General features: G+C 37.7%; 5 protein-coding genes across 6 annotated transcripts; 3 read left to right on the forward strand and 2 right to left on the reverse strand.

Annotated features, from left to right (window-relative positions):
• The first annotated feature begins 17829 nt into the window (after positions 1-17829).
• Positions 17830-20934, forward strand: LOC131639963 (mitogen-activated protein kinase kinase 2-like). Its single transcript, XM_058910383.1, has 8 exons — positions 17830-18096; positions 18181-18265; positions 19002-19136; positions 19223-19447; positions 19535-19717; positions 20059-20288; positions 20373-20418; positions 20495-20934. The coding sequence occupies exons 1-8, from the start codon at positions 18020-18022 to the stop codon at positions 20582-20584; spliced, it is 1071 nt and encodes a 356-aa protein (XP_058766366.1). The 5' UTR covers positions 17830-18019; the 3' UTR covers positions 20585-20934.
• Positions 20935-21106: 172 nt separating this feature from the next.
• LOC131639962 (protein phosphatase 2C 77-like) lies at positions 21107-24284 on the reverse strand. The gene is made up of 4 exons (XM_058910382.1): positions 22750-24284; positions 22160-22522; positions 21964-22069; positions 21107-21497 (listed from the first exon to the last, which is right to left on the reverse strand). Exons 1-4 carry the CDS (start codon positions 23548-23550, stop codon positions 21163-21165), a joined length of 1605 nt encoding a protein of 534 aa, XP_058766365.1. The 5' UTR covers positions 23551-24284; the 3' UTR covers positions 21107-21162.
• Positions 24285-43542: 19258 nt separating this feature from the next.
• Positions 43543-54549, reverse strand: LOC131639964 (uncharacterized). Of its 2 annotated transcripts, none has more exons than XM_058910384.1 (15): positions 54394-54549; positions 51983-52519; positions 51600-51876; positions 50912-51210; positions 49449-49631; positions 48215-48970; positions 47861-47955; positions 47707-47766; positions 47501-47589; positions 46429-46980; positions 46115-46189; positions 45755-45825; positions 45613-45670; positions 44800-45058; positions 43543-44584 (listed from the first exon to the last, which is right to left on the reverse strand). In XM_058910384.1, exons 2-15 carry the CDS (start codon positions 52393-52395, stop codon positions 43893-43895), a joined length of 3879 nt encoding a protein of 1292 aa, XP_058766367.1. In that variant the 5' UTR covers positions 52396-52519; positions 54394-54549; the 3' UTR covers positions 43543-43892. The 2 variants fall into 2 exon arrangements, with proteins under 2 accessions (XP_058766367.1, XP_058766368.1); XM_058910385.1 differs by having other exon boundaries at positions 54406-54539.
• A 37544-nt stretch (positions 54550-92093) lies between these two features.
• On the forward strand, positions 92094-93794 carry LOC131639965 (uncharacterized). Its single transcript, XM_058910386.1, has 2 exons — positions 92094-92882; positions 93765-93794. The coding sequence occupies exons 1-2, from the start codon at positions 92094-92096 to the stop codon at positions 93792-93794; spliced, it is 819 nt and encodes a 272-aa protein (XP_058766369.1).
• A 158-nt stretch (positions 93795-93952) lies between these two features.
• Positions 93953-116722, forward strand: LOC131639966 (uncharacterized). Its single transcript, XM_058910387.1, has 2 exons — positions 93953-96989; positions 116550-116722. The coding sequence occupies exons 1-2, from the start codon at positions 93953-93955 to the stop codon at positions 116720-116722; spliced, it is 3210 nt and encodes a 1069-aa protein (XP_058766370.1).
• The last annotated feature ends 17870 nt before the right edge of the window (positions 116723-134592 follow it).

Raw genomic sequence — 134592 nt, forward strand, 5'->3', positions numbered from 1 at the left:
GAACGAAACATCAATGCTTTAGAGACAAACAAGACAGATGGTTCCAAGACTAATAAACTTCTTTTCTGATTTCCTACGAACATAGTTTCTTCAACAGATTTAAGAATCAGAACTTGGAAGACAATCTTTCTTCCCTTCAAGTGTTGAGACCAACTTGAGTCCAGGAGACATGTCATGTTGATTTTTATCTTCTTTGTCGCCAAGAGGATCTGCAAAAGAAATAGTCTTTTTCTTTGGTACCCACATTTTCTTGGGTCCTTTCTTGTTAGTTCTCCTCAAGTTCTGATTGAACTTAGGTTTAACATTGTAAACAATAGGAGGAACAGCATGATAATTCTTAATGTGAGTTTCATGATATTTCCTAGGTTGTGTCACATGCTTTTTGGTGTGTGTTATGTGAAAGCTTTGAGCATGTGAAGTGTGCCTAATATCATGGGAGTGGCCATACTTGAACTGATCATACAATGGCTTGTATGTGATTTTCATTTCATCAACAGGTTCAAGTTTGTATGGGGTTTCACCCTCAAAACCAATGCCAACTCTTTTGTTTCCAGACACAGCATATATCATAGAAGCTAGCTGACTTCTGCCAATACTTCTAGATAAGAACTTCCTGAAACTTAAATCATATTCTTTCAGAATATGGTTTAGACTAGGAGTGGATTTTTCTGAATCAGAAGGAGATCCAACATTATTGGATAATTTTAAAAGTTTTTCTTTTAATTCAGAGTTTTCCAACTCAAGCTTCTTTGTTTCAAATTCAAATAGCTTTTTCAGCTTTTTGTATTTGAGACTAATCTGAGACTTGAGTTCCAGAAGTTCAATTAGACCGGAAACTAACTCATCTCTAGTAAGTTCAGAAAATACCTCTTCAGAATCTGATTCTGATGTAGATTCTGATTCGTCATCTTCTGTCGCCATCAGCGCACAGTTAGCCTGCTTATCTTCAGAGTCTGAATCATCTTCTGACTCATCCCAGGTTGCCATAAGACTTTTCTTCTTATGAAACTTCTTCTTGGGATTTTCCTTCTGAAGATTTGGACATTCGTTCTTGTAGTGTCCAGGCTCATTGCATTCATAGCACATGACCTTCTTCTTGTCGAATCTTCTGTCATCAGAAGATTCTCCATGTTCAAATTTCTTTGAACTTCTGAAGCCTCTGAACTTCCTTTGCTTGGTCTTCCAGAGTTGATTTAGCCTTCTGGAGATTAAGGACAGTTCATCTTCTTCTTCAGATTCTGATTCTTCAGGATCTTCTTCTCTAGCCTGAAAAGCGTTAGTGCATTTCTTGATATTAGATTTTAATGCAATAGACTTACCTTTCTTTTGAGGCTCATTTACGTCCAGCTCTATTTCATGACTTCTCAAGGCACTGATGAGCTCTTCCAGAGAAACTTCATTCAGATTCTTTGCAATCTTGAATGCAGTCACCATAGGACCCCATCTTCTGGGTAAGCTTCTGATGATCTTCTTTACATGATCAGCCTTGGTGTATCCCTTGTTAAGAACTCTCAATCCAGCAGTAAGAGTTTGAAATCTTGAAAACATCTTTTCAATGTCTTCATCATCCTCCATCTTGAAGGCTTCATACTTCTGGATTAAAGCTAGAGCTTTAGTCTCCTTGACTTGAGCATTTCCTTCATGAGTCATTTTCAAGGACTCATATATGTCATAGGCCGTTTCCCTGTTAGATATCTTCTCATACTCAGCATGAGAGATAGCATTCAGCAAAACAGTTCTGCATTTATGATGATTCCTGAAAAGCTTTTTCTGATCATCATTCATTTCTTGCCTCGTCAGCTTTACGCCTCTGGCATTTACTGGATGTTTGTAACCATCCATCAAAAGATCCCATAGATCACCATCTAGACCAAGAAAGTAACTTTCCAGTTTATCTTTCCAGTATTCAAAGTTTTCACCATCAAATACCGGCGGTCTGGTATAACCATTGTATTGCTCAGCAGAGCCAGATGTAGATGCAGGTGTAGACTTTTCACTTTCATCAACCATCTTTTACTGAAGCGTTTTTCTCTTCCTGAATCTTTTCTAAACAAGGTTAAGTGCTTGCACCTTAGAACCGGCGCTCTGATGCCAATTGAAGGATAGAAAAACACTTAGAAAGGGGGGGGGGTTTGAATAAGTGTAGCTTTAAAAACTAGACAGATAAAAACAAATTGCACAGTTATTTTTATCCTGGTTCGTTGTTAACTAAACTACTCCAGTCCACCCCCGCAGAGATGATTTACCTCAACTGAGGATTTAATCCACTAATCGCACGGATTACAATGGTTTTCCACTTAGTCAGCAACTAAGTCTTCCAGAGTCTACTGATCACACACTGATCACTCCAGGAACAACTGCTTAGATACCCTCTAAGACTTTTCTAGAGTATACTGATCCACACGATCACTCTAGTTACAATCTGCTTAGTTCACTCCTAAGACTTCCTAGAGTATTCTGATCCACACGATCACTCTAGTTCCTTACAACTTAATGTAATCAATCTAAGAGTATTACAAATGCTACTTAAAAGCGATAATCACAACTGTGATATTTCTCTTAATCGTTTAAGCTTAATCTCACTAATATATTACAACAGCAATGTAGTGAGCTTTGATGAAGATGAAGATTCTGAGTTTAGATTTGAACAGCGTTTCAGCAAGTTTGATATGAGTTGTTTTGGTGCAGAATCGTTAACCTTGCTTCTCATCAGAACTTCATATTTATAGGCGTTGGAGAAGATGACCGTTGAATGCATTTAATGCTTTGCGTGTTCCGTACAGCATCGCATTTAATGTTATACGCTTTTGTCAACTACCTCGAGCCTTGTTCACGCTGTGTCTACTGACGTAGCCTTTAGTAGCTTTTAACGTTCCTTTTGTCAGTCAGCGTAGCTTGCCACTTGTACTTTCTTCTGATCTGATGTTTGTGAATACAACGTTTGAATATCATCAGAGTCAAACAGCTTGGTGCACAGCATCTTCTGATCTTCTGACCTTGAAGTGCTTCTGAGCGTGATACCATCAGAACTTCAGTGCTTCTGTTCTCTTGTTCTTCTGATGCTTCCATAGACCCATGTTCTGATTCTGCTTCGACCATCTTCTGATGTCTTGCCAGACCATGTTCTGATGTTGCATGCTGAACCCTTTGAGACAAAGCTTCTGAGCGCTGAATTATGCGTACTCTTTATATATTTCCTGAAAGGGAAATTGCATTGGATTAGAGTACCATATTATCTAAAGCAAAATTCATATTATTGTTATCATCAAAACTAAGATAATTGATCAGAACAAATCTTGTTCTAACACGACTTTGCGTGATCTTTTGGAGTCTTTTGGGGGATTACAACAAAGGAAGGATTTTGTTAGGTGGTCTCTTGATAGGGAGAAGGGTTTTACGGTGTCTTCGTGTTATTCCCGTTATGCCCAAATGCGCATTCCTTCTGGCCCTTGCAATAGACATGATGAGGCTTTGGAGTTGATTTGGAGGATGGATGTTCCTTTTAAGATTAAAAGCTTCGGTTGGAGACTTTTTGTGAATAGGCTTCCCACTAAGGACCAATTGGTGTATAGAGGTATTAACATAACTTCTTCTAATTTAAAGTGTGTTTTTTGTGACATGCATTTAGAAGATAGAGACCATACTTTCTTCAAGTGCAATGTGATTAATTTCGTTTGGAAAGAAATTGCTAAGTGGGTGGATTTTCCGGGTGGGCACATGGAAGAATGTATCCCGTTTTTTATGGAATGACATTCGATGGGCCGTGTTAAAAGAATTAACGAAGGTAAATTGGGGGTGTTTTGGTTAGCTACTTATTGGATTATTTGGTTGATAAGAAATGGTTTTTGCTTTAGGAATGAGGTTTGGAATGTCAATAACATGATTTGGAATATTAAGATATTGATATGGAGATGGTCTTTTTTCGGCGATATTGCTCACTCCAATTACAGTTTTTAGGATTTTACTAAAGACTCGTTGTCTTTTATATCGTAAATATAATTGGTTTGTAATTTTGTTTTTTGGCGGTTAAGATCCGATTTATGTGTATCAAGGTTGGAGAACTCTTAGTTCTCCCTTATATTAAATTCTTGCTTACACAAAAAAAAAATTGGAGTTTTGTTTTATTTTATTATCAAAATAATTGATTTTCTCTCATTCCTTTCTTATGTTTTATAAATATATCATCTTAACCTGCAATACATAGTGCTTTATCGACAATGAAAAATTAATTAATAATGAAAAATTAATTAATGTAACTTGATTTAATCTATAAGAATTTCTTCTATAAATTTATGAGATTTGACAACATGCAATAAATAGTGCTTTTTTTTTGGTATAAACCGGGGTATCCTCTGCGCGCAATTGCAGAGACTAATCCCTCGAGCCAGGTAGGACCATATAGGCGGTAAAGCTCTCCCTCAAGAGATTTAAAACTGCTGCGTACACGACTTTGCGTGATCTTTTGGAGTCTTTTGGGGGATTACAACAAAGGAAGGATTTTGTTAGGTGGTCTCTTGATACGGAGAAGGGTTTTACGGTGTCGTGGTGTTATTCCCGTTATGCCCAAATGCGCATTCCTTTTGGCCCTTGCAATAGACATGATGAGGCTTTGGAGTTGATTTGGAGGATGGATGTTCCTTTTAAGATTAAAAGCTTCGGTTGGAGATTTTTTGTGAATAGGCTTCCCACTAAGGACCAATTGGTGTATAGAGGTATTAACATAACTTCTTCTAATTTAAAGTGTGTTTTTTGTGATATGCATTTAGAAGATAGAGACCATACTTTCTTCAAGTGCAATGTGATTAATTTCGTTTGGAAAGAAATTGCTAGGTGGGTGGATTTTCCGGGTGGGCACATGGAAGAATGTATCCCGTTTTTTATGGAATGACATTCGATGGGCCGTGTTAAAAGAATTAAAGAAGGTAAATTGGGGGTGTTTTGGTTAGCTACTTATTGGATTATTTGGTTGATAAGAAATGGTTTTTGCTTTAGGAATGAGGTTTGGAATGTCAATAACATGATTTGGAATATTAAGATATTGATATGGAGATGGTCTTTTTTCGGCGATATTGCTCACTCCAATTACAGTTTTTAGGATTTTACTAAAGACTCGTTGTCTTTTATATCGTAAATATAATTGGTTTGTAATTTTGTTTTTTGGCGGTTAAGATTCGATTTATGTGTATCAAGGTTGGAGAACTCTTAGTTCTCCCTTATATTAAATTCTTGCTTACACAAAAAAAAAAATTGGAGTTTTGTTTTATTTTATTATCAAAATAATTGATTTTCTCTCATTCATTTCTTATGTTTTATAAATATATCATCTTAACCTGCAATACATAGTGCTTTATCGACAATGAAAAATTAATTAATAATGAAAAAATTAATTAATGTAACTTGATTTAATCTATAAGAATTTCTTCTATAAATTTATGAGATTTGACAACATGCAATAAATAGTGCTTTTTTTTTTGGTATAAACCGGGGTATCCTCTGCGCGCAATTGCAGAGACTAATCCCTCGAACCAGGTAGGACCATATAGGCGGTAAAGCTCTCCCTCAAGAGATTTAAAACTGTTGCGTACACGACTTGAAGGATAGAAAAACACTTAGAAAGGGGGGGTTTGAATAAGTGTAGCTTTAAAAACTAGACAGATAAAAACAAATTGCACAGTTATTTTTATCCTGGTTCGTTGTTAACTAAACTCTCCAGTCCACCCCCGCAGAGATGATTTACCTCAACTGAGGATTTAATCCACTAATCGCACGGATTACAATGGTTTTCCACTTAGTCAGCAACTAAGTCTTCCAGAATCTACTGATCACACACTGATCACTCCAGGAACAACTGCTTAGATACCCTCTAAGACTTTTCTAGAGTATACTGATCCACACGATCACTCTAGTTACAATCTGCTTAGTTCACTCCTAAGACTTCCTAGAGTATTCTGATCCACACGATCACTCTAGTTCCTTACAACTTAATGTAATCAATCTAAGAGTATTACAAATGCTTCTTAAAAGCGATAATCACAACTGTGATATTTCTCTTAATCGTTTAAGCTTAATCTCACTAATATATTACAACAGCAATGTAGTGAGCTTTGATGAAGATGAAGATTCTGAGTTTAGATTTGAACAGCGTTTCAGCAAGTTTGATATGAGTTGTTTTGGTGCAGAATCGTTAACCTTGCTTCTCATCAGAACTTCATATTTATAGGCGTTGGAGAAGATGACCGTTGAATGCATTTAATGCTTTGCGTGTTCCGTACAGCATCGCATTTAATGTTATACGCTTTTGTCAACTACCTCGAGCCTTGTTCACGCTGTGTCTACTGACGTAGCCTTTAGTAGCTTTTAACGTTCCTTTTGTCAGTCAGCGTAGCTTGCCACTTGTACTTTCTTCTGATCTGATGTTTGTGAATACAACGTTTGAATATCATCAGAGTCAAACAGCTTGGTGCACAGCATCTTCTGATCTTCTGACCTTGAAGTGCTTCTGAGCGTGATACCATCAGAACTTCAGTGCTTCTGTTCTCTTGTTCTTCTGATGCTTCCATAGACCCATGTTCTGATTCTGCTTCGACCATCTTCTGATGTCTTGCCAGACCATGTTCTGATGTTGCATGCTGAACCCTTTGAGACAAAGCTTCTGAGCGCTGAATTATGCGTACTCTTTATATATTTCCAGAAAGGGAAATTGCATTGGATTAGAGTACCATATTATCTAAAGCAAAATTCATATTATTGTTATCATCAAAACTAAGATAATTGATCAGAACAAATCTTGTTCTAACACGACTTTGCGTGATCTTTTGGAGTCTTTTGGGGGATTACAACAAAGGAAGGATTTTGTTAGGTGGTCTCTTGATAGGGAGAAGGGTTTTACGGTGTCTTCGTGTTATTCCCGTTATGCCCAAATGCGCATTCCTTCTGGCCCTTGCAATAGACATGATGAGGCTTTGGAGTTGATTTGGAGGATGGATGTTCCTTTTAAGATTAAAAGCTTCGGTTGGAGACTTTTTGTGAATAGGCTTCCCACTAAGGACCAATTGGTGTATAGAGGTATTAACATAACTTCTTCTAATTTAAAGTGTGTTTTTTGTGACATGCATTTAGAAGATAGAGACCATACTTTCTTCAAGTGCAATGTGATTAATTTCGTTTGGAAAGAAATTGCTAAGTGGGTGGATTTTCCGGGTGGGCACATGGAAGAATGTATCCCGTTTTTTATGGAATGACATTCGATGGGCCGTGTTAAAAGAATTAACGAAGGTAAATTGGGGGTGTTTTGGTTAGCTACTTATTGGATTATTTGGTTGATAAGAAATGGTTTTTGCTTTAGGAATGAGGTTTGGAATGTCAATAACATGATTTGGAATATTAAGATATTGATATGGAGATGGTCTTTTTTCGGCGATATTGCTCACTCCAATTACAGTTTTTACGATTTTACTAAAGACTCATTGTCTTTTATATCGTAAATATAATTGGTTTGTAATTTTGTTTTTTGGCGGTTAAGATCCGATTTATGTGTATCAAGGTTGGAGAACTCTTAGTTCTCCCTTATATTAAATTCTTGCTTACACAAAAAAAAATTTAGAGTTTTGTTTTATTTTATTATCAAAATAATTGATTCTCTCTCATTCCTTTCTTATGTTTTATAAATATATCATCTTAACCTGCAATACATAGTGCTTTATCGACAATGAAAAATTAATTAATAATGAAAAATTAATTAATGTAACTTGATTTAATCTATAAGAATTTCTTCTATAAATTTATGATATTTAACAACATGCAATAAATAGTGCTTTTTTTTTTGGTATAAACCGGGGTATCCTCTGCGCGCAATTGCAGAGACTAATCCCTCGAGCCAGGTAGGACCATATAGGCGGTAAAGCTCTCCCTCAAGAGATTTAAAACTGCTGCGTACACGACTTTGCGTGAGATTTGACAACATGCAATAAATAGTGCTTTTTTTTTTGGTATAAATCGGGGTATCCTCTGCGGGCAATGGCAGAGACTAATCCCTCGAGCCAGGTAGGACCATATAGGCGGTAAAGCTCTCTCTCAAGAGATTTAAAACTGCTGCGTACACGACTTTGCGTGATCTTTTGGAGTCTTTTGGGGGATTACAACAAAGGAAGGATTTTGTTAGGTGGTCTCTTGATACGGAGAAGGGTTTTACGGTGTCGTCGTGTTATTCCCGTTATGCCCAAATGCGCATTCCTTTTGGCCCTTGCAATAGACATGATGAGGCTTTGGAGTTGATTTGGAGGATGGATGTTCCTTTTAAGATTAAAAGCTTCGGTTGGAGATTTTTTGTGAATAGGCTTCCCACTAAGGACCAATTGGTGTATAGAGGTATTAACATAACTTCTTCTAATTTAAAGTGTGTTTTTTGTGATATGCATTTAGAAGATAGAGACCATACTTTCTTCAAGTGCAATGTGATTAATTTCGTTTGGAAAGAAATTGCTAGGTGGGTGGATTTTCCGGGTGGGCACATGGAAGAATGTATCCCGTTTTTTATGGAATGACATTCGATGGGCCGTGTTAAAAGAATTAAAGAAGGTAAATTGGGGGTGTTTTGGTTAGCTACTTCTTGGATTATTTGGTTGATAAGAAATGGTTTTTGCTTTAGGAATGAGGTTTGGAATGTCAATAACATGATTTGGAATATTAAGATATTGATATGGAGATGGTCTTTTTTCGGCGATATTGCTCACTCCAATTACAGTTTTTACGATTTTACTAAAGACTCGTTGTCTTTTATATAGTAAATATAATTGGTTTGTAATTTTTTTTTGGGCGGTTAAGATCCGATTTATGTGTATCAAGGTTGGAGAACTCTTAGTTCTCCCTTATATTAAATTCTTGCTTACACAAAAAAAAAATTTAGAGTTTTGTTTTATTTTATTATCAAAATAATTGATTCTCTCTCATTCCTTTCTTATGTTTTATAAATATATCATCTTAACCTGCAATACATAGTGCTTTATCGACAATGAAAAATTAATTAATAATGAAAAAATTAATTAATGTAACTTGATTTAATCTATAAGAATTTCTTCTATAAATTTATGAGATTTGACAACATGCAATAAATAGTGCTTTTTTTTTTGGTATAAACCGGGGTATCCTCTGCGCGCAATTGCAGAGACTAATCCCTCGAACCAGGTAGGACCATATAGGCGGTAAAGCTCTCCCTCAAGAGATTTAAAACTGCTGCGTACACGACTTTGCGTGATCTTTTAGAGTCTTTTGGGGGATTACAACAAAGGAAGGATTTTGTTAGGTGGTCTCTTGATAGGGAGAAGGGTTTTACGGTGTCGTCGTGTTATTCCCGTTATGCCCAAATGCGCATTCCTTCTGGCCCTTGCAATAGACATGATGAGGCTTTGGAGTTGATTTGGAGGATGGATGTTCCTTTTAAGATTAAAAGCTTCGGTTGGAGACTTTTTGTGAATAGGCTTCCCACTAAGGACCAATTGGTGTATAGAGGTATTAACATAACTTCTTCTAATTTAAAGTGTGTTTTTTGTGACATGCATTTAGAAGATAGAGACCATACTTTCTTCAAGTGCAATGTGATTAATTTCGTTTGGAAAGAAATTGCTAAGTGGGTGGATTTTCCGGGTGGGCACATGGAAGAATGTATCCCATTTTTTATGGAATGACATTCGATGGGCCGTGTTAAAAGAATTAACGAAGGTAAATTGGGGGTGTTTTGGTTAGCTACTTCTTGGATTATTTGGTTGATAAGAAATGGTTTTTGCTTTAGGAATGAGGTTTGGAATGTCAATAACATGATTTGGAATATTAAGATGTTGATATGGAGATGGTCTTTTTTCGGCGATATTGCTCACTCCAATTACAGTTTTTAGGATTTTACTAAAGACTCATTGTCTTTTATATCGTCAATATAATTGGTTTGTAATTTTGTTTTTTGGCGGTTAAGATCCGATTTATGTGTATCAAGGTTGGAGAACTCTTAGTTCTCCCTTATATTAAATTCTTGCTTACACAAAAAAAAATTTAGAGTTTTGTTTTATTTTATTATCAAAATAATTGATTCTCTCTCATTCCTTTCTTATGTTTTATAAATATATCATCTTAACCTGCAATACATAGTGCTTTATCGACAATGAAAAATTAATTAATAATGAAAAATTAATTAATGTAACTTGATTTAATCTATAAGAATTTCTTCTATAAATTTATGAGATTTAACAACATGCAATAAATAGTGCTTTTTTTTTTGGTATAAACCGGGGTATCCTCTGCGCGCAATTGCAGAGACTAATCCCTCAAGCCAGGTAGGACCATATAGGCGGTAAAGCTCTCCCTCAAGAGATTTAAAACTGCTGCGTACACGACTTTGCGTGAGATTTGACAACATGCAATAAATAGTGCTTTTTTTTTTGGTATAAACCGGGGTATCCTCTGCGCGCAATTGCAGAGACTAATCCCTCGAGCCAGGTAGGACCATATAGGCGGTAAAGCTCTCTCTCAAGAGATTTAAAACTGCTGCGTACACGACTTTGCATGATCTTTTGGAGTCTTTTGGGGGATTACAACAAAGGAAGGATTTTGTTAGGTGGTCTCTTGATACGGAGAAGGGTTTTACGGTGTCGTCGTGTTATTCCCGTTATGCCCAAATGCGCATTCCTTTTGGCCCTTGCAATAGACATGATGAGGCTTTGGAGTTGATTTGGAGGATGGATGTTCCTTTTAAGATTAAAAGCTTCGGTTGGAGATTTTTTGTGAATAGGCTTCCCACTAAGGACCAATTGGTGTATAGAGGTATTAACATAACTTCTTCTAATTTAAAGTGTGTTTTTTGTGATATGCATTTAGAAGATAGAGACCATACTTTCTTCAAGTGCAATGTGATTAATTTCGTTTGGAAAGAAATTGCTAAGTGGGTGGATTTTCCGGGTGGGCACATGGAAGAATGTATCCCGTTTTTTATGGAATGACATTCGATGGGCCGTGTTAAAAGAATTAAAGAAGGTAAATTGGGGGTGTTTTGGTTAGCTACTTCTTGGATTATTTGGTTGATAAGAAATGGTTTTTGCTTTAGGAATGAGGTTTGGAATGTCAACAACATGATTTGGAATATTAAGATATTGATATGGAGATGGTCTTTTTTCGGCGATATTGCTCACTCCAATTACGGTTTTTAGGATTTTACTAAAGACTCGTTGTCTTTTATATCATAAATATAATTGGTTTGTAATTTTGTTTTTTGGCGGTTAAGATCCGATTTATGTGTATCAAGGTTGGAGAACTCTTAGTTCTCCCTTATATTAAATTCTTGCTTACACAAAAAAAAAATTTAGAGTTTTGTTTTATTTTATTATCAAAATAATTGATTCTCTCTCATTCCTTTCTTATGTTTTATAAATATATCATCTTAACCTGCAATACATAGTGCTTTATCGACAATAAAAAATTAATTAATAATGAAAAATTAATTAATGTAACTTGATTTAATCTATAAGAATTTCTTCTATAAATTTATGAGATTTGACAACATGCAGTAAATAGTGCTTTTTTATTGGTATAAACCGGGGTATCCTCTGCGCGCAATTGCAGAGACTAATCCCTCGAGCCAGGTAGGACCATATAGGCGGTAAAGCTCTCCCTCAAGAGATTTAAAACTGCTGCGTACACGACTTTGCGTGATCTTTTGGAGTCTTTTCGGGGATTACAACAAAGGAAGGATTTTGTTAGGTGGTCTCTTGATACGGAGAAGGGTTTTATGGTGTCGTCGTGTTATTCCCGTTATGCCCAAATGCGCATTCCTTTTGGCCCTTGCAATAGACATGATGAGGCTTTGGAGTTGATTTGGAGGATGGATGTTCCTTTTAAGATTAAAAGCATCGGTTGGAGACTTTTTGTGAATAGGCTTCCCACTAAGGACCAATTGGTGTATAGAGGTATTAACATAACTTCTTCTAATTTAAAGTGTGTTTTTTGTGATATGCATTTAGAAGATAGAGACCATACTTTCTTCAAGTGCAATGTGATTAATTTCGTTTGGAAAGAAATTGCTAAGTGGGTGGATTTTCCGGGTGGGCACATGGAAGAATGTATCCCGTTTTTTATGGAATGACATTCGATGGGCCGTGTTAAAAGAATTAAAGAAGGTAAATTGGGGGTGTTTTGGTTAGCTACTTCTTGGATTATTTGGTTGATAAGAAATGGTTTTTGCTTTAGGAATGAGGTTTGGAATGTCAATAACATGATTTGGAATATTAAGATATTGATATGGAGATGGTCTTTTTTCGGCGATATTGCTCACTCCAATTACAGTTTTTACGATTTTACTAAAGACTCGTTGTCTTTTATATCGTAAATATAATTGGTTTGTAATTTTGTTTTTTGGCGGTTAAGATCCGATTTATGTGTATCAAGGTTGGAGAACTCTTAGTTCTCCCTTATATTAAATTCTTGCTTACACAAAAAAGAAAATTTAGAGTTTTGTTTTATTTTATTATCAAAATAATTGATTCTCTCTCATTCCTTTCTTATGTTTTATAAATATATCATCTTAACCTGCAATACATAGTGCTTTATCGACAATGAAAAATTAATTAATAATGAAAAATTAATTAATGTAACTTGATTTAATCTATAAGAATTTCTTCTATAAATTTATGAGATTTGACAACATGCAATAAATAGTGCTTTTTTTTTGGTATAAACCGGGGTATCCTCTGCGCACAATTGCAGAGACTAATCCCTCGAGGCAGGTAGGACCATATAGGCGGTAAAGCTCTCCCTCAAGAGATTTAAAACTGCTGCGTACAAGACTTTGCGTGATCTTTTGGAGTCTTTTGGGGGATTACAACAAAGGAAGGATTTTGTTAGGTGGTCTCTTGATACGGAGAAGGGTTTTACGGTGTCGGCGTGTTATTCCCGTTATGCCCAAATGCGCATTCCTTTTGGCTCTTGCAATAGACATGATGAGGCTTTGGAGTTGATTTGGAGGATGAATGTTCCTTTTAAGATTAAAAGCTTCGGTTGGAGACTTTTTGTGAATAGGCTTCCCACTAAGGACCAATTGGTGTATAGAGGTATTAACATAACTTCTTCTAATTTAAAGTGTGTTTTTTGTGATATGCATTTAGAAGATAGAGACCATACTTTAAAATTCTTGTTTTTTGACAATGAGAAGTTGATTAATTTGGCTTCATTTAATCTATACAAAAAAATTCTCAATTTATAAGATTTGACAATCAACTTGAAAATCATATCATGAATGACCATTCATTTAACAAATTTTTAATTTAGATGAGATTACTAATATTTCAAAATTGTTGGTAGAAGTTTTCTACTAAAAAAAAGTTGGTAGAAGTTGGAAAATAAAGAGTTTATTTAATTTTGTATTTTTCTTTAAAATTCTTGTAGTAGTCGGGTTTTTGGTTTTGCTCCTATCTTGTACTGCTCTTTGATGAGTAGTTGGTGAATTTATTTTTATGTTGGATTGGGCTTGGCCTAATCAAGAACACACATGGATAAATTATATTTTTTAGATATTAGGATTTCATCAATGGAGAATGCTCATTGTGTGTTCATCACGCTTTTTTTTAAAACACAAACTAAACACAAACTGATCTGTCCGGAGATATATCTCGGAAAACTAGAGACATTTGTGAGAGTATAGGGTGGGGTGAAAAAACATATAAAGGTGGAATGAGCATCACCATCATCTATTTTCATCTTCATCTGATGCCATATTGTACAACTTTAAAAAAAAATCATCAATTTTCATTTGATACCTTAATTTACGTAACTTTAAAAAAAAAAAATAATAATGTCATTACTTTATCATTTATATCTTCATATTGAATATAAATATTTATAATAAATGAACATAACTCCATTAATTAAAATTTCAGGATCTGACTCTATTAGTATGTTTTGTAGTTCCAGTTTTGTCTGATCTTCTACATCAAAAAAGACGAGTGATGTTGCGAAAATATTATTGGGTTGCAGTCATAAATTTTGTTATGCAGTCTGAGCTAGAGAAAATTGATGGAAGAATAGTCTTTTACTTGTGGAAAATTCAAGTAAAAGATATGTTAATACAATCATAATTATACAAGGTGTTCGTTATAGTGGTTAGCACATGGGTATTGGTTGACATTGGTGCAAAGTGGATTGTGAGATTATGACATTAGTTAAAGAGTTTTCTGTCAACATGGAAGTTGTACCATATGTTTTCAACCTGATTTTTTATATGTGGAATATTTTGAAGCGGTTTGGCTTTCAAGTGAAGTATACTCTTTCTCCAATGAAGTATAATAGTTTTAGAATTATGATTGTCGGTAAACATGATGTGAAACTTCTTGAAGTAATGTAGCTTTAAGTGAATATACTCTTGTGGTGGAGTAAAATTGTTATTTTGAACTACAATTATCGGTGAAGACGGTGGAAGATGATGGATTATTTTCAATCAATGTGGAGATTGTTGGTGTTGATTGAAAATATACATCTTGAAAAAATCTCACATCACTTAGTTTGGTAAAGGAATAAAGTCCAATACTATATAATGGATCCAATTTCTTCTTTACAAAATGCACTACTCAAAATTACTTTAAGCTTGTATTTGTTTTTTTTTCTCTTACACTCTTATTTTAGAGTATAGTGATATGTAGTTAAATATTTGTTTTAAGAGAGTATGGGTGTACGGGAAGTCGTGGGGATGGTTGAAAGTAGATTATGTGTTGTAAAAAAATTCACATTTTTTATTCTCTGGTTGTCATTTGACAAAGATGGTGGTTGTTTCGTTTGTTTTGGAGATTTCACGCTCTCATGTGAGTAATTGTGTTCCTTTATTTTCTCTATATCGGTGTTTCACAATAAATGTCTTCGGTGAGAATAAGGGGTTTCTTGGATTTTCTAAAATGATATATTTTTAAAAAAACTACCTTATTTTATCTATGTAGGTGACATGGCGCCTAGAGTTTGCTATAATCGTGATGTGTTGTCTTGTCCTGCACATCGCATTTTTTCTTAGAAGTTGCCAAAAACATTATCTTCATGGAATCCACCAATTCTACTCATTCTTCTTATTTTCTTCAAATCTTTGTGTCCATGTCTTCTCCCTTTTTCATCATCGGAACTTTCTATAGTGAAAACACAACATAATTTCTCCAAGTCTTTTTTATTCTTCAAAATCTTTATTTAAATCTATAAAAACATAATTGATTAAAAGTAAAAGCACTCAAAGGTTTCATCATCTCATATAAGTTATAATCATCCTCTTTCTCCATGATGCCCTTTTTGGGATCTCATAAAGTGTTTCGTACACGGGACGATTGAGAGGCACAACAAAGAAAAACATATCATTGAAGTTCTTTAAGGAAAATTCGTCATACTCAAAAATATTTTTGGTCCAATTTTAGAGAAAACAACCCTTGAGTTTGGCCAATGTCGAAACACTTCCTCAAAACATGGAATAAACAGAAGAACAATGTCAACATATGACGACTCTTTTTGTATTCACACTAGTTAAGAAAAGCTCTTACATACATGAGGAGGCCACACACTCATAACAACTACAAATTTTCATCTACTCCCGAGAGTTACCTGTCAGTCATAGGATGGTCCCACATTCCTACATACCCATTCCAACTTGTCCTTGGTGTAAAAGAAAGACGGCGTCCCAAAATTTTCTTATTCGCCCATAGATAGTCTTCAACATCATCATGAAGTTCACATTCGAAGACGATGTTTTTCTCCATTTCCTTGTCACAATTCAAAGAAAAAATGAGAATCATGTGTCGTACACATAGCATATTTCTCTAACAACAATGTTATCTCTACAACACTATGTCGACACTTGAAATGAAGCTCTAGAAACCTAATGAACAACTGTATTTTAGGGTCATCCATGACGTTTTCAATAATGGTGGGGTAGGATTAGTTGACATTTTTTAAGATAAATTCCACCCTAACATGATTCATTAGCAGACCAAGGGATCCATCCAATGCCTCATATCACGCCTCGAAATAGTCCAGCTTAGCGGGCCTACGCGTGTTGCCTTACTTCTTATGCATGTGGTTCACTTTGAGGTCATTGTAATAAAAAGAATCATCAACAAATGTCATTTAATGCGCAAGTTTCCCATGATAACTACTCTCCCTTAACAAGGAGCCTCCGCTCCACTAACAAGATTCTCCACGGTTTAGAGTTCTCGTCCGGCCTCAAATACTCTTATGACAACAATCCACACTTCATGACTAACAACAAAGGCTTGGGGGAAGAGTTTGGGATAGGTTAAGCCAAGTAACAACATAAGCCTAGGTCAAACTAGGCTTTTTTAAAATATAAAATGTTTATGTTTTTTTATAATTCTATTTAGTTAAAAAAAACTAGGCCAAAAACCATAAAAGACCTTTAAAATCTGTTATACCGAGTTATTTAAATACTATAAATAATTTTATTAGTACTATTATATTGTATATTGTACTTTAAAATAAACTACAAAAATAAAACTTAGTTATCTTGAATAAGTTATGAAAATAGGCTAGAAACACTTATGAACAATGTCATGAGTTATTTTCATAAGTTCTCTCAAACAAATAGTCTTATAAAATTTATGGCAGTGGTATAATTTAGAGAGATCTTGGAGCCGGGGCAAACGACACACGCTTAGTATTTGTCCTTCTCGGATCTCTTTTTCATTAGTTTGAACACCCCTTTTTCGATTCGAGTGCCACTTGTCAAGATGTATCACCTGAACCTTTAGTCCTACACCTTCTCGATTTCAGGGAATCAACCACCATTCATGCGGTGGTTGTTATATCCTAGGGAGACTCGATTCAGACCCTTGGACTATAAATACATCAGTATCATAATATTGTGGGGATATCTAATAACACATAGAAATATACAAATAGAATAGTTTCTCACCTCACGTGGGATAACTCTCAATACCATAACAATCCTAAAACCTCTAATAGCCCATACTTAATAGAGATTGTCCAACATTTGTACTTTTAACGAGAACACTTATGATACTAGATAAGCTTAGATAGGTCAATGCAAACAAACTTTTAATCTCATTGATATTTTAATTTTCTAGTCTATTTAAACATTAATTGAATTTCTTATTTATATATGTTCAAACGAAATAGGTTTTTAAGTAGGCTAACAGACCAACCAGACCTTAAAAAAGGTTAAAGTCAAACTTAAAAATAAGTCTATGACAAGTTATATGTCAGATTTAAGTTTTGACTTTTTTGTAAGGAAGACTTAGAGTTGGCAAACCTAACTTGACCTGGCTTATTTTTTCCTCTACTTAAGAAACACTTATTTAAAGTTGGGCAACAGCCCAACAGACCAACCCACTTCATATAGGCTCAATCTTTTCAAAGTGCTTGTTGTGTTACCGCACATTTATATCTCCTCACACAATACTGCATTGGAGCACACCTCCCATTTGCTCTGAGCCATATGATCTCATTTACACCGGACAATGTAGAGATAGTTACAACAGTCTCCCAAATATAAGTGTGACCTTGAGTTAGACTTAACTACAATTCAACTCAAACTTACAAAGTTTCACCTCAATCTTCCTTAGTGATTTTCATCATTGAACCAGATATTTTGTGCATGAGTTTTTTATATATATTTCCATGAGACTATAGAATTAAGAAATGAAAATATTTATCGTACATTTGCATTGCACGTGGAAACACAAGGATAAAGGCAAGGGTGTACTATTAGTTGGTAAGAACCTATTTGAAAAGTCAATACTAAGTCTTGCTCGTCTTCAAACTTGTTCCTTTTTCTCCAATAGTCAAGGTTGACTCTTCATACCAATCTATTACAAATATATTTTACTTCCACTAACCCCTTTAAACTACAATAAACAAAACCTTTCATTTTTTCAAACATAAAATAGTCCAAATAATCTATACATACTATTGTTAGTCCCATAAATATTTTCTCTACAACCTTCTACCTCTCACATTAGAGCTTTGAATCCAAACAATCATGAAGAAAGGATGCTTAGATCCAAATCTCAAACTCACTGTTCCTGCATCTAATCAAGCTTCTTTTGCAAAATTCTTGTGAGTGATCTTTCACTATAATCAATTATTTTAATGAGCTTAATAATTGCTTTTGTTTTGTGCTAATTGGAGTTGATTTTGTAGGACTCAAAGTGGCACTTTTAAAGATGGAAACTTGCTTGTTAATAAGGATGGAGTTAGAATTGTCTCTCAGAGTGAAGTTGAAACTGTAACATATTTCTCTCTCATTTTGTTTTTTTGCCTTCTTTGAGAATAAGGGGTTTATTGGATTTTCTGAAATTACCTTTTTTTTAAGGTTTCCAAACTAGGATAAAGTACTGTTTGTTTTCTGTATAAAAAATGATTTTTTGTAAAAGGGTTATTTGGGGTTTCTTCACTATAGTAAAAGACAAAAGTGTCGAGTAGTATTATATTTTGACACCAATCATTTTCATGAGCTAATATATAAATAGATCTAATTGGATTTTTTTCTTTTCATTTTTGAGTGTTTGGGAGCTCTGCATAATGTTTTAATCAGAATTTCTCATATGAGTGACTGCATTTCAATTTACATAACTTAATTTAAAGATTTCCATTTAAAATTTCATTCTTATATAGTTATAATCAGTTGTAGCACGCGACCATGGTCGTTTTTTGGTACAATGAAGTTGTGGAGGTTTGAGTCTAGGGCCAGGGCCGTCTTTGAGAGTGTGCAAAGCAGGTTTTACCGCACAGGGTCCAAAATTTGTGGTTAAATTGGGCCTTTAATTGTTTTAATGGATCGAGTCTTACTTACACAGGGTCTCCAAAAACTTAAAATGGCTCTGTCTAGGACTACATGTATTATTAGCACCGATACTTCAAATTGAAGGTGTGTCTGGTGTTCGTGTCTTTGGTCCGAGACCAAATTGCATGCTGAATTTTGATGATTTTGTATTTGAATTTGGTGTTTGTGTTAATTTCAGCAACCACCAATAAAGCCAATAGACAATCAGATAACTTTGGCAGAGATTGATACAATCAAAGTGATTGGAAAGGGAAATGGAGGGATAGTTCAATTGGTTCAACACAAATGGACTAATCAGTTCTTTGCATTAAAGGTTTATATACTTGCAGCTTTCATCATATGTACCTTGTTTTAATTCACTTTATTCTTTTGTTACTTACAATTATTCTTTTCAATCAGCAAATTCAAATGAATCTTGAGGGTTCTACTTGCAGACAAATAGCACAAGAGCTAAAAATCAATCAATCAGCACAATGTCCTTACGTTGTTGTTTGTTACCAATCGATCTACGATAATGGCACCATATCAATCATCTTAGAGTACATGGATGGTGGCTCCTTAGAGGATCTATTGAACAAAGTTATAACGATTCCAGAACCGTTTCTTGCTGCCATTTGTAAACAGGTAAGGAAGTCGGACGATTTCAATGTCCGGTTTCATGTACTTCGGCATTAGACTTCATCCCTTTGTTGTTTTGGTTTTACAATGTAGGTACTAAAGGGTTTGATGTATCTTCACCATGAGAAACACATTATTCATAGGGACTTGAAACCTTCTAATATACTTATAAATCATAGAGGGGAGGTAAAGATTACCGATTTCGGTGTTAGTATAATCATGGAAACTACTTCTGGTCAAGCAAATACTTTCATCGGTACATACAACTATATGTCTGTGAGTAAATTTATCGTTTTTCGTCTTATCAATTATGGTCCTGTTTGGATAAACAACTTACATAAGCATTTATTATATAAGGGCTTATGCATTGCCATTTCTATAACAGAAGATAAAATAAGTTCAAAGTGTTTTCATGAGTTATAAGCTGTTTTCGTAAGTTATTCCAGAGAGTTTATGAAAATAAGTTGAAAACAGCTTAAGACTTGCTATCCATAAACTCTTTCAAAAAGTCTTATAGGAGTTTATGCAAGTAGATATGCTTAAATAAGTCGATCCAAACAGGTCCTATAAGTGATACCGTTTCCCTGAATACGATTTTTATCCATCATGCTTTACAGCCGGAAAGAATCGATGGAAGCCAACAAGGTTACAATTACAAAAGCGATATATGGAGCTTGGGATTGATGTTGCTCAAGTGTGCAACTGGGAGGTTTCCATATACACCACCAGATAATAGCGAGGGATGGGAAAATTTGTTTCAGCTTATTGAAGCCATTGTCGAAAATCCGTCACCTAGCGCTCCGTCTGATGAATGTTCACCCGAATTTTGCTCGTTTATCTCAGCATGGTAAGTAATTAACTATACTTTTAGTATCTAAATTATGTTGATATAATGAGGCTTCTGATCCTATGTCAATCTTTTCTGTGTCAGTTTACAGAAAAATCCAAGGGACAGACCATCGGCTCGAAACCTATTGGTATGCATACATCTTACTAAATTAGTAAATAGTAATTCTTACAGTGTACTGATTTATTTTTCGATCTAAATTTCAGAGGCATCCTTTTGTGAACATGTATGACGACTTACATGTGGATCTTTCGGACTATTTCTCCAATGCAGGGTCTACACTCGCAACCATATAAAACTTTTTTTGTTCCGATTTTGGACTTAAAAGTAAAAAGTTAATCTAATTTGAATTTTGCTCACTATATGAACACGATGAGTTAGTGTTTTACGTGCAGCCGGAGTATCGTCTGTACTGAGGCAGTGGTTTGTAACTGTAAACTATAAACGAAAAAGATGTTCGTGTTTTTGGTGCTCAGAAATTATATGAATGAATTCTAATTTTCTATTCGAAAGATCCTTTGTATTTGAATGCTTTTACTATGTTGCTTGAGATTAAAATTTTCATTATAAGGCAATCCATTTAGACATTACTTAAACTACAAGTAATTGTAGAATGTGCAAATTTGCAACCTTCAATTCAACTATTAAATTTTGAAATACAATAATACAAATTTAAAAAATGAAAATTACATGCATTTATACATTTACCTTGCTTTAAAATTAAAACTATAGCTAACATAAAAACTTTACATCATTAAAAATATAGTAAAAAAATAACCCTTATGAAAAAACTAAAGGGCTAAATAAATTTGCCACCATACTTGTAAGAAAAATATAGTATAGCTATAAATATTTTAATTGAGGAGCATCTATTTTATGCTTTTCTCTTGATATGTCTTTGAGGTTTCAAGTCTATAACAATAATTGAGATGTTATCTTTGCTTCCTCTTTGAAGAGCAAGTTTTGATAGATACTCTGCAGCATACTGAGCTGCTGGATTAACTCCGTCGGTTTGTCCGGTGGAGACATTGGTTGCATTCTTCTTATGCCAAATAAGGATTCGCTTTCGAGCAATTTCGCAGGCTTCTTCGTTTGTCATTACATCCCATAAACCATCACTCGCTAGAATAAGACATTCGTCGTTTTTCTCTCGGAGGGCGATTGTGACTTCTGGATCTGGAATTATCCATGGTTTCAAGTATTTGTCACCTGGTGATGAACAAGAAGCTAAATTATACTTCAATAAAGATCACTTGTTAGTAGAAAGAAGCCTATGAAGCACGGACACTAGAAATTTGACACCGACACTGACACGTGACACTGGTCATAACTTGAAAAAATGAATAAATTAAACTAAATTGAATAATCACAAGTATCGGTATCGGTTTCAGACACAAACACTGATAAGACACACAGACACGCCTTTTTCTAGAGGTGTCAGTATTAGATACTGAAGCTAAATATGAATGATAAGCAATAAGAAAAAGCACTCAGCATCCTTCCAAATCTATGCAAGTAATCAAGAGACAAAATTTACAGATTCATTGCATTATACATAGATTTTCTGGAAAACTTTTGGATGTGTTTCTAAATATAATGATTCAGAATTTATAATAAACTTTGTAACTGTATGAATTTGTACTGATAATTCAGAAACAATGCAATAAACACATACCAATTGACCTTGATACTGCCAAAACACCGAGAACTCGGTATCCATTCCATTGTATGATCTTTCCTCCGGCGGCTTCTATCCTTTCCCACTCACCCTCTCTATTTGGCTGCAAACAGGAAACAAAGTTTCTTGAATCAGATCACTTTAGCTTCTAAATCCAGCACACAAACTGTGAAACAAAGAACAAATTCCTTACTTTATGGTCAGTAGACAATGGCAGTGCTTCTTTTCCTCGACACAAGGCCGCTCGTGAATCCCCACAATTCGCGACTATTATGTGGGTTCGAGTCAAAATTGCAACCAGTGCAGTGGATCCAACAGTCTCGGGAGCAAGAGTTTCTTCAGTAGTTGACTCAGATCCATCATTACCGCTTTTTTCACGATTAGCTTCATCAATTCCTACAATCTTATCGTCCACTTTCTGAAAGCAATTGGTGAGTACTTTCTTCCATCGGTCCTGCCGATTGTCTTTTTCATTATTTTCGGATAAACTGGATTCTGCAGCTTCTATCTCCTCAACCAAAACTGAATGAAGATGTTTCTGGCAGTAATTGGCAACCTATGATGCCATCACAATATCGGTAAATGCAATGAATCAATTTCAATAATACACACAAATTGTAAACTCTCTCAGTTCCATTTTAATTTTCGCTTCAAGAGATAAGGATACTATTAACGAAACAATAGTTAAAGTTTCAATGAACTTTGAAAACGACGAGTAAATAGGAATAAAAAATTTCTACAAAAGTGACGATTAAAAAGTAACGGAAAGATTTTAAGGTATACCTGACTTCCTCCATGTCCATCATAGACACCAAAAAAGTGTGCCAGTAAGTGTTTTGTGTTTTCATTCACTTGGTCCTCCATTAGCAACATAGAAGGTACTTGAAAAAGTTGAGGCTTAATAACAATAGCATCTTCCATCTCTTGTCTCATTCCAATAACTGATGAGAAACCATAAAGAGGAGTTTCACTCAATTCCAAACCATTATCACAGCTTGTTGTGCTTGTTTGCTTCTCTAGCGTCTCACGAACTGCAGCAATTGGCTTTGAATCAGGACCATCTGATTTACTTCCACCTTCACTCTCATGGTTCGTCATAGCAGAAGCCATGTTCTTCATCGACTCGTTCAAACTAGACTTATCATTGATATCATCATCAACCATGATAGTATTCGGTGTGTTCATTTCAGACAAATTAGTCCTCAAAATTGCAGACTGAGAGGATGGATTATGTACACGCTGAAAATCGTTATGTATTTTGAACTCATCTTCATATCTTCCGCTAGTGTCACTTTCATGAACCATTTCAGAGACAACTTCAGCTCCAACTTGATTCTCCTTAACCTCCAAAGACACTGATATTTGGTTTTGTTGTGGACTAATATACATGTCTACGTCGTCTTCACTTCCAACAGAAAACGATTGACAATCCTCGACGGAAGCAGGATTTAATATCAATACAGTTGCTGTATTTGCCATAAGCTTTAAACTAGATATTTCCATTTGTGTTGTCACTGCTGACTCTTTTGATATTAAATTCCCAAGTGGAAATGGCACCGAAACCGTCGAAGTTATTTCCTCCATAAGTTTTCTTTTCTGTTTACCACTATCCTTATCCTTAAGAATCCTATAATTGTTCACCCTCCTTAAGACTCTTCTATAGAAAGAATTTCAATTTCTATATAAACACCAACAATCTCTTGCAAGTTGCAAGTTGAAACTACACTGTCAAATAATCAATTATAGGTATCAAAATCAAGAGTTTATATTAAGAAAAAGCCAAGTAAAATAAATGCTAGAATAGCCTTATAGAGTCAAGATGCTTTAATAACATGCCATTTTTAGGACTATGTACTTAAAATAAAATCCAATGAGTCAATAGGACAAACAGTTAGTGTGCAAAAATCTTCTATTTCAACCTCAGAATCTACCCTTTGATTCCTGTCACACAGAAAACAATAGATCTTTCAAGAAACCACAGCCAAAAAAATTGATGAGGTCGGTGCCAATCTTGTCTCACTCTAACAAACAAGGAGACAATGAATAATGGGGTGATTAAAAATGACAAAAATAAAAACACTAACTACAAGAAATAGTACAAAATCAAAAGTTGGTTTCCCTTAAAGTTAGGGAACCAAAATCAACCAGTGGAATTTTCATTGTGATGCTTTCATTTGTCAACTTCACAATATGGCTCATATTATTGGTCATGCTAGCTCCCACCTACTTTTTGATTGTGAAATATTCAAATTTTTCGATCTATAAAACACTAACACAGACACCAGACACAATATACAACTGAAACGTTAGAAAAAAATAAATAATTAAATGTAACCATCTGAGTTGACGTTATGTCATACACCAGACACGTTTTCACTCGAAAAACTTAAAAAGTCTTGTACGAAATATTTCCTTCACCAACAAAACAAAAGGAAAAAGATAGATATTTTACAATTTTTTTCCTTGGTATAATGATCTAAGAATTTGGTTGGTTGGTTAGGTTGGATTAGGTTACATCATTCAACAACAAATATCTAAAAGGAACCTTTTTCTTTAATATAATACACCAATACCATTCCAAGATTTTAAACGTGAAAGTGATTGTATTTAATTTCAATCTTTCACACATTGTTTGTGGGCCTTGATATGTTTCACAATCATGTTCATTTCTTAAAAAAAAATCAATACTATAATAATAATAATAATCAAGAACAAGTTTCAACCGTATAATATTTCATTTTCTTAGCATCCAAAATTGTAGAGGACCAATAGAACAAGTATACGTAACAAAGATGAAACCGAAAGCATGGGCGTGAAAATCAAGGAAAGATACTCAAAGGGGCATGAGGGAGATACATGGATGCAACAAAACAAGAGCTAATGTTTTTTTGAATCATATAATAATAATAAAAGATGCATTCAAGTTCAACCTAGGAGGAACTTACCATTGTTTTGTTGGTTACCAAATGTATCCTTATGTTGGAAGTTGGAGATTAATCATTAGAGATAGTTAGATCTATTTAAGAGGATGAATTCTTCAACAAGAATTGTTCACATTTTTGAAGGGCCATTTTGACAAATAATATCCGGAATGAAGAACAAAATAAATATGTGTGTGGTCTTCTTAAATATCTAAAATTTTATTTTTAATTTTTCAAAATATTCTTTTTATAGAATGATTGATCGGCCACCAATTTCACCTTGTTCTTATGTTCGAATCAATGGAAAAGCACTTCATTCGGTGGTATTTTAAGTCGTTTTAGTCTAGTTCTTGATTAGTTTTGTTTATCTTTGTATTTGAATTTGGTGTGTTATCTTTTCTAGTTTTTGTTGGTTTTCTATTGCTTTTGATCTTGTATTGGTAGTGTTTAAGTTTTGCAGGAACAGAGCACGATTCGAGTCAAGAAAAAGTAGTTTTTGGTGACATAGAGATGTGACACGGCCACCCGTGTCATGTGACACGGCCGTGTCACACTTGCTGGAGGATAATGTTTCAAAATGCTAAGGGCCAATAAGTCAGAGGTCTGACACGGCCACCTGTGTCCCATGACACGGCCGTGTCAGACGTGCGCGCAGAAAAAGTTTTGTTTTCAACTCTTGGAATCAGTCACTTAAGGAAGGGCATTATGGACTTTTCGGAGGAGAATAATTGCTGAGAGATATTTAGTCACTGTTTGGAAAGGAGAAAATCACTTTTTGACGGTCGGAGAACGTGAAAAGAAGGATTGAGAGCACTGGGGTTTGAAGCGAAGAAATCTTCAAGAGCATCCGCGATTGAAGATCAATTCCGATTCATCTTATTGTAATGTTTTCAACCTTAAATTCTGTTATTTTGACACTTGCCATGAGTAGCTAAACTATTACTTGTTAGGGTGATGTCCCTGGATCATGTGATGTAACGAATTACCTTTACCGTTTGTTTTCAGATTATCTTTATGAAATTCAGTTTATGATTAAAAGTTCTTATTGCTTCATTATATTGGAAAGTATTTTGTTGATTCACGATTGGGATTCGGTTTGACAAACCGTCTCAATGCTTTTTAATCATAATGTTATCACTGATAATCACTTAGGAATAAGGGTTTGATGAATAGCGATCATAATATCTGGACTATGTCTTATAGAATCTTGGTAAAAAATTATCGTGATCAGGAATGAAAAGATGGTTTTAATCTCAAGAAGTTTTTCACTAAGGAATTAGGAAAAATCAATGTTCGGCATTGGTAGTTGAGAATTTCTTAAGTTAATCTGTTAACTGGTAATTACTTCGTTACAGAGCGATTCATACATCTATCCTAACTTGTCTCCGAATATCTTCATTAGTCAAACTATTTTAACTCTTTCGCTTTGCATAAGTTGTTATTTAAATTAAATCATAAAAACCAAACAACCTGATGACTTTTTATTCAATTGCACTGTTCTGAAACATATAATTCCTACGCAGTCCGCGAGTTCGATACTTGGGGAATTTACTTTATTATTACTACATCGGTGAAAATAGTACACTTGCTATTTTACCGGTCAATGATCCTCTTAAAAATTTCCATCCACACTTTTATTTTCTAATACTAAAATCTTAGCTAATTTATCCGTTGCTATGTGATAAATCGTTGCTAAATCATTATCATTAAGTTGTAAAAACATTCGTTAAGTTGCAGGAGGGACCAAAAGTTTGAATGAAAATTTTTATGAGGATCATTCTTTGAAAAAAATATTTAAGGGACTAAAAATATAATTTGAGATATTTAGGAGGACTACGAACATATTTAAACCAAATAATAAACTAATAACTTATTTGTGATTTGGGAAATCTCTAGTAGATACATCAAGTGGTGGAGTGTACTTGCAAACACACTGACAATTAAGTCACCGATGACCGTAAGTATGTGATTTAAAATTTTAGAAGATAATTTATCTAAGTTTGTGTTGTTGTTTGATAAGGGCCAAAATGTCGTTATTTTGAGTATATATTTGTGGCACTTATCGATTCTATTCTTTTGGTTTTTGTAATAAAATCTCAGTTTTTGTGTAAATATTAGTATAGTTGCGTTTTGATTCGTTTTATGTATCGTTTGATAGTTTTTCCTTTGTTTTATACGTATTGATGCATATCGGAGCCTCGAGGAATAAAGTGTCGAAGGCACGACTTTGATTTCGCAGTTTTGGAGCAATAAAATGAAAATTATGCAGAAGCTCGTTTAGCCAAGTTGAAGCTCGCTTGCATAAACACAAAACAGAGAAGAAAAATTTTCTAAGCTCGCTGAGTCAGATTAGCTCGCTTAGCCATGTAGCCAGGTCCACTATACCAGATATTTATTGACAGCTCGCTGAGCCAGATCAGCTCGGTGAGCGAGCTTGCAGAAATTTTTCTTTATATTCTTTCATTTGTAATATTTTAGGCTATGGGGTTTTGGGGATTTTTGCTCCCAAACTTCATCACTTCCATTCTTAGGTTAGATTAGGTTAGAAAACAAGTATGGAGCTTGCATTTGGATTATTGAAGGTGGATTGATCGTCGAATGGAGCTGACAAACCGGGAGATTTTCAGTTCATTTCTCTTCCTCTTTGTATTTTCTCTTATAGTTGGGTTTTGTGTATGTATTTACTTTGAACTCGTGTATATTTTTCGCCCATGGCGTTATATAAAACTTGCTTTACAAATCTGTGTTGATTGTTGTCTTAGATTTTTGCTCTGTGCTTAGGATTTGGGTTGCTTTAAATATAAACTTCTTGAATCCTTATCTAGGATGTTTATCTGTTAGCTTTTGAACTCTAGAGATAGATTTAGAGCTGACAATCACTTGTGTATCTATCCTTAATGCTTTCGTGTTTGAGTGTCGCGCGAGAGATCGCCGACGCGAGAATACGGATGTTCTCACGACTTTGCGTTAGAGATAACCTTGGTTGTGAGTTGATCTCGTAGGGGCTCCAGAGATGGACACTGATGTGAGAGATACATGATGACATTGACGAGTATCGTAGGTTGAGTATAACTGGTCGATAAGTTTAAGTTTATGAGAAGTAGATTGTATGCAATGCTTGATAAATCTTATCTTTCCTAATATTGAATTCTTTTGTGTTGATATTTACTTTTCCATTTTTATATTTTTTGTTCATTCAAACCCGAGTTCAAAACCATAGAAATTGTTGAATGGCATTCTACACCATTATCTGTGGACACGATAATTCCCGGATAAATATTTCCAAATCTTTTGTTGCTTGCCCTATACGGCTTCAACATTTTTTATACTTTATAATCAGATTTTATGAATTAGAGGTTATAAATTCTTGTTTGTGGACAATTATCTCGGGGGATATATGTCAAGAGATCCTAGAAGTTCTTGTCATTTGATAGTTTATACGGGTCGATCATTCCCGATATATTATACCTCTAAAGTGTGTCCATCTCTTAACTCGTCTTAATGCCTGAGAAATGGGTGACCCTATTTCCTACGGATTGAATCTTGGCATGGTCGGATTATAACTTTGTTATAAGACGCTTTAAGTTTGATAGCCTTTTCCTATATGGTTGACCCTTTATGGGATATGGTGAGGTGACTCTGATAGGATATTCTAAGATAATTTAATTGGATGTCATATGGTTTATCTTCAAAAAATTTAAAGTCCCAGTGTCCAGTCAAAACCTATAATCACGACTGACTCTGATCGTCACCGTGAGTGATATGACTCGTTCTGACCTTTATCACCCTCTCCCTTATCCATGTGGAACCAAGCCTTAGGGATGAATGGCATATGTTAAGACACGACCTGATTTCTTTTACATTAACAACAAATGTGATTGGTTTTAACAAGGAACAAGACTTTTCAAAAGACACGGTAGTTTGACATTAGTTCGTGTATGGCCTCTTAGAGCTTTGGTTGCTAACCATTGGATTCATAGGCTTTTCATTTTCGTAAATTGGTTGAGCGTGTATTTAAAGGTGTGGAACCGTTATTTTTCACTCTTTTCATTTCACCTTCTCTGATTTCTCAAATTTTTACTCAAGGGCTAAAACATCATTATTTATACTTCTTCAAGATTCTATCTCATAACGACTTCTACCCAACTATCTTCATCTACTGGTAAGTTTAAACTACTTCAATTTTTTCTTTCATTCTTTTTTGAATTTTTACTCCCTTCATGAATGTATTTTGTATGATATACGGGTATGTTTGGTTGAGGCGTCACCCACATTAGTCGAGGTGACATCTCCTTAGATGGAGGTGCCCTGGGTTTTTCCTCATTCCATTCTATCTGAGAGATAGTGAAAATGCTCATAGGTAAAATTTGGGAATTATCCTTCTTATTGTTTTTCCAGTTTTAAAGGTATGGGGATAAAGTGGTCTCCGGCCCTTTAACGCGAAGTGAGAGAGTGAGTAGACAAGTTCTTTTCCTTTAACTCATACTTCACTTTTATGTGGACATGTAGAATATGGTCAATACAGTCAAGTACCCTATTGGTGAACTATCATAGACTTCAAGAGGGCCACACGATATAGTTGCATGAATACGGATTACCTATGGATACCCTTCATTTATTTGAAATCGCTTGACTTATTCTCAATCTTCCCTTCATGAACATGGGGTGCCCTAGACTTTGGGTTATGGACGCTCTTTCAATTTTTAACATTTCAATTGTTGAGCCTTTAGCTAGTCCTTACAAGTTATATTCGACTACTTGGAGTATATCTCACATGTATATCTTTCTTTTTCAACATTTTCTCTTTGGTTTGGGAGGCCGCTAAATCCAGCGAGACCTAAAGGCATATTTATTTTAAGTATTTGTAAAAAAAATTCGAGATCTTCATTTATTCTCTAAATAATTTCAAATTCAGTTACATCATTATTCGGCCCCTAACAAAAGAAACCCATACTGTTGTTTGTAGGCGTGTTCACGTGGAGGATCTTATGGGTGTATGTATTCCTACAAACCATGATTTCCATGTTGATGATCGTTAAATTATTTTCAGTTAAATGATAGCAAAATCACATGCAATTTTGGTAACACTAGGTTTGGTAAAGCCATCATTGTGGACGAGTAAACAAAAGAAACCAAGAGGGGGAAACAATATGTCGATTTTCTGTCCTTGGTCTTGACGAAACAAAATGTCATGTTTAGTTTGTCCTGTAGTTCAAAACTCCATCGTGGTTCGAGATAAGTCTGTACATAATCTATGTTTAGCTGAGAGACTAATTGCTCGAAGCTTTAATCATTGTTTGACGTGAAGACTAATTGCTTCGTTTCATTGTTCGCTGTTTGGTTGGAAATAAATATGAAACTTTATTTTTCCTTGTATAAGAGAGTTTGAGGACTTCATCTTCTAAATGCTCTCTAGTATTATTGGATACTCTAAAAATTAATTCTTAAGGAGATGAGTAAATCACTTTTTTAAAATCGGACCTCTATAAACTTTTTGTGTCATCTCTCTTCTCTTAACTTTTTACTTTCTACTTATTTTTCTTTATCTTGATTTTTCACTGTTTATCCAATTGTTTCTTAAAAAATACTTGGTAAATTCTTTGGTACCCATGAGTTTAAGTTGAGTACCAATACCTTTAATACAAATTGTATTTTAATTTTTATTTATTTAAAAATAAAATAAATAAGTAATGTGGCATTGAATTCTACTATTTGATTGGACGAGAGTACCGCTACCCAACTAAACTCAAGGATACCGAAGTATTCAACAAAATACTTTTAAACTGATTTAAAAATTAATTTTGTTTTAAATCAATACTTTTCAAACCCTCACAATTTTATTTTTTTTATGTGAAGTCACATGTTCAACACTTTTCAATTTTTTTTTGAATTTTAGTTTCTTTCTTATTTTTTGTCTTCCACTTTAGAATTTTTATTTATTTCTCATATCTTCGTCTTTTCATTCATTCATTCATTGTACTTTGTTTAATGAAAATGATTAATTCAGATGTTTAAATTGATGGTTTTAAACAAATGCTTTGTGCTACAGACGTGTGAATTAATTTTCTATTGAAAGGTGGCTGGAGGTTTCTGTCATCGAAATGTAAAGTATCGGTTTTAGACTCAATGCCCTTTCCTAAAATCAAATAGAAACTTATTCGGGTATGATGGGATAGAAGAGAGTCTTAAAACACATATTCAATGTTGTTAAATAAAGGTCAAGTAAGATCCTTAGCAATTATCTCTACATTATCCAACTTTCTTCACAAGTATCCTCAATAGTTTGCCAAAAGAAATTGCATTTGAATTCAGGTGATGTGATGGTTGAAATCTCCTCCTCTCAACTTTGTTCTTAATAGTTGAACATACACAGTATTTTGAGTTGGTATGTGATGTCTAACTTTTGTCATTTTCTTCTAAATTATTCTCTTAAAGCGAGGGAAAATACAATTTTTCCTCTTTGAGTCAACAATTGTCTCGACGGTTTTTTTTTTTTTATTCTTTTCACAAATTCTATAAAAATTATTTCTCCAAAGTGTCTTCCTGAAACTTTTTTTACTCTTTTTTTTTTTTGAAATCAAACATCTTATAGAAAAAGATCAAGCCAAAGAAGCTAAGCATACATCAAGTTCTACAGCATCAGGCAGTCTTCCTATCCAGGTTCAGCAACCAACAACTTTTCCAATTCTCACCATGTGGTGAGCATCAGTATTAAAGGTTCTGCTAAGAAATAAAAGAGAAGCATTTTTAAAAATACCTAGCACATTACTACAGTCCTTAACAAATGGATCTAGAGCTGCATTAATATTAGTTCCATTCACACAATCCACCATGCTCATTGCATCAGACAGAAACATGACTTCCTCGATCTTCAGCTTTTTGGCCAGCTTCATCCCCCACTGAATTCCTTTAAGCTCTGCTGAATCTGGATCTTCATGGCTGGGGAAAATTCTACTAGCTGCAAGATGAATTGCTCCATCCGGTTCTCTGATCACACAACCCAACGAAACAATTCCGTCCTCGAAACACCCCGCATCGGTTTGTATAGTCCAGTGGCCCGCAATCTTTTCTTGTAAATGGTTGACTCCGACTGTCAGATTTGAATTTTTCCTTGACAGATTAAATTCTCTAATATAGTCCCCAATGCTCTGAGCTAGCAGTTGCGGCTGATTGTTTCCTTTTTAAAAACGACTGCATTTCGAGCATTCTAAATCCTCCACATGCCAGTACCAATCACTTGAACTAATTGCCAATCTTTGTTTTGCAGGGCAGCCGCCACCCAATCATACACACTACCATCACTCGGCATACGAACACCAAGGGGAGGAGAGAAGAACACTCTCTTTGAGAAGTTACAGTGAAGGAAAGTATGGTTGATGGACTCGGGGACAAGCTGACACAAAGGGCAGGAAACATCAAGAATAATACCTTTTTTAGCCAGATTGCAGTTCGTCGGTAGTATGTTATTTATCAGCCTCCACACAAAGTTTTTGACTCTCTCTTGCAAAGGAGCCTTCCATAATTGCTTCCAAACCTTAGCTTCTGAATAGTTTGAAGGTTCAGCCTTGTTTGATTGAGATATACTACGCGACAGATGATGACTCGAACGCACTGAAAATTCCCCGTCTTTCTCGAAGTGCCAAATCAATTTGTCCTCTGGGAGTTGACGTGACAGCGGAATACTTGTAATGTGACCCACTTCGGATGGAGCAAATGAGTTCCTGATAGTTTCTTCCTTCCAGCTTCCATTATCTCGATCTATAAGCTTTGAAACCTTGTCATTTGGGCTCCAAATGCCACTGCTAGAAAAAGGTTTAAAGCTCGGGATCAACGGAATCCAATTATCTTCAGCGATACGAACATTCTCACCATTCCCTATCCTCCATCTCGCTCCTTTTGACACCATATCCTTTGCACTGCAAATGCTGCGCCACGCGTAACTGGGTTTGAAAGCCACCCCCATGACTAAAATGTTACATCTGGGATAGTATCTCCCCTTGAAAAACCTCTCAAACAAGGATCCATCGCCCCTCATAAGTCTCCAGAATTGCTTCCCAAGCAAGCTACTATTAAAATCTTTGATTCCTCTAAAGCCCATACCGCCTCTTCCCTTGGATTGTGACATTCGCTCCCAGCTCATCCAGTGGATTTTCCGATCTCCATTTTTAGCGCCCCACCAGAATTTTTATAACAACGACTCGATCTCGTTATAAAAATTATCCGGGAGTCTATAGCAACTCATAATGTACGTCGGTATCGCTTGAGACACCGCCTTAATGAGGATCTCCTTGCCTGCTCTAGAGAGGAAGCTTTCTTTCCAGCCCTTTACTTTCTTCCAGACCCTATCAATAACCATGGAAAAGACTTCTTTCTTAGATTTTCCAAACACAACAGGAAGACCAAGATACTTTGTATGGCTGCTCACTGCCCTAAATCCCAGCCTGCTGCGAATAGATTCCTGCAATGGACAAGAGACATTTTTGCTAAAAGACACTTCAGATTTCTCAACATTCACTAACTGTCCTGATGCCCTCTGATACTGTTCTAGGATCTTCAGAATAGAGTCAGCTTCCACCTCGTTTGCTCGCGCGAATATCAAACTATCATCTGCAAAAAATATGTGAGAAATAATGGGAGCCTTCCTTGCCACTTGTACTCCGTGGAGTTCCTTCGATGAGACTGCATTTTTTATCAACCCTGATAAGATATCTGCACAGATAATAAACAGGTAAGGGGAAAGAGGGTCTCCTTGACGGAGCCCTCGTTCCGGTAAAATTCTCCTGGAAGGAAGACCATTCAGCAGAATCTGGTATGAAACTGTGGATATGCACCTCCTAATTAGTCTAACAAAGTTTGCAGGAAAACCAAAGGCCTCCATCGCTCCCACCACGAAATCCCATTCAATTCGATCATAGGCTTTGGACATGTCAAGCTTCAATGCCATAGTACCTTTCTTCCCATATATTTTATTCTTCATCCAATGGAAGCATTCCATTGCAATCAACGCATTGTCTGTTATCAATCTTCCTCTAACAAAAGCGCTTTGTTCCTCGCTGATGACTTCTGGCAGAATTCTTTTCATCCTGTTAGCAATAGCCTTCGTGATCGCTTTCATCACAACATTACATAAACTTATGGGCCGAAATTCATGTGGGGACCGAGGGTTTTTGATTTTTGGGATTAAGGCTATAAAGGTGGCATTATAATCAGCAGGGTCGCGTTGATTATTAAGGACTTTGAGTCCATCCTTTACGACGTCTCTTCCAACCGTACTCCAGAATTTCTGAAAAAATAAAGCGGGTAAACCGTCAGGGCCAGGAGCTTTAGTGGGGTGCATCTGAAATATGGCTTCTTTAACTTCTTCTTCAGTAAAAAGGGAGGAGCATAACTCTTTTGCCTCCTCATTAATTACTTTCCCAGCAAATCTGTAGAAACTTTCAATTTTGTAGGATTTGACGAAGTGAAAAGCTCGGAGAAATAATTAATAAGAATCTCTATACCAGTTACCATCCATATCCACTGTGCAGACCCTCTATACCAGTTACCATCCATATCCTTCAGTCTTCTAATCGTATTAGTCTTCTTCCGCTGACTTGCCTTGCCATGAAAAAACTTTGTGTTACGGTCTCCATCCATCAACCATGTTGCTCGACTCCTTTGCCTCCAGATTGTTTCTTCTATGTTCAGCAGTTTCCTCCTTTGAATCTCTAGGGCTTTATACTGTTGGATTTCTTCAGCCTCCGCAGCCCATCTCCTATCTTCCTTCAACAAAGATTCGATTCTTCTAATCTCCTTAGCCACATTTCATGACCTGTACTCCTTAAAAGCCATGTTAAGCTCCTGAACAGCCACCAATTTTTGTGTTAAAGGACCGTTAGAACCACTCCATAACTGCTTGATCATATTTTCGCACCGAGGGACTTTTGCCCAAACTTCTTCAAACCTGAAAATGTGCCCTCTTTTATCTCTGGTATGCTCCTTATCAAAAAACTATTCGAATAACTGCATGATCCGACTCGTGCCTAGGTAAATGATAGACTGACATGAATGGGAATTGCTCTTTGAAAGGGTCTGAACATAAAACTCTGTATAATCTGCACTGGATATTTTCATTCCCCTGACGCCCATTAGACCACGTGAACGGATACCCCGAGAAGCCAACATCTTGCAAGTTGCAATGAATTAAAGCATTTCTGCTCCAGGCGAGTTGGGATACAATTCTACTGTTTCCCCCAATCTTTTCACTAGCTTGGGTAATATCGTTGAAGTCTCCAAACAAAACAATGCTCTCTCCCAATTCACTTTTAATGTCTTGTACCATCTGCCAAGTTTTCCATTTTTGATGTTCTTCCGGAAAACCGTAAATTCCAGCAAACTCCCACATCTCCTCATCGTTTTCCAGCTGACAAACTCCCCCTATATGGTTTTGAGAATGTGAATTAATTTTAATATTCAATTCCTCTGTCCACAACAAACCTTAACCTCCTGCTCTCCCCAGTCCAGCACCTCTACAATCCACAATATACCCATACTGAAAGCTGACAGCCATACGAATACGATCCATTTCTTCAAAAAACAGTCTGGTTTCCATAAGGAAGACCAGTTGGGGTTTCTCCAACCGAATGAGCCTTTTGAAGGCTCGAACTGCACGAGGGTGCCCCAAACCCCTGCAGTTCCAGCTTAAAGTTCTCATTGGTGTAGGCGGTGTTGGGTTTCCAACACCACCTCTGGTACTGTTTGCTTGATTCCTTCCTCCTTCGACTCCTGTTTCCTCTTCTTATCTCCACTGCCACAAGCTTCAATTGTGCCTTCAATTATCATTACTTCTACCAATTGTGGTTTGCTAGTCTCCAGAATTTTTGATTTGTTTTGAGGACTAGTTCCTTTTCTTGAAGGTTTCTTTCTGACCCACTTCCTTTTTTGCACCGAAGAGCCTTTTGATTGATTACCTTCCCCTACTCCTTCAATAGATAAGTCCGCAGCCCCAAACGATTCCACCACTTTATCAATCTCGACCGCCTTCTGTTTTGTTGCCAGTGCGCTCCCAGTTCCATCCTCTCTTTCTGCCCCAACCTCCTTGGCACCTTGATTTTGTTGTACCTCTGCTTTTTCTATCTGCTCCTTCGATTTAGCTTCACACCTGCTATGTCCTGATGGAGCTTGGAACAAACTTCTAGTACATGTACCTGAACTTGAATCTCTCTTTTTCTGATCTTCACTTGCCTTTGGTAGGGGAGATGCTCGAAGCCACTGTCCATACGATAGATCCTGTTCTTCAAGTTCCTCAAAACCTTCTTCAGAGAGATCCTCAACGGTCTCACAATCTTTCATTTGATGTCCTATTCTGCCACAGACAAAGCAAAACAACGGTAGTCTTTCATACTTAAAATGGACTCTTAAATTCTTCTCCTTGACTTTCACCATTGTTCCTCTTTTTAATGGCGCTCGTAGATCCAGCTTTGCCTTAATACGTAAAAACCTACCATTCCTGCAGACTTCTCTATTATCCATCTCTTCAAAGTTTCCCAACACGCTCCCTATCTTCTTAGCCATAGAGTCCGATCTTAGGTTTAAGGGGAGTTCATAAATTCTCACCCAGAAGGAAGCAAAGTGCATATTCAGATCCGACGGTTGTTCATCTCCGGAGATGCGATTTAGAACCAGTAGAGATCTGTCGAAACTCCAAGGCCCATTTCTGAAAATGTACTCCATATCCCTTTTTGTAGCAAACTTGAACAAGAATAGGTTTTTCCCCAAATCTTGAGTCTCCACCTGATTCTTGAGTTTCCACGCATCTTTCATCGTACTCTTGAAAGCTCTGGTGTTGAAACTACTTTCAGTCCATAATATAGCAGCTAAAGTTCTCTGAAAGGATTCCTCCTCGCAAACCTCTTCTTCCTCCACCACCACTCCTTCTTCTTCTTCTTTTGATAACGGAATGCTCCTCTACTTATCCATCGGTAACCACTAACACAGACACAAAAAGGATTTTGACTTAGATCTCAAAAAAAAAAACACGAACCACACTAGGTGGAAGAAAGCCAGAAAAACAGGGGAAGGTGAACAGACTAGCTGATGAAATTAGATGCCGCCACTAAACCCTAAATTGAGAAAAGGGGGAAGAAAGCAAGATAAGTTTCGTAGAGAGAGAAGGGCTGCCTTCTCTCTAGAAAACACGTGAGGTATCTCCACAATTGATGTTTATATTTTTGACTGAATTTGACAAAATTCCCTAGAAATTTTTCTTTTTTTACTCATAATATTGAAAGAAAACCTAAACTCTTATTTCACTAGAGCCCCAATCACGTAGACATAAAAGTTGTTATGATGAGAACTTGTTGTTACCTATAAATAAGGAAATTTCTTATCCTACCCTTGTTATATGAGACGTACCTCTGAAAATTCAAAAATACCCCTGGATATATTCAGAGATACATTTATGAACGCACTAAATATTATTTTTGACAAAATTTAGTTCGAAGATGCATCTCTGAATACACCCCTAGGATAAGTTTGCAGATACATCTCCGAAGTCACTTTTCGTCCATACTAAATCAAACTGTCATCCAATTTCTTAAGAAATAAGTTCGTAGATGTATATTCGAACTATTGTTTAGTAATTTCATATATGTATCTCCGGATTCTTGCTTGTGTCTTTTTTCAGAACCAGTTTAATAACGTTGTGGTGTTTTCAATCCAAACTAATTTTAATTCGAGTAGCATTATCGTTATTTGTTTCAACGATTAATAAAAAGGAACATTGTGGAACTGAGTAATGTGTTGATAAAACTGAATATTATAGAAATTAATATCTGAAAGATTATAACAGTACAACAATGAGGAAAAGTAAACAAAATACAATAAAAAACAGTGTACTGAGTATGCCTGATTCTAACACCCCGGCTCCTCCTTTGCCTACGGTAACCCAAGGCATTTCGTGCCTCAGTAAGGATGGAACATGCTAGGATAGCCGCTTCATCACCGCCTCTATCAAACATCCCATAGTCAATGCCCCTGCGTTTAATCCGCATAATATTCTGATAAGACGGCAAAACATCAATGACATGATCATCCATGACCTGCTCATTCTCCATAATCTTCTCATCAGTGGGCCGAGGTGGACGTCTAGGAGCGTCTGGTGTCATGTAAGGGTGTGACATAGAATAAAACCAAGCCATGTAACCCTCAACATAATGCCACTCAGATGTGGCTTCCTGACTCTAGTACTCCTCTGGTACCAAATGACTCTCAAAATTCGCCAAAATGTCATCCTGCTCTCTCCAGACAATACTGATAGCATCAGCCTGGATGGGGAACTCGGAATGGTCTAGACGTATCTAAACTGGCACATGCACCGCTCTGGCAGATACTTGCACGTGATATTAGTCCTACATGCCAATCATCCAGAGTATAAGGAGATGTGGTCGAATGAAATTCTTTGCCAGTGAGTACTGTATGGCATCCAGACAATGTCATCATGCTGAGTCCGATCAATATACACACTAAATATAAAGATGACACTATTCCCTCTACTAGAGATGAACCAGCAAGAAATTGGATAAAATAATTTAAAAAAAAAAAATCAAAATATGAATATAGCAATTAAAAATAAAATAAATCTACAAAAGGTATAACTAAAGAATTAGTTTTTTGAATTTTTTTAAAAAAAAGTATATTCAAAGATACATCTCCGAATACACCATACAAAGCCCTTCGAAAATACATCTCTAAATTAACATATGATTAAAATGAAGATTTGGAGTATTCGCCTGTTCGGAGATACATCTCTAAAAACATAGAGCATTTTAGAAATTTCACACAGAACCTGAAAAAAAATAGCAAGGAAGCGATGAGAAATTGCCATAAATAACTTTCTATAACGTCGTATAATTGAATTCAGATTTTTTGTATTCTGGCCTGATTTCGAAGCTGGAATTTTTTGTTACCTATAACTTCATCTTTGGTACATATTACACCAAGTAGAAATGACATATGATTCATACGGATGAAATTGATACCCAATACTAGTATCGTATCGGTACGGGATAAAGCAATTTTTAAAAAAATCAAAATTATAAATATAAGACATATGGACAACAAAAAACAAACCTAATAATACATAACATATTATACTAATATATGAAATAAAAAACACAAATTTCATTGAAAACAGAATAATAATTATAAAAAAATGAAGTATCTATGTATATCTGGTACGGATATACTAATATATGAAATAAAAAACACAAATTTCATTGAAAACAGAATAATAATTATAAAAAAATGAAGTATCTATGTATATCTGGTACGGATATAATCCGAGATGATATTAAGGTGGACTTTCTTGATCCCGGCAGAAGGGAGAGAGTTATCTTAAAACTATCCTCAACTTCCATCCATGTCGGTTTTGAATATTGCCAGCAATTATTGTGAGTTAGGTTGGTGAACAGTCTTGCACAAAAGGAAGGTGAATAGAAGATAAGGTTAGTCTAGGACCTTGATTTGTGTGTTGCTTCTATGTCGTGTTTTTTCTAAAGTGCTATTGTTGTTCAACAACTTCAAGAAAATATCTACACTACCATTGACGGCAAGGAAAGACAAACGTGTATTGTATGAGTAATTGGACTAGTGCACTACACTAGAAAATAAAGGATATATTTACCAAAGTTGAGAATTTACATAGAGAAGGGTAACCAAATTACACTGATATAAGAATTGAATAATGCCATATTGTTCAATAACACATTTGTCATTACATATTTTATGAAATTGACTTTAGATAGAATAATTTATATCATTTAGATCACCTCTGAAAAAAATTGAAAATATTTTTAAAATTATTTATTATGTTATTGAGATAAGTCATGATTATTTGGAAATGCAACAGATAAAAACCTTCTTACCTGATGAGAAGAAGCTGACACAAAGAAGGCTTGCACTCAAGATGATAGAATTAAAAATCTGAGTAAGATGTATATCCTGCTTTCCCCAGTCAATAAAAAATTATCTGCTCACAAATATTATGATGAGTCAGCAAGATTGATGATACGATCAAAAGCTCAAAAAAACATATTGATAATGTCCTTGAACCATATGAGTGAAGAAGGCTGGCACTCAAGAAGTGTTCATAATTAAATTGTGTATGAAAATATCTGAGCTTCAATAATCAAATACTCCAAATCAAAATTTGTATATGATATGCATTCATATTTCTTGTCAAAAAGGTTCTAATTGAAGTCAAGAAGGCTAGAGTCAAAAAGTTGCAGTCAGGATAACTAATGCCAAGAAGGCTCTGAAGTGTGTTTGGAATTCACTAGAAAGGGGATTGAATGTTGAACTCTTCAAACTTTGGCTTCTCTTTCAAAACCTGTGTTTCAATATATTATGTTGATAATCATAACGATCAGCAGGCTTACAGAAATAACAGTTTCAATCAGGTCAAAAGTTATATGTATAAGAATTAAAATTTATTTCCCCTACTCTTAAATGTCTTTGTGAAAGAGTGTGCATAAAACAATTGTGCTTTCTCATAATCACTTTACTAGAAGGATTAAGCAGTTTCTTATCAAAAAGCTGTGGAAGGATTTTTATACGGAAAAGTTCATTCAAAACGTTTATTTCAATAAAAAAATTCATCTTGAACCAGTGTTATAAGTCGGTCATGAATATCAAAGTTCAAGAAGGATGAGTCAGTAAGAAACATAGCGGCTCTAGAAGGATCTACCTGACTCTTACTGTACTCTACCAAGTCCACAACCTATGGTGGTATGCGATAAGTAGTATCAGTTGATTTCATAAGTTGAATTCACCAAGAATACGAAGTGGAAAGTATTATTAACTTGATGAAATCTTAATGGACCCGGAATACATCTATATTTGCATAAGAATCACCCACCAAACTATACCTATTTACATATTTATTGGTCAGCAGCAATTTCATGAGATGTATGTCTAATTTAAAACACCTCTAAGACTTATTATATTTGTAAGAAGCATTAAAAATATGTTTGATAATACTCACATTTACGGCACTGCTTTCTTTCAATGGTTGTGTGAGAAACAATATCCTTCTCCTCCCCAATTAAATGGTCATTGATGACCTACTAGTGTTTACGTCATTCCATGGTTGTGTTTTCCACACACCACTGCATTGACCTTCCACACATCTGGTTGTGTTTTTCGCACACTGCATTGACCTTCTACACATCGGCTGATAAGATCCCATATGAGAAGGTGGCTCAAAGAAACAGTATGCACATCAGTTGTCCAAGCCCATGTTATGGAGAATTTTGTTAAGAAATATAAAAGGACAAAATGGAAATATCCGCATGGCTGAGAGTGCGGTGAGGAAACAAGAAATGAATAATTATTAGAAGGATTCCGAGTGGAAAGAGAAAGGTATCAAGTGGAATTATACACTCTTTATTTTTCATTACTATTCTATTTTCTTTCATTTACTGTGTATTTTTCTTCCATTGACTATTTATGTGAACCGGGTTCACACCATCGGTGCTCAAAATCCCACCAACCAACATTTTGAACGAACCCACATTTTTTAGATGCATTTCAATGATTTATACTTTTCACCTCTTTCACATCCCAATACCAATGTGATCTTTCTTATATTTACACCATGATCTAACCTTATAATAACAATAACAAGCCCTAATATGGTTGTTTGATCTCAAACCCATTTCAAAAGATCTTTTCTAGTATAAAATTTCCTTAATAAACATTGAACAAGTTTTATTCTTATATTGAGACCTATAAATATTACAAGTATTCATATGCAAACCTGATTAGCAATGAAGTTTTCATTAAGATCATGATATTTGACTTATGAGTTTATTACGGATGACGTCCAAAGTCCAGCTTCACACCAGATGTCATGTCACCTATACCTGCACATAATTCTGCATGACTTAAATTATGTTAAGTGTTCTGACATAGTCCCCATATATACATCCGAATGCTTAAAACTTATCTTTGGATGTACCGATCTGAATGTTTACTCTTAGAATTTAAGTTGGATCTAACTCAACCTTACAAAATTGGCTTATAAAGTGAAGGTTACATAGATCATATATCAAGACAGTGTAGGATAAAATACATGCCTTCACATCCAACACAGTGACGGTGTTGCAAGTTGCAACGAAGGCAACCCAAATACCACAATTAGGCGGCTAGGAGCAGACCACAATGAAGGAGAAATTTCCAACAGGCACTCTCACACTCGGGCCCCAGTGAGCCTAGAGAGTAGATGATTTGGGAAGCTCAACAACGGATCAAGGATAGACTCTAATACTTGGCCTATCTCAACCTTACAAAATCAACTTACAAAGTGAAGGTTGCCCAAGCTTTAGGCTCTGTTGGAATCTCTTAAAATCTGCTTGTAAGGTGATTTCTGTCCATGTTTTATAAAAACTATATAGGCCATGTTTCTAGACAATGTAGGGACTAAATCCACATTCCACACCCAACACAATGAAGAGGTTGGAGACTGCAGCGAAGGCAACCCACATATCGCAATAAGGCGGCAAGGGGTGGACCGCAGTGAAAGCGGAATTGCCAACATTTACTTCTCTTGAGTTTTAATTTTAAAACATCTAATAGTACATCTGGACAAAACCAGTACACAGAAGAAGAAAAAAACGCAAAAAAAAAGGAAATTATTGTAAGTCACATAACAATGAGTGGTATTTGGTTTGCCAAAATAGTGCGTGGATAGTTGGATTGAGTATAAAATTGGGAATGTTAGTGAGAGAAAGAGAGGGAGTGTGTTAGAGTGAGAGAGATGAAGATTGAAAGTTCTTACAAAAGATCTGCTTTTGGAAACTTCAAAAAATGTACATCCTGACAAACCTAGTCCAAATATATGTAACCCACAAAAATACTGTCTGGACAAATCCTTTCGGAGAAAGGAAAAATTGTCGCAAAAAAAGTTATGGGTTTCTTAGAACATAGAGGCGAGAAGCAACTTCCAATATATAACCACAGATAAGAGCTCAAATAAAATGTCAGGAAAGCCAAGATTCAAAGCTTACTTACCTATATAAAAAAGGAACAGTTCAATTCCATTTGTTTGATAATAACTCCGTTGCAAATAAATTTCTCAAAAAGGAGGATCATATCTGTAAACATTTGAGATAAGTTTCTTTCCATGCCCTGCAATTATTAGATGTAGTTACTCACCCAACTAAAGAAATAGCAATAAGATCAACTGGAATGACATCAGAAATTCCTGGGCACAACTTTTACATATTGATTGTTACAAAGATCATGGAAAATTTGTAATACTGAATTCCAGATTCACTTTGAAAAACAATTAAAACCAAAACAAGAGCCTAAGAATTGTAGCTAATAAATCAAGTATTAAATAGTCAGCCAGAGACCTGAACAGTGAATGATAGATTACAAGAATCTGTCCATATGCGAGTATCACAAGGAGGACAGCAACTAATCATACTCATTATTTGATGAAACACAAAATAATCATATTTACGTAGTCGTCAATTTCTCCAGGAAGCCTTCAGAAAAATTCTGAATGAGCACCAAGCGAAGCATGGTAAACTGCTTGACAGCTTCATCTGCAAAATACCAAAGCAAAAAACTTGTTGTGTGTGTGCGTGGGGTGGGTGGCTGGGAGTAGTTTCAGTAAATGAAAATCTGATTTTATTAAAATATTAAATGTATGTACAAAGGCCTTGTTCTCTGATCTATAAGAGCTACAACCAGGATACAGTGTTTGCTAACTTATAATCACTGGGAATACTAAATTGTTACTTGAACAAAAAGATTTTTACACTGGAAGTCATGAACTTCAAAACGAGCAAAATCCGAAACAGCTGAAAGTAACTCAAAAAACTTGGGGGAGGATAATCTACCAAAGAATCTATATAACCTAATTAAGGATAGGATTAGCCATAAGACCATCTCCTGTAACTAGTCATTACTTAAAGTACTTTGTTTCCTGTCATTGGTATGTAATATACATAGAAAGCTGTTTCAAACCATCATGTTCAAGTCTGAAAGGTCATCCATGGGAATTTCAAGGCCCATAAATCCATCATCTTGCAATCCATCATCATCAATATTCAACCACGAACCAATATCCTGACCTTGGTCATCAAGTACATCCATTCCAGGTAGTTGCAGGTTCGACAAATCTATAGCCTCGTGTTCATCTTCACCCGCGGCAGACTCGTTCTTTTCCTTGGCATTGCTATTGGTAGACATTTCATTTGATTTTGAAACAGATGGCAATGCTGCTTTAGGTTGGTCGGATAGCTTGCCAAGGAGGCCATTAACAGAAACAGAATGCTGCCCTGCTTTTTGCTTAGGCTTTGATTTTGGTTTCCTTTCTCCTTTAATATTAGATAATGTGGGCCTACCGGCTTTGGCAGTTCCGTTCCTGGATAACACTTCTCGGCTCTGCCCTTTTCCATCTCTGTCTCTTTCGCTTCTCTTTCCTTTTGTGCTGCTTGATAGAGAACCTCTAATGCCCGATGGACCACTTGAAGCGCCAACATCGTCAAGGGATAATTCCCTTTTCTTCCCCCTGTTTGACCAAAGATCTTCCTTCCCACTAGTTTGTTCAGATGAATTATTTATAACAGGAAAAATATCTGATAAATTGACATCATGATTATTCATGTTCGGACTAAATTGTGCAGGGCTCCTCCGTGAACTAATGGAACCTGAAGAGTGAAATATGTACAAATTAAAAAACAAAATCCGGAGAAAAAAACCCTGTATATAACAGATCAGGGAGAGTAGACAAGGTATTGCACAAACAAGCATAACTTAAAGGCTTAAAGCCGTGTGAGACTTTGGCTAAGATGGTGATTGAAAACACAAAAGATACAAAATATTAGATTAAACCATTTATTCAAGAAGATAATGAATAAGACACCTGTTCTTGCTTCCAGAGAACGGGAAGAAGCATGTGGTTTTGCAGACTCAGCCTCTATGCCATCTACTAGCCGAACACTACTCCTTTGGGAAGCAGCAAAGAACATGTCCTTGAATAAAGGCTCGTTGAAGCAGCTCTTGCCTGTATCTTCAAATTGATGGTACCGCTCCAATGTCCGTTTAACAAATCCCAATGCTACTTGCTTGGCCACTTTGCTGCTTGTATTTCTCCCACCTGAGGGATTACGGCCCCGACAAGCCTGCCAACCAATAATCTCAATTTATTCTTCAATGAAAAATAAATATAAAATAATGAATATTTTGAATATGATGACATCTATATTTGGCTATGGAATTGTTCAACTCTTACTCTCAAACAATTTTAATAACTTTAATTAAGATAACCAAGCAGAGTATGGATTTTGATTTCTCTGATAAAACATTAAAATAATAGGTAGGTTTCCATAACCTCAACAATCCACACAAGTCATACAAGAAGATTGATATCACCAACACATCTGATACATTCCAGCAGATTCATTTAGGGCTATCCACACTACTCAACAAAACGCCCTGCATATAATGTGTTCCTTGTTCTACTTCCCGCTGCATACTTGAATAATAAAAGCTAGACCATGTTTTCACTCTGTCTTTACTACCCAATACCCACCAGTCCAATGCAAAGATCCCCCTTCCAACCATTGTAATAAACTTTTGGTCTTGGGGTTAATTGACTAGGTTGGAAAAATACAATTGAAAACAGTAAATCAGGTCATTATATGCAAAAAATAATATCGAACGTTGAGAAGGTTACCATGTATTTTTCATAAGCCATTACAACGAGTTTGTCTAGAGCGCGTTGTTCAAAATCCCTGTTAATCAAAATTTTATATCAACAATGAGCAACAAAAGTTAAGTTCAGAAAATTATCAGGGCATAAATGGGAGTTCAATTACTTTTCTTGACATTCTTTGGTCACTGAGGCAGATTTCAATAACCCTTCTAGCAAGCCTTTCTTCTTGGAAATCTATGGTGTACATGAAAATAAAATTACAACATCAATTACATAATATCAACATTACATCAATATAGTTCAGAATTAAATTTATAAATCAGATGTCAGTTGTAACTTGTAAGCCTGATCAACTTTGCTTGAGAAAAAAGTCTAATCTACATATTAACAAGAATTTGGAAAGCAAAATTTAAATATCCACTTGTTAAAAGAAATTACATAACGGATAAAAAGTATGGGCAAAAAAACATTTAACAATTATTACTAGTGTACATTATAACTTAGCTTCAGCATCTGTAAGTACCTGTCTTTGATAATTCTCTTCTAACCTAGTGATATCGTCGAAAATTCCTTCATCATCTGTTTGCGATATTTCAGGCTACAAAAAATATAAGAGAAAAAGAAAATAAGTATTACAAAAAACATACAACATTTAACAATAACAGACAGAACTTCTTGAAAAAAATAAACCATTAGATCTATTGATCAGTAGTCTGCTGAAAGTACAGCAGAATAAACTAAAACAGATAAAGTTTAATCAAACCTGGTAATATTTATATTTCCTCACTATGAGATGTCATGAAAAATAGCACTGACGTTATTAGGAAAGTGACTTACCACAGGTTCTGGGGAAATTCCAATGCTCTGAAGCTCCAACAGAATCTTGTCATTTATATCCAAGGCATCATATTCCAACTCTGAAGAGGTTATGATAGGCGACTTCTGGCTTGAGCGCAACCCGTTGGATGGAATATCTACCACATCACTTCTAGTATCATCATGTTCTGGCTTCTCAGTTGTCCTATAACCATTGCAAGCAGAATGACTGGTGAAGTTATAGTTAGCTAGTGAGTGGTTATCCAAACGGTTCAGTTCAAATTCTCCATTTGTCTCAAATTGGGTATCATACGCGTCAAAATTGAGATTTTCACTTCCACTGCAATCCTCCTCTGAAATTAAAGCAGATAGCAGCCTTTGACAAAGGGGAATTACATTACAATCCCCTTTAGTTATCTGCAATTGCTCACTAACAATTCCAGCACCCCTTTGAGCATCAGGTGCAATATCTCTTCCACAAACCATCAACCCAACCCCATTAGCAGCAGCTTCATAATCATCTATATTTGAAGAAACTGGAGTTGGCGTCAATCCGCTTGACTCAAGATTTATCTGAAAGATGAATGAATTATTACAGGAGTTCAAATAAATAATTCAACTACAGGTATGTCTAAGAAAATCGGATCAACTAAATCATGCTATTATCATAACTAACAACAAAATATAATGTATACAAGAACTGAGGCAATTTTTAATATATATCAAATTATAAAATTATGTATACGGCATAAATATAAAAATACACACATACAATAATATAACAGCCAAATCCATAGTTTCAGGTAACATCAGGATTCAGGAGATTCAAGAGAAAAGAAATACGTATCTATTTATGTAAAAATTAAATTATAAGTTATAAATAATCAACCAAAGACTACCTAAGTGCAATAGTATCATGGACAAAAGACAAATCTGAAGCACCTTTGTATAGTGCTCTTTTCTTAAATCTGAAGGCTCTAAACATGAGTAAGGGAGATAAGAGTCATGCTGACATTTGACCCAACACAAACTCTTACAAAGAACAGTAACAATAACTGTCACTGATAATCACTAAAAATATAAGGATTGATACCTTCTGTTTCCAGTATGCAATATCCTCCTCAATTATCAAACCAAAGAAAGGCTCCATCTGCCTCCAAAATTGGCTAGAAAAAGCACAACCTGCAGGAATAACAAAATTCAGAACTACTCCATCAGATAACAAGTATTTAGGTGTCACATTTAGATTCTGTCAAAAATAAAGTATCACATTTAGATAGTATTTAGAAAGATTAATACCAGAGTCGATAAGACCCTTTACAGCAGCCAATAGCTCTTCATGTACATCTTCTGGCCCAACTAAACCAATGAAATCAAAAGTGAATAATAATGTGTATGTATTGCAAATGCAAAATTGACTTCAATGTCTTTTTATTGGTACTTAAATCAGTACCAAGGAAATCTGCTGATGCACTAATTGCTGAGTGCTTTTGACGAGCATATGCCTTCCGATCAGAAAGTTTCCTGGTTGGTGGCCGACCTGCCTTGCTGCATGGATTTCATAATAAGATTTTAGCCTGTGCCCATATAAATTGCCAAATAGCCTAGGGTCCAATGATTTAAGCTTTAAAAAAAACAAGTCCATGATACTTTCTTCAGAGCATGTTACAAAAGCTATTATGCTTAGCTTCTGAGGGGAAAAATCTTGCATAAATAAATCTTTGTTTAAAAAGGTATATTTTCTTTTTTTTCTAACGTAAAAAACAGGCTCTGTAGGCTGTAGCAATGATTTAGAAAAGATTCTAACCTTTCACTCTTCTCAAATCCTAGTCTTGAACTTCTGAGTTGCTTTACAGTCCCTATGTTTCCTAGCTTCTCAGATGTCATTGGCACCAATGACCTTGTAGCAGGAAAATTCCGCCCTGTCCTTCCTTGCCTCCGAACGCCGTCTCCATGTTCTTCCCTGGATACAAGTTTATTTCGTTTCGTTGGAGGCACCATGTTAGAAACCTTTTGAACATTTTGTCCAGCTTTCTGGTCTATCTCATCTGGTTTCCTGCCCTTGTCTTTAGGTTTCATCTCAGCCACCCCTGACTCTTCACTTTCAGATAAGGCAGCTGAAGATGATGGATCCCCTTTTAACCTTATTTGCTGGGGAGAACCACCAGACAAACGTTTGGCAACTCCTAACCCAAGATCACTGCCAGACGCATCAGATACAGAATCCAAAACAGGGGAATCAGCATTACTCGAAACAACGGGAATAAAACTTGCTCTTCTGGCAGTGCGGGAGCTCTTTTGTGGCCTCTGCCAGGGGATAACAGGTGGAGAAGATGAACGTGCTGATGCTGCACGTTTGCGATTGTTTGTGCCAACACCAGCAGGGGGCTTGGTGGTAGTGCTACAATTAGATAATTCCCAATCATTAGGAACAGTTGCTCTGTGGATAACAGGTGACAACTTCGATGCAACTCCTGAACCTGATCGTGGTGCCCGAACAGATGTATTCAATTTTACACTTGAATTAGGGCTAGTTGAATTAAATTCATCACGGACAGTTGCCCTGGGTATACAAAATAATTGAAAAGACTAAATCAATTATAAATTATAGAACATATATAAAAAATATCAAAACAGGGAAGAGTAAAGAGGAAAAGAAGACAGAGGTCATCCTTTAAGAAATATAAAGGAAGTATACAACTAGGAGTTTTCAGCATCAACATAGCAAAGTCACCGTATCCCTCAACAAATTTCTAACATAAACCTCTCTAAAAAGATGAAGCCCGACACTTACTCATATCTTAAGCAGTTACTTAATCCAAAACACCCAGTCAATTAAAGAATAAAAACATAACGAAGGTAACTATGAATGCTAATCACAATTTATAAAAATCAACAAATACACAGAAATGGAGCAAATGAACAACCCCACAAATGCACGGAACAGGCAATCTGAACATAAAGTGGAGAAAAAGGCTGCTAAGGATAAAAGAAAGTTTTATTTGTGAAAGCAATAAATCCAAAGGCTCTTAAGTGCTTACTTGTTAGTGGCTCTGAAATTCATCCTTTCTTTGTCTGAATTAACAGGACGATCCCGCCTATCATTGATTGCAGAATTGCTATCGGCATCATTTCTAGGAGTAGAAACACGTGTGCCTAACCCAACTTGTTGAGAGACGCCATCTGATTTTCCAGCTCCAGCAGTTACATTAGAAAGGCCCGACCTACAAAAATATACATAAAAAATATCATATACGTAGCATAGCCTACACTATAAAGATAACAAACAGGAATTTGTTTTTTCAGAAAAATAAAAAAACTGTTACATGATATCTTCCATTGAAGATCCTTAAAATCAGAGAGCATAATCCCTCACAACAATATCTACTTATATATAAAAGATGGGTTTGAAGCCTTTCACCATTAACAATATAAATGGAAAAAACCACAACAGCTCTCTCTTTTATTTTTTCAGTATTGCACTTTGTCCGTCAAAGAAAGAGAATCGAACAAATTATCATTGGTAGAATGAGTGCGTTGTATATACCCAAAACCATATTTGGTCATTCTTATTATATTAAGTGTTTATGCAATTTGGTCAACTTATCACCAGTAAAAAATTGCCATTATAATTAATAATAGGAAAAAAGTAATTTAAAATTACATTTTCAAAATAAAATGTTTTATATTGAATGATAAAAGAAAATGCCTATTAGTACATTGAATCTAAACCAAAATTAACAATTTTTGACAAACTGTTCAACTAATTATACAATTATTATTTAATCTTACATTTTTGCATTAGATAATACTCCCTCCATCCCAAAATAATCGACCTATTTGACAATTTCACAAATTAAAAAATATATATATAGTTAAAATAGAGACAGTAATAATTTTACCAAATTAACCCTATCAAGTAATGTGCATTTACCATTACTACCATAAATGCAAAGTAGAATACATTGAATCGTGAGTGGTGGAGCATGCAGTATTAATTAGATGGTACAATTGGATAAATAAATATAATTAATATCACCTTTAAAATTGAAAGTGTCAATTTTGCAAATAGGTTCATTATTGTGGAATGAAGGGAATATGATATAAGGAATAAAAGTTTAATTAGTAGTTAAATGTGATTAGTATATTTACGGTGAGGCAATACTACAGCCTGCCCTGTAGAATTTAGACAAGGAACACTTTAATTCCAAGAACAATCACTGAAACTTTTCTGATACTTGAAGTCCAAAACTATAATAATCTATTCATAGTTACTAAGGCATAAAATTTATAGCTAATAAATAAATAGGAAAAAGTAAGATATAAATCTTCCCCATATATATTGTCTTATTATTTTACCAAAACTTTCATTTCCAGATATAAAGATCATGAATTAATTTATTTATCATTATTCTAAACAATAATTTATTATATAGAACCAAGGGAGTATATACAAGCTAATTATTTGTTTATACAGAATAAATACACACAAATACATTCATACCTGAAAGAATGAGAATCGTTACTCAGTTTTGACCGAGCATCAGTAGCTAGTCTTTGTTGCATTCCTTGCTTAGTTTCCTGGAAAATGTTAACAGGTTTTGCCGATGTTGTACTCTGAGACCCGTCGGGTTTGATGCCAGAACGCTTCTTCCTCGTTTTAGACTTTTCCCAACCATCACCTCCAATGGGAAAAGTTCGTTCCTCGCCTTGAATTGTACCATTATTAGCAACTCGTACGATATCCTTCTCTCTATCTACAATCCCAGATGACCTGACGAGTGAATTTGTCCGCACATCCATCTAGAATTAAACATGCCCCAAGTAAGTTTTACTCAACAGAGTTTGAAGCATACCAAGTTAATATGGAATCTGACTATATAGACTAGAGTAGTGCAAAGAAAGTTGTAAAAACTAAAATAAAAGGGTGTGCTTCTTTGATTGTGTTCTGGATTCAGTTTTTAAGAACTATTTTGAAAAACTGTTTTTTTATTTTTGATATAAAAACAAGAAAATAAGAAACAAGTTTGTCATTTCAAATTCTAATCGGAAAAAACAAATTATAAGGGAACTAAACCGACCCGTTTTGGAAATCCATAGATGCAATGCAACACATAATAACATAAAGTTCATTACAGACATAAAAAAAGTTAATTCCCGCAAGAAGCTACAAAGAAAACGAATACACATACCTTGACATCAACCAAAGAAGTTCTAGTGCGCTTGTTTGGAACAGCATTTTTGGTTCTTTCTTCCAACTTTTGCTGGTCATGTTCGAAACTGCCTATGACTGTATGACCATGAACTCCAACCTTACCAATACTGGGGCCCAAGACTGGTCGATCACTTAATGTAAAACTGGAACGGTCAGTAGAAAAACTGTCTGCTCGAGATCTCTTCTTTGAAGTTATATTTGGAAAATCTTTGTTGAATCTAGATAAGGCTTCACTGAACATTTTAGCACGATCCCTGTTGAGTTGTACAATGATATTAAACAGCTGTAACTTCAATGCAAGTTGAGAGGTACAAAACAGCTAAAACTTCAATACAAGTAAGAGAACATTCAAAGAACTACCTTGCCCTCCTAAAGTTAGCATGTAACCCATCCCTGAGTCTTTTGATATCTTCCGGTACTACGGATGTCAATTGCTTGCCTTTTGCATAACTGGATGGAGATTCATCCGGTGAAATGCCAAGTGCAGCACTGACATGGCGTTTATAATCCATTGGACGATTAGACTTATGATCTAAAGCAACTAACTTTGGATCAAAACGCACACAACTGAAGAAGCTCATCACATCCCCTTGAGTCGCTGAAGAACTGCTTCTTGACATGTTTGGAAGAGAAGACAGAATTGGATTTTCTATGCTCTCGCGAAAGCTACCTGATCTATCTATTGAAGCAGCTACGTGGGATCCTCGCTGCCCAGTGTACAGAGGTCTATCTGGGCTGGTGGAAGATACGTCAAACTTGGTGGATGCTGCCATTGCACTAATTTCCCCACATCTTTTGAACAAAAACTACAGAGCAGAGAGTGTTGCATTACACAGATGTGGTACTACAGCACATAAAGGGCAAATCTGATTTACAAGGGAACAATTGGACGTGTACCTGAAAGGATCAAAATATTAACAGAAAATCAAACTCCATTGGGTATGATGTAGAGATATCCATGTGGACACTAAATATAAGGGTTGAGAGGTTCAGCTCTATATGGGACCTGGTCCCCATTTTTATACCAAACTATCAGCTTTTTGCATATTGCACCATTTCAATTTCAAAGTTAACATCTAGGACAAATTTTCATTTTCATAGAAAATACCCTCAAGACTGATAATACAAAGACCTCATAGCATAATGGCCCAGTACTAAGTTGAAATGAGCTATCTGATATCTAGATTACATGTTAATTATGAACAATGAAATATTTTGACAAAAAAAAATCCATTTTAAGGAAAAAAAAAGCTGTTAGATGTGATACAATTATCTCAAGTCTCATTGGCACCATTAGAAGCCCTTTTTGATATAAATGTAGAAATCTTTTGAAACAGAATATTATTGAACGAAAAATAAAACATGATGCAGCTTCTTCTCAAATCTCAAGCAAGTCGCATTGATTGTAAATATAAAACATATTCATACACAACTAAACTTGGCTTACACGAGTCTAATAATGATACCATACAAAAACGTAGTTTAATAGACATAAATGCTCAATGCAGCATCAAGAAGAAATCTACGTTATTATTATGACAAATGCTATAAAGATTTCGGCAAAACAAACTATATTCAAACCAAATACTTCTACAACTTAATGTTTCCACTTCAAAAACTAATTGCTACAACCATTTACGGTTTCAATTTCTAACGCCAGTTAATACAATTTATTATCGTCTGAATTTCAAACACAAGCCCTGGCCCCATTAACTAGACTTCATTATCATCTTCCCAATAAAAAAACAGGTAGTCAATCTCACGACAATAAACATTTTGCTATCAAGAAACTATAAACATTCCCAACATTCACTTTAAAAATGAACCCATCAAAACATTTGAGTTTTACTAGCTGAATTTGTCAGCGCATAAGAAAACATGCAGCACGCTATTGGTTACAGATTTTCCTTCCAACACTAAACATACGCCTATGTTTGGTTCCACGTTTGGGACAACTAGAAATGATTCTGAAGGTGTAAAATTGATTTCAACATGTTTGGTAGCTCTAGAGTATAATTAACTTTGCCTCCAAAAATGATTCTAACTTGAAGCTAAGATTTATAACTTTTGAATCTAAACATGATTTTTACAATGGAATATATTGTTCAACTCACTTTTATGCAAATGTATCCAAATATAAATCACTTAACATTCAACTCACATTTCTAAGTAAAATCAATTTAGCAAAATCATTTCATTCAAAATCATTTCCGTCACTGCAGAACCAAACATGCACTAAGATCGGTCTACTTCTTCTATTATGTTCTTTTCCTCCGAATATTGCATCATTAGCATCATAACATGGAATGACCATACAATATTAAAAAAAAAAAAAATCCTAGTCCTCTTGTTGAGCTTCAAGCTTAAGCTTTTCTTCTTATCTCTAATTTCAGTATATAAATTACTTAGATAAAAAAAATAAACAAATCAAATTAAATCATGATTCAACCAACAACATAACTTCATTTGCACATGTTTCAACTTACTTTATGCAAGCAGATACTATTCAACCTATACTTCACAAATCTCAGTTCAAAACTTAAAATCAAAAATTAAAAAAAAAAAAATTAGAGAATTAAGAACATGAATAAACCCTAAGGAAACAATCAACACAAAAAGAAACAAAGAATTCAACAACAAACTATCCTGATAAAGCTAAAATCCATTCCCAATCAAAAAATCAAAACCCTAGAACTTGAAATTGAAAAATGAACAAAACAATATCAAGCTCGAAATTGACATGATAACACGAACAACCACACAAAATATACCTCGAATCTTACAATGGTGTAATTGAATTTGAAAATTGCAGAACGAATTTTGAAAATTGGGGAAAAATTGAAGAACGTGTTAGAATTTGATTTTGCTTGAAGCTACGAAGCCATGGTGGACGAAACGAGCCTCTGGTGTTTTGATCGGCAATGTATTGGCCCGAGTTTATATTACGGTTTTACCCATTGGTACATAATTTTGCAAAATTAAAATATATGTTTTAGAAAGGGTGTTTTCGTCAATACAAAAATCAATACGGTATAATTAACATAGAGTTACATGTGATTATGTTATGCTATGCTATCATCTATCATCAATCTTCAATGATGTAATATAAATACGAACTTAGTAATAATTAATAATAGTTATCATAATTTATCATATTATAGAATCTTTTTATGAATTTAGACTAATATTTATGAAATGTATCTTGCTTATTTTTAATTAATATAATAATTATCATAATTTATCATATTATAGAATATTTTTATGAATTTTGACTAATATTTATGAAATGTATCTTGCTTTTTTTTTTTTTGTATTTATTTAGTTAATTTATAGTAAAACCCGTTTTATTACTTTATTAAATAATAATCTACATTGGGATATATATGAATTTTGAATTCCGAAAAAGAAAAACGAATATTTAGATTTTTTTAATTAAAAAAATAAGGATATACATGATTTTTTTCTTAGCCTCTACCATATATGTGTGTATATATGTTTTTCTTTTATAAATACTATAAATGTAACTTTTTTTCCTATAGGAATACTATAAATTTGTAAATTTAGATTTTTCCTTTTTTATAGCGAAATTTAAATTTTTTTTATTTATAGTGAAATTTAAATTTTCTTTAATTACTTAAAAAGCTTTAATAATTACAGGTGGATTTATTTTTATTCTAAACAAAATAGATTTTTTTTGGAGTTTTATTATCATGTATATAAATTTAGGTGCTTTCTAGATTACCAATTTAATTTAATATTTATGGAAAATATTTTTTTTTAAATCAAATATATTTTGCGCGTAATTGAGAAGATTAATGTCTCAAGCCGCGTAAAATTACAATAGACAATTTGACCCCAAAAAAGAATTACAATAGATAATAAATTTCTCCTTCAATAGATTTAATATTATTGCCTGCTCAAAATTGAATTCAAATCAAAACCTCTAGTTAAATTGAAAGAGACATTATCATCTTATTCAAGTATTCTTAGGTTACAAAATATTTTTTTGTTATATGCGGAAAAAATTAAAAAAAGCAAAAATCATCTAGAAAATAATTGGTTCGTTGTACATGAGTAATAAATTCATTGTATTGTTGAAAATTAAAAAATGTCATAAAATTAGTATTCCGTATATTCTTTTTTAGATGTTGATTTATTAAAAAAAAATGTGTTTTTTAAAGTTCTAGGTATTATTTATGGTAATATTAACTAAAGTTAATTTTTATTTTATTTTATAATGAAAGAAAATATAAAATGATATGAAAACTAATTAAAATATTATAAATAAAAAATTGCTTCTTAAAAATTATTCCCTCCATTATTTATGATAAATAAGTTTTTACTATATAATTTATAAAATATTTAATGCATTTGATCTAGATGTAAGTTACGTCAGTTATTTAAATATTATAAATAAGAAATTTTAATATTTTAATAATTAAAAAACAAAGATAGTACTTTTTGAAATATATGTATAAATAATTGGCGTAATTACCAGCAACACAAATACAACCTTGTTTTAAATATATATCTTGGATAAATATATGAGAGAGAGAAATTTCCTTATTTACAATATTCTCATTAAATTTTAAATTTTATTAATTAGTACTATTTATTTTACTTCTTCGCTAACAATCAATAACAAATATTATATTTATAAATTTATTTTCTCTCAAGAATTATAATTTGTAAAAATAATATAACAAACTTTTTTTAAACCAAATCTTTAACAAATTTAATATTATTTGCCCACTACAAGTCATCAAAATTACACATAAAAAACTACACCTAAATTTAAATTCATTCAATAATATCAAACAAGATAAACTTTTTTCAAAATTAATAGTTAAATTAAAAATTATTATTATTATTACATAGATCGTATTTTTCAATTTTTTCAATAATTTATAATAATTTTAAAAGTAATAGAATTGTATCAAGATTAATTTCAATAACATAATTATATATAATATTAATTTTAATCTATACATAAAAAAAAATAATATAATATTAATTTTAATCTATACATAAAAAAAATTATATATATATACACACACGCGCGTGTTGGCTCAATCCATTTCTACGACAAGGATGGCCCAAAGTGTTGGCCCAATGCGTTGGGACTAGTGGAGAACACATTCCCCGCATGCTCCTCATCTCAAGACACGTCACCAACTGCACCATCACGCTTCACGTGACTGGCGAAACTGTTTTGTCCTTCGTAACAGGCAAGTTCATCCATCATCCAAGAATTGTGGGGATGTTGACCCATAACGATGAGCACGAGCTGCTAATTCCTACTTTCACGCTGGAATCCTGACAGTCATCCATTATGGGCCTGGACACTCAATCGATAATGGAGACCATTGACCAAGCGCTAGAGGCTCATCATATATACCCTGCTCTACATGGGGCCAGCTATTCAATTCAAAACCCTTTCTCACTTACCTCTTCACCTGAATTGACTTAAGCATCGCAGGGTTTGCATGTACACCCCCTCCTCCGTTGATCGTTCAAGCCTACGAACGTTTTGCTGACCACCCACACTTTCTGATCATCGATAAGATCAGTGGCGCCGTCTGTAGAAAAACTTGTTTCCCCATCTTTTTTCCCTGAAACTAAAAGATAAAAATAAAAATCTCAGCAACCGATCATGGCCGGTCAAGACGATGATAACATCGATGATCAGAAAAACAGTCGTCTCTCTCATCCGTAACGCTAACAATGGCAATAAGACGCTATTTTTGGAGGAAGGCACCCCAATAAAGAGAGACGGTCACACCGTTTCCCCCTCATCCGATGACGCGGCCGACAATGGCGTATAATACATCGAAACCCGCAAAGGTCCAAAGAAGACGCCAGATAAATTTCAGCTGATTTTGGTGCCGCCCAACACCGACGCGACCATTGCAGCCATGTTTGTGGAGCTCAAACAGACCAACACATTGATCTACCAACAAAATGAAAGGATCGGAGCATTGGATAATTATTGTCGTTCGCGCTCTCCCTGCGGAGACATTAACGGTATGAGTCTTGAAGCCCTTTGTCGTGAAGACCAGGCCGCCTCCCGCCGTTTGAGAAGCCGCAACCTTTGATGATCGGCTCTCCCTTACTCCGTACTCCTCTCCACGGGGATTGGCACTCCCTGGAGGCCAAGAAAAGCAAGGCTAGTCTGTAACACCCCAAATCTACCCCGTAATTACTAGGAAAATCAGAGTGCAAAAATCTCAAAACAACATCATGATTCGAGGCGTCACATATATCAACTTAAACAAATCTCATGCAGGCTCATATATAAGATACATAACACTTATAACGGAGGGAAAGTATACATCATTAGTCATTTAAATCCAAACAACTTTATAACATCACAGCGGAATTCAAAATACAAGACAATCCAAATCATAACATCTTTGCCAACAAGGCAACAATATCCAACATGTCTCAAAATAAAGAGAACAACAACAAAATCTGGCAAGGCATAACGACATAATCAAAACAAATAAACGTCTACCGAGTGCTACGTATCATAGCATAGACACACCGACTCAAGCTAATAGGTAAACGAGTACTCCACGTTGTTACCTGCACGTTACCAACGGAGGGTAACATTCAAACAGAAGGGGTGAGATATCATTCATTATAAAGAAACGTATGATAATATTCAAAGCATGGTAAGGATCATACATATATCACAACTTCTTATCACATAACATCTTACGATAACTATCATCACTAAACAACTTACAAAACGACAACAATGTCAATAATCCATTATGACAACATACTCAATTTTCTCAATTATAATATCAATGCATCACAATAACATCTCAACATCACGTCACAACAAACATCTCATCATCTTAACAATTCAAATACAAATCAATGCAATTTAAATGCAATTCAAATGCGACTCGACTTATGCAAATGCATGTGGTACCATTTAGAGTAAAACTCCCGTCTCAAACATTGCCACTTGGGCCATCGTCGTTGCCATTTGGAGTAAACTTTGTATGTTCTAAGATGAACCCCTTAATGACTAGATACACCTTGAGTGTATCTATGAGGGAACTTCTTTGTTGAACTAACCTTTGCTCGATGACAACCTTTTTTTGTATTTACGATCCTGTTATGAAAAGCCACGGACATGTAACTTATGGCGAAGGGCATCCTCTTTTTTCTTAGTAAGGCTCGTTCCTCTTTTCTCCATAGTTTATAATCCTCTTTGGTCTTCTTCGTGAGTTTCGGGAAACCGGCTAGCACGGTAAGTGTGGATGCCGGCGAAGAGGCAAATGTAAGTGTATGAATGCATGAAAATGCGAATGCATGCGTATGCGAGAGACTCCTTTTTTTTATGACTTCGTGTATGCAATGCAGACGTGTGACGTATAATCCTAGGGATAGCCTTAGAGGCGACTTTATACCCTCGTGAAATCCTTGCAAGATAGATGTTATGACACGCCAATGGAAATCCCTTAAATTAGGGAGTATGCAGAAGGTAGTGGCTGGTGACCGTTCAAGACAGTCATCAAGTCTCGTGGCCATCGAGAGGTCGTTCGACGTGTACCAATAAAGTTGTCCCTCGTGGGAAGGTTCTCTATGCGGAACACAACCTATCTAAGGACGATATCAGATGAAGTGCAATCCCTACAAGCTAGGGATGAAAGATGTATAAATGAAAATCCAAACCCTACAAGTTAGGGGGTGCGCAGAAGAAAGCACGGAGTAACCGTTCAGGACAGTCACTAGATCTCATGGCCATCGAGAGTCCAATCGACGTATGCTAACGAAGTTGTCCTTCGTACGAAGGATGCGATTTTAGAAATAGACTCCCTACAGGCTAGGGAATGCGTAGATGTAAGCACGGAGTGACCGTTCAAGACAGTCACTAGATCTCATGGCCATCGAGAGGCCAATCGACGTGCATAAACGAAGGTGTCCTTCGTGGGAAGAACACGTAGTTGTAAAAATACAAAGATGTAGAAAGAAGATCCCTACGGGCTAGGGAGTGTGTAGATGCAGGCGCGGGGTGACTGTTCATGGCAGTCACTAAGTCTCATGGCAATCGGGAGGCCAATCAACGTGCATAAATGAAAGTGTCCTTCGTAGGAAGGACATGGTCTTAGAAATAGAGTCCCTGCAGGCCAGGGAACGCGTAAGAATACCTGCAAAAATTAAAATGCAGGCATTCGCAGTATATAAATTGCACATATATAATAAGCACGTAAGCACATAGGCCCTAGGCTCATAGGTTCGACGTAACGACTTAGGGTGCCTACCCTTCCCATTGGTATGTTCTAGAAGGTCTCATGGGGTCGTTCGTAGCCGCCGAGACTTTTTGTCTCTTTGGATTTTTAGAACAACTCATTTATCCATGAGGTTCGAGTTTTAGGGGTAGGTTCTCAGAGAGATCAGCTAAATACCAAGTCCTGCCCTCAACAAAGTCAAGCTTCGTATCAGACATTTCCGGATATTCAACCCACTTTGAGTGGAATTATAATAAGACTCGTAGGCGATGTAATTCCCCTCTGGTCTTAAATATAATTCCCACGCTTAGGTTTAACAGCAATTTATATATCCCAAAAATGCGATAAAATAACACATATTCAAATAAATAAACATTTAATTGAATTGCGGTAAATAAATGAATTGCAGTGAATAAATAAGGTTGCAAATAAATAAATAAATAAAATTTAAATATTTAAAAGAACCTGATCTCCAAATCCTGTTATTTATAACTCCAAAAATGCAGTACAACAACAATATTAAAGTAGACAAATATTTAAATTATCGTAAATAATGACTGTAAATGGAAATTGTATGGAAATTGTAAATAAATAAATAAATATTTAAATAAAAATGAAAAAACCCTAAATCCTAATCCAAAACCTAATTTTGGCAAATTAGCCAAACCCTAAAAAAATGTTCGCCAAAACCTAAAAAGTTCGCCCAAAAACCTAAACCCTCTTAAGCCTTAGGAGCATAATAATTAACCAAAAGTGTTCATCCCCAATAGAGTCGCCTGCTGTAGCAACCTGCCCTAAAAATTAAACATTTAGAGTCGCCACCTATTCTGAAGGGCGAATAGGAAACCCTACGCAGTTTAGAGATCGGGGTAAGATTATTATAATCAGGTCGAAGGAAGGTGTTAGGCACCCTCAACCCTTTCATATGGCTTTGAATCTAAGGTAACAGTTTTATGGCTAAAATTATTAAGGCAAGGTTCATGCTTTCAAGGATTAATAATCAAGGGAAACAAATCGGGAAAAAATGAGATTTAGAGGGAAGGGGACTCGCCTTGTTGCCAAGTGCCTACGTAACTTCTTATGGAGAATCAGAGTCAACGTAGTTCGGGCACAGGGTTGTACGCCTTTGAATTTGATGTGATATGGTTTTAAGGCTTTCTGAATGGCCTATCATAGTTTTAGAAGTTGTAATTTGAAAGACATTTTGAGTTGCCTGATTGAAAAGGATGAAAATCCGTAGTTTCGTGGTTTAGTGTGTTTTAAGATTTGGGCGTACAACGCTGATTTGATATGTCACCGTTAGATGCGATGATCAATAGATTTGATCATTATAGTTAACGGATTATACGAGGTATTGCTGGTTACTCTGACCGATAGATTCGATCGTCGCGGGTAGCAAATAAAATGTATTTTAAATTTCATATTTTTTATCTCTTGTCTAATGCGACTAATAGATTTAGTCGGGTCGAGAAGAGAATTAATTAAGGGTTAATATTCTTTGCCAAATGGGCAGTAGGATTGGGCAAACCCTAAGGGTGTGTTTGGTTCGGGGTAGATGGAGGGGAGGGGAGGGGAGGGGAGGGAATATTTTTAATTAAATATGTTTGGTTCAAATTTTATGAGGGGAGGGGAGGGAAGGGGAGGGGAGCAAAATCCCTCCAAAACACACTTTTCGCGTTCCTCCAAATCGGAGGGATTTAGAGGGGAGGGGAGGGAATCTCAATTTTAATATTTTAAAAGTTATTATAATTACTATAATATCCTCAGTTTAATTTTAATATTTTAAAATTATTCATTTTCTTTTGTATTATTGCTCTCTTCTGTGTGATTTTTCTCGATTGCTTCTATCAACTTATTATAATTATTCTCTACATTCAAATTATTTTGAAATTTTTGTCCTTAATATAAATCATAATCATTTCACTTTTGTGATTTTTTTATAACTCTTTTATGTTTATTTATGTTTTTTTTCTAATTTTGTTATGTATCTTATCATATTTTCTTTTATATCAAATTTTAAATTTTTCATTTTAATTTATTTATTTATTTTATTAAAAAGTTTAAACTATTTATATTTAATAATAAATTATTTTATGTATTTTATGTGTTAAATAATTCATTACGGTTTCAAAGTTGTTATCAACATATAGTTTAATTTGTTTTTGAACATTTTATTCAAATTAAGTGAACTCAATTTTTTAACGTTATGTAGTAAATTATAACTTTTTAGTCATTCAATATTAAAAATTTTACTAACAAAAAAATATGTATAAATTTTTCACATTTGAATATCATATTGTAACACTTATATAAGTAATAAGGATAAAAATGTAAATTATTAATAAAACCCTTCCCCTCCCCTCCTGAACCAAACATATTTTTAATTAAAATCCCTCCCTTCCCCTCCCCTCCCCTCGTTGAACCAAACACCCATCTGATTAAAAAAATCCCTTCACCTCCCCTCCCCTCCCCACCCATCTGATGCATGATCGTTAGTTATGCTAGTTGAAGTATGTTAGTAACTCTGGAAAGAAAAATAAAACCTTTGTGTGTTATTGATGATGTCTTGGAGAAGATCACTACCGAGGGACTAATGTGATAAACCCAATTGAGGACCCTTTGTAAAACCTTGTGCTCGAGTGTGAGGGAAAAGAACCGTCCTGCTAAAGCCTGAGTCTTACATAGCGAGGACTTGATTAGCTTGCTATATTGCTAGCAAACTTTCGCAATTTGTGAATCCCACTTACTATAGTTCTAGTAAGTTTCCGTAGTTTGTGAACCCCACTTACTATAGTTCTAGTAAGTTTCCTTAGTTTGTGAACCCCACTTACTATAGTTCTAGTAAGTTTCCGTATTTTGTGAACCCCATTTACTATAGTTCTAGTAAGTTTCCGTAGTTTGTGAACCCCAAAAGGATCACTTGCTATAGCTCTAGAAAGCTCACTTGCACCAATAGGATTACTCGTCATAGTTCTGACAAGCTCACCTGCACCATCTGGATCATCTGCCCTTGTTCGGACAAATTTCACCTGCACCATTTGGATCATTTGCCCTGGCTCGGACAAATTTCACCTACACCATTTGGATCATTTGCCCTGGTTCGGAAAAATTTCACCTGCACCATTTAGATCATTTGCCCTGGTTCGGACAAATTTCACCTACACCATTTGGATCGTTTGCCCTGGCTCGGACAAATTTCACCTACACCATTTGGATCACTTGCCCTGGTTTGGACGAGTTGACCTGCACCATTTGGATCATTTGCCCTGGTTCGAACAAATTTCACCTACACCATTTGGATCATTTGCCCTGGTTCGGATAAATTCACCTGCACCATTTGGATCATTTGCCCTGGCTCGGACAAATTTCACCTACACCATTTGGATCGTTTGCCCTGGCTCGGACAAATTTCACCTACACCACTAGGATTACTTGCCCTGGTTCGGACAAGCTTACCTGCATAAGAGAAATCATTTGCTATAGTTCTAGCAAACTTACCTGCATGGAAAAGATTCATTTGTTTGGAGACTCACGACTCGAGGGTCGGAGAAAGTAGCATGCCAAATATTCACGACTCGAGGGTCGGAAAGGAAACGATATGTTTAGAAACTCACGACTCGAGGGTCGGACATTCACGACTCGAGGGTGGAAAACACCTCAATCACAACACGAGGGTTGGAAACTCACGACACGTGGGTCGGAAAACAGATCAATCACAACACGAGGGTTGGAAACTCACGACACGTGGGTCGGAAAATACACCTATCACAACACGAGGGTCGGAAACTCACGACACGTGGGTCGGAAAATACACCTATCACAACACGAGGGGTCGGAAACTCACGACACGTGGGGTCGGAAAATACACCTATCACAACATGAGGGTCGGAAACTCACGACACGTGGGTCGAAAACTGGGCTTTTGTAGTATGTGAACGCGCTAGATGATATACGTATGCTAATGCGTATGTATGTATGTATGCTGATGCTGACGTCAATCCCAAGATTTTATCTCCTTATTGAACCTGTTTAAACCATATTTGCACCTACACCATGGCTATGCTTATGCCGGCTTGGTAATGTGGATAATGCTTATGCTTATGCATATGCGTAGTTTGTTTATGAGTGAACTGAACAACAAGGTTGCTATCATCGGTAAGGTTACCGGGATACATCAATCAGGCGATCGGGTGAATATCTCCGTAAGGCTGCTATCATCAGTAAAGTTATTGGCATCGGTAAGGTTACCGGAAAGCATCAATCAGGCGATTGGGAAGAATATCTCAGTAAGGTTACTGGCATCAGTAAGGTTACCGGAAGCATTAATCAGGTGATTGGAAATAAACCAACAGTAAGGTTACTGTCAACGGTAAGGTTACCAGAAGCATCAATCAGGTGATTGGAAATAAACCAACAGTAAGGTTACTGTCATCGGTAAGGTTACCGGAAGCATCAATCAGGTGATTGGAAATAAACCAACAGTAAGGTTATTGTCATCGGTCAGGTTACCGGGATATGTCAATCAGGTGATTGGAAATAAGCCAACAGTAAGGTTACTGTCATCGGTAAGGTTACCGGAAGCATCAATCAGGTGATTGAAAATAAACCCACAGTAAGGCTACTGTCATCGGTAAGGTTACCAGAAGCATCAATCAGGTGATTGGAAATAAACCAACAGTAAAGTTACTGTCATCGGTAAGGTTACCAGGATATATCAATCAGGTGATTGGAAATAAGCCAACAGTAAAGTTACTGTCATCGGTAAGGTTACTGGTGTTGCACCCCAAAATTTGCCCACTTATTTATCCCCCATTTGGCCTTCACATTACATTCATGTGCATATCTCATATAGGCCATTCATCCATTACATTCATCCATATCACAGTTACTGCTCAAGAAAAGTGACATAAAGAGCTCTTATTGAGAAAATCGCTTGGTTCAGAAGAAAGGGTCTGAAGTCTGATTACAAAGGATTATTTCCATCAGTATATTCCTAAAATCAGGGCTTTATTCTCTCCAAATCAAAGCTCAAGGATTTAATCAGGAGATGTTTGTGGACGTGAAATATGGCCGTCTCGAAGAGATATCATTCACTGGAGTTTATTTGGTTGAAAGCTGATTGAGAATTAGAGCAGAAACCGGGAAATTCATCTGAAATCAGAAAAATCAGAAAATGTTGACTTTTTGGTCAAAGTCAAAGTCAATTGTCAAATATTGACTTTTTTAAAAAAAATCGGTCAAAGAAAATCATGAAAATAAATAAAATCAAGAAAATGTCGAAACTACCAAAAATGGAAAGTTAGTTGAAAAATGAAAGTTTCCATAAGAGGAAAGTTCTAGACTTAGAAAATATTTTGGAGGTTCTCAAGTTGATTGGTCAGCCCACTTCATGCTATCATTACACGTGGATAAAGGCATAATTTCAAAACAAGTTCAACAGAAAAAATGTTCATCTCGTAGCTTACTACAAGTTTGTAGTTGGAAGTTTCTTCAAAGGATGCTTAGATCTAAAGATATGAAGACTGGAAGTTGGAAGATTGTCACTGAATCAAGTCATGTTGCTTGGCAAAATTCTGGGCATGACGCAGGCATTTGATCAAACACGTGGCATGCCATTTTCCAATTGAATTTCAAGACGTTATGAAGATCTTTTGAAGTCATTCTTGAGGCATTTCTACTCTTTACCACGCCCTCTATCCAGTGAAACGAGAATCAGGGAAATTGGATGTGTATTAAGTGAATTAGAAGGGCTCAAAGTAGTGATCACACAAAAGTACCTCGTAGCATATTGCTGGGCATGAAACAAGGCATCCACGCGCACGCCCTGGGCAATGGTGACACCATGAGTTCCTAACCATTTTTTCTACACTTCTAAGCATTTTCTCAAGACATTTCCAACACCAATCTTGATCCTTTACATGCCATCTTTATGATGAGACCAAGATTCAAGCATTTGGGTGATTGGTTAAGGAGTTAGAGAACTCTAAAGTGAGTGACATGGAATGGAATAATTTCTGCATGAGGCACCATGGCTGCAGGTTTGCTGCCACACTCTTGCACACATCATTATCACATTCTCCAAATAGCCATGCATAGAAAGTTACACGTGAAAGACCCATGAAAACTTGCTGCAAATGCCATACTTGTTCACTAAGTGTTAAAGAGAAATGTTACACTACAACAATCCACACCATAATATCCAATACCCTACACACATATATAAGTTGAAAACTTCATCACAAAAGAGGACCCTCACACTCATCTTCTCTCATCTCTCTCTCTCTCACTCTCGCCATCATCACCACCACAACAACCACCACGAATCTCCATCTCAAACATCATACTCCATCAACCTTGCGCTCTCATCATCACCGTTCAATCGTTGTGACCACTGCCATCTCCATCAAGCTCCCATGGTCACCGTTCACACCAAGATCTACAGAGTCTCGTAGCTGCACCGTCACTCTAATCATTCTTTCTCCATGAGCAACAACGACGCAACGGCTTCTATCACCATACTGTAACAACTTCATCACCTATATTTGATCAACTCTCATCATCATCCTCTCAAAACTCAGTTCCAAGATCCAAGATCTTCATCAAACCTAAGTGCTTCATAATCATCATCATCTCCTTCAAGGAACAAAGAAAGCAATCTCCTCAAATCTTGATCAATATCTCTCCAAGTAAGTGACTCTCTCCATTGCTTTAGAAGCATATAGGCCTGGAACCCGTCATCAGGGATTGAGTTAGGATTTAGACCACCATGTTTGCATCGAAGTTGTTGCATATTCATTGAGCATGTATTCTGTTTGCGTGATATAGACCTCTTATGAATGTGTGGATCGCATATTTGAGTTCCTTGTAGCATAAGGATTGCTTTGGTAATAATATTGTGCATTTTAGGGAGAATCTTGAATGTTAGAGTTTTTAGAAAGTGGTTCGGTTCGAATGATAGGGTAGGAATTAGAAGGAACTAATTGCAGATCCGTAATCAGTGCGAAAAAACGAGTGGAAAGGTGTTTGCTTTTTGCATTTCTGGTAATTTTCGTCCACCTCCGCCGTCGGCCTGATCGGAGAAGATGACCGGAGCAGAGCTCCGGCATCTGTGTGTTCACGTTTTTAGTTTTCCTCCCTCCCTTACGTGGCGCGATATCAGTGGGTATGTTCCCATGCTTTTTGGCATTTTTTGTCTTTTCTCAATCATTGGCATGTGTGTTGTTGAGTTCTAATTGGTTAAGAGTTATCTTTTGTCTTTTAGTAACTTAAAGAATTGACTGTCCAATTGATATGGGTGTGTGTTAAGTGTCACAAATAAAGAATCATACTGTAAAAAAATATAGTAACAATACTGAGTAAAAATTGAAATGAACTAATGGAATAAATTAGTGCATGCTGACCAAAATGAAACATGGGCCGTGAGACTTTCTGAACACATGGGCCTAGCTGTTTTCGTTTTTACACCACCTAGTTTTGGGCCCAGCGCGCCAATAGTAGTTTTCAGTTCATGTTCTTTTTGCTAATGCACCCCCAGTTCAGGCAGATTTAGATTTTATTTTCGACTTTGTTTCTCTCACAATTTTGGCTTGATAAATCATTTTCTATTGCAATAAAAAATGTGAAAAAATATGTTTTAGATATTATTTTGTGTGTAGATAATTGTAATATTTTTCTAATAATTTTAGGACTTATCTTGGTATTTTTAATGGACTATTTTCTAAAGTGTAGTCGATTTTGTTTCGGTTTAGATACCTTGTGCATTTAGGCTTGATTGAATAACTTGCAAACTGATTTTTTCCATTCCTTTTTGTGTACATTCAATAGGGATATATAGGATGTCATGTATCAAAGAGGAAGTTCTGATTCTAAATTTTAGTAGGATTTTTAGGGTAGTTCCTTTAGCGTTCGATTATTGTGCGTTTATGTACGTTTGTTGTTTGTTTTTGCCCGTAAATGATGATGCAATTGTACAATGATTTTAATACTTTTTGAGGACATTCCTAGGTTTGTTTAAGAGGTTTTAGGACCTGGAATTAGATTTGTAAATCGTGTCTTCTTATTTTGCTCAAATTTCCTTTCTTACATGTAAATAACTTGCTTTTAGTTAGCGATTGTATCATAACTTGTCCAAATGACCTATAATTTTGTATAAGACTTCTTGACTTGGTTCCATGATTGTTTAGACACCTATTAGAGGTTAGTAGCTACTGACTTCCATCATTTGATTGCATTTTTCTAACTTCATTCACCATTTGAACTTACTAACTAGTTTTGACCTAGTTTTGTCTAGTTTTTGTTAGAACTTTGTGTTGCTTCAAGCTAATTGACTAACAAGAATTGGTATGAGGTTTTAGACCTATAAATGAATTAATTTTCTACTGACTTCAAACTTAGTTCAAGTGTTCATTGGCTTTTTGTTTTGACTAAATGATGTTTGTTCGCTAATTGTTAAGTAACGATTCATGCGATACTTTGGTAACTTCTTGTGAATATTTGCGTGTGTTGCCATGATGCTTTTGTGTTTGATTTAGGACACTTAATTCCTTGGTTTGCTACTTCCCTAGGGCTCTCCTCTCATCTTGTTGGAATTATAACTCCATTCTTTTGCCATGTTCCCTTAGACTCTTCCTTCTTTGTTAAGAGGAATTGAGATAGGTTAGGATAGTTATCCTTGACCTTAGGGTCATTAGACTTAGATTAGAATAACTTAGATTAGAGAATAGGTTAGTTCCCTTTTGTTCATTCTTTTTCTTTTCAACTTTAAAACATTAATAAATAAAGAGGCGAATCACATTAAGGAAGTGATAGAGAAATGAGTGGGATTCATTCCCTAATCTGTTTCTCAATCACTTAGTGGCATAGAAATGAGTGGGATTCATTCCCTAATCTGTTTCTCGGTCACTACTTAATGGGAGAGAAATGAGTGGGATTCATTCCCTAATCTGTTTCTCAAACATTAATTAATGGGATAGAAATGAGTGGGATTCATTCCCTAATCTGTTTCTTGAACATTATATAATGGGATAGAAGTGAGTGGGATTCATTCCCTAATCTGCTTCTCGATCATTATACATTTTATGTGATTCAAATCGCAAAGTAAAATCCCTTAAAAAATACCCAACCAAAAACATTTAAAACACCTAATAAAGGCTCGAATTAAAACAAAGTGACGAAGTGGTGCGAAACCTTGTATTGGGTTTTGTTCATCATGTAGTTACATAAAAAACACAAACCCAAGTTCACTCTTTTGCCTTGTTAGGCGCTTAAGAACAAGTTAAGTCCAGTCCAAAATTAGGCGTATAAGTCTCCAAAGGTCGAGCATCGTGGATTGTGACCTTAACCTCTGTTCAACTAAAAAACACAAAACAAATGGAAACTATGGAGCCGAACTACGGTCGCTCTGATTCCTTGTAAGGGATACGTAGGCATTGGGTCGCGGGGCCTAAGCGAGCACACTTGTAAATAATTCCTTCTTTTCCCCGTATTTCTTTTGCATGCATTCGCATTTAGGTTTTAGACATTAGACACCCTTTAGATAGAAACAAACATAGGTGGATACCATCGAGTACGATGTGTTAGAACAAGATTTGTTCTTATCAATTATCTTAGTTTTGATGATAACAATAATATGAATTTTGCTTAAGATAATATGGTACTCTAATCCAATGCAATTTCCCTTTCAGGAAAATATATAAAGAGTACGCATAATTCAGCGCTCAGAAGATGTGTCTCAAATGGTTCAGCATGCAACATCAGAACATGGTCTGGCAAGACATCAGAAGATGGTCGAAGCAGAATCAGAACATGGGTCTATGGAAGCATCAGAAGAACATGAGATCAGAAGCACTGAAGATCAGAAGATGGTATCACGCTCAGAAGCACTTCAAGGTCAGAAGATCAGAAGATGCTATGCACCAAGCTGTTTGACTCTGATGATATTCAAACGTCGTATTCACAAACATCAGATCAGAAGGAAGTACACGTGGCAGACTACGCTGACTGACAAAAGGAACGTTAAAGCTACTAAAGGCTACGTCAGTAGACACAGCGTGAACAAGGCTCGAGGTAGTTGACAAAAGCGTATAACATTAAATGCGATGCTGTACGGAACACGCAAAGCATTAAATGCATTCAACGGTCATCTTCTCAACGCCTATAAATATGAAGTTCTGATGAGAAGCAAGGTTAACGATTCTGCACCAAAACAACTTATATCAAACTTGCTGAAACGCTGTTCAATCAAAACTCAGAATCTTCATCTTCATCAACTCACTACATTGCTGTTGTAATATTTTAGTGAGATTAAGCTTAAACTGTAAGAGAAATATCACAGTTGTGATTATCGCTTTTAAGAAGCATTTGTAAACTCTTGAATTGATTACATTAAGTTGTAAGGAACTAGAGTGATCGTGTTGATCAGTATACTCTAGGAAGTCTTGGCAGTTGGCTGAGCAGAAAGTCCTAGGAGTGAACTAAGCCTAGAGTGATCGTGTTGATCAGTAGACTCTAGAAAAGTCTTAGGAGTGAACTAAGCAGTTGTTCCCGGAGTGATCAGTGTGTGATCAGAAGACTCTGGAAGACTTAGTTGCGGACTAAGTGGAAAACCATTGTAATCCGTGCGATTAGTGGATTAAATCCTCAGTTGAGGTAAATCATCTCTGCGGGGGTGGACTGGAGTAGCTTCGTTAACAGCGAACCAGGATAAAAATAATTGTGCACTTTATTTTTATTGTCCAAGTTTTAAAGTCACACTTATTCAATCCCCCCCTTTCTAAGTGTTTTTCTATCCTTCAATTGGCATCAGAGCGCCGGTTCTAAGGTGCAAGCACTTAACCGTGTTTAGAAAAGATTCAGGAAGAGAAAAACGCTTCATTTAAAAGATGGTTGATGAAAGTGAAAAGACTACATCTACATCTGGCTCTGCTGAGCAATACAACGGTAACAATGGTTATACTAGACCGCCGGTATTTGATGGTGAAAACTTTGAATACTGGAAAGATAAACTGGAAAGTTACTTTCTGGGTCTAGATGGTGATCTATGGGATCTTCTGATGGATGGTTACAAACATCCAGTAAATGCCAGAGGCGCAAAGCTGTCAAGGCAAGAAATGAATGATGATCAAAAGAAGCTTTTCAGGAATCATCATAAATGCAGAACTGTTTTGCTGAATGCTATCTCTCATGCTGAGTATGAGAAGATATCTAACAGGGAAACGGCCTATGACATATATGAGTCCTTGAAAATGACTCATGAAGGAAATGCTCAAGTCAAGGAGACTAAAGCTCTAGCCTTAATCCAGAAGTATGAAGCCTTCAAGATGGAGGATGATGAAGACATTGAAAAGATGTTTTCAAGATTTCAAACTCTTACTGCTGGATTGAGAGTTCTTGACAAAGGATACACCAAGGCTGATCATGTGAAGAAGATCATCAGAAGCTTACCCAGAAGATGGGGTCCTATGGTGACTGCATTCAAGATTGCAAAGAATCTGAATGAAGTTTCTCTGGAAGAGCTTATCAGCGCCTTGAGAAGTCATGAAATAGAGCTGGACGCAAATGAGCCTCAAAAGAAAGGTAAGTCTATTGCATTAAAATCAAATATCAAGAAATGCACTAACGCTTTTCAGGCCAAAGAAGAAGATCCTGAAGAATCAGAATCTGAAGAAGAAGATGAACTGTCCCTGATCTCCAGAAGGCTAAATCAACTCTGGAAGACCAAGCAAAGGAAGTTCAGAGGCTTCAGAAGTTCAAGGAAATTTGAACGTGGAGAATCTTCTGATGAAAGAAGATTTGACAAGAAGAAGGTCATGTGCTATGAATGCAATGAGCCTGGACACTACAAGAATGAATGTCCGAATCTCCAGAAGGAAAGTCCCAAGAAAAAGTTTCATAAGAAGAAAGGTCTTATGGCAACCTGGGATGAGTCAGAAGATGATTCAGAAGATGAGCAGGCCAACTGTGCGCTGATGGCGACAGAAGATGACGGATCAGAATCTACATCAGAATCAGATTCTGAAGAGGTATTTTCTGAACTTACTAGAGATGAGTTAGTTTCCGGTCTAACTGAACTTCCGGAACTCAAGTCTCAGATTAGTCTCAAATACAAAAAGCTGAAAAAGCAATTTGAATTTGAAACAAAGAAGCTTGAGTTGGAGAATTCTGAATTAAAAGAAAAACTTTTAAAATTATCCAATAATGTTGGATCTCCTTCTAATTCAGAAAAATCCACTCCTAGTCTAAACCATATTCTGAAAGAATATGATTTAAGTTTCAGAAAATTCTTATCTAGAAGTATTGGCAGAAGTCAGCTAGCTTCTATGATATATGCTGTGTCTGGAAACAAAAGAGTTGGCATTGGTTATGAGGGTGAAACCCCATACAAACTTGAACCTGTTGATGAAATGAAAATTACATACAAGCCATTGTATGATCAGTTCAAGTATGGCCACTCTCATGATATTAGGCACACCTCACATGCACAAAGTTTTCACATTACACACACTAAGAAGCATGTGACACAACCTAGGAAATATCATGAAACTCACATTAAGAATTATCATGCTGTTCCTCCTATTGCTTACAATGTTAAATCCAAGTTCAATCAGAACTTGAGAAAATCTAACAAGAAAGGACCCAAAAAGATGTGGGTACCTAAGGATAAGATTATTTCTATTGCAGATATCCTTGACTGCAAAAAGGACAAAGCACAACATGTCATGGTACCTGGACTCTGGATGCTCGCGACACATGACAGGAAGAAGGTCTATGTTCCAAGACCTGGTGCTTAAGTCTGGAGGAGAAGTCAAGTTCGGAGGAGATCAGAAGGGCAAGATAATTGGCTCTGGAACTATAAAGTCTGGTAACTCTCCTTCCATCTCTAATGTACTTCTTGTAGAAGGATTAACACATAACCTCTTATCTATCAGTCAATTAAGTGACAATGGTTATGATATAATCTTTAATCAAGAATCTTGCAAGGCTGTAAATCAGAAGGATGGCTCAATCCTATTCACTGGCAAGAGGAAGAACAACATTTATAAGACAGATCTGCAAGATCTTATGAGTCAGAAGGTGACTTGTCTTATGTCTGTTTCTGAAGAGCAGTGGGTCTGGCACAGGAAATTAGGTCATGCTAGTTTGAGAAAGATCTCTCAGATTAACAAACTGAATCTTGTCAGAGGACTCCCTAATCTGAAATTCCAATCAGATGCTCTTTGTGAAGCATGTCAGAAGGGCAAGTTCTCCAAACCTGCATTCAAGTCTAAGAATGTTGTTTCTACATCAAGGCCATTAGAACTCTTGCACATTGATCTGTTTGGACCAGTCAAAACAGCATCTGTCAGAGGAAAGAAATATGGATTAGTCATCGTAGATGATTATAGCCGCTGGACATGGGTAAAATTCTTGAAACACAAGGATGAGACTCATTCAGTGTTCTTTGATTTCTGCATTCAGATTCAATCTGAAAAAGAGTGTAAAATCATAAAGGTCAGAAGTGATCATGGTGGTGAATTTGAGAACAGATCATTTGAAGAATTCTTCAAAGAGAATGGTATTGCCCATGATTTCTCTTGTCCTAGAACTCCACAGCAAAATGGGGTTGTAGAACGAAAGAATAGGACTCTGCAAGAAATGGCCAGAACCATGATCAATGAAACCAATATGGCTAAGCATTTCTGGGCAGAAGCAATAAACACTGCATGCTATATTCAGAATAGAATCTCTATCAGACCTATTCTAAATAAGACTCCCTATGAATTGTGGAAGAATAGAAAGCCCAACATTTCATATTTCCATCCTTTTGGATGTGTATGCTTTATTCTGAACACTAAAGATCATCTTGGTAAGTTTGATTCCAAAGCTCAAAAGTGTTTCCTTCTTGGATATTCTGAACGCTCAAAAGGCTACAGAGTATACAATACTGAAACATTGGTTGTAGAAGAATCAATCAATATCAGGTTTGATGATAAGCTTGGTTCTGAAAAACCAAAGCAGTTTGATAATTTTGCAGGTTATGATATTGACATATCAGAAGTTGTTGAGCCAAGAAGCAACGCATCAGAAGCAGAGCTTCTCAGAAGCAAAGAATCTGAAGATCAAGTATCAGCTTCTCTGGAGGATCTAAGTATGTCTGAAGAACCATCTGTCAGAAGATCATCCAGACTCATCTCTGGTCATTCAGAAGATGTCATTCTTGGAAAGAAGGATGATCCAATCAGAACAAGAGCATTCCTTAGGAACAATGCAGACTGTCAATTAGGTCTTGTATCTTTGATCGAGCCAACTTCTGTTGATCATGCTCTAGAAGATCCAGACTGGATAATTGCTATGCAAGAAGAACTGAATCAGTTTACAAGGAATGATGTTTGGGATCTTGTTCCTAGACCAGATGGATTCAATATAATTGGTACAAAATGGGTCTTCAGAAACAAGCTCAGTGAGAAAGGCGAAGTGGTAAGGAACAAAGCCAGACTGGTGGCTCAGGGTTATAGTCAGCAAGAAGGGATTGATTATACAGAAACCTTTGCACCAGTGGCCAGGTTAGAGTCTATTCGTCTATTAATTTCTTTTGCCACTCAACATAACATCACTCTTTATCAGATGGATGTTAAGAGTGCCTTCTTAAATGGTTATATAGATGAAGAAGTTTATGTCCATCAACCTCCTGGTTTTGAAGACTCTATGTCTCCTAATCATGTTTTTAAACTTAAGAAATCATTGTATGGATTGAAACAGGCTCCCAGAGCTTGGTATGAACGCTTAAGTTCTTTCCTTCTAGATAATGGTTTCACTAGAGGAAAAGTGGACACTACTCTCTTTTGTAAAACCTTTGAAAAGGATATTTTAATTTGTCAAATATATGTAGATGATATTATTTTTGGAACATCTAATGCTACACTTGGAAAGGAGTTTGCTAAGTCTATGCAGGCTGAGTTTGAAATGAGCATGATGGGAGAACTCAAGTATTTCCTTGGAATACAAATAAATCAAACATCAGAAGGAACGTATGTTCACCAAACCAAGTATGTGAAGGAACTTCTGAAGAAGTTTAATCTTCTGGACTGCAAAGAAGCCAAAACTCCTATGCATCCAACATGCATCCTAGGTAAGGATGAGGTAAGTAAAAAGGTAGATCAGAAGTTATACAGAGGTATGATTGGATCTCTTCTATATCTGACTGCTTCTAGACCTGACATTCTGTTCAGTGTTTGTTTGTGTGCTAGATTCCAATCAGACCCTAGAGAATCTCATTTAACTGCTGTTAAGAGAATTCTAAGGTATCTGAAAGGTACTACTAATGTTGGTTTAGTTTACAGAAAATCTAAAGAATACAACTTAGTAGGATTCTGCGATGCTGATTATGCTGGAGACAGAATTGAAAGAAAAAGTACTTCAGGAAGTTGCCAATTTCTTGGAAGTCATTTGATCTCCTGGTACAGCAAGAAGCAAGCTACTATTGCTCTATCAACCACAGAAGCAGAATATGTCGCGGCTGCTGGTTGTAGTACACAGATGCTCTGGATGAAGAGTCAGTTAGAAGATTATCAGATATTTGAGAGTAACATTCCTATTTTCTGTGATAATACTTCTGCTATATGTTTATCTAAAAATCCTATTCTTCATTCAAAAGCTAAACATATTGAGATTAAACATCATTTCATAAGGAACTATGTTCAGAAGGGTGTTATTTCTTTAAACTTTGTTGATACAGACCATCAATGGGCTGATATCTTTACAAAACCCCTGGCTGAAGATAGGTTTAAGTTCATTCTGAAGAACATCAGTATGGATTTATGCCCAGAATGAGAAGATGAGAAGTTCTCATGTATGAGTATCTTCTGAAATGAATGTGAAACATTTCTTTTAATCAGAAGTTCTGATTGAATTCTTTTAGAAATTATGATTCGGTTATTACTAACGTTTCATTGTCTAAGTTGATTCAGAACCTCTTTTAAAGCAAAACAGCTGTTACGTTTTATCTCGGGATGGTAAACCTGTCGTTACTATTCATGGATAAGCGCGCGTGCAGTTGAAGGGACGCCGACCATAGGTAACTGTGCTAGTCACCTCATTTGTCTTTATTATCTCTCCTCACGTCACGTAACATTAAATGCTTTTCATCATTCGTTTCATTTCTTTTTCTTTTAAATACTTTTCAAAATGGTTTTTGGTTTCCTATCTCTTTGTTTTCCTCTTAAAGATTTTTTTTCTCTCTCTCTCTCTCGTTTTTTCATTTCTTCTCTCAAAACCTAGCGTTCATCCTAAGTCTGTTGAAGCTCCATGACTCAAAGGCGACAGATCTCTGTGCATCTCGGAATGGCTCTTCTAATACCGCTCAAGTCAGACTCTTCTTTGATGTTGTTATCAACTTTCATCCAAAGACAGAAGACTTTCTTGAGTTATGGGAGGAGGTTAAGAATTATATTCTTAACTTCTATGTTAAGGAAAGCCCCGTTTGCAACATTAGCTCTCTGTCTGTGAACTGTCCCTCACTTCCTCCTTGGTTCTGGGATCTCTCCTACAGTGGAGGTTTCAGTCTGGAAGACAAGAAGTCCTCCGGGATTCTTGATGGGTTGACACAGAGCGTGTCTAGCTAGGGTTCTGTTTTTAATTTTTGTAGTGATTTCCTCCTTGGAAATCCTTTTTTGTATTTGCTAGGAATGTTTTTCATCTTGTTAAACATAGGAACCTTTTGTAATATCTTTTGATTATCAATGAAAAGTTTCTTTGTGTTTTACATTCCAGTAAATGTTTTCTTTTGTCGTTTTATGCATCTGAATCTTTTTAAATATTCTTTTTGATGTTATGACAAAAAGGGGGAGAAAGATAAATGATAAATGATTTGATTAAATCTATCAGTTGCTGGGTAAAGAGGCTCCCACACATTCACTAACAAGAACTGCAAGTTCTATATGGTTTAAGTGTTTTGCAGGTACAGAGAAGTGAAGTGAATCTTCAGAAGCAAACACTAGAAGCAAAACCATGGAAACTGAAGCAAGCCGAGTGCTGTCAAGCTTCAGAGATCAGAAGCAAGAAAGAAGAATGAATCAGAAGCACTGATAATAGAATTTGAATATCATTGTCTATCCTGTTCTGACAAAATTCTATTTGCTCTGATACATATAATGTTATGGCTCTGATACATTATTTGCTCTGATATACGTTTTTAGCCTAAATGCTCTGATACATTTGGCTCTGATACATATCATGTATTTGAATATACATTTTATGTTCTAACTCGTTCATGCTGACTTTTGTCGTTTAGTTTTTGTTCTGTAACATTTCAGGATGTAGAGATGCTCTGATGATGCTCTGGTACATTCAACAATGTTCTGATACAGATCTAGCATGAAGTGATGTTGGTAGACATTCAAAGTTCTGAAGCTATCCGAGGGAAGCAGAAATCAGAAGATGTGAATGTCCTAAAAGATCCAGAAATTCAAGTTCTGAAGCTGTCCTGAATGGAAGCAGAAATCAGAAGCTGTGAATGTTCTGAAGATCAAAGAAATTCAAGTTCTGAAGCTGTCCTGAATGGAAGCAGAAGTCAGAAGCTGTGAGTGTTCTAAGGATCTAAAGAAATTCAAGTTCTGAAGCTGTCCAATGGAAGCAGAAGTCAGAAGCTATGAATTCTCTGAAGGCAGAAGCTTATATGATCGTCTCTACCGAAATAATCAGGGAAGTCTTTTATCAAAGTTCTTCGAGTATTTATTTCAGGGGGAGATTATTTATCTCAGGGGGAGATTGTTAATCTCAGGGGGAGACATATTCATATGCTTATGCTATAGCTGTGTAATTTGTCTTTTGCCGTCTACTCTTTCTGATCGCAAATTCATATCATTTATATATGTTTTTGTCATCATCAAAAAGGGGGAGATTGTTAGAACAAGATTTGTTCTTATCAATTATCTTAGTTTTGATGATAACAATAATATGAATTTTGCTTAAGATAATATGGTACTCTAATCCAATGCAATTTCCCTTTCAGGAAAATATATAAAGAGTACGCATAATTCAGCGCTCAGAAGATGTGTCTCAAATGGTTCAGCATGCAACATCAGAACATGGTCTGGCAAGACATCAGAAGATGGTCGAAGCAGAATCAGAACATGAGTCTATGGAAGCATCAGAAGAACATGAGATCAGAAGCACTGAAGATCAGAAGATGGTATCACGCTCAGAAGCACTTCAAGGTCAGAAGATCAGAAGATGCTATGCACCAAGCTGTTTGACTCTGATGATATTCAAACGTCGTATTCACAAACATCAGATCAGAAGGAAGTACACGTGGCAGACTACGCTGACTGACAAAAGGAACGTTAAAGCTACTAAAGGCTACGTCAGTAGACACAGCGTGAACAAGGCTCGAGGTAGTTGACAAAAGCGTATAACATTAAATGCGATGCTGTACGGAACACGCAAAGCATTAAATGCATTCAACGATCATCTTCTCAACGCCTATAAATATGAAGTTCTGATGAGAAGCAAGGTTAACGATTCTGCACCAAAACAACTTATATCAAACTTGCTGAAACGCTGTTCAATCAAAACTCAGAATCTTCATCTTCATCAACTCACTACATTGCTGTTGTAATATTTTAGTGAGATTAAGCTTAAACTGTAAGAGAAATATCACAGTTGTGATTATCGCTTTTAAGAAGCATTTGTAAACTCTTGAATTGATTACATTAAGTTGTAAGGAACTAGAGTGATCGTGTTGATCAGTATACTCTAGGAAGTCTTGGCAGTTGGCTGAGCAGAAAGTCTTAGGAGTGAACTAAGCCTAGAGTGATCGTGTTGATCAGTAGACTCTAGAAAAGTCTTAGGAGTGAACTAAGCAGTTGTTCCCGGAGTGATCAGTGTGTGATCAGAAGACTCTGGAAGACTTAGTTGCGGACTAAGTGGAAAACCATTGTAATCCGTGCGATTAGTGGATTAAATCCTCAGTTGAGGTAAATCATCTCTGCGGGGGTGGACTGGAGTAGCTTCGTTAACAGCGAACCAGGATAAAAATAATTGTGCACTTTATTTTTATTGTCCAAGTTTTAAAGTCACACTTATTCAATCCCCCCCTTTCTAAGTGTTTTTCTATCCTTCACGATGGGCGTGAGGGGTGCTAGCACCTTCCCCTTGCGTAACCGACTCCCGTGCCCTGTTCTCTGGTCGAAAGACCTTGTTCTTATTTCGAGTTAGGTTTCTGATATTCCTTTCCCTCGATGGGATAAATATATTAGTGGCGACTCTGATTCCATTTTTCGCGGTAGCGACAGCTGGCGACTCTGCTGGGGACGTTGCTAGACCTGTGCTGGTCCATTCTTAGCGAGTCGATCCTTGCCTTTGTTTGTTTGTTTACTGGGTGTTTCTTTGTTTGTTTGTTTATTTGTTTACATGTTGTATATATGCTTGCATATCATGTTTATTTTCCGCTTGCATATCATGCATCTGGACTATACTATGGGTCCCCGTGGGGGCCACATATTTTTCTGCTTTGTTTTGCAGGTTGGGTGGGATGTTTTATGAGGTAAAAGGCCCAATACCCAGGCCAGAGTTGACACATAGGATACCTAGGATAGAGTGGATAGTCATGACACCAACAGAATGTCAGGTTCTGTTGATTGCGATCATGAGACCCACGACCAGCCGAGACTCGAATGGGATACCGTTGTTGGCATGTATTTCCAACAATGACGGTGTTTCAGGAGAGTTGTTAACGCTGGAGACCTTTTTGACCTACCTTGACCTAGATTCACCTGTGAGTGGGGTGGGATATTCATGACAGGTACCGTTGGTGACTGTTCTATTCTGTTGGTGACTATGGTTCTTATGGGTTTGTGGTATATATGCCAGACTTTTGATCCTGCCACATCCGATCTTGTTCAGAAGCAACATACACTTCTCCTATATGGGGAGGACCTCTCATTGCATCATACTCATCATAGCATGTTTAATTTCAAAAAAAAAAGGAAAAAAAAAAGAAAAGAAAAAAAAGAGAAAAAGAGAAAAAAGAAAAGAGATTAATATTCATATGCATGCCATTTTTTCAGGGTATCCAAAGTCAACACCTCTCATCAAGAATGGCTAACATTGTGACCGTCAACAAAAAGACTACGAAGCATACCTTCTCTTGCAGTTTCTACCGTGAGGATATAACACCTTTGGTTCGATTGAGCACCCGAGTTACTGGGCAAAATTTGGATGAATTCAGAAAGACTTATGGCCACATTCTGCTTATGTTAACTACTCGTATTGATGAGTGGGGTCTCTACACTCTTCTTCAGTTTTATGATTCTGAGCTGCGCTGCTTTACCTTTCAAGATTACCAACTAGCCCCTACCCTCGAAGAGTATGCACACATTCTTCAAATCAAAGTTCAACATAAGGTTCCTTTTGTGTGTGCACCTGAGAAGCCCAAAATGGATCGCATTGCTGATGCTCTTTATTTGAGCATGAAGGACGTTAAGGATAACTGGAAGCCTAATGGTGGGACCCATGGATTCTATGTGAAATTTCTGATGAGGGAAGCTGAAACCCTTGCTGATAAGGAAAAGTGGAAAGAATTCAATGCTCTCCTGGCCGTCATGATCTATGGATTAGTGATGTTCCCGAATATTCCAAATTTTGTTGATCTCACTGCCATTTGTCTCTTCATGGATCAAAATCCTGTACCCACTCTGTTGGCCGACACTTATTATGCCATCCATTCTAGGTATGGAAAAAAGGGATCAGTTGGGGGTTGTTTGCCAATACTGTACGAATGGTTTTCTTCACATTTGCCTAAAAGCAGAGCATTTGTCACTACAAGAGATTCACAGAAGTGGCCCCAAAGGATTATGGGACTTACTGCAAATGATATTGTTTGGTATCACCTCCGAACGGACATCGAGCAAGTTATAACCAGATGTGGCAGTTTTGGCAATGTTCCTCTCATAGGGACAAAAGGAGTTATCAACTATAATCCGAAGCTAGCACTGCGCCAGTTGGGTTTTGTACTGAAGGACAAGTCGTTGGATAAAGAGATATTTGAGTCCGTTTGCTTTGAAAAAGGAACCGATCCAGATGGTTTGGAGAAAGTAAGGAGTGCGTGGAACAAAATTCATACAGAAGACCGAACTACCTTGGGGGGAAAGAATGCTATTGCTAAGAAAGCTTATACTGAATGGGTTGAAGAAAGAGTTAAGGAGCGCCTGCTGCCTTTCCCGAAGGTAAGCCCTCTATATGAACAACCACCTGAGATTTTAACTGCCACTGTACCAGCTGAGGAGTACAACCAAGTACATGCGGAGAATATCAGGTTGCGAGAAAAAGGGGAAGACGCTAAAATAAAGTACTTCTTGGGGGATCAGAAAAGGGCTGAATTAGCACATGAGGTTAAAATGCTGAAAGGAGGATCTTCCAGAGTTCAAAAAAGGGCTAGAACTGAAAAGGGTGAAAGAGCTACCACTGTTCGTATTGAGGACCATCAAAGGGTTATAGAAGAAGTGGTGAAGAAAGCAGAAGAAAAACTCAAGCGAGAGTACAGAGAAGATTTAAGGGCTCACAAGCTCAGAGTAGAGAAAGAGGCTAGGGCCGAAGTAAAGAGTTTGAAAAAGAAGCTTGAAGAGGAAACCACCCAAAGGGTAGCAATCGAGAAGAAGCTTGAAGAGGAAATTACTCAAAGGATAGCCGTGGAGACACAACTTAAAGGTAGTCATCTCCGTTCCGCTCGACTAACAGAAGAGAATGCAAAGCTCAGAAACCAGATAGCAGAAATGGAAAGTACATCTGAAAAGAATACCCTCCCTGATTGCAAAGGATGTGAGAGCTTGGTGGCCCACTGTGATATGTTAGATGGGCAGTTGTTTCGCAAAGATGTGGTGATTCAAAGTTTTGTCAAAGGAAGAGATCGAGAAGTGACCAAGAAGATGTTTGATGAAACTAAGAAGTGGAGCGACGAGCACTTTAAACAAGGAGGACCTTTGTTTTACACCAAGATGGATTAGTGTTTGAGCTTGTATTTCATGACCACCACCAGGCTTGTTGGATGGGGTCCTTTGTCTTTTCTGTTGTTTGAACTATCTTGTCAATGTATGGGTATGCCCAAACTCAAAAAGAGATTATTAATGAAATTTGAGTCTTTTGTTTCCTCTTGATGCTTATCTTTTGTCACATTGTTAAACATTCTTGATTAATATTAAATATTTTGGATACTCTGAAAATGGCACCTCACATCATATGCACACATGCACCTCATGCACATCATGCACAAACAGGTACATCAGATGGTGTTCTTATCTGACTGATCAGGTTTTCTCTTTCAGCAATTGCACCTCCGCCTACACATCGCTACTACACAAGGGCTAATCACTCACTGCAAATGGATCAGTTAAGGGACGATCTTATCCAGATGAGAACTCAGGTTACTGCTCAGATGGCTCAGTTCATGGAAGTCATGCAAAACATGGCTGATCGCCAAGAAGAACTCAGAATCAGGATAGACACAGTTGCTCAGGTTGTTGCGGACCCCCCGCAAAGAAATCCTGCTGATATTCGTGTCAATGGTGAACCTGTGATCGGAGGACCTGGTGTAATTCCTCCTGCTGCTAATCAAGGTAATCCCCGTGGGCCTCCCCAGCCTACTCTTGAAGGACAAACCACACAACAAATCAGAAGGGTTGCTGCTATCCCCGTGTTGGAAGAGGACCGACACGAGGATTTGTTTCTTGAAAGTGAATGGGGATTTCCACAGGATGCTGGAAGGATGTTTAGAGGTCTGGAGGAAAGGATGAGGGCAATGGAAGGCCAAGGATTGGGTATGGATATCAATGACTTGGGTTTAGTTCCTGGCGTCCGTGTGCCACCGAAATTCAAGGTACCCGACTTCGAGAAATACAAGGGGAATACTTGTCCTAAGACACATGTCCGAGCTTACTATCGCAAAATGCATGTGTACTCTGAGGATGAAGGATTGTTGATGCACTTCTTCCAAGATAGCCTGACTGGGGCATCCTTGGAATGGTATATGAGATTGGAGAGAGCTAATATCCGAAGTTGGAGGGACCTGGTTGATGCTTTCATAAAGCAGTATCAGTATAATGTTGACATGGCACCAAATCGCACTCAGTTACAGAATCTATCCCAGAAAGCTAATGAGTCCTTCAAAGAATATGCACAGAAATGGCGCGAGTTGGCAGCTAGAGTCCAGCCACCTATGTTGGAAAGAGAAATGATGGATTTGTTCACCAACACTCTGAAGGACCAATATTACTCCGCCTGCTCTGCATCCTCAAGTTTTTCCGAGTTGGTTATGATTGGTGAGCGAATTGAAAGTGGGATTAAGGCTGGTAGAATACAGAATCCAAGTGCTGCTAGTTCCTCTTCTGGGGCAGGAGGGAAGAAACCATATAACGGATTTGCTAAGAAGAGAGAAGGTGAAGCGAGTGCTGCTTACTATGGTAAAGGTAAAAGCCATGCTTATCAACAGGTGGCCGCTGTTACTATACCGAGTACTCCTCTTCAACAACAACCACAACAACAGCAGAGGCATCCCCCGCGTCAGTATCAGCAAAAGTCGAGGCCACCGAGAATTTTTGATCCCATACCTATGACATATGCACAATTACTCGCTCATCTCTTACATGGGGACTTGGTGCAACTTCGTACCATGGGCCCTCCACCTGCTAAGCTTCCTCCTAACTATGATGCTAATGCCCACTGTGAGTTTCATTCTGGGGTTGCTGGTCATGATATTGAACATTGCATAGGATTCATGCATAAAGTACAGGATCTGCTCGATTCAAAAGCTATTGAGTTCACCCTTACTCAAGGACCTAACGTTGTACAGAACCCTATGCCTTCCCATGGAACTCATGCCGCAAATGCCATCGATATTGTTGAAGACATTTACTTGGTCAAGGATGTTATCGAATTGGGATCGTTGTTGCCATTATTGAAGAAGGAATTATTGAGGATGAGACTATACGCTGGTTGTGGAGAATTCTGTACTGATTGTATGGTCACCTCCTCAGTTTGTGACAAGGTGAAAGATGGGATTCAACAGTTGATAGATAGTGGGTATCTACAGTTTGAGCATGTGCGACATCCAAAGTCAGTCAAGAATGAAATCAATGTGATATCCATCCCGTATACTCCTACTAAGATCCCGATTCCTGCCAGAGCGCCGCCTTTGGTCATCACGTTGCCTGGTCCCATCCCATATACTAGTGAGAAAGCAATCCCATGGAATTATGGCGGAGAAGTTTTCTACCAAGGGGCCAAGTATGAGATTAAAGCACCGGTTGAGAAAGAAGATGTTGATAATGTTGTTGGCATTGGAAGAATGACAAGAAGTGGTCGTATTTTCAATCCTCCCCAGAATACTCGCGATGACAATGCGGAAGCTCTAGCTCAAGCAAAAGGGAAAAGAGTGGTAGAAGATACGGTGGATCCGGGGCAAAGCTCTAACTCTGAAGATACTGTGGCCAAAGAGATGGAAGAGTTCCTAAAGATCATCAATAAAAGTGAGTATAAAGTGGTTGACCAACTGAGTCAAACTCAATCAAAGATTTCGATCTTGCAGTTGCTCTTGTGTTCGGAGACACATCGAAACGCTTTGTTGAGACTTTTAGGTACTGCTTTCGTCCCTCCAGAGATCTCAGTGAATCAACTTGAAGGAGTGGTGTCAAACATCAATGCTGGTAATGGATTGGGATTCACTGATGCAGACTTGCCCCCCGAAGGTAGAAACCATAATAGAGCTTTGCATATATCAGTGGAATGTAAAGGGACTATGTTATCTCGTGTTCTCGTGGATAATGGATCTTCTCTGAATGTATTACCTAAGTCGTCTTTGATGAGGCTGGATTACTCTGGTGTCGAGATAAGGCCGAGTGAATTGACAGTGCGAGCCTTTGATGGGTCAAAGAGATCAGTATTTGGGGAGGTTGACTTGCCAATAATGATAGGCCCTCAGCTTTTCACTATTACCTTCTTTGTGATGGATATCCACCCGTCTTACAGTTGTCTCCTAGGACGTCCATGGATCCATGCTGCTGGGGCCGTGACTTCCACATTGCATCAGAAACTTAAATTCGCGACTCAAGGAAAGATAGTCACAATATGTGGGGAGGAAGAACATGTGGTAAGCCATCTTGCGTCCTTCAGGTATATTGATGTGGAAGGAGAGGTCCACGAGACGCCTTGCCAAGCCTTTGAGGCTGTCCAGACTATCAAGATCCCTTATGTTGACAATAAGAAGTTGGAGGCTCCCATGTCTTCACTAAAGGAAGCTAAAGCCGTGGTTGAATCTGGACATCCCGAAGGATGGGGCCGAGTCTTGGATCTACCAATCAAGCAGGATAAATGTGGGATTGGATATCAGTTGGGTCAGAGTTCATCTAATGAGGCCTCCAAGAAGCCCGAAACCTTCGTTCCGATTAAGTTCTCTAGTGCTGGCATCGTCAAGGATCATATTTGTGCTGCTGATGATGATACGGATAGTGATTATGACATTGAAGAATGGATCAAGCCGTGTGTCCCGGGACAGAAGCTTCTCAACTGGTCATCTGAAGACATCATCTCAATTGCTCTTGATCAAAAGTAATACTGTTTGTTTTTGTTTATCATGCAATAAGTCCTGTGTTCTGCCCAAGACACAGTGAACACATGTAGGGCCTCATTTGTTGTTTTTCAATGTTAAAATCATTAATAAAAGGACGTTTTTGCATTCAAATATTTTGTTCCCTGTCTTTCGTTTTTTACTTTTACATTTATAATTAATCAATAAAAAAAAAACAAATGGCAACGTTTCTTATTCATCATCATCCCTCCATTCTAAAATAAAGCATAAATCATAATCCATGCAGATCCACTTCTCCTCCAGATTCTGTTGACAACGATCTTGCTATGCCTCGTTATGACTTTGACAATCCTATCTACACCGCTGAAGAAGGGGATGAAGAAGATTGTGAATTGCCTGATGAGTTGGCCAGATTGTTGAAACAAGAAGAGAAAGTGATCGAGCCACATCAAGAGCCTATTGAGACGGTGAATCTTGGCACCGAAGAGACGAGAAGGGAGGTTAAAATAGGGGCTTCTTTGAATGAGAATGTGAAAGAAAAATTGATTGGAATGTTGAAGGATTATTCTGATATCTTCGCTTGGTCTTACGAAGATATGCCTAGATTAGATACTGATATTGTTGTGCACAGGCTACCCCTTAAAGAAAATTATCCGCCCGTTAAACAGAAACTCAGGAGAACACGTCCTGATATGTCCAAGAAAATCCAGGAAGAGGTTCAGAAGCAGTTTGATGCAGGTTTTCTTGCTGTAACAGTTTACCCACCATGGGTCGCCAACATCGTACCTGTACCTAAGAAGGATGGGAAGGTATGAATGTGTGTCGACTATCGAGATCTGAATAGGGCGAGCCCGAAGGATGATTTCCCGCTTCCTCACATTGATGTATTGGTAGATAATACTACTCAGTTCTCGGTTTTCTCCTTCATGGACGGTTTTTCTGGTTACAATCAAATAAAGATGGCACCCGAGGACATGGAAAAGACAACATTCATTACACCTTGGGGCACCTTTTGTTACAAGGTCATGCCATTCGGGTTGAAGAATGCTGGGGCAACCTATCAAAGAGCTATGGTGACTTTGTTTCACGACATGATTCATAAAGAGATTGAGGTCTATGTGGATGACATGATCGCAAAGTCCCATACAGAAGATGAGCACCTTATTCACCTGAAGAAATTGTTCGAAAGGTTAAGAAAGTTCAGGTTAAGGTTGAATCCCAATAAATGCACTTTCGGAGTGAGATCAGGAAAGTTGCTTGGTTTCATCGTAAGTGAAAGGGGTATCGAGGTCGATCCCGCCAAGGTAAAAGCTATACAAGAGATGCCTGAGCCGAGAACTGAGAAACAGGTTCGTGGATTCTTGGGAAGGTTGAATTATATTGCAAGGTTCATCTCACACCTTACCGCCACGTGTGAACCTATCTTCAAGCTATTGAGAAAGAATCAGGCAATAAAGTGGGATGACAATTGTCAAAAGGCGTTTGATAAGGTTAAAGAGTATTTGCAAGAGCCTCCAATCCTCATGCCTCCAGTGGAAGGTAGACCCTTGATTATGTACCTGACGGTTCTCGAGAATTCAATGGGGTGTGTGCTGGGTCAGCATGACGAGTCCGGTCGAAAAGAGCACGCAATTTATTACCTTAGCAAAAAGTTTACCGATTGTGAATCAAGATACTCACTACTCGAGAAAACTTGCTGTGCTTTGGCATGGGCTGCTCGCCGACTGAGACAGTATATGTTGACTCACACCACTTTATTGATTTCAAAGATGGACCCAATCAAATATATATTTGAGAAACCGACATTGACAGGGAGGATTGCCCGTTGGCAAATGATCTTGACAGAATATGACATACAATACACTACTCAGAAGGCCATTAAAAGTAGTGTAATTGCTGATTATCTTGCGCATCAACCTGTGGACGATTACCAGTCTATGTACTTTGAGTTTCCTGATGAAGATATAATGTGCGTGCAAAGACTTTCAAAAGTCAAGATCAAGAGGAAGGACCTGAACCAGGGGCGCGATGGACGCTCGTGTTCGATGGTGCCTCTAATGCATTGGGTAATGGTATTGGGGTTGTGCTTACTTCTCCAACAGGTTTTCATATTCCATTTACGGCCAGGATTTGTTTTTATTGTACTAATAATGTGGCTGAATACGAGGCTTGCATATATGGTATTGAGGCGGCCATTGATTTGAGGATTAAAAATCTCGCAGTTTATGGAGATTCTGCTTTGGTGATTAGTCAGATCAACGGAGATTGGGAAACACGCCACCCCAACTTGATTCCCTATAGAGAACATGTGGTGAAATTGGCTCAATACTTTGATGAGATCACCTTCGATCACATCCCTCGAGAGGAAAATCATTTGGCTGATGCTTTGGCCACTTTAGCATCCATGTTCAAAGTCAAATGGGACAATGAAGCGCCGTCAATTGTGATCAAAAGGTTGGATGAACCTGCATTCTGTGGCGTCATTGATAATGTGCCTGATGAGAAACCATGGTTTTATGACATTAAGAAATTTCTGGAGACCCAAGAGTATCCTGAGGGTGCTACCCTCACGGATAGGAAAACTCTGAAGAGACTATCTGCCAAGTTCTTCATTGTTGGAGGTGTGTTGTACAAAAGGAATTTTGATTCTGTGTTGCTCAGATGCGTGGATAGACACGAAGCAGCAAAGATCATGCAAGAGGTACACGAAGGATCCTTTGGTACACATGCAAGTGGGCACACCATGGCTAGAAAAATATTGAGAGCAGGTTATTATTGGTCGACCTTGGAACATGATTGTTTCAACCATGTGGTGGTATGTTACAAATGTCAAGTGTATGCAGATAGGGTTCATGTACCTCCGGTTCCTCTGAATGTGTTGACATCTCCTTGGCCATTTGCTATGTGGGGCATCGATATGATTGGGGAAATTAAGCCCACCGCCTCTAATGGACATCGTTTCATCCTCGTTGCCATTGACTACTTCACCAAGTGGGTTGAAGCTGCGTCTTATGCAAATGTCTCCAAGCAAGTAGTGACTCGCTTCATCAAGCACCATATAATTTGTCGTTATGGGGTTCCTGAGAGAATTATCACTGATAATGGATCCAACCTCAATAACAAGATGATGAAGGAATTATGCGAGAATTTCAAGATTACGCATCATAACTCCTCCCCGTATCGGCCAAAGATGAATGGCGCAGTTGAGGCGGCCAATAAAAACATCAAGAAGATTGTGCAAAAGATGGTGGTCACTTATAAGGACTGGCATGAGATGTTGCCCTTTGCTTTACATGGTTATCGTACCTCGGTGCGTACTTCCACAGGGGCAACTCCCTTCTCGTTAGTATATGGCATGGAAGCGATTCTTCCGGTTGAAGTTGAGATTCCTTCATTAAGGGTATTAACAGATGTGAAGCTTAGTGAAGCTGATTGGGTCCAGACCAGATTTGATCAACTGAACCTCATTGATGAAAAGAGACTAGCAGCCATATGCCACGGGCAAGCCTATCAAAAGAAGATGAAAAGAGCCTTCGACAAGAAGATTCGACCTCGACACTTTCAGGTCGGTGACCTCGTGCTCAAGAAGATCCTACCTATTCACAACGATCCTAGGGGAAAGTGGACTCCGAATTACGAAGGGCCTTATGTTGTAAAGAAAGTCTTCTCAGGTGGCGCCATGATCCTCTCAACCATGGATGGCGAAGACTTCCCACTTCCCGTGAATGCCGACGCAGTTAAAAAATACTTCGCATAAACCTGATCAAGAATAAAAATAAAAGAAAAGGAAAGATCAGGAAAAGAATGAAAAAGAAATAAAGTATACCCGCTAAGTTGAAAACCCGAAAGGGCGACTTAGGCAAAAAAGGGGTCCTGGTGGATTGAAAACCCGTAAGGGCGATCCAGGCAAAAGAGGGACAAAAAGCGAATGACTGCGTCGTGCATTGGATCTTTGAGTATAACTAGTCAGCACAATTGGAGGCCTCAGAAGGGTAAAGGACCAATTCATTCATCCATTTCGGAAGGCAAAATAGAAGGAATATTGAAGATCTGCAAGGCATAGCAAGATTGGAACCCAATGGAATCTTTTCTTACGTTGCCATGTTTGTAAATGCTGTTGGTTTTCTTTTTTTTTTTTTTTGGTGGCCACCTCCTCAAGGAGGCCGCTTCCTGATGTACTCGCCTATGTTAGGCACTTCTTTTCATTAATAAAAAGATTTTTCACTCAAAAAATTCCTACATCGTTTTATTTTTACTGTTTTGTTTACAAAAACGTCCAATTATTTTGGTAAGCATTGCATTTCTAACATTAAGGTCCTACAAAAAGAACACGAGCTAAAACAAATAGAATTGCTTAAAGATTTTGAGTACTTGGGATGATGGACGAGGTAGAACCATCATACCTGGGGCATATGTGCTTGATTTGTTTTGCAGGAAGATCCGATCATTCAGCACAGTCAGATGCCAGCACCTACGTTTCAAGAACCCAAAGGTCTCATTTCCTTCAAAAAAAAAACCCTGAGTTCATTCCTCTGAAGAGCTCTCATCCAAGGTTCAAATGCTCCGCAGTGTTGATTAGATTCCCTCATGCTTCGACAAAGATGTGGAAGTTCAAAAGGGGAGGTGCAATCTTCAAAGTTTCCAAACATGATCACGATAATGTCTCTCAAAAGTGTCATCGTGTCTCCTTCCCACAAATCATCTGGTGCAAGTTTTTCCCTACAGAAGTGACACACTAGGGGATCGTCCAAGAAACCATCTGGTGGCCTTACAAACAAGAAAGCAAAAAGAGTCCCCACAGAGTGCTTAGGACGGAAGGCTCCCTCCAATGTTCATCCGTCACCTCTTGCATATAGTAATCATTGCATTCACATTGCATCTACAAAAAACGCGTAGCATTCCCAGGAATATGGAGCATTACGCCATGGAAAAAGTCAAACATGCATCAAAGCATAAGCCAGGTTTGTATATGCTTCAAAAAGCACGAGGTAGTATATCCCCAGCAAGGGTCTAATTTTTACTAGTCTCCTTCTGTCAAGTCCAATGATTATTGGCATCTCTTTCCATAAAGTCCCATGGTTATGGGCATCCTCTAAAGTCTGGTTGTTACCAGTAAAAGTCCTGTTGTTACAGGCATCCTTTGGTCAGTCCTAGTTGTTACTAGCCTGTTCCGTAAAAGTCCTGTTGTTACAGGCATCCTTTAAAGTCTGGTTGTTACCAGCAAAAGTCCCGTTGTTACAGGAATCCTTTGGTCAGTCCTAGTGGTTACTAGTCTGTTCCTTTAAAGTCCTGTTGTTACAGGCATCCCTCAGTCAGTTCTAGTTGTTACTAGCCTGTTCCGTAAAAGTCCTGTTGTTACAGGCATCCTTTAAAGTCTGGTTGTTACCAGCAAAAGTCCCGTTGTTACAGGCAGCCTTGGTCAGTTCTAGTTGTTACTAGCCTGTTCCGTAAAAGTCCTGTTGTTACAGGCATCCTTTAAAGTCTGGTTGTTACCAGCAAAAGTCCCGTTGTTACAGGCAGCCTTGGTCAGTTCTAGTTGTTACTAGCCTGTTCCGTAAAAGTCCTGTTGTTACAGGCATCCTTTAAAGTCTGGTTGTTACCAGCAAAAGTCCTGTTGTTACGGGCATCCTTTGGTCAGTTCTAGTTGTTATTAGTCTGTTCCTTTAAAGTCCTGTTGTTACAGGCGTCCTTTGGCTAGGTCTGATTGTTATTGGTCCTTTCCTTCAAAGCCCAGTTGTTATCGGCAAAGGTCCAGTAGTTGACTGGCGTTTCTTGTTTATATCAAGCTTTTAATAGTATCCCTTGTTTGGAATCAGTAGAAACTGGTTTCCTCTTCCAAAATCAAAATTACAAACATCACCTCAGAGTTGTTACTCCAGAGCGCAAATTTTTGGGTTCTTTGGTATTCAATCCACTTACACCTTAAATGTCCGAAACCCAAGACGTTTGTACATTCAGGTCCAAGAAGATTGAATAGGGGCAGCTGTTGCACCCCAAAATTTTCCCACTTATTTATCCCCCATTTGGCCTTCACATTACATTCATGTGCATATCTCATATAGGCCATTCATCCATTACATTCATCCATATCACAGTTACTGCTCAAGAAAAGTGACATAAAGAGCTCTTATTGAGAAAATCGCTTGGTTCAGAAGAAAGGGTCTGAAGTCTGATTACAAAGGATTATTTCCATCAGTATATTCCTAAAATCAGGGCTTTATTCTCTCCAAATCAGAGCTCAAGGATTTAATCAGGAGATGTTTGTGGACGTGAAATATGGCCGTCTCGAAGAGATATCATTCACTGGAGTTTATTTGGTTGAAAGCTGATTGAGAATTAGAGCAGAAACCGGGAAATTCATCTGAAATCAGAAAAATCAGAAAATGTTGACTTTTTGGTCAAAGTCAAAGTCAATTGTCAAATATTGACTTTTTTAAAAAAAATCGGTCAAAGAAAATCATGAAAATAAATAAAATCAAGAAAATGTCGAAACTACCAAAAATGGAAAGTTAGTTGAAAAATGAAAGTTTCCATAAGAGGAAAGTTCTAGACTTAGAAAATATTTTGGAGGTTCTCAAGTTGATTGGTCAGCCCACTTCATGCTATCATTACACGTGGATAAAGGCATAATTACAAAACAAGTTCAACAGAATTCAATGCTCTTCTGGCCGTCATGATCTATGGATTAGTGATGTTCCCGAATATTCCAAATTTTGTTGATCTCACTGCCATTTGTCTCTTCATGGATCAAAATCCTGTACCCACTCTGTTGGCCGACACTTATTATGCCATCCATTCTAGGTATGGAAAAAAGGGATCAGTTGGGGGTTGTTTGCCAATACTGTACGAATGGTTTTCTTCACATTTGCCTAAAAGCGGAGCATTTGTCACTACAAGAGATTCACAGAAGTGGCCCCAAAGGATTATGGGACTTACTGCAAATGATATTGTTTGGTATCACCTCCGAACGGACATCGAGCAAGTTATAACCAGATGTGGCAGTTTTGGCAATGTTCCTCTCATAGGGACAAAAGGAGTTATCAACTATAATCCGAAGCTAGCACTGCGCCAGTTGGGTTTTGTACTGAAGGACAAGCCGTTGGATAAAGAGATATTTGAGTCCGTTTGCTTTGAAAAAGGAACCGATCCAGATGGTTTGGAGAAAGTAAGGAGTGCGTGGAACAAAATTCATACAGAAGACCGAACTACCTTGGGGGGAAAGAATGCTATTGCTAAGAAAGCTTATACTGAATGGGTTGAAGAAAGAGTTAAGGAGCGCCTGCTGCCTTTCCCGAAGGTAAGCCCTCTATATGAACAACCACCTGAGATTTTAACTGCCACTGTACCAGCTGAGGAGTACAACCAAGTACATGCGGAGAATATCAGGTTGCGAGAAAAAGGGGAAGACGCTAAAATAAAGTACTTCTTGGTGGATCAGAAAAGGGCTGAATTAGCACATGAGGTTAAAATGCTGAAAGGAGGATCTTCCAGAGTTCAAAAAAGGGCTAGAACTGAAAAGGGTGAAAGAGCTACCACTGTTCGTATTGAGGACCATCAAAGGGTTATAGAAGAAGTGGTGAAGAAAGCAGAAGAAAAACTCAAGCGAGAGTACAGAGAAGATTTAAGGGCTCACAAGCTCAGAGTAGAGAAAGAGGCTAGGGCCGAAGTAAAGAGTTTGAAAAAGAAGCTTGAAGAGGAAACCACCCAAAGGGTAGCAATCGAGAAGAAGCTTGAAGAGGAAATTACTCAAAGGATAACCGTGGAGACACAACTTAAAGGTAGTCATCTCCGTTCCGCTCGACTAACAGAAGAGAATGCAAAGCTCAGAAACCAGATAGCAGAAATGGAAAGTACATCTGAAAAGAATACCCTCCCTGATTGCAAAGGATGTGAGAGCTTGGTGGCCCACTGTGATATGTTAGATGGGCAGTTGTTTCGCAAAGATGTGGTGATTCAAAGTTTTGTCAAAGGAAGAGATCGAGAAGTGACCAAGAAGATGTTTGATGAAACTAAGAAGTGGAGCGACGAGCACTTTAAACAAGGAGGACCTTTGTTTTACACCAAGATGGATTAGTGTTTGAGCTTGTATTTCATGACCACCACCAGGCTTGTTGGATGGGGTCCTTTGTCTTTTTTGTTGTTTGAACTATCTTGTCAATGTATGGGTATGCCCAAACTCAAAAAGAGATTATTAATGAAATTTGAGTCTTTTGTTTCCTCTTGATGCTTATCTTTTGTCACATTGTTAAACATTCTTGATTAATATTAAATATTTTGGATACTCTGAAAATGGCACCTCACATCATATGCACACATGCACCTCATGCACATCATGCACAAACAGGTACATCAGATGGTGTTCTTATCTGACTGATCAGGTTTTCTCTTTCAGCAATTGCACCTCCGCCTACACATCGCTACTACACAAGGGCTAATCACTCACTGCAAATGGATCAGTTAAGGGACGATCTTATCCAGATGAGAACTCAGGTTACTGCTCAGATGGCTCAGTTCATGGAAGTCATGCAAAACATGGTTGATCGCCAAGAAGAACTCAGAATCAGGATGGACACAGTTGCTCAGGTTGTTGCGGACCCCCCGCAAAGAAATCCTGCTAATATTCGTGTCAATGGTGAACCTGTGATCGGAGGACCTGGTGTAATTCCTCCTGCTGCTAATCAAGGTAATCCCCGTGGGGCTCCCCAGCCTACTCTTGAAGGACAAACCACACAACAAATCAGAAGGGTTGCTGCTATCCCCGTGTTGGAAGAGGACCGACACGAGGATTTGTTTCTTGAAAGTGAATGGGGATTTCCACAGGATGCTGGAAGGATGTTTAGAGGTCTGGAGGAAAGGATGAGGGCAATGGAAGGCCAAGGATTGGGTATGGATATCAATGACTTGGGTTTAGTTCCTGGCGTCCGTGTGCCACCGAAATTCAAGGTACCCGACTTCGAGAAATACAAGGGGAATACTTGTCCTAAGACACATGTCCGAGCTTACTATCGCAAAATGCATGTGTACTCTGAGGATGAAGGATTGTTGATGCACTTCTTCCAAGATAGCCTGACTGGGGCATCCTTGGAATGGTATATGAGATTGGAGAGAGCTAATATCCGAAGTTGGAGGGACCTGGTTGATGCTTTCATAAAGCAGTATCAGTATAATGTTGACATGGCACCAAATCGCACTCAGTTACAGAATCTATCCCAGAAAGCTAATGAGTCCTTCAAAGAATATGCACAGAAATGGCGCGAGTTGGCAGCTAGAGTCCAGCCACCTATGTTGGAAAGAGAAATGATGGATTTGTTCACCAACACTCTGAAGGGCCAATATTACTCCGCCTGCTCTGCATCCTCAAGTTTTGCCGAGTTGGTTATGATTGGTGAGCGAATTGAAAGTGGAATTAAGGCTGGTAGAATACAGAATCCAAGTGCTGCTAGTTCCTCTTCTGGGGCAGGAGGGAAGAAACCATATAACGGATTTGCTAAGAAGAGAGAAGGTGAAGCGAGTGCTGCTTACTATGGTAAAGGTAAAAGCCATGCTTATCAACAGGTGGCCGCTGTTACTATACCGAGTACTCCTCTTCAACAACAACCACAACAACAGCAGAGGCATCCCCCGCGTCAGTATCAGCAAAAGTCGAGGCCACCGAGAATTTTTGATCCCATACCTATGACATATGCACAATTACTCGCTCATCTCTTACATGGGGACTTGGTGCAACTTCGTACCATGGGCCCTCCACCTGCTAAGCTTCCTCCTAACTATGATGCTAATGCCCACTGTGAGTTTCATTCTGGGGCTGCTGGTCATGATATTGAACATTGCATAGGATTCATGCATAAAGTACAGGATCTGCTCGATTCAAAAGCTATTGAGTTCACCCCTACTCAAGGACCTAACGTTGTACAGAACCCTATGCCTTCCCATGGAACTCATGCCGCAAATGCCATCGATATTGTTGAAGACATTTACTTGGTCAAGGATGTTATCGAATTGGGATCGTTGTTGCCATTATTGAAGAAGGAATTATTGAGGATGAGACTATACGCTGGTTGTGGAGAATTCTGTACTGATTGTATGGTCACCTCCTCAGTTTGTGACAAGGTGAAAGATGGGATTCAACAGTTGATAGATAGTGGGTATCTACAGTTTGAGCATGTGCGACATCCAAAGTCAGTCAAGAATGAAATCAATGTGATATCCATCCCGTATACTCCTACTAAGATCCCGATTCCTGCCAGAGCGCCGCCTTTGGTCATCACGTTGCCTGGTCCCATCCCATATACTAGTGAGAAAGCAATCCCATGGAATTATGGCGGAGAAGTTTTCTACCAAGGGGCCAGGTATGAGATTAAAGCACCGGTTGAGAAAGAAGATGTTGATAATGTTGTTGGCATTGGAAGAATGACAAGAAGTGGTCGTATTTTCAATCCTCCCCAGAATACTCGCGATGACAATGCGGAAGCTCTAGCTCAAGCAAAAAGGAAAAGAGTGGTAGAAGATACGGTGGATCCGGGGCAAAGCTCTAACTCTGAAGATACTGTGGCCAAAGAGATGGAAGAGTTCCTAAAGATCATCAAGAAAAGTGAGTATAAAGTGGTTGACCAACTGAGTCAAACTCAATCAAAGATTTCGATCTTGCAGTTGCTCTTGTGTTCGGAGACACATCGAAACGCTTTGTTGAGACTTTTAGGTACTGCTTTCGTCCCTCCAGAGATCTCAGTGAATCAACTTGAAGGAGTGGTGTCAAACATCAATGCTGGTAATGGATTGGGATTCACTGATGCAGACTTGCCCCCCGAAGGTAGAAACCATAATAGAGCTTTGCATATATCAGTGGAATGTAAAGGGACTATGTTATCTCGTGTTCTCGTGGATAATGGATCTTCTCTGAATGTATTACCGAAGTCGTCTTTGATGAGGCTGGATTACTCTGGTGTCGAGATAAGGCCGAGTGAATTGACAGTGCGAGCCTTTGATGGGTCAAAGAGATCAGTATTTGGGGAGGTTGACTTGCCAATAATGATAGGCCCTCAGCTTTTCACTATTACCTTCTTTGTGATGGATATCCACCCGTCTTACAGTTGTCTCCTGGGACGTCCATGGATCTATGCTGCTGGGGCCGTGACTTCCACATTGCATCAGAAACTCAAATTCGCGACTCAAGGAAAGATAGTCACAATATGTGGGGAGGAAGAACATGTGGTAAGCCATCTTGCGTCCTTCAGGTATATTGATGTGGAAGGAGAGGTCCACGAGACGCCTTGCCAAGCCTTTGAGGCTGTCCAGACTATCAAGATCCCTTATGTTGACAATAAGAAGTTGGAGGCTCCCATGTCTTCACTAAAGGAAGCTAAAGCCGTGGTTGAATCTGGACATCCCGAAGGATGGGGCCGAGTCTTGGATCTACCAATCAAGCAGGATAAATGTGGGATTGGATATCAGTTGGGTCAGGGTTCATCTAATGAGGCCTCCAAGAAGCCCGGAACCTTCGTTCCGATCAAGTTCTCTAGTGCTGGCATCGTCAAGGATCATATTTGTGCTGCTGATGATGATACAGATAGTGATTATGACATTGAAGAATGGATCAAGCCGTGTGTCCCGGGACAGAAGCTTCTCAACTGGTCATCTGAAGACATCATCTCAATTGCTCTTGATCAAAAGTAATACTGTTTGTTTTTGTTTATCATGCAATAAGTCCTGTGTTCTGCCCAAGACACAGTGAACACATGTAGGGCCTCATTTGTTGTTTTTCAATGTTAAAATCATTAATAAAAGGACGTTTTTGCATTCAAATATTTTGTTCCCTGTCTTTCGTTTTTTACTTTTACATTTATAATTAATCAATAAAAAAAAAACAAATGGCAACGTTTCTTATTCATCATCATCCCTCCATTCTAAAATAAAGCATAAATCATTGATCCGCTGTCGCGCGCGGATCAAAAACGAGTAGTTTTGAATAAAACCGTAGAAAGCGACAAGTGACTCGCGTATCGTATCACAAGGATTCTCGTTGATTATTAACCAAAGGTAAATCGATTTAGGGGGGTTGGTTTAGGTTCGAATTATAGAAAAAATGATTATCAAAAGCGATTAATGAAATAAGTTGTTTTGAAAAAGTGATTATAAAATTAAGCCAATCTACTGTTTTCGGTTCCGGCTTATCATGGGTTTCTACCTTATCAATTCCCTAAGCGGCTTCGATCTCTATTCGATTTCAATATCAATTGACAAGCGCAAAAGATATTAAACAGATTGGATTCCTATTCCGAATTAAGCAAACGGATTAATACAATCGCGAATTAAGCAAACACGATATAGAAACGCAATTTAACGACGAAGCGACGTAAACAACAATTAACAGTTAGGAATACAATCATACGAAATTAATCAAAATATTCCACGAAATAACAGATTAAGCAAATGCAAATTCATAGAATATAATTGAAAGAGAAACGAAATTGAATTGATAAAATAAAAACCTCAAAGCTTTTGGAATTCGATTACAGTAGATCGACTCTGGATGTTTAGTTCTCCATTCAAGCGTATAGAGCAAAAGAGTGGAAACAAAATTGTGAATCGTAAAACGTGATAAACAGTAACACGGCTGCTAGACCTATTAGGAATCAGCCAAAAAACGTTTATGACCCAACTGGGTCGAATGACAAAACCAGGCCCACTACTAAACGACCCAAAAACTGAAAATAAAATAGTGCTGCAGCTTCAAACGCAATTCTGGGAAATATAGGTTCCGATTCTGACTTTTACTCCAACATAAAAGTTGTAGCTCTTTCTCTTAGCTTTCCGGCGATTATTAGAACGCCTCAATCGGACTCCCGGAACTCCAGTTATGATCGTTTTCGTGCAGACTACTAAAGCTGAAAAATAAATACGAAAATCAAATAACAATAAAAATAATTTAAAATATAAAAACATTATAAAATACAAAAATAAGACAAGCAAACCATGGAAATGTATAAGTACAACCGTAGAGGAATGTGCATCAAAATGCACTGATCAAATTCCCCCACACTTGAACTTTTGCACTCCGAGCAAAATGAAAAACAAAACAAAGAAAGCAGAAATACATCAACAGTTACTCATCCTAGGCTACCAATCTTCTTCGGGTAAGTTTGCATCGACAGGTACTAATCTTGGACACTAAGGACATCGTAAGAACACTAACCACAGATATGCAGACATAAGCCTCCTAAATACACAAACCAATTCAAATTATATTATTATACCATAGCCTAACTTACTCATCCTTTTTGCTCTTTTTCATTCAAGCGCAATCACATTAAGCCCGTTATCTCCACACACTTATAGCAGGACGACCGGTTAGTGACTCTGATCCTTTTGCACGGGGTTCCGGTACTTGCGTGGCATAACCCTTTGCTTACTCAGATGTAGTTGCGGGGGATCGGACCGTAATCCTCCCTACCAAGTTCAGCACCAGAAACCGCTGAACCAACTAACAAAGAGTTTTGAAAACTTTTTTTTTTGAAGATTACACAACCGTTGGGTTAAGTGACCGGGTGAGGATCACCAAACTTAGAAGGTGTATTACCTTTTTCTTTTCTCTTTTTTTCTTTTCTTTTCGGAACATTCACTTATATTCATCGGCTTCCTGCGTAAAGTGTGTGAGAGATGGTGCCGACTGCTGAAATAAACTACTCAAGAGCTGTCAGAGAATGAGAATTTAAGGCTAAAACATAATAAAAAATTCAAATCGATTTCCATATGCAGGAGACTTACGGTGTTAGAACGATACCGATCTTGTGAATTTTTCCCACGTCTCCGCAAACTCGATTCAAATCAGTCTATAGCCTAAAACTTTCAAGAAGATGCATTTTTTATTGGTTGAAATTAAAACAAAAACAAAAAAAAATTGAAAGAAAACAAAACAAATAAATGATTCTCTCCCCCACACTTAAGACATACATTGTCCTCAATGAAAGAACATTAATATAAAATAAGAGTGAGAGAAAGGAAAGAACACACCCGAGTAGTCAAGGGGGATAAGTGATCACATAAGCTGCCTTTCCCAAAGAGATGTCTTCTACATTTTCTTCTTCCAAAGTGGGGCTCTCATGGAGTAGCTTTGGGTAATGCTCATCGTCCTTAAAAAGTGGTTTAGCTCCTTCGCCTTTTATTCCAGGATCAAAGAATGTTCTTCTAAAAGTAAAAGTGTCAAATGGACACGTGAAGGTGCTCTCATCTTTCACGACATCAAGGAACCAAAGGTTATGGGGCTGCCTCACTACTTTTGCTACATCTTCAAGTGAGATCCTATGCACACACATGGACGAACTAATATCATAAATGTCATCCAAGGTCCATCCAATTCCTTTCTTATGCTTCTTCAAAACCTGCAAAAACTTACTTTCTTGATCAAAATAAAGTTTAGAAGAAATTATAACCGGAAGTTTTTCATTCATCTCTAAATAAGCATATTTAAGATTTTCAGGAATTGGTTTCAGCTCTTGGGAAGGTGGTTGTTCAATGGATGGTTTGTTCCGGGCAGCCGGGGTGTCGAGAGCTTCATCTACATGAACAACTTCATTTGCAACCTCATCTGCAATAAGAATATCATTTTGCAAGGCAAGCTCAATTTCAGCACAAACAGAGCAAATATTAGTGTCAGTACAAACATCACAAGAGTAAACATCATCAAAACCAGACAATGATGGAAAATCATCTGCAAACGAATCAGTACAAATATCATCAACATTTTCAGAAAGCAACTCTATTTGAAAAATGGATTGCTCATCCAAGGGTTGTTGGTTTGATCCTTGAGCTTGCTGCATGGCATTCATCAAAGTGGCAAGCTGTCCAATCTGTGTTTGCAAAGTCTGGAGAGTAGAATCTACTTGCTGTTGATACTGAAGATTATTTGCAGCCATTTGTTTGACAATATCCTCTAGTGAAGGTTCGGAAGGTGCAGAGCATACAACCTGAAATTCCTTCAGATGCTTATGCGGATCCTCACCTACAAAACCATTAAACCTAGGCAACAAATGTGTTAAACCATATTCCAATTCAAAAGGTGCATCACCCGCAGGATAGTCAATACATAAACCATTATAGTTCACATTAGGGACAGCCAACTGCGTTAGTGTTCTTTGTTCAGCCATGGGTTCAACATACACCGAAATACCGATTATGTCCCATACATGCATAAACGAATAAAAAGAATAAAAACGATTAACTAAATTCAGAAAAATATAAAAACATGAAATTTAATCTAATTAAGACAAATTAGAATTTTAGGATTTTTTTTGTATTTTTTTGACTCTATGAAAATAGTAAAAAATTCATTAAAAATAGAAAAACGATGAATTTGGCAATTTTGGCTCGAATTCCCTTACTCTTTTAGAGTAAGGGAGTATTAATCGTACGATTTTTCTACTTCCAGTAGGAAAAAACTTTTTACAATCAAACACAATTTTTTTCAAAAACTGAATTTTTCGACTCTAAACGCGGATTGGCCAAAACCGTGAGGAAACTACTGCCTAAACGCATGAACACTAAATCTAAGACTCTAAAATCAGTTAATAATAACAAGAATCCCCGGCAACGGCGCCAATTTGATCCGCTGTCGCGCGCGGATCAAAAACGAGTAGTTTTGAATAAAACCGTAGAAAGCGACAAGTGACTCGCGTATCGTATCACAAGGATTCTCGTTGATTATTAACCAAAGGTAAATCGATTTAGGGGGGTTGGTTTAGGTTCGAATTATAGAAAAAATGATTATCAAAAGCGATTAATGAAATAAGTTGTTTTGAAAAAGTGATTATAAAATTAAGCCAATCTACTGTTTTCGGTTCCGGCTTATCATGGGTTTCTACCTTATCAATTCCCTAAGCGGCTTCGATCTCTATTCGATTTCAATATCAATTGACAAGCGCAAAAGATATTAAACAGATTGGATTCCTATTCCGAATTAAGCAAACGGATTAATACAATCGCGAATTAAGCAAACACGATATAGAAACGCAATTTAACGACGAAGCGACGTAAACAACAATTAACAGTTAGGAATACAATCATACGAAATTAATCAAAATATTCCACGAAATAACAGATTAAGCAAATGCAAATTCATAGAATATAATTGAAAGAGAAACGAAATTGAATTGATAAAATAAAAACCTCAAAGCTTTTGGAATTCGATTACAGTAGATCGACTCTGGATGTTTAGTTCTCCATTCAAGCGTATAGAGCAAAAGAGTGGAAACAAAATTGTGAATCATAAAACGTGATAAACAGTAACACGGCTGCTAGACCTATTAGGAATCAGCCAAAAAACGTTTATGACCCAACTGGGTCGAATGACAAAACCAGGCCCACTACTAAACGACCCAAAAACTGAAAATAAAATAGTGCTGCAGCTTCAAACGCAATTCTGGGAAATATAGGTTCCGATTCTGACTTTTACTCCAACATAAAAGTTGTAGCTCTTTCTCTTAGCTTTCCGGCGATTATTAGAACGCCTCAATCGGACTCCCGGAACTCCAGTTATGATCGTTTTCGTGCAGACTGCTAAAGCTGAAAAATAAATACGAAAATCAAATAACAATAAAAATAATTTAAAATATAAAAACATTATAAAATACAAAAATAAGACAAGCAAACCATGGAAATGTATAAGTACAACCGTAGAGGAATGTGCATCAAAATGCACTGATCAATCATAATCCATGCAGATCCACTTCTCCTCCAGATTCTGTTGACAACGATCTTGCTATGCCTCGTTATGACTTTGACAATCCTATCTACACCGCTGAAGAAGGGGATGAAGAAGATTGTGAATTGCCTGATGAGTTGGCCAGATTGTTGAAACAAGAAGAGAAAGTGATCGAGCCACATCAAGAGCCTATTGAGACGGTGAATCTTGGCACCGAAGAGACGAGAAGGGAGGTTAAAATAGGGGCTTCTTTGAATGAGAATGTGAAAGAAAAGTTGATTGGAATGTTGAAGGATTATTCTGATATCTTCGCTTGGTCTTACGAAGATATGCCTAGATTAGATACTGATATTGTTGTGCACAGGCTACCCCTTAAAGAAAATTATCCGCCCGTTAAACAGAAACTCAGGAGAACACGTCCTGATATGTCCAAGAAAATCCAGGAAGAGGTTCAGAAGCAGTTTGATGCAGGTTTTCTTGCTGTAACAGTTTACCCACCATGGGTCGCCAACATCGTACCTGTACCTAAGAAGGATGGGAAGGTACGAATGTGTGTCGACTATCGAGATCTGAATAGGGCGAGCCCGAAGGATGATTTCCCGCTTCCTCACATTGATGTATTGGTAGATAATACTGCTCAGTTCTCGGTTTTCTCCTTCATGGACGGTTTTTCTGGTTACAATCAAATAAAGATGGCACCCGAGGACATGGAAAAGACAACATTCATTACACCTTGGGGCACCTTTTGTTACAAGGTCATGCCATTCGGGTTGAAGAATGCTGGGGCAACCTATCAAAGAGCTATGGTGACTTTGTTTCACGACATGATTCATAAAGAGATTGAGGTCTATGTGGATGACATGATCGCAAAGTCCCATACAGAAGATGAGCACCTTATTCACCTGAAGAAATTGTTCGAAAGGTTAAGAAAGTTCAGGTTAAGGTTGAATCCCAATAAATGCACTTTCGGAGTGAGATCAGGAAAGTTGCTTGGTTTCATCGTAAGTGAAAGGGGTATCGAGGTCGATCCCGCCAAGGTAAAAGCTATATAAGAGATGCCTGAGCCGAGAACTGAGAAACAGGTTCGTGGATTCTTGGGAAGGTTGAATTATATTGCAAGGTTCATCTCACACCTTACCGCCACGTGTGAACCTATCTTCAAGCTATTGAGAAAGAATCAGGCAATAAAGTGGGATGACAATTGTCAAAAGGCGTTTGATAAGGTTAAAGAGTATTTGCAAGAGCCTCCAATCCTCATGCCTCCAGTGGAAGGTAGACCCTTGATTATGTACCTGACGGTTCTCGAGAATTCAATGGGGTGTGTGCTGGGTCAGCATGACGAGTCCGGTCGAAAAGAGCACGCAATTTATTACCTTAGCAAAAAGTTTACCGATTGTGAATCAAGATACTCACTACTCGAGAAAACTTGCTGTGCTTTGGCATGGGCTGCTCGCCGACTGAGACAGTATATGTTGACTCACACCACTTTATTGATTTCAAAGATGGACCCAATCAAATATATATTTGAGAAACCAACATTGACAGGGAGGATTGCCCGTTGGCAAATGATCTTGACAGAATATGACATACAATACACTACTCAGAAGGCCATTAAAAGTAGTGTAATTGCTGATTATCTTGCGCATCAACCTGTGGACGATTACCAGTCTATGTACTTTGAGTTTCCTGATGAAGATATAATGTGCGTGCAAAGACTTTCAAAAGTCAAGATCAAGAGGAAGGACCTGAACCAGGGGCGCGATGGACGCTCGTGTTCGATGGTGCCTCTAATGCATTGGGTAATGGTATTGGGGCTGTGCTTACTTCTCCAACAGGTTTTCATATTCCATTTACGGCCAGGATTTGTTTTTATTGTACTAATAATGTGGCTGAATACGAGGCTTGCATATATGGTATTGAGGCGGCCATTGATTTGAGGATTAAAAATCTCGCAGTTTATGGAGATTCTGCTTTGGTGATTAGTCAGATCAACGGAGATTGGGAAACACGCCACCCCAACTTGATTCCCTATAGAGAACATGTGGTGAAATTGGCTCAATACTTTGATGAGATCACCTTCGATCACATCCCTCGAGAGGAAAATCATTTGGCTGATGCTTTGGCCACTTTAGCATCCATGTTCAAAGTCAAATGGGACAATGAAGCGCCGTCAATTGTGATCAAAAGGTTGGATGAACCTGCATTCTGTGGCGTCATTGATAATGTGCCTGATGAGAAACCATGGTTTTATGACATTAAGAAATTTCTGGAGACCCAAGAGTATCCTGAGGGTGCTTCCCTCACGGATAGGAAAACTCTGAAGAGACTATCTGCCAAGTTCTTCATTGCTAGAGGTGTGTTGTACAAAAGGAATTTTGATTCTGTGTTGCTCAGATGCGTGGATAGACACGAAGCAGCAAAGATCATGCAAGAGGTACACGAAGGATCCTTTGGTACACATGCAAGTGGGCACACCATGGCTAGAAAAATATTGAGAGCAGGTTATTATTGGTCGACCTTGGAACATGATTGTTTCAACCATGTGGTGGTATGTTACAAATGTCAAGTGTATGCAGATAGGGTTCATGTACCTCCGGTTCCTCTGAATGTGTTGACATCTCCTTGGCCATTTGCTATGTGGGGCATCGATATGATTGGGGAAATTAAGCCCACCGCCTCTAATGGACATCGTTTCATCCTCGTTGCTATTGACTACTTCACCAAGTGGGTTGAAGCTGCGTCTTATGCAAATGTCTCCAAGCAAGTAGTGACTCGCTTCATCAAGCACCATATAATTTGTCGTTATGGGGTTCCTGAGAGAATTATCACTGATAATGGATCCAACCTCAATAACAAGATGATGAAGGAATTATGCGAGAATTTCAAGATTACGCATCATAACTCCTCCCCGTATCGGCCAAAGATGAATGGCGCAGTTGAGGCGGCCAATAAAAACATCAAGAAGATTGTGCAAAAGATGGTGGTCACTTATAAGGACTGGCATGAGATGTTGCCCTTTGCTTTACATGGTTATCGTACCTCGGTGCGTACTTCCACAGGGGCAACTCCCTTCTCGTTAGTATATGGCATGGAAGCGATTATTCCGGTTGAGGTTGAGATTCCTTCATTAAGGGTATTAACAGATGTGAAGCTTAGTGAAGCTGATTGGGTCCAGACCAGATTTGATCAACTGAACCTCATTGATGAAAAGAGACTAGCAGCCATATGCCACGGGCAAGCCTATCAAAAGAAGATGAAAAGAGCCTTCGACAAGAAGATTCGACCTCGACACTTTCAGGTCGGTGATCTCGTGCTCAAGAAGATCCTGCCTATTCACAACGATCCTAGGGGAAAGTGGACTCCGAATTACGAAGGGCCTTATGTTGTAAAGAAAGTCTTCTCAGGTGGCGCCATGATCCTCTCAACCATGGATGGCGAAGACTTCCCACTTCCCGTGAATGCCGACGCAGTTAAAAAATACTTCGCATAAACCTGATCAAGAATAAAAATAAAAGAAAAGGAAAGATCAGGAAAAGAATGAAAAAGAAATAAAGTATACCCGCTAAGTTGAAAACCCGAAAGGGCGACTTAGGCAAAAAAGGGGTCCTGGTGGATTGAAAACCCGTAAGGGCGATCCAGGCAAAAGAGGGACAAAAAGCGAATGACTGCATCGTGCATTGGATCTTTGAGTATAACTAGTCAGCACAATTGGAGGCCTCAGAAGGGTAAAGGACCAATTCATTCATCCATTTCGGAAGGCAAAATAGAAGGAATATTGAAGATCTGCAAGGCATAGCAAGATTGGAACCCAATGGAATCTTTTCTTACGTTGCCATGTTTGTAAATGCTGTTGGTTTTCTTTTTTTTTTTTTTTGGTGGCCACCTCCTCAAGGAGGCCGCTTCCTGATGTACTCGCCTATGTTAGGCACTTCTTTTCATTAATAAAAAGATTTTTCACTCAAAAAATTCCTACATCGTTTTATTTTTACTGTTTTGTTTACAAAAACGTCCAATTATTTTGGTAAGCATTGCATTTCTAACATTAAGGTCCTACAAAAAGAACATGAGCTAAAACAAATAGAATTGCTTAAAGATTTTGAGTACTTGGGATGATGGACGAGGTAGAACCATCATACCTGGGGCATATGTGCTTGATTTGTTTTGCAGGAAGATCCGATCATTCAGCACAGTCAGATGCCAGCACCTACGTTTCAAGAACCCAAAGGTCTCATTTCCTTCAAAAAAAAACCCCTGAGTTCATTCCTCTGAAGAGCTCTCATCCAAGGTTCAAATGCTCCGCAGTGTTGATTAGATTCCCTCATGCTTCGACAAAGATGTGGAAGTTCAAAAGGGGAGGTGCAATCTTCAAAGTTTCCAAACATGATCACGATAATGTCTCTCAAAAGTGTCATCGTGTCTCCTTCCCACAAATCATCTGGTGCAAGTTTTTCCCTACAGAAGTGACACACTAGGGGATCGTCCAAGAAACCATCTGGTGGCCTTACAAACAAGAAAGCAAAAAGAATCCCCACAGAGTGCTTAGGACGGAAGGCTCCCTCCGATGTTCATCCGTCACCTCTTGCATATAGTAATCATTGCATTCACATTGCATCTACAAAAAACGCGTAGCATTCCCAGGAATATGGAGCATTACGCCATGGAAAAAGTCAAACATGCATCAAAGCATAAGCCAAGTTTGTATATGCTTCAAAAAGCACGAGGTAGTATATCCCCAGCAAGGGTCTAATTTTTACTAGTCTCCTTCTGTCAAGTCCAATGATTATTGGCATCTCTTTCCATAAAGTCCCATGGTTATGGGCATCCTCTAAAGTCTGGTTGTTACCAGTAAAAGTCCTGTTGTTACAGGCATCCTTTGGTCAGTCCTAGTTGTTACTAGCCTGTTCCGTAAAAGTCCTGTTGTTACAGGCATCCTTTAAAGTCTGGTTGTTACCAGCAAAAGTCCCGTTGTTACAGGCATCCTTTGGTCAGTCCTAGTGGTTACTAGTCTGTTCCTTTAAAGTCCTGTTGTTACAGGCATCCCTCAGTCAGTTCTAGTTGTTACTAGCCTGTTCCGTAAAAGTCCTGTTGTTACAGGCATCCTTTAAAGTCTGGTTGTTACCAGCAAAAGTCCCGTTGTTACAGGCAGCCTTGGTCAGTTCTAGTTGTTACTAGCCTGTTCCGTAAAAGTCCTGTTGTTACAGGCATCCTTTAAAGTCTGGTTGTTACCAGCAAAAGTCCCGTTGTTACAGGCAGCCTTGGTCAGTTCTAGTTGTTACTAGCCTGTTCCGTAAAAGTCCTGTTGTTACAGGCATCCTTTAAAGTCTGGTTGTTACCAGCAAAAGTCCTGTTGTTACGGGCATCCTTTGGTCAGTTCTAGTTGTTATTAGTCTGTTCCTTTAAAGTCCTGTTGTTACAGGCGTCCTTTGGCTAGGTCTGATTGTTATTGGTCCTTTCCTTCAAAGCCCAGTTGTTATCGGCAAAGGTCCAGTAGTTGACTGGCGTTTCTTGTTTATATCAAGCTTTTAATAGTATCCCTTGTTTGGAATCAGTAGAAACTGGTTTCCTTTTCCAAAATCAAAATTACAAACATCACCTCAGAGTTGTTACTCCAGAGCGCAAATTTTTGGGTTCTTTGGTATTCAATCCACTTACACCTTAAATGTCCGAAACCCAAGACGTTTGTACATTCAGGTCCAAGAAGATTGAATAGGGGCAGCTGTTGCACCCCAAAATTTTCCCACTTATTTATCCCCCATTTGGCCTTCACATTACATTCATGTGCATATCTCATATAGGCCATTCATCCATTACATTCATCCATATCACAGTTACTGCTCAAGAAAAGTGACATAAAGAGCTCTTATTGAGAAAATCGCTTGGTTCAGAAGAAAGGGTCTGAAGTCTGATTACAAAGGATTATTTCCATCAGTATATTCCTAAAATCAGGGCTTTATTCTCTCCAAATCAGAGCTCAAGGATTTAATCAGGAGATGTTTGTGGACGTGAAATATGGCCGTCTCGAAGAGATATCATTCACTGGAGTTTATTTGGTTGAAAGCTGATTGAGAATTAGAGCAGAAACCGGGAAATTCATCTGAAATCAGAAAAATCAGAAAATGTTGACTTTTTGGTCAAAGTCAAAGTCAATTGTCAAATATTGACTTTTTTAAAAAAAATCGGTCAAAGAAAATCATGAAAATAAATAAAATCAAGAAAATGTCGAAACTACCAAAAATGGAAAGTTAGTTGAAAAATGAAAGTTTCCATAAGAGGAAAGTTCTAGACTTAGAAAATATTTTGGAGGTTCTCAAGTTGATTGGTCAGCCCACTTCATGCTATCATTACACGTGGATAAAGGCATAATTTCAAAACAAGTTCAACAGAAAAAATGTTCATCTCGTAGCTTACTACAAGTTTGTAGTTGGAAGTTTCTTCAAAGGATGCTTAGATCTAAAGATATGAAGACTGGAAGTTGGAAGATTGTCACTGAATCAAGTCATGTTGCTTGGCAAAATTCTGGGCATGACGCAGGCATTTGATCAAACACGTGGCATGCCATTTTCCAATTGAATTTCAAGACGTTATGAAGATCTTTTGAAGTCATTCTTGAGGCATTTCTACTCTTTACCACGCCCTCTATCCAGTGAAACGAGAATCAGGGAAATTGGATGTGTATTAAGTGAATTAGAAGGGATCAAAGTAGTGATCACACAAAAGTACCTCGTAGCATATTGCTGGGCATGAAACAAGGCATCCACGCGCACGCCCTGGGCAATGGTGACACCATGAGTTCCTAACCATTTTTTCTACACTTCTAAGCATTTTCTCAAGACATTTCCAACACCAATCTTGCTCCTTTACATGCCATCTTTATGATGAGACCAAGATTCAAGCATTTGGATGATTGGTTAAGGAGTTAGAGAACTCTAAAGTGAGTGACATGGAATGGAATAATTTCTGCATGAGGCACCATGGCTGCAGGTTTGCTGCCACACTCTTGCACACATCATTATCACATTCTCCAAATAGCCATGCATAGAAAGTTACACGTGAAAGACCCATGAAAACTTGCTGCAAATGCCATACTTGTTCACTAAGTGTTAAAGAGAAATGTTACACTACAACAATCCACACCATAATATCCAATACCCTACACACATATATAAGTTGAAAACTTCATCACAAAAGAGGACCCTCACACTCATCTTCTCTCATCTCTCTCTCTCTCTCACTCTCGCCATCATCACCACCACAACAACCACCACGAATCTCCATCTCAAACATCATACTCCATCAACCTTGCGCTCTCATCATCACCGTTCAATCGTTGTGACCACTGCCATCTCCATCAAGCTCCCATGGTCACCGTTCACACCAAGATCTACAGAGTCTCGTAGCTGCACCGTCACTCTAATCATTCTCTCTCCATGAGCACCAACGACGCAACGGCTTCTATCACCATACTGTAACAACTTCATCACCTATATTTGATCAACTCTCATCATCATCCTCTCAAAACTCAGTTCCAAGATCCAAGATCTTCATCAAACCTAAGTGCTTCATAATCATCATCATCTCCTTCAAGGAACAAAGAAAGCAATCTCCTCAAATCTTGATCAATATCTCTCCAAGTAAGTGACTCTCTCCATTGCTTTAGAAGCATATAGGCCTGGAACCCGTCATCAGGGATTGGGTTAGGATTTAGACCACCATGTTTGCATCGAAGTTGTTGCATATTCATTGAGCATGTATTCTGTTTGCGTGATATAGACCTCTTATGAATGTGTGGATCGCATATTTGAGTTCCTTGTAGCATAAGGATTGCTTTGGTAATAATATTGTGCATTTTAGGGAGAATCTTGAATGTTAGGGTTTTTAGAAAGTGGTTCGGTTCGAATGATAGGGTAGGAATTAGAAGGAACTAATTGCAGATCCGTAATCAGTGCGAAAAAACGAGTGGAAAGGTGTTTGCTTTTTGCATTTCTGGTAATTTTCGTCCACCTCCGCCGTCGGCCTGATCGGAGAAGATGACCGGAGCAGAGCTCCGGCATCTGTGTGTTCACGTTTTTAGTTTTCCTTCCTCCCTTACGTGGCGCGATATCAGTGGGTATGTTCCCATGCTTTTTGGCATTTTTTGTCTTTTCTCAATCATTGGCATGTGTGTTGTTGAGTTCTAATTGGTTAAGAGTTATCTTTTGTCTTTTAGTAACTTAAAGAATTGACTGTCCAATTGATATGGGTGTGTGTTAAGTGTCACAAATAAAGAATCATACTGTAAAAAAATATAGTAACAATACTGAGTAAAAATTGAAATGAACTAATGGAATAAATTAGTGCATGCTGACCAAAATGAAACATGGGCCGTGAGACTTTCTGAACACATGGGCCTAGCTGTTTTCGTTTTTACACCACCTAGTTTTGGGCCCAGCGCGCCAATAGTAGTTTTCAGTTCATGTTCTTTTTGCTAATGCACCCCCAGTTCAGGCAGATTTAGATTTTATTTTCGACTTTGTTTCTCTCACAATTTTGGCTTGATAAATCATTTTCTATTGCAATAAAAAATGTGAAAAAATATGTTTTAGATATTATTTTGTGTGTAGATAATTGTAATATTTTTCTAAGAATTTTAGGACTTATCTTGGTATTTTTAATGGACTATTTTCTAAAGTGTAGTCGATTTTGTTTCGGTTTAGATACCTTGTGCATTTAGGCTTGATTGAATAACTCGCAAACTGATTTTTTCCATTCATTTTTGTGTACATTCAATAGGGATATATAGGATTTCATGTATCAAAGAGGAAGTTCTGATTCTAAATTTTAGTAGGATTTTTAGGGTAGTTCCTTTAGCGTTCGATTATTGTGCGTTTATGTACGTTTGTTGTTTGTTTTTGCCCGTAAATGATGATGCAATTGTACAATGCTTTTAATACTTTTTGAGGACATTCCTAGGTTTGTTTAAGAGGTTTTAGGACCTGGAATTAGATTTGTAAATCGTGTCTTCTTATTTTGCTCAAATTTCCTTTCTTACATGTAAATAACTTGCTTTTAGTTAGCGATTGTATCATAACTTGTCCAAATGACCTATAATTTTGTATAAGACTTCTTGACTTGGTTCCATGATTGTTTAGACACCTATTAGAGGTTAGTATCTACTGACTTCCATCATTTGATTGCATTTTTCTAACTTCATTCACCATTTGAACTTACTAACTAGTTTTGACCTAGTTTTGTCTAGTTTTTGTTAGAACTTTGTGTTGCTTCAAGCTAATTGACTAACAAGAATTGGTATGAGGTTTTAGACCTATAAATGAATTAATTTGCTACTGACTTCAAACTTAGTTCAAGTGTTCATTGGCTTTTTGTTTTGACTAAATGATGTTTGTTCGCTAATTGTTAAGTAACGATTCATGCGATACTTTGGTAACTTCTTGTGAATATTTGCGTGTGTTGCCATGATGCTTTTGTGTTTGATTTAGGACACTTAATTCCTTGGTTTGCTACTGCCCTAGGGCTCTCCTCTCATCTTGTTGGAATTATAACTCCATTCTTTTGCCATGTTCCCTTAGACTCTTCCTTCTTTGTTAAGAGGAATTGAGATAGGTTAGGATAGTTATCCTTGACCTTAGGGTCATTAGACTTAGATTAGAATAACTTAGATTAGAGAATAGGTTAGTTCCCTTTTGTTCATTCTTTTTCTTTTCAACTTTAAAACATTAATAAATAAAGAGGCGAATCACATTAAGGAAGTGATAGAGAAATGAGTGGGATTCATTCCCTAATCTGTTTCTCAATCATTTAGTGGCATAGAAATGAGTGGGATTCATTCCCTAATCTGTTTCTCGGTCACTACTTAATGGGAGAGAAATGAGTGGGATTCATTCCCTAATCTGTTTCTCAAACATTAATTAATGGGATAGAAATGAGTGGGATTCATTCCCTAATCTGTTTCTTGAACATTATATAATGGGATAGAAGTGAGTGGGATTCATTCCCTAATCTGCTTCTCGATCATTATACATTTTATGTGATTCAAATCGCAAAGTAAAATCCCTTAAAAAATACCCAACCAAAAACATTTAAAACACCTAATAAAGGCTCGAATTAAAACAAAGTGACGAAGTGGTGCGAAACCTTGTATTGGGTTTTGTTCATCATGTAGTTACATAAAAAACACAAACCCAAGTTCACTCTTTTGCCTTGTTAGGCGCTTAAGAACAAGTTAAGTCCAGTCCAAAATTAGGCGTATAAGTCTCCAAAGGTCGAGCATCGTGGATTGTGACCTTAACCTCTGTTCAACTAAAAAACACAAAACAAATGGAAACTATGGAGCCGAACTACGGTCGCTCTGATTCCTTGTAAGGGATACGTAGGCATTGGGTCACGGGGCCTAAGCGAGCACACTTGTAAATAATTCCTTCTTTTCCCCGTATTTCTTTTGCATGCATTCGCATTTAGGTTTTAGACATTAGACACCCTTTAGATAGAAACAAACATAGGTGGATACCATCGAGTACGATGGGCGTGAGGGGTGCTAGCACCTTCCCCTTGCGTAACCGACTCCCGTGCCCTGTTCTCTGGTCGAAAGACCTTGTTCTTATTTCGAGTTAGGTTTCTGATATTCCTTTCCCTCGATGGGATAAATATATTAGTGGCGACTCTGATTCCATTTTTCGCGGTAGCGACAACTGGGAAGCAGGTGGATAATGTGGTTTAGCACCAGAGTAATGACTTAGATGTTGTAATGTATTAACCAATGTATGTAATGCATGACTTAGATGTATTTGCATGATGCTCTAATGATAGGTTGTTGATAACCAAAGCGTACATAGCTCGCTGGAGTTGTAGGTTTGCTTGATAAGGTGGGGTGTGATGCTAGCGCAACTTCCCAATCCCTGTTTTTTTTAGTTTTGAAGATCGTAGTTAGGAGAAAGATTTGTTCGAGGTTATAAAGTGCGAGGATGCCTTTTCCTTATGCTGGGCGCCTTGCCCCAGTTTGGCCTTTTGAATTACTCCACACCTTTGACCTTTTGAGGTTCTCCACACCTTTAACCTTTCAGATTGTTCACCTTACGGATTTGATATCCAACGCCCCAATGTTTAGTGGAAAAAAGGGGCCTATGATCTCCAAGCTATGAAGGAGGTGTCCCGAGGAATAACCTTGTTAGATGCTTCGGCGTTTAGACTAAAGGGTATGCCCATGATCTCCAGGATATGGAGGGTTATACATAGTGTTCTATCCTTTGAATTTGAATTCTTCCCATGTTTGACATGCCCCTTTTTGTTATTGCTTCGAGGTGTGCCCCAAGTCGATTGAACCTTTAGGATGAACGCCCCTATTGAATAGGATGTTTGATTGCATGCCCCTGTGATCCTTGAAATTTTGCCCCTGTTTAGGAGAACCCTCTAGATGTGGTTCCCCCATGCAAAGGTCTTTATTAGAAGTGATCACCCTTGATTAACCCATTTCGAGATCTCCCTGATGCTAAGTATATATTCGTAGGTAATGTTGCACCCTTTGGGAAGTAATTCCAATGCGATGCGTATGCAAGTTTTGAAATCGAAATCCGTTATGAATTAGGACGGGATGATTAGAAATGAATGCTTGAAGAAGCATAGTGGTTAGAAATAGTTTTAACAAACCTTAGGAGTCAGTATAACAAATCCTGCCTAATATGCTTTCGTAGTTAACCTTGCCTCAATTAGGATTTTTGAATGTCGTAACTTGGCCTGGTTCATGGTTTAAGAAACAATGGATATAAGGCTCAAAGTTTTAATTATCCCACCCCTTTCTCCTTGATGTTCTCCAGATCCTAAAAATTCGCCTAATCCAATGAATATGCTTTGTTTGTAAGAGAATCGTTTCAGTTTTGATGTTGAGCAGAAGCCTTAGTAGAGATCCAAGCACTGATGAAAAATGTTGTAAAGATCCAAGCGTTTACGAGAAGCTTCGATGATTTGGCAGTCACAAGATTATCCTTTGTATTTCGCCTTTGTTTTTTTCTATCCCTGATTTTTGTATGAACCAATTCCTTTTGAGTTTGATCCATCGGGATGCCCTGATTTTTGCCTAAGTCATTTTGTCTGCTTTCATGGCATTTTCCATTTTGACTTAGCGGGTGTCGCTACCGCGAAAAATGGAATCAGAGTCGCCGCCAATATATTTATCCCATAAGGGAAAGGAATACCAGGAAACCTAACTCAGAATAAGAACAAGGTCTTTCGACCAGAGAACAGGGCACGGGAGTCGGTTACGCGAGGGGAAGGTGATATCACCCCTCGCGCCCATCGTACTCGATGGTATCCACCTATGTTTGTTTCTATCTAAAGGGTGTATCTATGTCTAAACCTAAATGCGAATGAATGCAAAAGAAATACGGGGAAAAGAAGGAATTATTTACAAGTGTGCTCGCTTAGGCCCCGCGACCCAATGCCTACGTATCCCTTACAAGGAATCAGAGCGACCGTAGTTCGGCTCAAGATTTTCTATGTTTTTGTGTTTTTTAGTTGAACAGAGGTTAAATTCGCACTCCACGATGCTCGACCTTTGGAGACTTATACGCCTAATTATGGAATGGATTCAACATGTTCTTAAGAATGCCACGAGGGCAAGAGATAGAAGAGAGTTTGAGCGTTTCGAGGAATTCCCTAAAGCAAGGGAAACTCGAGTTACTCTTTGGTTTGTGTCTTTTAGAATTTGGGAACTTACGCCCGAATGGAACCCTAAAGCAAGGGAGATCCAAGCACTCGAATGATTCCCTAAAGCAAGGGAGATTCAAGCTTCCATTCCCTTTTTAATGATTTTCACTTTTTTTATTAATGTTTTTTAAGTGTTTTCTTTGTATTTTTTAAAGGTATTTTATTCAACTATTTATTAGTGTTTTAATGTTGAAAAAGAAAAAGAATGAAATGGGGGACTAACCTAATTTCTAAACCTAAAGTTATTCTAATTCTTATTTAAAATCTAAACTAAATCTAAAGAAGATTGACTAAAAAAAGTTGTTTTAACAACTAAGGGCATTTTGGTATTTCACAAATATAGAAGATACTCACAAAATAAGAGAAATAAAACTCTAAACTATTAAAGAAAATATTCACAAACAATACTATTTTTATTCATGTCTATTTTTGAATTAAAACTAAAAACTATGTATTTTTATTATTTAATAACCAATCAAAATGCAAAGAAATTCAACTATAAAAATTCTAAAAAAAAAACTAAGTATTTCTAAAATTCTAATTAGTCAAAAAACCATTTTTATCAATCTTTATTTAAACAAAAAATGAATTAACATGCAAAAAAGAAAAAGGAAAGAAAACTATTTTTTATTTGTTTTATTTTTTAGTCAGCAAGGGGGGTGAATTAGTAACAATCCAATGGACTAAATCTATGCTGCTTGCGCCTTGGGCCTGATAACGTGAGGTGTAAAAAAAAAAGTGTCGGGCCCATAGCAGAACGTATGATAGCACTAACAAACATGGGGTGCGTTCAGAAAATGCTTATGGCCCAAGTATCTCGCAGCCCAACTACATTGCAAATACCCTCACTCAATTATTCCAACCTGATTATTATTATCCAGCTTTTATTTCATTTTTTCACTATGGTTTATCAAATGTGACATAAAAGAGCATGCAACATTCATCAACTGGTCACGTTCCCTTTTTAATGAGAAAAAGACAAAAAACATGCATGAGCCAATGGCAGCACGCCAACGCAACATTCCAATCATTGAGTAAAAGATAAAATAGCAATATAATAGGATAATAACCAGTGGATGCGTGACACGTAAGCAAAGAGATGGAAAAACAAGAAAATATAACACAGACGCCGGAGCTGAGCTCTGGTCGTCTTCTCCGGCACCACCACCACCGGAGCAACCTCAAAGTGCCCAGAAATGCACCACGCAACCATCATCTAACTCGTATTTTCACGTAGATCACGGATCTACCATTAGTTTTCAACAATACCTCTTCCATTGTTATAACCAAGGCCATATGTAAAGCCCTAATCAACTAGATCTCACTAAAACTCACTCACAGCATAGCATTAAGTTCACAATCACTCATACAGCGCCAAAAACAAGCAAGAATTGACCGGAATCGAAGCAACACAACATACAGCATACACAACAGATGCGCTACGTGCTTTTTTATCATGCTTCTAATTCATGCTGAAACGAGCTTCAGAAACTCTTACCTGAACGATTCTTGAATCAAGGATATTACAAAGAACGCTGCCAGTTGTGCTGCTTCCCACTCTTGTGAATCTTGATGATGTCGAGCCACGGAAACGAACAACGGATCTTGAGAAATGAACTCAGGATTCTTAGGATCCTTGATGCTTGATACAAATCACGCTTACTCCCTTGAACGAAGAGCAATGAAGAGGATGATGATGCGGTTATTGATTAGAAGTTTGTTGCGGTTCATGGATAGTGGATGAAGGTGGTGGTTTGTGGTGGAGAAGGCGGTTTCAGATGGAGATGGTGGAGGTTCTTGGCGGAGGAGGTGAGAGAAGAAGTTTGTTATGGCGGTTAGAGGTGGTTAGAGGTGGTTATGGTGGCCGGAGTTGGTTGGGAGAGTGGTTACGACGGCGGTTAGGGAGGTGAAACCATAGAGAGAAAATGAAGATGAGAAAGGGTGGAGTAGAGAGAAGAGAGTAATGAGAGGAAAGTGGAAACTGGAAAATGCAAAATGAAGCGTGTCTCGATTTGTGAATGAGCTTTTTTTTTATAGTGTGAGATACAAGTGTTATGATGAGGATTCTTTGGAGTGGGACCTTTTTAAGACTTAGTGAGCAAGGGTTGGTATTTGTAGTAATTCTTGCCTGGCTTTTCACGTGTACAGTAGCTTGCATGGTTTGATTAAGTAATGGCTGAGTGTGTGTTGCAGTAACAAAACTCGAACCTTGGCCAGATTTAGCATGCCCATAATGATGACTTTGTGTGCTTATATCTCTTTCCATGAACCACCATTTATTTCAATTCTAAGCTTAATGTGAAGAAGATATATGATAGAAGAAGATTGATGTTGGTAACATTGCAAGATGCTGTTTGCAACTCTTTTAAAAAACGACTCGGAACATGAAGAAAATTTTACTGCACCGTTCGCACGCGTGTGACTCATGCCTGACCCAATGTCCTTGTCACAATGCAGCCTCTAGGAGTGTCACTTTGATGCCTTGTATCTCTCTCTATACTTAATTAAATGTCATGAGAATTTGATCATTGAATAGAGGACATGGCAAGGAAGATTCTGATACTTATGTTGGACCTTGAGAACGCTTATGGAACCTTGCAATTGACATTAAAAGCGGCACACCAAATGTTTATGGAATTGACGCGCGCGTGCCCTGAGATCTGCCCAGCCTTATGACTTGACTCAAAATGAAAAATCTCAACTTCAAACATGAATAACTCTTCAACCAAGCCTCAAATGTAAATGTTTCCAACTACAAAGTTGTTGTCCTCCATGAGAGGAACAACTTTGATGTTGGAAAGTTTCCCAAACAATGCTCTTTTCCACGTGTAAACCAATGCCAAAGTGGACTGCTCATCCAATTCCAAAAGCTTCAAAATTTCTCTAAGTCTAGAACTTTCCTCTTATGGAAACTTCCACCCTTCAACTAACTTGCCATTTTTGGTAAATTTGACATTTTCTTGATTTTATTATTTCTTTGACTGATTTTCCCACCAAAAGTCAACACCTGAATATTAACCTTGATTTTGACTAAAAAAGTCAACTGTTATGATTTTCTCTGATTCCAGATGAATTTCCCGATTAAATTGTTTCTGACCCCATTCTCAATCAATTCTCAACCAAAGGAGCTCCAGTGCATGATATTTTCCGGGCAACCACATTTTCGTATCCACAGTCAACTCCTGACCAAATTTTGACTAGAAAGTCAACAGGGTTGACTTTGGTCAAAAACCCTAATTTGACGACCCTGATGAACCTGAGATTTGTATCCTTTAACCTGAACTTTGACTCGGAGAGAATAAAACCCTGATTTTAAGAGTATGCTGATGGAAATGATCCTCTGTAATCAGACTTTAAATCCCTTCTTCTGAACCAAGAAATTTTCTCAATAGGAGCTCTGTTTGTCGCTCTTCTGTAACGGTAACTGTGATATGGATGAAAGAAATGGATGAATGTCCTATATGAGGTATGCACATGAATGTAAGGTGGAGCCAATTGGATATGAATAAATAAGTGGGCAAATTTTGGGGTGCAACAGTTGCCCCTATTCAATCTTCTTAAACCCGAATGTACGAACGACACAAGTTCTGGACATTTGAGGTGTAAGTGGATTGAATACCAAAGAACCCAAAAATTTGCGCTCAGGAGTAACAACTCTGAGGTGGTATTTTGCAATTTTGATTTTGAGAAGGGACACCGGTTACTACTGATTCCAAACAGAGGATACTATTAAATGCCTGATATAAACAAGAAGCGCCAGTCAACTACTGGACATTTGCCGATAACAACCGGACTTTGAAGGAAAGGACCAATAACAATCAGACCCATCCAAAGGATGCCTGTAACAACAGGACTTTAAAGGAACAGACTGGTAACAACTAGAACTGCCCAAAAGATGCCCGTAACAACGGGACTTTTGCTGGTAACAACCAGACTTTCAAGGATTCCTGTAACAACAGGACTTCGTTGGTAACAACCAGACTTTCAAGGAAAGGACCAATAACAATCATACCTAGCCAACGGATGCCTGTAACCACAGGACTTCAAAGGAACAGACTAGTAACAACTAGAACTGACCAAAAGATGCCCGTAACAACGGGACTTTTGCTGGTAACAACCAGACTTTCAAGGATTCCTGTAACAACAGGACTTTAAAGGAACAGACTAGTAACAACTAGAACTGACCAAAGGATGCCCGTAACAACGGGACTTTAAAGGAACAAACTAGTAACAACTATAACTGACCAAAGGATGCCCGTAACGACGGGACTTTAAAGGAACAGACTAGTAACAACTAGAACTGACCAAAGGATGCCTGTAACAACAGGACTTTTGCTGGTAACAACCAGACTTAGAAGGATGCCTGTAACAACAGGACTTTAAAGAAAGAGATGCCAATAATCATTGGACTTGACTAAAGAAGACTAGTGACGACTAGACTCTTATTGGGGATGTTTATGAACACTGAATTCGAAAGAGATGCCAATAACTATTGGGCTTGACTGAAAGAAAGGCTAGTGACAACTAGAACCAATCAGGGGATGCCAGTAAACACTGGGCTTTCAAGAAAGTATTGGTGCTTGCGAAGCATAAGAATTACATGGATCCCTCAGGCCAAAGGCGGGGTGTACTCTTCAAGGGTGGCAATCACTCGAATTGCCACACACATAGTATGGATTTCAAATGATTGAAAAATGAGATGGGTTGAATGCTCACCCTCAATCGCACTCTATTATGCATGCGGCACGCGGGAAAATAACCAAAACAAGACTAGTAACGACTAGACTCGACACGCGGATGACAGTAACCACTGAACATTCACGGAGATGTTGATGCTTGCGAAGCATAAGAGTTACATGGATCCCTCAGGCCAAAAGGCGGGATGTACTCTTCAAAAGTGGCATTCAATCGAGTTTCCACACACCAAGTATTATTACCCAAATGATTGAAAAATGAGATGGGTTGAATGCCCATCCTCATTCGCACTCTAATCTGCACGCAGCACACGGGAAAATAACCAAGATAAGACTAGTAACGACTAGACTCGACACGTGGATGACAGTAACCACTGAACATTCACGGAGATGTTGATGCTTGCGAAGCATAAGAGTTACATGGATCCCTCAGGCCAAAAGGCGGGGTGTACTCTTCAAGAGTGGCATTCATTTGAGTTGCCACACACCAAGTATGACTACCCAAATGATTGAAAAATGAGATGGGTTGAATACCCATCCTCATTCGCACTCTAATCTGCACGCAGCATACGGGAAAATAACCAAGGCAACCTTGCGAGAAGCAAGAGATATCCCTTATGCAAAAGGCAGTAAAGGGGACTCACAAAAAGTGAATACAAAGAGAGGACTGGTGACGACCAGACTCTATTAGATGATGCCAGTAAACACTGGACTTTGAAAGAGGTATTGTTACTTACGGAACATAAGAACTACATGGTTCCCTCGGGCCAAAAGGCGGGGTGTAATTCTACAAGAGTGACAATCATTCGAATTGTCACACACGAAGTATGGGTTATCCAAACGATTGAGCTCAGCCAACGGGAAATAACCAAAAAAGGCAATGATCTTGACGAAGAAAGACTTTGTATCCAATCCACATTAGAGAGAGAAAGTGAGACTTCTTCTAGGGATATATATTACCTTGTGCCTTTGGAGCACAAACAAACTTGGCTTATGCATGATTGATTTTTTTTTATGGCGTAATGCTCCATATTCATGGAAATGCTACGCTTTTTGTTGATGCAATGCGAATGCAATGGTTACTATATGCAAAGATGACGAGGGCCCTTTAAAGAATATTTCGCTGACTTGTTGATCGAACTTTGTCTCTGACCTCGGGAGAGGTAAACACCAGGGAGAATCCCCTTAGTGTTAAGAACTCTGTGGGGGTGCCAATAGATATTGGACTTTGACTTGCAAGATGTACTTCTTTGTTGACTTGAAGAATAACTTCCGACTTCTCACCATGTGCCATGACTTAGAGATTTCTCAACTTGAGGATTTTTGACATGAGGAGATTCCCTCAATTCACCATGTTGAGGATGAGAAATCCGGATAAGGGAATATTTGAGTGGAACAACTCCGAGGAGAAATAAACTCCTATACTTGGGGAAAGAATGAATTCTCATGAGAAATAAACTCCTATGCTTGGGGAGAGACTTTTCTAGGAGAAATAAACTCCTATGCTCGGGGAATGACTTGTTGGGGAAAAGCATTATGATGCCTATCAACTTCATGATTATCAACTGCATTTTACAAGTGAGTGATGGTTCCTTCCTTACACACCAATTACTTGAGAAAATCTGCCCCAGCATATTCATACATTTGAAATATTCTTTTTCTTGATCCACGGATCCTTGAAGAGGTTTTTCGAATCTCGACGTAATTGCCCCAGATTGAGTGAGTTTGAGAGATTCCTCGACGTCACTACTTCAGATTAATTGAAATCAAGAGAGAGATTCCTCGACTTGATCAACCCTGATTGGTCAAATTTGAGATGTCAAACCTTGATTTGCTTGCCCCAGGTCGGCTGAACTCACGAGAGATATTCCTCGTCGTGACTGCCCCTGATTATGTACATCTTATCAGAATCCTCGAGTTTACTTCCCTTGAAGTCAACCAAACTATGGAAGCAACTTTATCATACTCAATGGAGTCTTCAAACTCTTTCCCTCAAGGATACTTAATCAAAATTCATCTCTATACAACAAATTATTCCGACTTCTCCTCTCAAGGTAGTCAATTAAAGAAGGTATCAACTGATTTTCTCAATGGATCCTTCAACCCTTTCCCCTAAGGGTAACCAATCAAGAACAATATCAAACTGATCAGGCTCAACGGCATGTTCAGGCACTTGTCCCTTAATGATCAAACAACGAGGGCATCAAACTGCACATGCTTAATGGCGTATTCAGACAACTTGCTTTGGTAATGATTTCTTTTTACTCTACGGAGTTCTCAAGTCTCTTTTACTTTGACATGATCAAGATCTTCATGGATTCTCATCATGGAAATTCCCTTGATGTTTAAGAAAATGTTTTGCATGCAAAAGAATGTTGATTATAAGAATGATAATTCTAATGCAAAGCCTATGCTAGTCTTGAAGTTTAAAAACTTTTAATGCAATGATGTGGCCACCTCTTGTGAATGAAATGTAAAGCGGGCATACAATACCAACATAGATATGTATTACGCTTCATTGGGAGTCAGTAAACACTATCTCATGGGAGTGCGTCTTCGAAATAAACCCTACTTCAATTAGGACTTTTAAGGGTTGTAACTTGGCCTGGTTCATGGTTTTCAGAAATAAAGGATGTTTTAGGCTCAAAATTATTTGGTACCCACCCCCTTCATGATGTTCTCCACTCCTAAGTTCAATTAACTCAACAAGAGTGCTCATCCCTCACAAGGAATTTTAAGATGGTTAAGGAATCAATGAGGTTTTTTCGAACATGGCAGTCGCTCACCTTTTATTCTTCTGATTCGTTATCACACGACTTTGTTCTTTCTTTATTTTCACCCTCATTTTTCTTTTTATCGCTATACTCTTTTCTTTCATCACTTTTTTTCTTTCTTCTCTTTTTTTTTCATTTTTTCTCTTCTTTTTTTTTGAATAAGTCGTGTGACCTCGTATTGTCTTTGATTCGTTAGAAGTGATTGCGACTACCTCATTCCATGATTGATGAAGGATTACCATTGTCGTATCGTCATCTTTTGACCTCTTGGTAGGTGAAGGATAACCATTACGGTTTTGACTTTCCTCAACCTTTTGAAAGGATAGCCGTTGTTATATCCTTGCATGCATATCCTTTATGAGTTTTGAACACTTGGTCAAGTTAAATGAACACTACCCTGCCCCAGGGTTAAGAGAAAGGTTTTTTTTTTTTTGAATAGAAAAGAAACTCCTACTTCAAGGCTCAAATGGGTTGACGAGGGTCTATCTCCCTTATATCTCCGGTGTTTGGGGATTTGAAACAGTGCCTGTACATCATCAGCAGGGTTTTATTCAAAAACACACAATTAGGTATTTTGCATTTTTTGTCATCATTCTCCCTCCGCTCGTTGCCTAAGCAAGAGATAAGTAAAAGTTGGTATTGTAATGCCAAAACAAATTTTATGAGTGAGAACGAAAGGATTACTTCAAGACAAACATACTCCTTTATTATGATTTTCATTCGAAAATTAACAAATTTTTACATGTTAGCAATGCTTAAACAAACAAAGAAAGATTACAAATGAAAATGCAGTAAAGAACTAAATGAATGTCATTGTTGAGGAGAATTGACTCCGTCTGGACTTATTGCTCTTGAATGCTTTTTGCAGTTTTGATACCTCATAGGGACTTCAATTTATGCATAAGCCTCTGGGAGTGAACATGATTGCTTTGGAATCAACGAGGTCTTGAACTTTGTCTTTGAATGGCTGACAATTCTCTATTGAATGACCAGGTGCCCCACCATGGTAGTCACAACTAACATTTGGATCAAATCCCAAAGGATAAGGGAAACATACGGGGTTCAGTTGCTTGGGCTCCACCAAAGAATTCTTGAACAAAGGGAAGGACAAGTCACTATAAGACATAGGAACCTTGTCATACACTCTTTTTGGCTTCCTGAACCTCTGTCTCGGGTACCAACTTCGTTCAGGCATCTTGCCCTTCTGATTAGGCTGAGAACTAGGTAAAGACGCAGAATCTTGAACCCAGGATGGTGGAGAATTCTTATGACTTGAGGTAGACCCATGATAGAAGACAGAATCAACCTTCTCTTCAACAGTTGGGATCAAATTGCCTTGCGCATTCAAACCATCAGGGTTAACCATAATCACCTTGGAATCAATGAGCTCTTGGACTTTATACTTCAGCGCCTTACGATTCTCAATGTCGTGACCATGTGCCCCAGAATGGAATTCACAGTGAGCGTTGGCATCATGATCAGGGGGAAGCTTTTTGGGCATGGTCAAATTGCGTAGCTCAACCAATTGAAGTTCTAGCAAGTGAGGGAGTAATTGAGCATAAGGTATCGGAATCGAATCGAAAACCGCCTCGGGCATCTTAGGTCTTTGTCCATATACTTGGCCCTTCCGATTCGTTTTAGGAACATGAACTGGTTGACAAGGAAGTTTTGCCACTTGAGGTCGAGAAAGAACTACCTGAGGCATCCCATGAATGGGGGGAGATCCATATGAAGTAAAGAGATCGACAACCTCTGTTGCAGCAGGAACATCATCACTTTCCTTTCTCAATACCGTCTTCAGAACTTCCATGACCAGACTCACTTGAGTCTTCAATTGACCGTTTTCCTCCTTCAACACACCCTGATCATGGGTCAAAACTTGTATCTTCATCATAAGATGACCCATCTGGGCCCTCATCTCATCCATCTCGTTGCGGAGTCGTTCCATAGCTGATCTCAACGTATGTGGCAGTGAGAAGTCCAATCTGTTGTTGATGCCAAAATCCGAATATAAAGGGCCCCATGAGCTTCTGAAAGAACTATGAGATGCATGATAGTATGAATGCATGTTTTATTCGTGGAGAATCCTAAAGTCTTTTCACACTTTTTGTTTCTCTTTTATTCTCCTTTCTTTTTTTGCATATAGTATCCTTTTTTCATCTTTTCCTTTTGTGTACTTCTTTTTTTTCGTTCCCTCTTTCTTTCCCCCCCTTTTTTTTAGAATCAGACTTTAGGATCCCCCACAAATGAAGTGGATGAAGGAATGATGTTATGCAATGCAAAGTGGTGAGACTAAACGTCTCGCAATCTGGATATCTGAATTATACTGATCTTTCTGAATGATGCAGGTTCAAAATTCCGGCTTCAGATTGCAATATAGAAATCCGGGTATGATGAAGGCTAGTATCCTGTCCCACCCCAATCTCACAGGTATGAATTCTAGACACGGACAGGTGGTCCCTAATGGTCACTAGGGTCTACAGTTCCCATGGGGTACAAAGTGTTTGAGGCAGCAAGCGTGCCAGACACAGTGTTCCATGAAAGAACCTCGCCCAGTTGTGGTACCCCATATCAAACTCGATCGTAGCAAGAGCCACGGGAGTCAACATGAGCATCCACGCTAATCCTATGTGTCACTTGGCCTGGGTAGTGGGCCTTTTACCTCAAAAACCCCCACCTGCAAAACAAAGCAGAAAGATATGTGGCCCCCACGGGGACCCATAATATAGTCCAGATGCATGATGTGCAAGCAGAAATAAACATGATATGCAAGCAGAAAATAAACATGCAAACATATATACAAGATATAGACATAAAAATAAGTAAACACCCAATAAACACACAAACAAACAAAGGCTAGGATCGACTCGCTAAGAATGGACCAGCACAGGTCTATCAACATCCCCAGCAGAGTCGCCAGCTGTCGCTACCGCGAAAAATGGAATCAGAGTCGCCGCCAATATATTTATCCCATAAGGGAAAGGAATACCAGGAAACCTAACTCAGAATAAGAACAAGGTCTTTCGACCAGAGAACAGGGCACGGGAGTCGGTTACGCAAGGGGAAGGTGCTAGCACCCCTCGCGCCCATCGTACTCGATGGTATCCACCTATGTTTGTTTCTATCTAAAGGGTGTATCTATGTCTAAACCTAAATGCGAATGAATGCAAAAGAAATACGGGGAAAAGAAGGAATTATTTACAAGTGTGCTCGCTTAGGCCCCGCGACCCAATGCCTACGTATCCCTTACAAGGAATCAGAGCGACCGTAGTTCGGCTCAAGATTTTCTATGTTTTTGTGTTTTTTAGTTGAACAGAGGTTAAATTCGCACTCCACGATGCTCGACCTTTGGAGACTTATACGCCTAATTATGGAATGGATTCAACATGTTCTTAAGAATGCCACGAGGGCAAGAGATAGAAGAGAGTTTGAGCGTTTCGAGGAAATCCCTAAAGCAAGGGAAACTCGAGTTACTCTTTGGTTTGTGTCTTTTAGAATTTGGGAACTTACGCCCGAATGGAACCCTAAAGCAAGGGAGATCCAAGCACTCGAATGATTCCCTAAAGCAAGGGAGATTCAAGCTTCCATTCCCTTTTTAATGATTTTCACTTTTTTATTAATGTTTTTTAAGTGTTTTCTTTGTATTTTTTAAAGGGATTTTATTCAACTATTTATTAGTGTTTTAATGTTGAAAAAGAAAAAGAATGAAATGGGGGACTAACCTAATTTCTAAACCTAAAGTTATTCTAATTCTTATTTAAAATCTAAACTAAATCTAAAGAAGATTGACTAAAAAAAGTTGTTTTAACAACTAAGGGCATTTTGGTATTTCACAAATATAGAAGATACTCACAAAATAAGAGAACTAAAACTCTAAAATATTAAAGAAAATATTCACAAACAATACTATTTTTATTCATGTCTATTTTTGAATTAAAACTAAAAACAATGTATTTTTATTATTTAATAACCAATCAAAATGCAAAGAAATTCAACTATAAAAATTCTAAAAAAAAACTAAGTATTTCTAAAATTCTAATTAGTCAAAAAACCATTTTCATCAATCTCTATTTAAACAAAAAATGAATTAACATGCAAAAAAGAAAAAGGAAAGAAAACTATTTTTTATTTGTTTTATTTTTTAGTCAGCAAGGGGGGTGAATTAGTAACAATCCAATGGACTAAATCTATGCTGCTTGCGCCTTGGGCCTGATAACGTGAGGTGTAAAAAAAAAAGTGTCGGGCCCATAGCAGAACGTATGATAGCACTAACAAACATGGGGTGCATTCAGAAAATGCTCATGGCCCAAGTATCTCGCAACCCAACTACATTGCAAATACCCTCACTCAATTATTCCAACCTGATTATTATTATCCAGCTTTTATTTCATTTTTTCACTATGGTTTATCAAATGTGACATAAAAGAGCATGCAACATTCATCAACTGGTCACGTTCCCTTTTTAATGAGAAAAAGACAAAAAACATGCATGAGCCAATGGCAGCACGCCAACGCAACATTCCAATCATTGAGTAAAAGATAAAATAGCAATATAATAGGATAATAACCAGTGGATGCGTGACACGTAAGCAAAGAGATGGAAAAACAAGAAAATATAACACAGACGCCGGAGCTGAGCTCCGGTCGTCTTCTCCGGCACCACCACCACCGGAGCAACCTCAAAGTGCCCAGAAATGCACCACGCAACCATCATCTAACTCGTATTTTCACGTAAATCACAGATCTACCATTAGTTTTCAACAATACCTCTTCCATTGTTATAACCAAGGCCATATGTAAAGCCCTAATCAACTAGATCTCACTAAAACTCACTCACAGCATAGCATTAAGTTCACAATCACTCATACAGCGCCAAAAACAAGCAAGAATTGACCGGAATCGAAGCAACACAACATACAGCATACACAACAGATGTGCTACGTGCTTTTTTATCATGCTTCTAATTCATGCTGAAACGAGCTTCAGAAACTCTTACCTGAACGATTCTTGAATCAAGGATATTACAAAGAACGCTGCCAGTTGTGCTGCTTCCCACTCTTGTGAATCTTGATGATGTCGAGCCACGGAAACGAACAACGGATCTTGAGAAATGAACTCAGGATTCTTAGGATCCTTGATGCTTGATACAAATCACGCTTACTCCCTTGAACGAAGAGCAATGAAGAGGATGATGGTGCGGTTATTGATTAGAAGTTTGTTGCGGTTCGTGGATAGTGGATGAAGGTGGTGGTTTGTGGTGGAGAAGGCGGTTTCAGATGGAGATGGTGGAGGTTCTTGGCGGAGGAGGTGAGAGAAGAAGTTTGTTATGGCGGTTAGAGGTGGTTAGAGGTGGTTATGGTGGCCGGAGTTGGTTGGGAGAGTGGTTACGGCGGCGGTTAGGGAGGTGAAACCATAGAGAGAAAATGAAGATGAGAAAGGGTGGAGTAGAGAGAAGAGAGTGATGAGAGGAAAGTGGAAACTGGAAAATGCAAAATGAAGCGTGTCTCGATTTGTGAATGAGCTTTTTTTTTATAGTGTGAGATACAAGTGTTATGATGAGGATTCTTTGGAGTGGGACCTTTTTAAGACTTAGTGAGCAAGGGTTGGTATTTGTAGTAATTCTTGCCTGGCTTTTCACGTGTACAGTAGCTTGCATGGTTTGATTAAGTAATGGCTTAGTGTGTGTTGCAGTAACAAAACTCGAACCTTGGCCAGATTTAGCATGCCCATAATGATGACTTTGTGTGCTTATATCTCTTTCCATGAACCACCATTTATTTCAATTCTAAGCTCAATGTGAAGAAGACATATGATATAAGAAGATTGATGTTGGTAACATTGCAAGATGCTGTTTGCAACTCTTTTAAAAAACGACTCGGAACATGAAGAAAATTTTACCGCACCGTTCGCACGCGTGTGACTCATGCCTGACCCAATGTCCTTGTCACAATGCAGCCTCTAGGAGTGTCACTTTGATGCCTTGTATCTCTCTCTATACTTAATTAAATGTCATGAGAATTTGATCATTGAATAAAGGACATGGCAAGGAAGATTCTGATACTTATGTTGGACCTTGAGAACGCTTATGGAACCTTGCAATTGACATTAAAAGCGGCACACCAAGTGTTTGTGGAATTGACGCGCGCGTGCCCTGAGATCTGCCCAGCCTTATGACTTGACTCAAAATGAAAAATCTCAACTTCAAACATGAATAACTCTTCAACCAAGCCTCAAATGTAAATGTTTCCAACTACAAAGTTGTTGTCCTCCATGAGAGGAACAACTTTGATGTTGGAAAGTTTCCCAAACAATGCTCTTTTCCACGTGTAAACCAGTGCCAAAGTGGACTGCTCATCCAATTCCAAAAGCTTCAAAATTTCTCTAAGTCTAGAACTTTCCTCTTATAGAAACTTTCACCATTCAACTAACTTGCCATTTTTGGTAAATTTGACATTTTCTTGATTTTATTATTTCTTTGACTGATTTTCCCACCAAAAGTCAACACCTGAATATTAACCTTGATTTTGACTAAAAAAGTCAACTGTTCTGATTTTCTCCGATTCCAGATGAATTTCCCGATTAAATTGTTTCTGACCCCATTCTCAATCAATTCTCAACCAAAGGAGCTACAGTGCATGATATTTTCCGGGCAACCACATTTTCGTATCCACAGTCAACTCCTGACCAAATTTTGACCAGAAAGTCAACAGGGTTGACTTTGGTCAAAAACCCTAATTTGACGACCCTGATGAACCTGAGATTTGTATCCTTTAACCTGAACTTTGACTCGGAGAGAATAAAACCCTGATTTTAAGAGTATGCTGATGGAAATGATCCTCTGTAATCAGACTTCAAATCCCTTCTTCTGAACCAAGAAATTTTCTCAATAGGAGCTCTGTTTGTCGCTCTTCTGGAACGGTAACTGTGATATGGATGAATGAAATGGATGAATGTCCTATATGAGGTATGCACATGAATGTAAGGTGGAGCCAATTGGATATGAATAAATAAGTGGGCAAATTTTGGGGTGCAACAGCGGGCGTTTTTCTCCTTCTTCTTTTTTTTTAATGCTCTTTTTGATCCTTGGATTTTGAATATTGTGACTGCCATGTCGACTTTGATTTGTAAGCTTCGATTTTGATACATCCTCGATCTTGAATGATGTATTGAGGAAGAAGGTATTGTGAATGTTACCTCCATTGTTTCCTCAATCTTGGATGCATGCGAGGAAGAAGATATGCTTGAACCTTTGCTTCATTGATTGATTCTCTTGACAGCCAAAATACACCATTGAATTAATCAAAATCTACCCTGCCCCTGGTTGAAATCAAGGTTTTTTTTTGAAAAGTAGAAACAAACTCCAACTCCTGGCTCGAGGGGGTGACGAGGGATTAACATCCTTATATCTCCACTGTTTAGGAATTGAAACAATGCCTGTACATCGTCGGATCGGTCTTACCTTGAAAGCATATGTTTAACAAGATTTAGTTATTTGTATTCGTCATTCTCCCTTAAGTTTGTTTAGTAATTGAGAATTGAAATTGAAAATAGAATAGACGGGTGCGTGTAGAAAGTCATAGTAGTGAGCGAATGAATTGACTCCAAAACCTGCATAGTCATCCCATTAGAATTGTTACTCCGAAGGTACAACTTTTATCTTAGGTAACACTTAGCGGTCGTAGGGGTTGCAATTTTGTCATGATAAAGCCTATTGATCCTAGGGACAATATCCTTTGTAAATCCGTTGCCCTCTTTTTACTCCTTAGTTCCTAGAAGTAAGGGGTGACCTCGAATTTTCCTTGGGCACGTCAAACCTGTCGGGAATAAATTGTTAGCGGTGGGTTTTCGTCGTATCGGAACTTCACGAGTTTCCTTTGACTGAACCTCTTTTGCTTTTCCTAAGGATAGTATCACACCGTTTGCAACCTTCAGCGTTTGTAAATTGACAAAGAACACCTATGACCCCTTTGACCCTTGATGGGGAGTTAACATACGTCGCTTCCCTCCATCGTAGTTATGCATCTTTATTTAGGGTATTGCCCCAGTTGGACTAATCCCTTGCCCCTCAAGTTATCGTAGGGCGTCCTTGTAAACTTTGTATGTTCTTAGATGAACCCCTTAATGACTAGATACATCTTGAGTGTATCTATGAGGGAACTTCTTTGTTGAACTAACCTTTGCTCGATGACAACCTTTTTTTGTATTTACGATCCTGTTATGAAAAGGCATGGACATGTAACTCATGGCGAAGGGCATCCTCTTTTTTCTTAGTAAGGCTCGTTCCTCCTTTCTCCATAGTTTATAATCCTCTTTGGTCTTCTTCGTGAGTTTCGGGAAACCGGCTAGCACGGTAAGTGTGGATGCGGGGGAAAAGGCAAATGTAAGTGTATGAATGCATGAAAATGCGAATGCATGCGTATGCGAGAGACTCCTTTTTTTTATGACTCCGTGTATGCAATGCAGACGTGTGACGTATAATCCTAGGGATAGCCTTAGAGGCGACTTTATACCGTCGTGAAATCCTTGCAAGATAGATGTTATGACACGCCAATGGAAATCCCTTAAATTAGGGAGTATGCAGAAGGTAGCGGCTGGTGACCGTTCAAGACAGTCATCAAGTCTCATGGCCATCGAGAGGCCGTTCGACGTGTACCAATAAAGTTGTCCCTCGTGGGAAAGTTCTCTATGCGGAACACAACCTATCTAAGGACGATATCAGATGAAGTGAAATCCCTACAAGCTAGGGATGAAAGATGTATAAATGAAAATCCAAACCCTACAAGTTAGGGGGTGCGCAAAAGCAAGCACGGAGTGACCGTTCAGGACAGTCACTAGATCTCATGGCCATCGAGAGTCCAATCGACGTATGCTAACGAAGTTTTCCTTCGTACGAAAGATGCGATTTTAGAAATAGACTCCCTACAGGCTAGGGAATGCGTAGATGTAAGCACGGAGTGACCGTTCAAGACAGTCACTAGATCTCATGGCCATCGAGAGGCGAATCGACGTGCATAAACGAAGGTGTCCTTCGTGGGAAGGACACGTAGTTGTAAAAATACAAAGATGTAGAAAGAAGATCCCTACGGGCTAAGGAGTGTGTAGATGCAGGCGCGGGGTGACTGTTCATGGCAGTCACTAAGTCTCGTGGCCATCGGGAGGCCAATCAACGTGCATAAATGAAAGTGTCCTTCGTAGGAAGGACATGGTCTTAGAAATAGAGTCCCTGCAGGCCAGGGAACGCGTAGGAATACCTGCAAAAATTAAAATGCAAGGCATTCGCAGTATATAAATTGCACATATATAATAAGCACGTAAGCACATAAGCCCTAGGTTCATAGGTTCGACGTAACGGGTTAGGGTGCCTACCCTTCCCATTGGTATGTTCTAGAAGGTCTCATGGGGTCGTTCGTAGCCGCCGAGACTTTTTGTCTCTTTGGATTTTAGAACAACTCATTTATCCACGAGGTTCGAGTTTTAGGGGTAGGTTCTCAGAGAGATCAGCTAAATACTAAGTCCTGCCCTCAACAAAGTCAAGCTTCGTATCAGACATTTCCGGATATTCAACCCACTCTGAGTGGAATTATAATAAGACTCGTAGGCGATGTAATTCCCCTCTGGTCTTAAATATAATTCCCACGCTTAGGTTTAACAACAATTTATATATCCCAAAAATGCGATAAAATACCACATATTCAAATAAATAAACATTTAATTGAATTGCGGTAAATAAATGAATTGCAGTGAATAAATAAGGTTGCAAATAAATAAATAAAATTTAAATATTTAAAAGAACCTGGTCTCCAAATCCTGTTATTTATAACTCCAAAAATGCAGTACAACAACAATATTAAAGTAGACAAATATTTAAATTGTCGTAAATAATGACTGTAAATGGAAATTGTATGGAAATTGTAAATAAATAAATAAATAAATAAATAAATATTTAAATAAAAATGAAAAAACCCTAAATCCTAATCCAAAGCCTAATTTTGGCAAATTAGCCAAACCCTAAAAAAATGTTCGCCAAAACCTAAAAAGTTCGCCCAAAAACCTAAACCCTCTTAAACCTTAGGAGCATAATAATTAACCAAAAGTGTTAATCCCCAGCAGAGTCGCCTACTGTAGCAACCTGCCCTAAAAATTAAACATTTAGAGTCGCCACCTATTCTGAAGGGCGAATAGGAAACCCTACGCAGTTTAGAGATCGGGGTAAGATTATTATAATCAGGTCGAGGGAAGGTGTTAGGCACCCTCAACCCTTTCCTATGACTTTGACTCTAAGATAACAGTTTTATGGCTAAAATTATTAAGGCAAGGTTCATGCTTTCAAGGATTAATAATCAAGGGAAACAAATCGGGAAAAAAATTAGATTTAGAGGAAAGGGGACTCGCCTTGTTGCCAAGTGCCTACGTATCTCCTTATGGAGAATCAGAGTCAACGTAGTTCGGGCACATGGTTGTACGCCTTTGAATTTGATGTGATATGGTTTTAAGGCTTTTTGAATGGCCTATCGTAGTTTTAGAAGTTGTGATTTGAAAGGCATTTTGAGTTGCCTGATTGAAAAGGATGAAAATCCGTAGTTTCGTGGTTTAGTGTGTTTTAAGATTTGGGCGTACAACCCTGATTTGATATGTCACCGTTAGATGCGATGATCAATAGATTTGATCATTATAGTTAACGGATTATACGGGGTATTGCTGGTTACTCTGACCGATAGATTCGATCGTCGCGGGTAGCAAATAAAATGTATTTTAAATTTCATATTTTTTTATCTCTTGTCTAATGCGACTAATACATTTAGTCGGGTCGAGAAGAGAATTAATTAAGGGTTAATATTCTTTGCCAAATGGGCAGTAGGATTGGGCAAACCCTAATCGAAAATCTTCTAGGTTTTTTATGATTTTTATAATTAATTACCATTAATTAAACCGGATAATCGGGAAAATAATCGAGAAAGTAATCCTAAATCCTAATTATAGTATTACTATGATTTTAAAACTAAATTATGTACATAATAAAAATAATTAAAACCAATGATAACAATATAACAAATAAATAAATAAATAAATGAATAAAGAACCCGGTTGTAATCATGTGGGGGTGACTCCTGAGGGTCCATGGTGCAGCCTCAAATCCTTATATGTTGGATCTCATGCTGGGAGATCTGACGGTTGCAATTCGCGGGCGCACCTTAGTTACGCGTAGGTGAGTGACACAGAATTCGCAATCAAACAATAAGTGAAAAATATTATGGCTTCGCTGGGACTCGAACTCGGTTCCCTTTGGTTGCCAACCTATGCTTAACCATTCTCCATGCATTAAATTTAAACAAATAAAACAACTTTAAAATTACAGAAGCGCGGGCCATGGCTGCAGATCTTCTTCCCCGTTTCAATTGTTCACGAACACTGCATAGCCATCCCCCAAAGTAGTGACAACAAACAAAAACGTTTCTCCTCTCTTTCAATATCTCGTCTCTTTCTCTCTTTGCACAGCAATCGAACAAAATAGGAAAAGGTTCCTCGAGCGTGGATCTTCACGGTGGCTTACAGCCGGTGGTGTCGACGGCGATGGAAGTGCTCTGTGGCCGGTGGTTGGGGAGGGTATTGATCGGTGGCTCGAGGCAAGGGATCGGGAGGAAGCGGTGGGCGGCGCCGGCATCAGTGTTGTGGCTGATGGCTTTCACCTTGAATTTTCACGACCTTAGAGGCAGAGTCCCCTTTTCCTTATCACCACCACCAATATTGAAATAAAGCTTTCTTTCTTCTTTTTTTTGTTTTGCGGCTTCCCCAGAAAAAATAAGGGTTTGTGTTGATATGTATGTTTTTAGGGAATTCGGAAAAATTGGCCTCCCCCCTTTGTACAACAAAATGTTTTATTTATTAGTCAAGATTAGGGTTTTCTATACCTAATGGGCCTATTGCCCAACTAATTAATTAACTAATTATATTAATAATAATTGAAAATAATACTAATGATAATCCTAATAATAATAATATCTTAATAATATTAGAATCAACATTAATAATAATTAGACAAATATTAATTAATAAAATATTAGTTAATAAACTTATAATAATAATGGTTAGTAGATTATTGTAGAGAAAAATCCAAACCTTGTAGTGGGATAGATTGGGCCAAATGATTGGGCTCTAAACACCCGTTAATTACACCCTTGTTTTAACTCAACCTGGATTATAAGAGAGCGAGTTTGACAATAGAAATGTCAACTCTATGACTCTTAATTTTGAACCTTGATGGATTAACGGGCGTAAATTTGATCGGGCAAATTTTGGGGTATGACACATGTC

Source organism: Vicia villosa, unplaced genomic scaffold, assembly GCF_029867415.1.
Source record: "Vicia villosa cultivar HV-30 ecotype Madison, WI unplaced genomic scaffold, Vvil1.0 ctg.002872F_1_1, whole genome shotgun sequence".
NCBI classification, from domain to species: Eukaryota; Viridiplantae; Streptophyta; class Magnoliopsida; order Fabales; family Fabaceae; genus Vicia; species Vicia villosa.

Coding starts and splice junctions, on each gene's coding strand:
- LOC131639963 (XM_058910383.1), top strand. CDS start 18,020: ATGAAGAAAGGATGCTTAGATCCAAATCTCAAACTCACTGTTCCTGCA. Junction 19,448..19,534: donor TTGCTGCCATTTGTAAACAG/GTAAGGAAGTCG, acceptor TTTACAATGTAG/GTACTAAAGGGTTTGATGTA. Junction 20,289..20,372: donor TGCTCGTTTATCTCAGCATG/GTAAGTAATTAA, acceptor TTTCTGTGTCAG/TTTACAGAAAAATCCAAGGG.
- LOC131639962 (XM_058910382.1), bottom strand. CDS start 23,550: ATGGAGGAAATAACTTCGACGGTTTCGGTGCCATTTCCACTTGGGAAT. Junction 22,523..22,749: donor ATGGACATGGAGGAAGTCAG/GTATACCTTAAA, acceptor ATGGCATCATAG/GTTGCCAATTACTGCCAGAA. Junction 21,498..21,963: donor GGCAGTATCAAGGTCAATTG/GTATGTGTTTAT, acceptor GTTCATCACCAG/GTGACAAATACTTGAAACCA.
- LOC131639964 (XM_058910384.1), bottom strand. CDS start 52,395: ATGGCAGCATCCACCAAGTTTGACGTATCTTCCACCAGCCCAGATAGA. Junction 46,981..47,500: donor TTGCATACTGGAAACAGAAG/GTATCAATCCTT, acceptor TTCATCTTTCAG/ATAAATCTTGAGTCAAGCGG. Junction 44,585..44,799: donor TTCTCTGGAAGCAAGAACAG/GTGTCTTATTCA, acceptor TTCACTCTTCAG/GTTCCATTAGTTCACGGAGG.
- LOC131639965 (XM_058910386.1), top strand. CDS start 92,094: ATGATCTATGGATTAGTGATGTTCCCGAATATTCCAAATTTTGTTGAT. Junction 92,883..93,764: donor GGGCTGAATTAGCACATGAG/GTTAAAATGCTG, acceptor ATGCACAAACAG/GTACATCAGATGGTGTTCTT.
- LOC131639966 (XM_058910387.1), top strand. CDS start 93,953: ATGGTTGATCGCCAAGAAGAACTCAGAATCAGGATGGACACAGTTGCT. Junction 96,990..116,549: donor TGCTGATGATGATACAGATA/GTGATTATGACA, acceptor GTTCATGGATAG/TGGATGAAGGTGGTGGTTTG.